General features: G+C 40.8%; 1 protein-coding gene and 1 long non-coding RNA gene across 7 annotated transcripts in view; one reads left to right on the top strand and one right to left on the bottom strand.

Moving 5' to 3' along the window:
* The first annotated feature begins 28,300 nt into the window (after positions 1–28,300).
* PLS3 (plastin 3) lies at positions 28,301–108,445 on the top strand. 6 transcript variants are annotated; one of them, XM_027609098.2, is made up of 19 exons: positions 28,364–28,423; positions 54,243–54,320; positions 69,911–69,994; positions 72,203–72,283; positions 82,855–83,018; positions 88,898–89,027; positions 89,539–89,671; positions 91,808–91,889; positions 93,002–93,167; positions 95,477–95,619; positions 97,872–97,898; positions 98,173–98,268; positions 101,933–102,128; positions 103,313–103,391; positions 104,225–104,339; positions 104,563–104,696; positions 105,039–105,162; positions 105,383–105,507; positions 107,199–108,445. In XM_027609098.2, exons 4-19 carry the CDS (start codon positions 72,211–72,213, stop codon positions 107,329–107,331), a joined length of 1,920 nt encoding a protein of 639 aa, XP_027464899.1. In that variant the 5' UTR covers positions 28,364–28,423; positions 54,243–54,320; positions 69,911–69,994; positions 72,203–72,210; the 3' UTR covers positions 107,332–108,445. The 6 variants fall into 6 exon arrangements, with proteins under 6 accessions (XP_027464895.1, XP_027464901.1, XP_027464898.1 ...); XM_027609097.1 differs by lacking the exon at positions 69,911–69,994 and having other exon boundaries at positions 28,348–28,423; XM_027609094.1 differs by lacking the exons at positions 54,243–54,320; positions 69,911–69,994 and having other exon boundaries at positions 28,301–28,423.
* A 31,186-nt stretch (positions 108,446–139,631) lies between these two features.
* Positions 139,632–144,179, bottom strand: part of LOC118356569 — an 11,462-nt gene continuing 6,914 nt past the window's right edge. The window contains exons 3-4 of the long non-coding RNA XR_004819847.1: positions 141,697–141,803; positions 139,632–139,864 (exon numbers count right to left, since the gene is read on the bottom strand). This is a non-coding gene — a long non-coding RNA (uncharacterized LOC118356569). The remainder of the gene's footprint in view (positions 139,865–141,696; positions 141,804–144,179) is intronic.

Raw genomic sequence — 144,179 nt, 5'->3', positions numbered from 1 at the left:
TTTAAGATTTTATTTATTTATTTGCTAGAGAGAGGGAGAGAGAGAGAGCACTCTCGAGAATGCGCACACAAGCAGGGGAGTGGCATGCAGAGGCAGAGGGAGAAGCAGGGAGCCCAATGCGGGGCTCGATCCCAGGATGCTGGGATCACAACCGGAGCTGAAGGCAGATGTTTAACCAACTGAGCCACCCAGATGCCCCTGATTTTTCTTTAAATAATTACTTAGGAGTTGAATAGGTGTATCATATAGTATGTGTATGTTTAATTTTTTGAAAAGCTGCCAAACTGGTCGCCAAAGTGGTTGTACCATTTTACATTCCCACGAGCAGTATATGAGCATTCCAGTTCTTCCACATTCTTGCCACCATTTGGTATGGTCGGTCATTTTCATTTTATCCCTTTGAATAGATGTATAGTGGTATCTTATTGTGTTTTTAATTTTCATTTCTTTGATTACTAATGAGAAACACCTTTTCATGTGCCCATTTGCCATTCATGTATTTTTGGTGAATTGTCTGTTCAAATTTTGCCCATGTTTAAATTGAGCTGTTTTCTTATTATTCAGTTTTGAGAGTTCTTTACATATTCTGCATGCAAGCCTTTATCGTCTGTAATGCAAACAGTTTCACCCAGTGATTTGTCTTTCTATTCTTTTAACACTGTTAAAACACTTTTTTTGTTTTTATAGATCGTACATTTGGTGTCATGTCTAAGAAATCTTTGCCAAATCCAAGGACACAAAAATTTTCTCCTCTATTTTCTTCTAGGAGTTTTACATACGTGGATTTTCCATTTAGGTCTATGATCCATTTTGAGTTAATTTTCATATATAATAAGAGGTATGGGCCCCCGTTCATATTTTTGCATATGGATATCTAGTTGTTCTGACAGTTTGTGGGAAACACTATCCTTTCTCCACTGAATTGCATTTGATGTATTGTTAAAAATCAGCTGTCCATATATGTGTTTATTTCTGAACTCTCTATTCTGTTCCATTGATCTACATGTTTCTAAAAATAAACCACTGTAAAGATACTAGTACCATATGGTTTTGATTACTATAGATTTATAATGAGTTCTGAAAACAGATATTCTTTTTTTTAAGATTTTATTTTTTTATTTGACAGAGAGAGAGAGAGAGCGAGAGTGCACAAGCAGGCAGAACAGGAGGCAGAGGGAGAGGGAGAAGCAGACTCCCCACTGAGCAGGGAGCCCAATGCGGGACTCGATCCCAGGATCCTGGGATCATGACCCAAACTGAAGGCAGATGCTTAACCGACTGGGCCACCCAGGTGCCCCTAAAAACAGATATTTTTACTCTTCCAACTTTGTAGTTTTTTTCCAGGTTCTTTTAGCTATTCTAGATCTTTTGTATTTCCATATGAATTTGAATACATATGGATCTACATATCAACTTGGAGAAAATGGACAAAATTGAGTCTTCTGATCTGTGAACACCATATATCTCTATTCATAATTTAATCTTTCTCAGTAGTGTTTTATAGTTTTCAGTGGTCTGATCTTGAATGTCTTTTGTTGGATTTACACCTATGTATTTCATGAGGTTTTTTTGATGCTATTGTCAATGGTATTTTATTTAAATACAATTTTCAATTGTTAGTTGCTAGTATCTAGAAAGAATAGTGATGTTTCTATTTTTACCTTGTATCCTGCAACCTTGTTAAACTCACTTATTATATCTAATACATTTTTTGTAGATTCCATAATATCTTATATGCATCATCACATTGAATGTGAATAAAGATAGTCTTACTTCTTTCCTTCCAATCTGAATGCCCTTTATTTCTTGCCTGATTACACTTGCTAGAACATCCAGTACATTGAAGAGAAGTGGAAAGAGCAGGCCTCATCTTGTTCCTGATCTTGAGCAAAGCATTCAGTTTTTTACCATTGAGCATGATGTTATCTGCAGACTTTGTAGATGCCCTTTGTCAAACTGAGAGTTTCTTTTTATTCCTAGTATTCTAGTATTTTATAAGGAATGAACCTCTTTGTTGTTAAGTTGTAACAGTTTCTTTTAATTTCTGGTTATTGGACCCTTATCAGAAATGTGATTTGCAAATATGTCTTCCCATTCTGTGTCTTATCTTTTCAAACTCTTAGTAGTGTCCTTTTTTTTTTTTTTTTGGCTTTTTTTTTTTAAAGATTTTATTTATTTTAGAGAAGAGAGAGCAAGTGCAGGGGAGGGGCAGAGGGAGGGGGGGAAGCAGACTCCCCACTGAGCAGGGAGCCTGACACAGGGCTCAATCTCAGGACCCTAAGATCATGACCTGAGCCCAAACCAAGAGTCGGATGCTTAACCCACTGAGCCACCCAAGTGATAGTGTCCTCGGATGCACAAAAGACTTTAGTTTTGATGAAATCCAATTTATATGCTTTTTCTTTTGTTTCTTGTGCTTTTGGTGTCATATTTCAGAAACCATTGCCAAATCCAAGGTCATGAAAATTTTGCTTATTTGTTTTCTTCTAAAAGTTTTATAGTTTTATTTTTTACATTTAGGTCTTTGATCCAGAATGAGGTAATTTTTAAATATAATGTGAGATAAAGATCCAATTTTATTCTTTTACACGTGAATATCCGGTTGCCCCAACACCATTTGTTCAAGACTCCTCTTTCCCCACTGAGTAGTATTCTTGGCACCTTTGTGGAAAATCAATTGACCATAAATGTGAGGGTTTATTTCTGGGCCCTCTATTCTACTGATTGATCTACACATCCATCCTCATGTCAGCACAACACTCTTTTGATTAATGTAGCTTTGTAGTAAGTTGTAAAATCTGAAGTGTGAGTCTCCAACATTGTTCCTTTTCAAGATTGTTTTGGTTATTTGGGACCCCTTGCAAATCCATATGAATCTGAAGATTGGTTTTTACATTTCTGCAAAAAAAAAAAAAAAGCCATTGAGATTTTGATAGAGATTACATGGAATCTGTAGATCGTTTTGAGGAAAATTGCCATCTTAACAATATTAAGTCTTCTGAACCATGAACATAGGATGTCTTTCATTTATTTAGGGCTTCTTAATTTCTGTCAGAAGTGTTTTGCAGTTTTCTGAGTATAGACCTTACCTCCTTCGTTAAATGTATTCTTAAGAATTTTATCCATGTTGTTGTTTTTGTAAATGGAATTGTTTCTTAATTTCCTTTCTGAATTGTTCATTGTTAGTGTATAGAAATACAATTAATTTTGGCATGCTGATCTCATATCCTGTAAGCTTGCTGAATTCGCTTACTTTTTCTATTTTTTAAATTCAATTAATTAACATATGTATTTCTTTAAATATTTTATTTATTTATTTGAGAGCAAGAGACAGAGATAGCACAAGTGGGGAGGAGAGGGAGAAGCAGGCTGAGTGGGGAGTCTGACATGGGGCTCAATCCCAGGACCCTGAGATCATGACCTGAGCCTAAGGCAGATGCTTATATGACTGAGCCACCCAGGTGCCCCTAACATATAATGTATTGTTTGTTTCAGGGGTACAGGTCAGGGATTCATCAGTCTTATATAATACTCAGTGCTCATTACAACACACACCCTCCCCAATGTCCATCACCCAGTTACCCCAGCCCCCCAGCCCCCTCACCTCCAGCAACCCTCAGTTTGTTTCCTATGATTAAGAGTCTCTTACAGTTTGTCTCCCTCTCTGGTTTCATCTTGTTTCATTTTTTCCTCTCTTCCCCTATGATCCTCTGCCTTATTTCTTAAATTCCACATTATCAGTGAGATCATATGATACATGTCTTTCTCTGATTGACTTATTTCGCTTAGCATAATACCCTCTTGTTCCATCCACGTCGTTGCAAATGGCAAGATTTCATTTTTTGATGGCTGCGTAATACTCCAGTGTGTGTGTGTGTGTGTGTGTGTGTGTGTGTGTGTGTGTGTGTGTGTGTGTGTGTGTGTATCACATCTTCTTTATCCATTCATCTGTTGATGGACATCTAGGCTCTTTCCATAGTTTGGCTATTGTGAACTTTGCTGCTATAAACACTGGGGTGCACGTGCCCCTTTGGATCACTACATTTGTATCTTTGGGGTAAATACCTAGTAGTGCAATTGCTGGGTCATAGGGTAGCTCTATTTTCAACTTTTTGGGGAACCTCCATACTGTTTCCCAGAGTGGCTGTACCAGTTTGCATTCCTACCAACAGCGTAGGAGGGTTCCCCTTTCTCCACATCCTCACCAACATCTGTCATTTCCTGACTTGTTAATTTTAGCCATTCTGACTTGTGTGAGGTGGTATCTCATTGTGGTTTTGATTTGTATTTCCCTGATGCCCAGTGACGTTGAGCACTTTTTCATGTGTCTGTTGGCCATTTGTATGTCTTCTTTGTAGAAATATCTGTTCATGTCTTCTGCCCATTTCTTGATTGGATTGTTCTTTGGGTGTTGAGTGTGATAAGTTCCTTATAGACTTTGGATACTAGCCCTTTATCTGATATGTCATTTGCAAATATCTTCTCCCATTCTGTCAGTTGTCTTTTGGTTTTGTTGACTGTTTCCTTTGCTGTGCAAAAGCTTTTTATCTTGATGAAGTCCCAATAGTTCATTTTTGCCTCTGTTTCCCTTGACTTTGGAGATGTATCTAGCAAGAAGTTGCTGTGGCTGAGATCAAAGAGGTTGCTGCCTGTGTTCTCCTTAAGGATTTTGATGGATTCCTGTCTCATATTTAGGTCTTTCATCCATTGTGAGTCTATTTTTGTGTGTGGTGTAAGGAAATGGTCCTATTCATTCTTCTGCATGTAGCTGTCCAATTTTCCCAGCACCATTCGTTGAAGAGACTGTCTTTTTTCCATTGGACATTCTTTCCTGCTTTGTCGAAGATGAGTTGACCATAGAGTTGAGGGTCCATTTCTGGGCTCTCTGTTCTGTTCCATTGATCTGTGTGCCTGTTTTTGTGCCAGTACCATAGCTGTAATCATTAAGACAGTATGGTACTGGCACAAAAGCAGACACATAGATTTCTGAATTCCCTTATTTAACTTTTTTTTGGTAGATTCTTTAGGATTTCCTACATGTATGGTCATGTAATCTGCAAATACCGATAATGTTATTTCTACCTTTCCAATTTGTCACCCAGTTTTGTCTGACTAGAACTTCTGGTTTGTTAAAATATGTGTTTTTTATCTTTGAAGATGTACACTAAGTTAAACCGAGCTAATGAATTTTGCATGCAAAGCTCTGTCAAGATTTTTTTATTGAAAAGAATATTCTATAATCAGCATATTAATATGTAACGTGTGTGTGTTTAATAGATTTAAAACGTTGATAAGCTGTCTCAGGGTTTCATAAAAAGGTTTTCTTATGACAGAATTAAGCAACTACTGAAAGTCTATAATCTTTCTTACAGTTTTTGTTTGATAATTTGATGTCCCTCCCAAAATTGTTATAAATTTAGAGAAGAGTCTATCTTATTCATATTCATTCAGACAACTTGTCTACTTAGAATCTGTCTTCAGGGATAGCCTGAAGTGCAGGGAACCAATATCTCCTTTATTTTTTTTAAGTAAGCTCTACACCCAATGTGGGGCTTGAACTCAGAACCCCGAGATCAAGAGTCACATGCTCTACCGACTGAGCCAGGGCCAGGTGCCCCCCAATCTCCTTTTGAGATAGGAGCAATTAAGGATTCCTGGAAGCTGACATCAAAGTATTCAACTGTGAAGAAGATGTATTTTTACTTGTAAAACTAATAAGAACTAAACGCAGAATCATCAATTTTTCATACATTTTTTAACTCTCTGATGGATGTGTGAATTGAATGTGCATTGACATGATCAGACACTCTAGAGTTACTATTTGGGGAGGTGAGATTCTTTAGTTAAAGGAAAATCCCATGTTGAGGTCTACATTTTGGCTCACTACATGTTCATTTTGGGTGTTCTCCAAATTCTCACTTAAAATAGTTCAACTTTGGGGCACCTGGCTGGCTCGGTTGGATGAGCATGAGACTCTTGATCTTGGGGTTGTGAGTTTGAACCCCATGTAGGGTGGAGAGATTACTTAAAAATAAAATTAAAAAAAAATTTTTTTAATTAGTTCTACTTTTTTGACTCAGTTCCTAGACTCTCCCCCTCCCCCACCTCAGCCCCTACCTCCGTCTGGCTGAGCCTTCTGACGAAGAACAACAGAAAATTGAGACATTTATAGTTGAGGCACTGCTCTAAATGATGCAACCCAGATCAACAAGTGAAGAGCAACTGGGACAGCACAAAAAGGGGACCCAAAAAAAGAGGCTTTTTTTTTTTTTTTTTTTTGCAGCGGGGTGGAAGGCTTTAAAATAATTCATTTATGAAATGAATGGTCTTCTTCACAGAAGATCTTTCAATTCGTTCAAATCTTGTATGCTGAGGAGACATGCAGGAATAGGGGAAGATGAAAACTGGGGATTAAAAGCAAACCTGGGGGCACCTGGGTGGCTCAGTCAGTTGAGCGTCAGACTCTGTTTCTGCTCAGGTCATGATCTCAGAAACTCGAGATTGAGTCCTGCATCAGGCTGTCCTGCTCAGCAGGGAGTCTGCTTGAAGATTCTCTCCCTCTGCCCCTACCCCCATCTCTTTCTCTCACACACTCTTTCTCTTAAAAAAAAAACCTGCCTCCTAAAATTTAACCAGCCCACTGGAATATTATATAATCAGGCAATACCCCTTAAGGTTAAGGTTGTGAGATATTACACGTATCATACTTATACTAAAAAATTATTTGTTGTTTATCTCAAATTCAAATTCAACTGGGTATCCTGTAGTTTTTGGGGGGTTCGTTTTTGCTAACTCTGGCAACCCTATTAAGGTGCTACTCCATCACATCTGTGGCATTTAAAATTTAGAGTCCGGTTATATAATTGAACATTCTTTAAATAAAGACTTTTTACACAGCTATGTGGAGAAAAAATAACATTTTCTTCCCTTGACTGTAAACAAAACTTGAAATCTAACTGTCCTATTACTTTTCTGAAGGTTAGGATGGTAATAATTTCATCTACAGAACTCAGAGTCTAAGTTCCATGCAGTTGCAATATCAATGTCACAGTAAGTTCTAGGTTTATAAGTTTTCTGGCTACCCGTGGATTCTTGGCCTTCTCAATCAAGGCCTTATATCTATTGATACCAGGCTTTCTGTTTCAGTGAACTTGGGGACAGGGGAAAATTCGAGGACCACTCCTTTGCTATATGTCCTGGCTCAGTGAGCACAATGTGGGCTGTGTGTCGGTTTCATGCTTGCTGAGCAACAGAGAGTTAAAATCATTTTCAATATTGCCACTCAAATTGCTGTTTACCATCTAAAGTACAGGGTACAGAGTGAGGAGAAAGGCCACAAGGGTCATTATGCTTTGGTGGCAAAAGACCTATCATTATTTTCATTCTATTCAATGCCAACAAACCGTTTATTAAAGGACAAAATTGGAAATGCTCCACTTTGCTCTTTTGGAGAACTGTTTTATTTTATTTCCACAACCTGAGGAAAAGAAAGAAGGCTTCACAGATGAAGCACTGCAATTATCAGGGTCTTCTGGTGCCCACAGGCTGCCCTCATCCAATGACACTATGCTCATTGTTGGGACAATTGAATTTCATTTTTTTCCTTACATTGACTTGAAATATTTCAAAAACTTGTTACTGAAGCTCAGCTGGCTTCATGAGACTGAAATATCTGGTCAGTCACTGAGGGCAATGAATCACATGAGGTATTCAGCCTGGAGGAATCCCTGCCTTCTCTGAAGATACATTCTCTTTCATTTGTACCCCGCACACAACGTGCATCCCTTTATGCTGTGTAGCATGGCGGCTTGTGGCTCGCCTTCCTTTCCTGACTCTGAGATCTCAGGCAGGCTTTAATTTAATTAACTTAATTTAACTCATTTCATCCTCCCATCCAGAACTTCACATTAGATATTGTAAGTTCTCGATAAATATTTCTTAAGAGTCTCATGCTCTGCCAACTGAGCTAGCCGGGCAGATTCGATAAATATTTCTTAAATGAATGAACGTGGGAACTGTTTTTATGTTGTACTAACACCAGCACCATCATACCCAGATGTGTGGGGCTTCAAAGGAAAGGAATTTCTTCCCTTTTCACTAACTCAAAATAAGACTTTACAGCTCTATTATTGAGAGCTACTTGGATGCAGAGAGAAAGAGGAGAGAGGTTTCACGAGTTTCCCTGCTGACAAAGTCTGAAAAGTAAGTAGCCCTCAGTACTAGAGTGACTACTTGGTTCCCTGTGGGTCAACAGAGAGGTTCAGCTGAAGTGAGTATTGACCGTAGCATAGTGTATTCTAGAGTCTTAGAACAGGTCTCTTGTCATATGCTCAAAATCAAGTGGTGAAAGCTCTAGCCTGGTTGGGATATCATTCATCATTAGTTGGATTTTCGGTCAGCGTGTTCTTACGTATCTGTAGGAAGACCTGAATGTAGCCAGAAGAGGATGACAAAACCTGAAGGGCTACAATAAGTTACTCTGGAATTGGGGGTAGGAGATTTTCAAAAACCTGAGATACAAAAGCAGGATAGGGCGCCTGGGTGCCTCAGTCAGTTAGGCATCGGCCTTCAGCTCAGGTCATGATCTCAGGTTCCTGGGATCAAGTCCCACATCGGGCCCTCTGCTCAGGGGAGAGTCTGCTTCTCCCTCTGTACTCTCTCTCCCTCTCTCTCTCTCAAATAAATAAATAAAATCTTTTTTAAAAAACCAAAAAAAACAAAAGCAGGATAAATAATGCAAAATAAGCAAGTTTGAGAAGGGGCCACGAAAAAATATGGGAGGCTAGTTGAAAAAGATTCCTCTGAGTAGAAGACCAGGAGAATATACTCAGTATTCAGGAGGCTGAGGACAGAATTTTCCACCTAGAGAGAAGTGGTCCTAGATTCCAGAACAGAAAGAACCTCACTTCCTTAGAAGTCAAGTTGGGAAGGAGGGAGGAAACTTGAAAGAGAAGGAAAAGCTAGATGATGTGAAGAAAGCTGAAGCCAGGAAGGAAGAATTGTGGGCCCCATAGGATGAGGCTTATAGCAAGCAGTTGAGGTACTGTATCAGAAAATCAGATAAGAATTACTGAAATTGAAAAAAACGGTGGTTGAAATTTGATTAACCAACTGAAAAAGGACACTGCCCACTTACCGTGCACCAGTCAATACACCAGGTTCTTTTACTATATCTGATTGGGTCCTCAAATAACTATTCGAGTAGAAAATGTTATCTTTCTTTTCCAGATGTAAAAGATGGTGGCTCATAGACATCCTATTCAAGATCAAACAGTAAGAAACTGACAGGGAATTCCAACTCAGAAAGAATTCGGGTGGTTTCCAACAGACCGAAGCCCACGCTCTTTCCATTAGACTTAATGAATGGAGTTTGCATCAGGCTGGTTCAAATAACTATGTGTATCTCTTTTTAGTGCTATATAGTCTATTTATTACCCTCTGAGATTTAATAACTCTGGAATGTATTAACTTTGCAATAAAGGCAACTGAAATCCTACAGGGAAAGAAGTCAAAAAGGAAATTAGATTGTTCAGAAGCCATACTTCCCACTTCCTGGGGTTGTCACAACAAAAAAAAGTACATACTTCTTGGAATCCTTCCACCTTCCCTCAACCCCCAGAGCATCCAATCCTCTAATTCTACGAACCTCCTACGGGCGTGCCCTCACCTCATACCCTGACATGATCCTGGTTCTAAATGGGGAAGGGGAGTGGTGAAGGAACTTGGTGGCTGTCACATCGCTCAGTAAGACCGAAACCCTTGAAAGAGTCTGACAGCTTTGTTCCTTCCAGTGTGGGTCTGCCAATAGTAGAGTAAAGCATAAAGGGATGAATGTTGTGTGCGGGGTACAAATGAAAGAGAATGCATCTTCAGAGAAGGCAGGGATTCCTCCAGGCTGAATACCTCATGTGATTCGTTTCCCTCAGTGACTGACCAAATATTTCAGTCTCACAAAGCCAGCTGAACTTCAGTTGATGTCCTGCCCTCTCCTTTCCCTCACCAACCTCCCCCCCCCCTTCAAGTCCTTCCAGGGACAGGATTTCTTGACCCTGAACTGAACACTTGTCAACAGTGAGTCTCTGGGACCTGGTGCCACATCATCTGGATGCTGACCACCACCAGCACTTCCTCTGATTCTATCATTAACAATAAAACCTATGCATTTTGCAAAACACTGTTAAATTCATATTTCCCCTGGTCTTTACCATCTTGTATACTTGGGTACAAGTACTTCTTATCCTCATTTTATTTTTTTTAAACTCACCTTTTTTTAAAAAAAAAAGATTTTATTTATTTATTTGAGACAGAGAGAGAACACAAGTGGGGAGGAGGATCAGGGGCAGAGGGAGAAGCAGACGCCCCGCGGAGCAGGGAGCCCGATCCCAGGACCCTGGCATCATGACCTGAGCCGAAGGCAGACGCTTAATTGACTGAGCCACCCAGGCGCCCGTTATCCTCGTTTTAAAGTTAAGAAGGCTGAAGAGTTGTGACTGGCCTGAGGACACAGGATATTAAGTGATTTTTCTGATGAACAGACCCGTGCTCTTTCACCTATGCCCTGTTGATTCTGACTGTCCCTTCTGCCTTTTGGCTCATCTACTGGTTTGAGATCTATCTCTGAACTTATGGTCTCACATGCTTGCATTTTGTTCTTCGCCTCCACGGATCCACTTCTTACACTAATGTTCCTTCCTAGCCCAGAGATTCTCAAACTTTAGAGTACACAAGAATCACCTGGGATGCTTGCTAAAATGTGGTTTCTGAGACCTCAGACCCTGATGAGGCTGATTTATTATGTTTGGAGGGAGGACACAGGAATCTCCATTTTGAAAAGGAATTGAAGTGATTATGATGTAAGGAGTCCAAAGATCCCCCTTTGAGAAATGTGGTTGTAAGTATTCTGAAATAAGATAATCCTCAAAGTGAAAATTGCTGGGGGATTCTTCAGTTTGAGTGTTGTGTTGCCTTGAGTTACAGAGCCCTTATACACAATGTGAAGTGAATAACATGGAACATTCAATCAACACAGTTGTTCACTGCAATAAAATGTCAACATTTCACGTCCTTTTTTTTGTTCAGAAGACTTCTTAAGAATCACTCTCTTCACACACGGTTCTGTTGCAAAGGAATTATAGCTGCTCCTACTTTTGTAACTAACACTTCCAAGTCTGTGTATAAAATATTTAAAAAGAACAAAGAGCAGCCATAGCTGTAGAGCAGATCCAGTGCCTTCAAAACTATAAATCTGACCAAAACATCTACTGAATAAGAATGGAATTTTTAAGCATATAAGCAATGAAAGAAACCACAAATGGAAAAATCAATAGAGTTGGACTACACAAAAATGGAAAAAACCGAAGCTCAAAAGCCATTACTAAATAAGAAAACCTAAAAGACCAGCCACAGGCTAGGAAAAATATTTGCAACAGACACTAAAAAGGGATGATAGTTTTGAAATATTAAAAAGCTCACAAAAATCAAAATGGAAAATGGCTAAAGAACAGGAACAGAGATAAATGCACATGACACAAGTTCAAGAACCTAGTGAATATATTTTTTTAAAATATTCAATACTTTTAAATACCGGTGATAGGGACGCCTGGCTGGCTCAGTCGGTCAAGATCATGTGCCCCTCAATCTCGGGGTCATGAGTTCAAGCCCCACGCTGGGTGTACAGCATACTTACAATAAAATGAAATAAAAAAATAAAATAAAATACCAGCAATATATACCATTCCCACTGAGCCAGCCAGGTGCCCCTCATAAGTATTTTTTGTAAAAAAAAAAAAAAAAATCACACACTTAGACCAAGTAAGTTCCTTTATAGGATCCTAGTCTAATGAAACAATCAGAAATTCAGACAAAGATTAAGTACAGAATTATTTTTAAGATGGAAAAATTGGAATCAAGCTGCATGTCCAACAACAAAAGGATGTTCTTTTTTAATAAACAATGCATGGTATAGTCATGTGACAAAATGTTATCTAGCAATTTAAAATGTTTTCAAATACCTAATGGTACTTGAAAATGTTTCAGATGTAAGGACACTTTTGAAAACCCAAGATGTAGCACTTTATATATAATAGAATCCCAATAAAAATATGTTATACACACATAAGAATGCTGTAAGTAAATACATCAAAATTCTAACAGCTGTTATCTCTAGGTGTTGAGATTTTTATTCTCTCTCAGTACTTTTCTGTACTATCAATTCTCTACAATGACCATATGTTATGATTACAATCAGAAACTGCAACAAATGGATTTCAAAAGTCCTTCTGAAAGCATAACATAAAGAAGGAAAAGTTGTCAACTTAATTAATTTATAGTTTGCAAGTGACAGAGAACACTCACCACTTGTTTCTGTAGCAGGCACTGGAATCCACTTACGGAATGCCAGTGACCTTATATTCTCAAGACAACTGCTTATCTGTCTCCCTCACTGAAAGAAGGGGATATGGAGTAAAGACAACAGTCTCTGGGAACAGATGTCCGAAGGGAGAGAAGACAAGTATCAGGATAAAGGAAAAGGAAAATTTTACTGACAGTCCTTAGTCTCACTACAATCTCATTTAGGACTCTGAGATTAAAACCGTTTCTCCTTGTACAATCTGATACATCAATGGATCAACATAACACCATTAATATTTATGAGGGTTATTTTTTTTAAAAGAAAAGGCTTTCCTTCAAGAATTAAAAATTGTAATCATAAGGGAAATGTCTTACTTCTTTCTTGATGACACATGCCAGGATACTTGACCACCCAATCAAAGACAGGCCTTGCATGAGACAATACTAAGGAATCTTGGGCATCCATATTAATTTTGTATTGGTCACTGGTCAACTTTGAATCAGTCAGCATGACAGACTGCTAAAACAGATAATTCTAGTATACTACTTGCTAACTGAATACCAGCCTAGAACACAAATTTCTTCATGTGGCAATCAGCATGGAAAATGATCCCTTGTTGGTTGCTGGGCAAACAAAAACGAAGTGGGGGTCACATTAGGTAAACCAAGATTTTTCTCCTAGCTCCATGGGAGGTCATGACTCAAGCATTCCCAAACTCTGAGCAGGCAAATTAGACTTGATGAGGTTAATTCTCTAAATTTAAAAGGGCAAGTTCAAAACCGAGAGATTTCACAGGTTGATGCACTATCTCTAACTTACCACACCTCTGCCCAGGGCTAGACATGCCAACTAACACACTGGATGGTCACCCTATACAATGTAATTTGAAAGGTATTTTAAGAATTATGCCTCCAAATCTCCCCCTCCTCCCAAACAGGCTGTCGTGAAGCCAGATATACCATCACCTGCTAGGGCATTTACATTATAGCTGCACTGAGGCACTGATTGGGAGGGAGAGCAAGGAGTCAGCTACTGAAACAGTAGCAGAGATGAGTTTACCTAATTCAAATCTATCCTTTGGCACTTAGCAAAAGAATGCAGAAACTGAGAACAAACATGGAAAGACAGATATTTTAAGGATCCTGTAAGTGGGAGGGGGAGAGTTACTCAAATAAATAATAGGTGGGGGGGCACCTGGGTGGCTCAATCATTAAGCGTCTGCCTTTGGCTCAGGTCATGATCCCAGGGTCCTGGGATTGAGCCCCGCATCCCCCGCATCGGGCTCCCTGCTCATCGGGGAGCCTGCTTCTCCCCCCCCTCTCCCTCTGTTGCTGCCGCTGCTTGTGCTCTCTCTCGCTCTCTGTCAAATAAATAAATAAAATCTTTAAAAAAAAAGAATAGGAGGAAGAGCTGTAAAGACAGATTTTGCCTACATTAATTCAACAGACATTTATTGAGCCAGGCACTGTGTCAGTGCTGTAAATACAAGGCAAGAGGCCTTCCCTTAGATTTCGTGGTCTAGTGGGGAAAATATGTGAATTAAAAAGCATAGTCAAGGGGCGCCTGGGTGGCTCAGTCGTTGAGCGTCTGCCTTTGGCTCGGGTTGTGATCCCAGGGTCCTGGGATCGAGCCCTGCGTCAGGCTCCCTGCTCCGCTGGAAGCCTGCTTCTCCCTCTCCCACTCCCCCTGCTTGTGTTCCCTCTCTCACTGTGTCTCTCTCTGCCAAATAAATAAATAAATAAAATCTTTAAAAAAAAAAAGTATAGTCAAGGGACACCTGGCTGACTCAGTCGGTAGAGCATGTGACTCTTGATCTTGGGGTCATGAGTTCAAGCCCCACGTTGGGTGTAGAGATTACTTTAAAAAAAAAAGGTATAGTCAAATCCTACATTCTAGAAAAGCTCTGGCAGACAACTCAGTCTCTTCATCTTTCAACAAACATTTAGTCGCTCTATCATGTACCTGGAACTCTGTTAGAAAATAGAGACACAAAGCCCAATGAGGTAAAATCGGGGCCCTAAAGGAACTTCGTATACCTAGTTGGGGAAATTGACAAATTACCAATGGCAACACAGTGCTCTGAGAGGTAGGTGTAAGATGCTATGGAAATGCGGAGATGGAACCATTTGGTCTGCCTAGAAGGGCTGGAGAAATCATCTCCAAAGAAATGACATTTGATGTGGGACGTGAAGAATGGTTAGGGATTTGCTAGTTTACAAAGGAACATGACAGCAGAACTCACAGGGGACAGAGGGGAAATGAGAAGAGGTACTATCTACTGACACTACTGTATATGTTATATTAGATGCTTCGTTCAACAGGAATTATTTGAGCACACGCTATATACCGAGCACTGTGCTGAAGTACGAATTCTCTGAATTTTCATAAGAGGATACAAAGGCATATGGAGACTAAGTGATTTTTTCAAAGCCACACAGATAGTAAGAGGCAGATTCAAACCGAGTTCTGACTCTCTCCTAAACACATGTGTTTTCCATTCCACTCCCCCAAACTGGATTGTATAGGTATACAGGCATATTTGGGAAATGATAAAATTTCTGGTTTGGCTAGAATAGAAGGGAATGTGGGGAGGGGGTGAAAGGGGCAGCAGAAAATTTGTGGACTGTTTCACTAATTTGCATGTTAAGGTTTACATATCGGATCATTTGCATTTGATTTTAGGAGAAGGAGAAATCATTCCTTTTTTATGCCTTTCCAAGACGGTCCTGGAACAGGTACAATGATAACTTTTTAAAGTTTTTAGAAACTTATGACCCCGCAATGTTGAGAGGGAAGAAAATCCAAGAAGGAATTACAACTGATTCTCAGTGCAGCCATTTTTTACTTGCAATTACTTTAAAATATCATGAATATTTATTGCTCAGCTTTCCAGACAATATGCCAGAACCCAAGCCAATGATAAGAGAACAGCAATCTGAAGCAAATATGGAGAAAAGTACCAAATAAAAATGGCAACCCTGACATTGCATCATCCCTGTATTGTGTTTACATATCCCAAAAAACATTGCCAAGATCTGCATATACCTTGAAAACTCATTTCTCACAAAATTACATCTCATTAAACGATCTAAAGATAGGTTAAGTAGTACTACAAAATAAAAGAAAATGTTCGGCAACAAAGATTGAGTTGCTGATAATACACTATATGTTAATTAACTGATTTTAAATAATTTTTTTTTTTAAAAAGATTGAGTTGCTGAGTGGTGCAAACCTGTAGCCTTCAGGGCAATAATTGAAATGACCGATCTTAGGGATCACAGAAAAGAATTGTACCCAGCCCTGAGGCTTAAGATGTTGGCTTTACCTTTGTAGACATTAGATGTTTAAGCATACATTTCACTTCTGTGGAGCACCAAAGCATTATAATTAATTTAAGGGCTTTTAATTGGAAAAACCAAAAACAGAGAAATTAGCTCCGAGCACTGCACTTTCATTTTAGATAAATTGGGGGGAAAAAAACCTACTAATGGTTATGTATTTCTTGAATTTATATATTTCATGCTTTCACACACATCATACACATTGTTATAAATTATGCACCAATTTCCTTTTTAGAAACTGAATTTGTATTTCTAATTATTTATAAAATGCTCAGAGACATTTGGGAAAAATGATACTACTACTGATAAGCACTCAATTAGCCCGATTTTCTGACCTGCACTTTGGAGGCTGAGCTGTTCCATCCTTCAGAGAATTTTCTTTTCTCCACAGACACACAAAAAAACTGGGTTGATATAAATATTAATGGCAGTATTGATTCATTTTTTAAAAATTTATATTTGGTTCAAAATGGAAAATAAAGCATAGGAAAGACCTTAATGTTCTGAGTTATTTCTGGTAAAAAGAATGATGTATATTACTATTTTAAATATCCCAAGACAAATTTTAAAGAAGAAAGCAGCCCGAACAAGCGGTTCTAGTCTTGCACATCCATTCTGTGCATCTGGGGAGCTCCAACACATAATCATATGTTGCTGGCAGGTCGGAAAGGCTGGTATTCATATTTGGGTTGAAAGGAAGTACTTCCAATTTTTTTTGCAATCTGTTACCTATACCTCTCTCCTTGGGGTATTCTGCTCTGCTAAAGTTGCACCTTCCAATGATCCGGAATGATGATGTCCTTTTAATGAGCAGTACCTGCTTCAATCAAGGTAAAAAAGAAACTGGGAAGAATGAAGCTGGACTCTTGTTCTCAGATTTGATGAAGACAGGGCTTCGTTGTCCTTTTACAGAAGAGAAAGAATTTTGTATAGTCAGCAATAAGTTAGGGAAGAGAAGAGAATTAAGGAAGCAAATTAGGTGAAGTCTTTCCATTGTGTGGCCGAAGGACCTGACACGTGACCACTTTGCAGACACCGACTTGCTCCTAATGATGTAGGTAATTCCCTCCAGCTTCCCAAGGAATAATCCCAGTCCTTCCATGCCTCTTAAAATCAGGGAAATTAACTGGAAGACTCAAATCGCAGCCCAAATTACCTCGCCACTGAGTTACTATTCAGGTTGCCTTTCCCTTATCTGGCCTTCTTGTCAAACCCTCAGCTCAGATTAGGCCCTTCCTTCAAGCTGGAATTTTGCATTTCTCTTGGTTGACAGAGTTCCTGGTCTTGGTCAGTCCTGGCCCTAGTTTTGCTCTGTAAGGGGCAAGGCTCTGGAGATGCACTTATACCCCACCGGCTACTTGACTTTGGCCCGTACTCTCTCGTTGTCTTCCCTGGTCCAGGAACCCCACAGCGGGAAGGGACTCCACACTGCTCCATGGCACAAGTTATGGCAATGCCGAGCACATCTGCAAATCCACACTTAAAAGTTAAATTACATAGAAAGAAAATTATAATCCACAAAATGCCACCCTAGCTCTTCCGTCCGGATTGCTGACATGCCATCCAGACTCAGGAAGACCCGGAATCACCGGGGCCATGGGAGCCACGGCCACGGCCCCATGGGCAAGCACCGGAAGCACCCAGGAGGCCAGGGCCATGCTAGCGGCACGCATCACCGCAGGATCAGCTTCTACAAGTATCACCCAGGCTACTCTGGAAGAGTTGGTCTGAGGCATCACGACCACGTAAAGAGGAACCAGAACTTCGGCCCAACTGTCAACCTGGATAAACTGTGGACCTTGGTCGGTGAGCAGACACGAGGAAATGCTACCAGAAACAAGACTGGGGCAGCTCCTATCACTGATGTGGTGCGATCGGGCTACTACAAAGTTTGGGGGAAGGGCAAGCTCCCCAAACAGCCTGTAATCATGAAGGCCAAATTCTTCAGTAGATGCGCTGAGAAGATTTAAGGCGGTGGGGGGGGGGGGGGGGGGGCGGGGAGGGCTGTGTCCTGGTAGCTTAAAGCCAAGCGGAGGGAGGTTCATTAAATGCTAACAAGTGCTTTGCTCTTCTAAAAAAGATGCTACCCTAAAGTAACTTTTTTTTAAAGATTTTATTTATTTATTTGACAGAGAGAGACAGTGAGAGAGGGAACACAAGCAGGGTAGTGGGAGAGGGAGAAGCAGGCTTCCCGCCGAGCAGGGAGCCCAATGAGGGGCTCGATCCCAGAACCCCGGGATCATGACCTGAGCTGAAGGCAGACCCTTAACAACTGAGCCACCCAGGTGCCCCTACCCTAAAGTAACCTTATAAAAGGACTTTGAAAGAACCAAAAGATTAGGGCAAGTCATTTTGTTCCTGTGGACCTCAGTTTTACTAATCTGTAAAGTGAGGGAGATGGTCTATAATGTTCCTTCTAATACAAAAATTCTATGATATAGGGGCACCTGGGTGGCTCATTCGGTTAAGCGTCTCACCTCGGCTCAGGTCATGATCCCAGGGTCCTGGGATTGAGCCCCACATCGGGCTCCCTGCTCAGCAGGGGGCCTGCTTCTCCCTCTGCCTGCCACTCCCCCTGCTTGTGTTCTCTCTCTCACTGTCAAATAAATAAATAAAATCTTTTTTTAAAATTCAATCATTAATTATCAAATTATCTTACTATTTAAATTTGATACTTCAAGAGGCCCTATGTTAAATAAAATTAAAATGTTGGCTATATGCTATGGGTGGGTGTTTTTTAAGGATTTATTTATTTATTTTAGAGGGAAAGAGATTGCGAGAAGGGAGGGGCAGAGGGAGAGAGAAACCCAAGTAGACCCCTCGCTGAGCATGGAGCCAGACACGGGGCTCGGTCTCAAGATCCTGAGATCACAACCTGAGCCAAAACCAAGAGTCGGGTGCTTAACCGGCCCTGCCACCCAGGCGCCCCTATGTTATGGGTGTTTTTATCAACTTATTTTAGAATATATTTCAGCTGCTAAAAACTACCCCCCACCCCATAAACACAATGATTTATGTAACCTGTAATTCAGAGTTCATCAGGTAAGACAACTTGGGCTGTTAATAGTATATTTGGGGGAAAATTTGAGAAGTTATGCCTCTGTCTATATCCCGCCTAGCGGATAAACTGAAAATCTACTGTTTTGTATTTGTAACAAACAAGTGGTTTGGTAAACTTTTCACTAAAATTATCCTATATTTTAAAACCCTGTAGAATATAGACTCGAAATAAAACACCCTTTGCTTCCAGTCTTCATAATACTAAAACATCTTTATTATTAATCCTAGACATCACCTACAAATATTACAAAAGAGGAAGATAGAATGATATTCTTCCTGCTGCCATTGGCATACTTTGCTATTACATGGATCCACTGACTTACTCTTCAAACTTGACAGTGCCATTTGGTGGAAAGAAGACACCATGTATAGAATTATGAAAATAAATGCATGCTATTATATACACCTAATATTAGATTAAGCATTACTGTAATAAACATGCCTGCTTACCCTAAGGGCTAACCACTTTTCCATGGCAGTGAGGAGAAGTGAAATAATCAGCAGTGTTCCTATGTTTTATTTCTTGGGATAAAGTAGTGAACATTGCCTGTAAGACCCTATGGTTCTGATCACAGGCTGCAGAGATAGAATACTCTCCTCCCCACTCCCACACCCCACCCCGCGCCTGCATTACAAGCCAAATGACCTTACGTAAAAGTTTACTTATTCTGTAAGCCTTAGCTTTCTCATCTGAAAATGGGGATAATGACATGTCCATTCATGGAATAGTTATTAGCATTAAATGATGCAATATACATCAAGTTCCTAGTACAAGTCCCGCCACATTGAAGAGCTCAATAAGGGATCATTGTAGATGTTGTCATTTTTTTCCCCCTCGGTGAAATTTTGTCATTGCGATTATATTCAAATTTGAAAGTTGAGAGTAGAATATAACCATTTGTTTATTGCTTGGTATTAAAGATTGTGAAGACCTAAGATTGTAACAAGGGAAGGGTGTTAATTTCTATCTTAATCTAGTTTCATATCCCCAGTTGTGAACCAACTCTTTTTTTTTTTTTAAGACTTTATTTATTTATTTATTTGAGAGAGAGAGGGAGAGAGTGAGTGGGAGGAGCAGATGGAGAGGAACAAGCAGACTCCACGCTAAGCGCAGAGCCCGACATGGGGCTCAATCCCACGACCCTGAGATCACAATCTGAGCAGAAATCAAGGGTCCGACACTCAACCAACTAGGCCACCCAGGTGCCCCATGAACTAACTCTTACTTAAATATCCCTTTAAGAACACAAATACATCCAGATGCCAAATCCATATTGGAGCAAACACAGGAACCTAGACAGGGGTCCATCAGCAAACTACAACAGCCAACCCAATCTACTGCTGCTTGTTCTCGTAAATAAAGTTTTACTGGCACACCACCATGCCCATTTGTTTATTTAATGTCTGTGGCTCCTTTTGTACTACAACAGCAGAGTCGAGTAGGAACTATATGCTAAAAATATTTACTATCTGACCCTTTATAGATAATGAATGTTTGCTGACGCCTGAGCTAGAATATTCCTTGTCTGATCTCATTTCACACAATGTCCTTTCCAGAAGACTCCCAAATATTTCAAACTTTTTTAAAAGCTTAGTTAAGTTCAGTTAGTTATAGGCCTACTCCATTCCATCCACTAAATCAGATGTATCTTCCTATAATGTTGCCCAGTTTGTGAACAAGAATACTTCTCTCAATGGACAGCTTGACATTCCGTTTACACCCTTGTCTGGGTGACCCTACGGCATTGATAAACAGTGAAAGCATTCTTGGTTCTGAATTATCAGAGATGTTTGTTGATTCAAAATGAAACTTCTGTGATACTTTCTAAGGAACCTCTTGGTTATTTAGACCAGATTTCCTAACTGCAATTTGTTATAAAAACCTTGGCACAATTTAAATCTTTAAACCAATACAGTCACATAATTAAACTTTTCCAAAAGTATCAAAAAGAAATACAGCACCTTTTGCTATCTGGGTTCTGACTCTGGCTTATTTGATTTGTTTAAAATGTTTTTGCAACATTGAAATCTCTTTTGTGGTATATCAAAGCACTTTGTCCTTCTTTCAATGACAGTGGCAAACAAGGGCTCACACTTGACCAGGAGGTAGAATCCTTTATATTCCAAAAGCCTTTTGATTTTGGACTGTAGTTTGTCTCTTGCAATACAGATCCTTATAATAAGTGTTTTCTGCCCTGACACGTCATATCCTCGTTAGTATGGTTTTCCTGTGTTTAAGCAGCCTAATTGTGTCAATCTCTCTCTCTCTCTTTTTTTTTTTTTTTTTTAAAGATTTTACTTATTTGACAGAGAGAGACACAGCGAGAGAGGGAACACAAGCAGGGGGAGTGGGAGAGGGAGAAGCAGGCTTCCCGCTGAGCAGGGAGCCCGATGCCGCGGCTTGATCCCAGGACCCTGGGATCATGGCCTGAGCCGAATGCAGATGCTTAACGACTGAGCCACCCAGGCGCCCCAACAATCTCTTTTTTAATACCAGCTTTATTGAGATATAATTACAGTACCATTCAATTCACCTGCTTAAATAGTACAGATCAATGGTTTTTAGTGTATTTAGAGTTGTACAACCATTATTGCAATCTATTTTAGAACATTTTCATGAACCCAAGAAGGAACCCCGTTAGCAGTAACTCCCCATTTTCCTCCATGGATGTCTCTATGGATGTTCCCTTCTTGTACATTTCGTATAAATGGAATCACATGAATATGTGGTCTTTTATAACTGGATTCTTTCACTTAGCGTGTTCTCAAAGTTCATCCATCTTGCAACACTGTCCATCTCTTTTCAAAGTCACATTTTGCATATTTAGGAGACACAGACTCAAATATTTATAGCATTTTAAAATCTGATTATATTTTCTCTCTCTCTCACACACACACACACACACAGCCACACACACATACACACTCACTCACACACAGAGACAGACACTCCTAAATTCACCAAAATCTAGCCTAACATTTGAGAATCAAACAACCAAACATAATAGGCTAGACATTATTTATCTGCTTCTCCCTCTGACCCTCCCCCCCATGCTCTCTCTCTCTCATTCTCTTCTCTCAAATAAATAAATAAATAAATAATCTTTATTCTGAAAGTTCTCTAGTATATCTGTAACAGACACTTCTCATAGGAAACCATCAGTATTTGAAATTACATTCTGATGCAGGTTTAGTTTGAATGTTTCATCCAAAAGAATGCTCTTCCAACCGAGACACACAAAATAGTGAAGTCAAGATATGTATATGAACTAGTGCACCCACCTACCTTGCCCTGTAATTTACAGGCATGTTCATTTTCCCTCCAACACCAAAATGTGACATGTGCTAGTTATGTAAACTTCACAGGAGGGCCTAACATGGTGATATCTACAACTGTCCAAACTGCCAGCAAGACCTTCTGTAATGTGCAATTTTAATCATTGTAAAACAAGATTCAGAAGTCTGTTCTGTCTCTAAAAGAAGTATAACAAATATTTTATCTTTGAAGTGGATTAAATAGATGAGATGTCAAGCCACCTTCCCCCCCCCCCCCGCCCCCCACGTTATCACTGGACCTTTATAATAGGCAAATTCAAAGCTTTTGTTTTGCAGATGGGGAAGTGGAAGCCGGTAAAGGAAGCCCAATCCCAGAAACTCACCCAAAGCTGTCCTTTTGCTTTCCTCCTAGAAATGGAATGCCTTTCATTTCCACTTAGCCTTATCCAGTCTTATGCATCTTTTAAAGCCTAACTCAAGTCCCATTGCACAAAAGATGCCTTTCTGACTGCTTCAGCCTAATCATTCCCATTTTTTCCAGAATTCCTACAGCGTCCCTTATATATTCTTTTCTTAATTATGTTATGTTAATCACCACACATTACATCATTAGTTTTTGATGTAGTGTTCCATGATTCATTATTTGCGTATAACACCCAGGGCTCCACGCAGTACGTGCCCTCCTTAATACCCATCACCAGGCTAACCCATCCCCCCACCCCCCTCCCCTCTAGAACCCTCAGTTTTTCAGAGTCCATAGTCTCTCATGGTTCATCTCCCTCTCCAATTCCCCCCCTTCATTCTTCCCCTCCTATCTTTTTTTTTTAACATATAATGTATTATTTGTTTCAGAGGTACAGATCTGTGATTCAACAGTCTTACACAATTCACAGTGCTCACCATAGCACATACTCTTCCCAATGTCTATCACCCAGCCGCCCCATCCCTCCCAACACCCAAAGAACAAATGATCCAGTCAAGAAATGGGCAGAGGACATGAACAGATATTTTTCCAAAGAAGACATCCAAATGGTCAACAGACACATGAAAAAGTGCTCAGCATCGCTCGGCATCAGGGAAATATAAATCAAAACCTCAATGAGATACCACCTCACACCAGTCAGAATGGCTAAAATTAACAAGTCAGGAAACGACAGATGTTGGCGGGGATGCGGAGAAAGGGGAACCCTCCTACACTGTTGGTGGGAATGCAAGCTGGTGCAGCCACTCTGGAAAACAGTATGGAGGTTCCTCAAAGAGTTGAAAATAGAGCTCCCTTATATATTCTATCCTTGAATTGTTGTCCCAGTATTTCATCTACATTGGTTTTGCTATTGAATTATTTGACTATTAATTCCATGTGTGTTGAGACCATACTTTTTCTATGTTGCTTATAATCTTTAATTCACTTTTTAAAGATGTACTTATTTGAGGGGAGAGAGGCAGAGGGAAAGAGAAACTTAAGCAGACTCCACACTGAGCGCGGAGCCCAATGTGGCAGGCTGGAGATCCCACGACCCTGAGATCACGACCTGAGCCAAAATCAAGTGTCATAGGATGCTTAACTGACTGCGCCACCCTGGCGCCCCATAATATTTAATTCAATGCCAAGAACATAATAGGCACTTAAAAGAGTATTGTCCATTAATGATATATTTGACAGGAAACCTGAGGGTAACAGTTTAATTCTGAGCATTTCCAGTGATGGATAGTGACCTTCAAAATTGGATCTACATATTAGAAGGTTAATGTTGATAAAACATATCCTAATCCTAGTAAAGACATTTCATTTGACTTTTTTGGTCTTCTTCTTTTTATTTTTTTTAAAGATTTTATTTATTTATTTGACAGAGAGAGACACAGCGAGAGAGGGAACACAAGCAGGGGGAGTGGGAGAGGGAGAAGCAGGCTTCCCGCTGAGCAGGGAGCCCGATGTGGGGCTCAGCCCCGATCCCAGGACCCTGGGATCATGACCCGAGCCGAAGGCAGACGCTTAACGACTGAGCCACCCAGGCGCCCCTGGTCTTCTTTTTAACAAGTGAAAATGTGAAAACACTCTTGGACAAGCCACAATAATTTCTTTATGAAAATGTGCTTATAAGATAATTGGCAGGTTTTAACAGACATTCAGATTGATAGATTGATAGGAACTGCTGAGACTTGAGAAATATGTGAAAATGCCTATCCAAGGAATTAACATTCATGTGTTATACATGCATACATTTTGAGTTGGGAACATGAAAACCACCTTCACTTAGTAAACAATGGAAATAACTTGCAATTATTATATTCTGGGTCAAAAAATTTTAAGAAGTTTCCAGATCTACCAAGATCACCTCCATGTCTAATATTTAAGGATAAGAGAAATCTTTAAAATCACACTTAATTAAAAAAACTGTATGTCACTATTTGCTATGGATATTATCATATAAGCTGTATTTTATTTATTTATTTATTTTTAAAGATTTTATTTATTTATTTGACAGAGAGAGACACAAGCAGGGGGAGTGGGAGAGGGAGAAGCAGGCTTCCTGCGGAGCAGGGAGCCCGATGCGGGGCTCGATCCCAGGACCCTGGGATCATGACCCGAGCCGAAGGCAGACGCTTAACAACTGAGCCACCCAGGCGCCCCTAAGCTGTATTTTTAACCAGATATAACATGTTGAATAAAAAGAGGAATTAAGGATCAATCCAAGAACCTAAAATATCATAACATGGAATAGAATTATCATACTAAAACATAAGATGAAAGCAAAATATATTGGTTCCTGGAAACAAACTGATAAATCAAGAAGCAATTAATTAAAATAGATTGGTACACAATTATACATTTAGACAGTGAGAAAGCAATAATGAATTAGAAGAAATTATTTGTATTGAACTGATCAGGATTCTTGATTTCTTCTATTTAATGGTTGTGTAGCAAAACCACATTTTAATGGACTATAGAAAGGAGGCTTTAAAAAAATGGGTAAAAGGGAAACAGAGAATTTACCCTAAGAAATTGTCAGGAAAAAAACTCAGAATATGTGCACATAATAAGTTGTGAACTGGACTGGGGAGAGCATTGGGCAGAGATATAGAAAGCAGAGCAAGGAAAAGGGGGGTATGCTTGTGGAAAGGAGGAAAGAAAGGTACATTGGACAGAGATAAAACCTAAGGGTGAGACCAGAGCCTCATCCATCAAAAAAATACAGGAAAAATAAATGGTTTTCAAAATTTGGTGATATGGATTTGAAAACTATTTATTACAAAGGCCTATGGGATTGAAAATTGGAGATGGAAGGAAAGGGTGAAAACTTCTAGGTTGTTGATTCACAGGATCTGTGAGAGACCTATACAGAGAGAGACTTTTTGTTTTGTTTTTAGTTTTACAAGAATAGAACCATAAAATAACCATTAGTTCAACAAACATTTACTGAACTGCTACATGCCAGGCTGCTGTGCAAGGTACTCTAGGAGGAATTAGAGCCTCTGCCTGACTATAAGCTGCTAGAAGGGACGCTGGAGATCGTCTGTGCAACGACCAATTTGGGGTTTGTAAACTGTGAATGATCCCGTGTTAGTTAAATCGATGGTGTGCAAGATCGGAAAGAAATGCAGTTTGAATAAAGCTTTGAGTTTGAGGCTCCTTTCTGAGAAAATGTTAATCTTTGAAGAGGCCTTTTAGGTTTGGGGCAACACAAAGGTAGCTTAGTTACATCAAAATGCCTATTTTAATAATATTCATGAAAATACAGTTCTACCGGCTGCGCCTGGGTGGCTCCGTGGGTTCAGCGTCTGCCTTCCGCTCAGGTCATGATCCCAGGGTCCTCAGATCGAGCCCCCCGCCATCAGGCTCCCTGCTCAGTGGGGAGCCTGCTTCTCCTTCTCCCTCTGTCATTCCTCCACTTGTGCTCTCTGGCTATCTCTGTCAAATAAATAAATAAAATCTTCAAAAAAATTTTAAAAAATGCAGTCCGACCTGGATTATACTGTTGAGCTTGTTACATAGGCATCTCAACTAGCATCCAAATAGGTGCTTCCGTGTTTAAGGCATCTTTTTTCTTTTCTTTTATTTTAAGGATTTTATTTATTTATTTATTTGACAAGAGAGTTAGCAAGAGCAGGAACACAAGCAGGGGGAGTGGGAGAGGGAGAAGCAGGTTTCCCGCAGAGCAGGGAGCCCGATGTGGGGCTCGATCCCAGGACCTGGGATCATGACCTGAGCCGAAGGCAGATGCTTAACGACTGAGCCACCCAGGCGCCCCATAAGGCATCTTTTTTTCTGTTGAGGTCATGAGTAGTGCCCCACTTGGGCACCCTGAAGCTTTGAAACTATAGACCACTGCACTTCCATTAAAGTGACGTTTCTCGACAACAAACTCTTGGCAGAATTCTGACATCCGCAGTGTTAGTGGTGAACAAAGACTTTTATTAAAGTTTTGATGGAAGCTTTTCTAATTGAGAAACAAGAAAACAAAAAGAGCATATGCATAGGATTAATATTTTGACTTACTCTGAATTCCAAAACTTCAAAAATAAACTGAAGTAGAAAATTCAGTAATTGAGACAAATATATCCATGCTCGAAAACTTAGCTTGCCGAGTTCCTTCAGGAAATTGCTAAGTCTGTCTTAGTCTAAAAGCAGGTGGAAGCTTTTCTGGGGTGACTTACAGACAAAAGGTAGAAGTACCATATTTAGTGTGTCTAGAAATTCTGTGCAAAGAATTCCAGAAACCATACCAAACCTCGGGACAATTATTGGAAGCCAGAAATCTCATTCTGGCGCCTATTGTAAATGTGTGTGGGGTCAGGCCAACAGCAACGTGTTGAAATAAGGATTTTTGTAGCGACCCCAACCTGAACCGGTATGAAATCTCTCATAACAGAAATGTAATGTTTCTGAAAGCACGATTGCCCTCTCATTTCTTTTTCACCTTCCTGTGCCTTTCATAAGTCCTTCTGGTTGGTTAATCATTAATAAATATTTAACGAGGCTTTTTTCCCAGTGCCAAATCCTTCTCCGCTTATCTAGCTTTTAGGCAGTCTATGTACTCCCCTACGCCTTCCCATTTAAGAAGTCCCGGCACTCACTGCAGGTTAATTTTTCTAAGGAAATTCATAATAGCAGATCAAGTGGGAGATTCCTTACAAGAGCATTCAATTTTTCAGGCCACTCTTAATTTAGCATTTTCCCCAAAATGCATGGAAAATGGGATGTATTTGAACCAAGTTTAAATCTGTAAAAATAAAAAAAATCCAAGTACACATTTTTTGAACCAAATGGTTCCGACTGGAACGGGAAAGGGCTTAGACCTTCTCTTGGACAGCTGTCCCACAAGCCAATCACCTGACCTGACCCTGGAGAATCCCTCAAACTCTGGCCCTCCCAGCTGATTTTGGACCTGGAGTGAGCCAAAGGATTGGAACGCAGATATGGAGGGGAAACCTCCCCGTGTATTCATGCAAGAAGCCAGCTATGACATGGAGGCAATCTCATGGGCAAAGAAGAAGAACAGGGACTCTGGGAAACAGAAAAGGTATTCCCGGAAGCAGGAGCATGTCTCCAAGTTTTCTCTGATGTTAGGAGATTAATGAGAATGGACATCCATTTCCAAACGAGTGGAACGACGTTACTCCCACCATTCCTTCCCACCTCGACCTCTCACCCCCTTTCGCATGGACAACCCTACCTGAACAGGTGATTTTGGTCAACAATTTACTTGGCACGAAACCAAAGACCCGAGAGCCCCGTCGTGCCCATATTCTGCTCCTTAGACCTCGGAAGGGAAAAGGAAAGATTGCTAAGGTGTCACACCTGGGCTGATCCGCGCAGACGAAACCACTAGTAAATGTCCCTTCTTGGGCCGAGATTCTCTTCACCATTCCGGGGAGAACCTGTACCCTCGGACTTAAATAGGGGGAGAACCTGTACCCTCGGACTTAAATAGGGGCTTGGTGACTTGCAAACTCCCATTCCCAACATTCCTATCTTTTCATTTATTCTTTTTTTTCCTTTGCACATGACTCTGAGCCAGGCACCGTGGACTTCTAATCCCTTTTCTTTTTTAGCCAGGGAGAGAGAGGCAGAAGCAGGCGGGAGAGACCGGTCTCCGCTCCCTGCCGCCGAGTTAGAGTCCCCATCCCTCCAGGGTGCCCATCCCCGAGGATTCTGCTCCCGGTTCCCCACCCAGTTGATGTGACAGGCTCGCGGCCCAATCCCCTTCCAGGTTCCCAGGCCGACTGTTAGCACCACCCGAGCCAATGGCGGCGGCCGAGGGGCGGAGGGGGCAGGCGTGAGGGAGGGGGCGCTGGCTTTAGAACCACGGCCGCAAAGATTGCGAGAGGCAGAAGTTGTCGGAGTGCGTCGGTCGGAGGCTGTCGGGCCAGATCCGGGACTCTGCGACTTGATGTAAGGGCTTTGTGGGCACGCTGGGGCACGACGGGAGCGGGTTCCCGGGGCGTGGGCAGGCGTGGGTCCAGCGGAGAGCATCTCCCGCAACCTCAGCTGGGACGTGCCCCGCGCGGGGGGGGGTGGGGACGCGGGGCAGGGAGGGGGCTGCAGAAATTTCGGTCCCGGACCTTGGGCGCCAAAGCAGGTCGTTCGCATCCAGGATGGGTGGGAGTGACAGTGTTCCCCACGACCACCCGCCGCAAACACGTTTTCCGCTCTTAACCACCGGGATGGTGCTTTCTCGCTAGTTGCTCCAAACTTGTTGCTTACCTGGGGCTGCAGTCCTTGACGCCAACCCTTGTCTTTCTCCCCTTCCGTGGCGGCGGCCGCGAAGTGGAAACCGAGCGCCGAACTTCCCTCTGTCGTCCTTCCCCAACTACTGCCACCCCCCGGCCCCCCGCCCCCTCCCGCCCCGGACTCAGGAAATCCCGGAGGCTGCCTCCGGCCCCCGCTTGCCCGCCTCGGGCGCCAGTTCCGGGGCTCTGAGCAGCAGCCTTGGCCCAGGGAAGGAACCGGGCTCCGGGAGCTGCCTGCCTCCCGCTTGCTTCCCTGGCCATTAGCGAGAGTGCCGCGATCGCACCGCGTCTCCCTATGAGTAAGCACTTTTTCCCTTTCAGTAGCTCAACATCGCCGGGCCACTAGGGCAGACCTTTCGGTTCCCCATCTCCCCGGACCCCTCGGTCCGCGCCCTGCTCGGCTCCTCTGGCTCTGCAGCCCCGAGCGCGCGGTCGGGGCAGCGCGGGACCTCTCGGGGCTCCCGGGGGAGGCAGAGCGGCAGGGGCAGTGGGATGGGGGGGTGATCTCCCCTCCCCCCGCCCCCCAGCTGCACTTGCCGCTGTTGACTTTCCTCCGCCCGCAGTATTTAGGCGCTCTAATAAGAGGCCGGGGGACGCTGACCACCCCCGCCCTGGCTTCTTGCCAGTCCCAAAGTTGCCGCCACCGCTGCTACCGCTCGTAGCGCGCTGGCGGCTCCAACGGCCTGGCTCCAGGACAGCAGAGGATCCCAGGCTGGGAGGTGGCGTGGGGTGAATGCTCTCTGACACTTGCGCGACGCGCTGCTTCTTGCTCCTCACCGGATTAGCACTACGGGTGCAGGTTGAGCTTAGAACTGTGTTGGAGAGCCTCGCCATTTAGGATCCGACGGACGGGATGCCGGGGGGTGCCCGACCTGTTACGAGGGAGGGGGTGGGGGGGGAGGAGAGCCTGGCTGGCCGCACAGCAGGTAGAAAACGTGAAGTGAAATGACAAACTCCTGAGAGGGAAGCACTTACGCCACTTGACTGATGTCACACTGTGTTTGGGAGTCTCAACTTGATCCTGGAGATGCGGTTTACAGTGAATTCCAGCGAAGTGGCCGAAGTCCCACACTTGCTGATTGGCATCACGTGCCCCAAGTCTCTGATGCCCCTAGGGTAATGGTCACATGACTTCTTTTGCCTTGAAAACTGGAATGTAATGGCTGGAGCCCATTTTCCAAAAACTACCACGACAAAAAAAAAAAAAGGAGAGGGGGAGTGTGAAACTAGCCTCTACTCCAGGGAATTCTATTTGGATTTGGAGGAGGGGAACAGAAAGGGAATTTGGTGCTCTGATTTTATCCAAAATAAAAACGGGAGCTGTTTTTTTAAAATAAAGACTTGAAATCTCTCTGTGCCGGGACATATATCTCCCCGGTGGCTTTCCTAAATTTAAAAAATATCTTACTAATTATTTTCTAGGAAAATCGTCCTTTAATTCACACGCACTTCATCCCTAGAGGATAGTTTTGAAGCCATATTCCGTAAGATAGTGTTTAAAAAAATTAGGATTTACCCGTATTCCTGGTTCTGGCCTATATTCTAATTGAACTGTTCTCTTTATTAGGCATCTCCTTGAAGGTGGTGGATCATTTCTTGACTAAAATTAACCACCAGTTATTTGTGGGTTGCAATTAATTGGATCAGAAATCAGGCACAAAAACAGTGGATCTTAAATCGGATAAATCGAGCTGGTTGGGTGTTTGCCTATCAGTATCTTGAGGGAATAATGAGAGGCCCCTGAAACAGCTCCCTTCTGTGATGATGACCAATACCTGCCCATGTGGCCCAAGTTAAGATTGCTTTTGGAAAAACGTGGCAGTTCTGATATTCAGATTATATTTTGCAGAGTATAGAAATGGGCAGAGGAGTCTCTGAGGTCAGGAGTTTAAAAGCTTTACTTATTTACAAAAATGGATCCAGTTGATACATATTCAGCCTTGAAACTAGGCCACTGTAAATGAAACGGGGAACATTTAAGAGATGTTGGCTTTGTGTGCATTAGCCAGAAAACCCCTCCGTCTACTGCAGCAACCTTGGAATGACTCGAGCACTCCATTTTTGTGCTGTGCTGGGGTTTCTGAGCCTAAAAACTAGAACTCCTTGAAAGCATATAGTTCTGACCTCCAGGCTAGCCTTGTGGCGCAGATTTGCTCAAAGTGGAATTAAGCTGCACCTGAGTTATTGGAGTTAAAGTACACTGGTAGATAGACCCCCCTAGTGGAAGTGAGGTGACAACAGAATTTTAGATTGAACTCCTAATACATATTTTAACCTCAAAGAGAGAGTACCACGATCCAACGAGATTAAAGTGGTAGGGAGATGAGCTCTTTTTAAAATATTATTAACTCACATCAAAACAGGATCATCACTAGGCTCTCAGTCTATAGAGCATTTCATTGTCTTCAAGTGTCCACTCATTTAAAACCACTGACTGTTACTGACTTAATGGGGGGGCACCTATCATTTCATGAACTCGGGTTTTTAGTAAGATGAGGGGGTTGTGAGTCTAATTCTTAATCTCTGCTGTTAGATCTAGCAATTTATCAACCTCTTTCTTTACCCGAGGTGGGGAGCCAAGCAAATTATGCTCTGCCTTGACTGAGTACAGACACTCAAGCATTCAAGTCCAGGGTCTCCAGTCTGATGCCATCATTTAGAGCCCATTGCTAAAAATGTCTAGGCTTATGGCATTTTGGGTAGAAGGAGTAATTATAACTGGTGAGTAATATTTTGGTTGTGATTATATCTCTTCTACAAATGGTTACATGCACATTAGACTTGACTATTTATACTGGCAGAATGTCAGTATCCAGGGCACTATCAGAAACCAAATGAAATTTTGCTCCTAGGCAAACCACATGACTGTTGCTGAACAGAAAGGGGAGCTTGGCCATGGTGCCTGAGAACTAAAGTGATTCTTTCTGGTGAAACCTACAGGGGGAGAAAAGGAAGAAAGGCCACTTTCCATTATTCCATGTTCTGTTTTAGGCGTCATTTCTACTTGCCTTTCCAAGAAATTTACTGACATGATATTCTTACCACAGATGATAAATTCAGGAATCCGCGATTGCATTTCATGAGCACAATCTAGGCGAAATGTGAACGCTAAATTCTTTTTGCTGTTTAGTACAGATTCCAAAACTAGCTGGTGTAAAATTGAAAATGAGCATCTATCGAAAGACAGCAATGCAGGTATCTGTTTTTAAAATCACTTCATGTTTGCTCATGTGATAATTTTTCTGTTGGTTAAAAGTAATCCAGAGAGGGAAAAATTTGATCTGTGAAACTAATAAAACACAGTTTGAAAGAAAACGGCTAGATCGTGTTTTGAGTCTGGGTAATTATTCTAGAGAGTGATCTACCATATATTTGTTCGTTCAATGTGTTGGGAGGTTTCAGAAGCTTTTTGGATACATTACACGTTGGAAGCTCTTTTTTTAATATTTTATTTATTTATTTGAGAGAGAGAACAAGTGGGTTGGAGGGACAGAGGAGAAGAAGCAGACTCCCTGCTCAGGGAGGCTGATGCAGGGCTCCATCCCAGGATCATGACCTGAGCTGAAGGCAGATGCTTCACTGACTGAGCCACCCAGGCGCCTCCTGGAAGCTCTTTTAGATACCAATGGTCAGGACTAGCTGTTCTTAGTTATGATACAGCTTTGGTTAGTTATGGCTTAGAAATATAAACTGTCTAATCATGAAATGTCATTCTCAGAAGGTCATAATTCTTGGGACCAACCCACTGTAGTTATGACATAGGTGAGGCACTGTCAAGTTCAATATGTTTAATAATATCTAATTTGCCTTAATCTTAGCACTTGAAAGACAAATGTTAGTATAAAATGTTTTAGGGAAGAAAAATCATGCTTTTAAGTGAAAATTGAAATACTGAGGGAAAAATATATTGGACTTACCTTCAAAACAACTAGATTTTAGGGGCGCCTGGGTGGCTCAGTCGTTAAACGTCTGCCTTCGGCTCAGGTCATGATCCCGGGGTCCTGGGATCAAGCCCCGCATCGGGCTCCCTGCTCAGCGGGAAGCCTGCTTCTCCCTCTCCCACTCCCCCTGCTTGTGTTCCCTCTCTCGCTGTGTTTCTCTCTGTCAAATAAATAAAATCTTTAAAAAAAAAAAAAGAACTAGATTTTAGACATGGCTCTGCTACTGACTCATAGTTCGACCTTGAGAAAGTCACTTAAAATTATTATATTGATAACTAACCGAGTACATTATGCATCTTCTCATTTATACAGTTGAGGGCATGGCTCAAGGTTTTTGGTTTGCTGGGATTTTTTTTTTCCCAAATAGTTGTAGCCTGGCTTATTTCAGTTAATATTAGTTGATTTTTCAAATTTTAATGCACCTGTGTAGAACCAAGCTAACTACCCTGTTGGCAAATTGGTAGCTATGCAGGAAGACGTTCACCAGTGGCCTATTCCATATGACTCATGTTAGCTCTTTAAAATATAGAGGTACCGGGCGCCTGGGTGGCTCAGTTGGTTAAGCGACTGCCTTCGGCTCAGGTCATGATCCTGGAGTCCCGGGATCGAGTCCCGCATCGGGCTTCCTGCTCAGCAGGGAGTCTGCTTCTCCCTCTGACCCTCTTTCCCTCTCGTGCTTTCTATCTCTCATTCTCTCTCTCTCTCAAATAAATAAATAAAATCTTTAAAAAATAAAATAAAATAAAATAAAATATAGAGGTACCATTAACATCAATGCTTAGCAAGGATTTTGGTGCATTAAACCTACTGATTTCGTATTACGAGAAAACTTAATTTTTCTTAACGGTCTAGAAGTTTGTTTAAGGGTAAGGAGGTAGTGTCGTTCACTGGAAAAGGCATTGAGCATGGAATCCAAGGGCTTGGAGTCCTCTACAGTTTGGACATCTAGGCCATCGTTGGTAAATCACACAAGTTCTCGGTGTCCATATGTGGATTTTACTTTATTTAGCCATCTGTTTCTAATCTATGTATGTCACAGGCATGCTGAAAGGCTAAGTGAGCTATGGATAAGTGACCCTTGGCTCTTCAGCAGACAGGTGCTATATAAAATCAAAGTACTGTAGTAGTCTATCATAGACACACTACAGCTTGAACAGGAGTTTGCAGAAATGGTAGAATCCTCATCACTTCAGTCTCGCCCGCATTTGTACTTGCCTGCAAATATTCTCCAGCCATCCAGTTTTACAAGCAAAGAAGAAATAATCTAATTCTGGCTGATAACGAGAATAAAAACCTCTAAGTAATGCTTTCTTACAGTGTTTTCCCTCAAATGTTGTGCCAGATAGCCTGTGAAAGCCATTACTGTGATGGGTTTTTTTTTCTTCCCTCCTTCTTAAGTAACTACTGAGCAGTATTTTAGTGTTTGTCGGTAATCTTGCAGAACCCGTTGGCTTATCCTACTTCATTCTTAGTTTTGTGACTGCCCATAATGGGAGGTCTTGTATAAAACTCTCGAAAAAGCAAGTGCTTCTCCTTATAATTGCCCTTTAAAGGAGTGCAGGTTTGGAAAAGCTCCTAATGGAGGAGTTAATCTGTATATTTAACTGGTACGCCCTCATTAACAGAGAAAAGAGGAGAAGTTAATGTAGATCTGCACTTGAGAAGCCTGTTGGATAGCTGGCTTCTGAGGGGTCCTTTTCAACTCCCACCCTTAAAACTGTTAACCTCGGATTAATTTCCAGTGTTTATTGTCATCTTGCCAATTCTATGACAGGTTCGTTAACTCTGTCATTCTTGGAGTTACCATGCATTTTTATCTGGTTGGTTAAAATTATGTCCTTATTCATTTAAATTCCAGCATAGTTAACATACAATGTTATATTAGTTTTGGCTCTACAATATAGTGATTCAGCAGTTCTATACATTGCTCAGTGCTCATCACCATAAATATGCTCTTTTTTTAAAAGATTTTATTTATTTGCCTGAGAGAGAGAGAGAGCGAGAGCCCAAGTGAGGGGGAGGGGCAGAGGGAGAGGGAAAAGCATGCGGGGCTGGATCCCATCATGACCGGAGCCACCCAGGCACCCCCTTCACCTGTTTCCCCCATCCCTCCTCTGGCGACCACCAGTTTGTTGTCCACATTTAAGAAACTTCTCTTTCATTTCTCTTTTTTCTTTGTTCGTTTGTTTTGTTTCTTAAATTCCACACATGAGTGAAATCCTATGGTATTTGATAGTATTTGTTAAAATGTCATTGGTAAAGTGCTAGTACCGAATTAAAATGAAATAAGCAGAAACCTCTGAGGGAAAGGACTCTTGAAATAACCTGGTATCATGTGACTAGTTCTGAAGCGTGGGTTCATTTTGCTCATAGAAGTCAATTTCTTTTATAAAGTCTGATCTCTTCTTTCTGCTATCTTTGGTTTAAAAGATTGACTAGCAAGTTATTTTTTTAATCTTGTAACCCATTTATTGAAAATCTAACTCTGATTCTTTTAAGCTGCTTATAGATACGTAATTTGTATACAATATATATAACGTTTTCCTCTTCAATAAAATTTGTGAGGTCAGTATAATAGCTTTGAATATTATATGTTCTAATTACATAGTGTTGCACTCAGATTGACATTCTGCTATTGACACTGAATAATACACTATCTTTCATAGACTAATGTGATCTGTAAGCTTTTTTTCTGTATTTCTTAACTAGCTTGTGTATTTCTGGTTTGTCATTTCTTATCATTCTTTTTGATATTTGGGGGCTTGTATTTCAGGTCGGGGGAATTACCATTATAGACTGCATAGTGTTTTCTAGAAGTAAACTTGATAGGAAATGCTACAATAGTCAATATGTATGATTTAGTTAATCTACTAGAAAAGTATCTTAAGTAGTGCATTCTTTAAAGTATTTTTAACCACTTTGCTTTGGGTTAAAAAATACAAAGTCATTGTAAACATTTTAGAGGAAAATATAAAGGGATTTTTTTTTAAAAGATTTTATTTATTTGAGAGAGAGAGAGAGAGCATGAGATGGGGGGAGGGTCAGAGGGATAAACAGACAGACTCCCAGCCGCCCGGCAAGGAGCCTGAGCAAGGAGACAATGCGGGACTTCAGGATCATGACCCAAGCAGAAGGCAGCCGCTCAACCAACTGAGCCACCCAGGTGCCCTATAAAGGGATTTATAATGAAGAAAATTAAAATTACTCATAATTGTACCACCTGCTCATATTTTTTTTATCTATTTCCAGTATAGAAAGTTACATATTTTTAAAATTGGAATCATGCTGTATATACAGTTTGTATTCCATTCTTTTCACTTACTACTACATTTTTTCATATAATCAAATATTTTTTTAAAGATTTTATTTATTTGAGAGAGAGAGTACACACAAGCAGGGGGAGGGGCAGAGAGAGAAGGAGAAGCTGACTCCATGCTGAGCTGGGAGTCCAAAGGGAGGCTGGATCCCAGGACCCGGAGATCACAAACTGAGCCGAAGTCAGATGCTTAAAGGACTGAGCCACCCAGGCACCCCTGTAATCAAATATTTTTGAAAATTTTAAAAATACTATGATATTCCATATAATGGGTATTTCATAACTTCTTTCACTAATTCCAGGTTGTTGCAAGTTTATGTTGTTTCCATATCTTATAGATAATGCTTCAGTGAACATCCTTGCAAAAGCCTTTTTTGCAGCTCTGATTATTTCTTTGAGATAAATATTTAGAAGAGAAATTGCAAAGATTTTTGTTTTTAAAGATGAAGTCCTTTGACAATCTTGGAAATTTAAACATGGGCTTAAGCAAAAAAAGGCCTTGTTTTCAAACAGTGGTATTCCAAAAAACAAAAAAAAAGACTTCTTTATATAGTGTATGGTATTTGACTCTAAACTGAAGCTGGTTTAGGTAAAGTGTATGTCTTGGAAATATTTTGGTTTCCTCTGATCTACTTAACAGGTACAAAGCAGGATAAAGGAGAATCATGTGGGGTGTACAATCATAGGAAGTCTATTTTTTAAAACGGAACTGTTAATGGGGGAAGGGAGGCAGGTTTGCTAACTTGCCTTTAGATTTTTGGTTGCTCTCTAAAATGGGGCTGATACCACTTGTTTTCAGTGTTGTCCCTAAAATCAAATGAGAACATTTATAAAGAAGCTAGCAGATAGTAAGTGCTCAATAAATACTCCCCTCTTCTAGGTCAATGAATGTTGCCTTAGATGACCTTGTCAGGTATGTGTATCCATCTGTTCATTTTCCTCTAATTCAAACACTTTTTCCTTAAGTATCACCGTTCAAGATAAATAAGATAGTTTATATTTTCTGCTTTATTTAATGGCACTGTAAAAATAATTGCTTTCCATTGCTTTTTATTGTGGATAGGGACGATTTTAACAATGTTCCAGGTTGAAGAAGATTCTTGACTTAGCTAGGAAACCTGTTGACCAGTTAATTTATCCTTTTGTGAGGATATGCCACCTAATGGCTTAAAGAATTCGCCCTCGAAGGAAAATTGGAAACATTATTCATACATTACAGAAATCATTATAAACCCACTGCTACTAACAAATATAGCTTAGATCAGGGTGAAAGGTAATGATAGGTAATGTTGATCCTTGATTTGGTGGGGGCAGGGGGAAAAAAGCTTCAAAGTCTTCAGTGTTTCTGTAGTAGGAGAAATAGAAATGTGAATGTTAGGATGTTTACCTTTGTAAAAACAGGAGACAAGAGAAAATAAATTAGTGAAAACTTAAAAGTGTTGGGGAAGGCAGAGGGTTATAAATGAAATCAACATCTTTCCAAGACGACATGTAGCCTTTAGAAATGGGTGAATCCAAAACATATTAATCTTAAATTTATGATGCCCCTAGTTTCCTCTAGTGGAGGTTTTCAAAAGCAAAAACCAGGAAATGATGAAGGACACTGACACATTCAACAAATATTTTGAGCAGTTTGTGGGTCTCCAGTTTAAAGCTACAGTTGAAATCATTTTTACAAGTGACTATGAATCATTAAAATGTCATATTTTGTCTTATAATAATTAAAAAAACAAAGATAGCCAAATTATCATTAGTATAGATAACCAAAAAGTAGTATTGATTTGCATGTTTTAAAATGTAAGCCAACCCACACATTCGGTGTCTGATCCTGAATCAAAGCATTCCAACATTTTTTTTTTTTCTGGAAAAAAAAAAGCAAACTAGAATATATTTATAGATGCAAGGCAAAGATGGGAAACTTCCCTAACCAGAGATTTGTGTAAAGAGGAAGGGAAGGATGATATGTCAAGTCAAGAACCTCGAAATATGTAAGAATTACATAAAAGAAGGCCTCTAGGCCATTTATAAATAGATGTGAACTCAGGAAAACTTTCAAATGTGCCCAGAGTTCCCAAGTATATATTGAGATGGTGTAAACTACAGATGAAGTACTAGTTAACCAGGGATAGTAACGTAGGCAATGCCTTAATTACTCTGTGGTATGGTTTCATCATTCAACGAAAAAAAAAATGTATAACAGAGACTGCTAGGTACCATCGCTGTAAAGGTGGGTGAGAGACACCTGCAGTCTAGTAGAAGCAAAAAAAACACAAAATATTGGATTTCATGAAACCTAAAAATATTCTTACATGTAGAAAATGAACTTAAATATGGCCCTTTTTCTCAACATAAGATAATTTCTAAATTTAAGCCTTGTGTGAACAAAGACATTCATTTATAACCCAATATAATCAAATCTAAACTAAGAACAAATCAAATTTAAACATTGTTATTTCTTTGCAATAATTATTGCATCCCAAAAAAGTGCCCACTATGAGTTAATTTTACTTAAATAGAACATTGCCCAGCCTATAAATGAAGGTCAGCAGACAGCAGTGTCTTGGAATAAAATAGCCCTTTGGCAAGAAAATGAGCCACACCCCATTTAGTTTTTACAAAAATAAAATTCTTTCCAGCTTTACTAAATTGTAGATGTTGTGCACAGCGCGGAGTTCTGCAGTCACTGGATCTGCCGCTGTGGAAATAGCCATGTGTGCAGAAGCCCTGGAAAACACTGATAAGCCATGATTCGTACCTGTGGCTCTTGTACTTTCCGTAGCGCGGCATTCTGTTAAGTTTTATCTGACTCGGGGGCAGTAGCAAGTAACTACACCGTAATTTCCTTCCTTGAACTTCTTGATTGTCACAGATGTTAGAATGAGCAGGAAAAGCCAGGATTCCAAATCTCATCATCGTTTCATTTTGGTGGGAGGGCATCAGATGCTCTATGGACTCTGTCTGGAGGTACCACGGAGAGAACTGTGCTTCTAGGGAGAGAGGAAAAGGAACCCCGAGGGGAAGCCCCGCTCTTCTACCTCTTTTCACTGTACCTGAAACAAGGCAGGTCTCCAAATATACATTTAAAAAAGCGAAAACAACGTGGCTATGAGTGGCCTTGGCTGATAAAGATTAAATTATGAAAACCTAACCAGCAAGTTCCTAATTTATGAATCACACCGAATAAGATACATAATGGTGTGAACCCTACAAGAAGGCTAAGCAAATGGTTTCCTTGGTTTTCTTTCTCTTTCAGCTGTTGTAAGTCAATGGTCAGGAGTGAATATCATGTATGGCCCTTGCATTGTGATAACTGCTTAACTTTAGACTCAAGACATACTAGGGACATACTAACATTTTTAATGTTTTGAAGCAGTTTTATGGAGTGCAGTGTTCAGTTTCAGTGGATTTCGGTATATTCAGAGAGATGAACAACCATCACCATGGTCAATTTCAAAACATTTTCATCCCCTCAGAAATTGTTCTTGAGCTGTCACTCTCCCCAGCCTCCCACCTCCCCATTCTTAAGCAACCACTAATCTACTTTCTGTCTCCATCAATTTCCCCATTCTGGACTTCCATATGAATGGAACATATAGCCACGTGGTGTTTTGTGACTGGCTTCTTTCACTTGGCATAGTGTTTTCAAGGTTCATTCACACGTGTACCAAGATTTCATTCCTTTTTACGGTGGCATAATATTCCATTGTATGGATGTACCATGTTTTGTTTGTCCATTTATCTGTTGATAGACATTTGGGTTGTTTCTGCTGTTTGGCTATTAGGAAAAATCGAGAATGCTAATATTAAATGTCTAACCACAGGTCAGCTACTGAGGTAGAGGTGGTACTGACATGATGACTTTTTGATTTATTGCTACTGTTACTGTAAATCTTTGCTTTGATTGACTCTGAGCAATCCTGATTTCTACATCTCAATGTAGCTAATTTTTGGTTTCCTAATGTTTAGTAGTGTATTACCAACTTGTTGCCAAATCCTTTCTCCTTAGTAATATTTTCACTTGAATCATTAAAAGCCTGTAAAAGTTGTATAATCACCTTTTCTAAAACTTACTGTGTAATAGAGCTATACAAAATTTCTTGTTTATACACCTTTATTGAACACCTATTAAGTATTAAGTAGTGCACAGGTAAATGATAAATGCTTTGAAACACAATGGTTTCAGTTGAGCTAGACCATTATTGAGCACATCTAGTATGTTTATTTTTTAATTTGCTTCTCGAATATGAAACAAATTCACAGAACAAAATTGAAAAGCTATAAAGGGACATAAAGAAAAGAAAATGAGCCTCCTGCCCCTGACCCCAGTCCCCCATTTCTCTTTCCAGGAGCTGACCATTAGAACTAGTTTCTTGTTTATCCATCCAGAAATAATATTGAATACATTTAATGCTTGCCATTTTCAGAAGAGCTTGGTGTTTTACATTTAGGAAGTCTGATGTTAAGTTTGAGGGATTCTTTACCTACTGACTTAAAATATGAGAAAAAGAATCCCCTTCAGTTTCAGATCAGAGTTTTTCTTTCAAGCACCCTTGACCACCTCGGATTCACCGGCATCAGGTCAAAATAGCTAATGATACCTAGAACACACCTCTCCCATTATGTTCTGGATTCAATCCACAGAGAAGTTTCTGGATCCAGTCTCCTTAGTCTTTTTTTTTTTTTTTTTTAAGTAGGCTACAGGCCCAGCATGGAGCCCAATGTGGGGCTTGAACTCACGACCCTGAGATCAAGACCTGAGCTGAGATCAAGAGTCGGATACTTAACCATCCAGGCACCCCCCCCACCCCATCTCCTTAGTCTTATGGGCAGTGCATATCTTGCGGGCCCTTACATAAGGATAGGCCTCCCTGAGAGAGGAGGGTTGTAGTTCAGCCAAGAAAAGATATAATTTCCAGGAGAGCCATTTACAACTCCCTGTATAATTACTTAATTCATTTAACAGGGCTTTATTAATTATCAAGTGTGCCAGGCACTGGTATCACCAAGATGAAACAATGGGCCATCGTTTGAAGAGCTCAGAGTCTCATCCAGCCTCTGATTTTTATAGATGAGGTGACAGAGGTCTAGTTGATTTTGACTTGCCCCCCAGCATACCAAGGTAGAGGACAGTGATGGAAGATGGGGTCTCCTGATACCTAATTCATCACTCTTCTCACCATAAAGTTAAACACCACATCCAGAATCCAGCTTTGTTTACTGGGAAAGGCTCTTCCTCTCTGAATTAGCTTATACTAAGTAGCGTCTTCCTTCAGGTGTTAACAAAATGGCAAATGCCAGGTCATTCAAGTTGACATGAACTCTTATGAGACACACTTCACCTATAACTTAAGCAGCTTGGTTTAACTCGGCCAGCTCTTCATAGCTAAAGGAAATTCATTAGCAATGGCTTTACAGTGGTGAATTATTTTTCTAGGTCATATATTCAGTCCAGACTACTCTTAACGCTAACAAAACTGCAGTTCTAATTACTGATATTACAAAGTTTCCTATATTGTGATGTATCCAAAGATTTTGAAAACTCTAGTGTCAGTATATTGGATATACATTCTGGGATTTATCACTCTTGATTTCTTTTAAAGTGGCTCTTGTCACTCTGAGAGAGCCAGTATTTCTTCTTTGTTTGACTCCTCACACACACACAAAATTCCATATCATTCATTTATTCGAATATCTACTGAATGTCTTCTATAGGTCAGGTAGTGTACTAGGCACTGGTGATAATAACTGACTGAAACAAACAAAACTTACCGCCTTATGAGGTTTACATCCTACTAGGGGGAGATAGAAAAAAAACCATGATATAGTGTATTTTTTTTTTAAGATTTTTTAAATTTATTTGAGAGAGACACAGTGAGAGAGGGAACACAAGCAGGGGGAGCGGGAGAGGGAGAAGCAGGCTTCCTGCCAAGCAGGGAGCCCAATGCAGGGCTCGATCCCAGGGCCCTGGGATCATGAGCTGAGTAGAAGGTAGGTGCTTAACAACTGAGCCACCCAGGTGCCCCAATATGAGGGTCTAGTGAGTGGGAAGAGGGGCATTGCTATTTGCAAATCAGGTGGTCACAGAAGGCTTCACTGACAGGAAGATGTTTGGGGCAAGACATGAAGGAGATCAAGGAGTGAGCCATGTGAATACCTGGCCACTTTAGTAAATAATTCCAAGAACAGATACCTAAATTATCAACATTGATGAGTTTTAGCCCTGAAATTCTCCTTTATTTCAGCTTTTTATTTTGGTATGGAACAGGAAAAAAAAAGTATCTTTGACCCAGATCAGATACTGTAATGGAGTCATGAATTGACTGTCTTATGCTAAGGCTATTATGGTAATAGTTATTGTCAGTAATGTTTCAGAAAGATTTGTGGGAATAATGTTGAAATATGGTATTATTGCAAGTAGATGTTCTTCTCTTTTCCTTCTCAATTTAATTATACTATATTCTGTGGTTAAGTGTGAATTAGATTTTTTTTAAATTTTACTTTGCCATAATCGTAGACATGTACTTACAAGAGAGAACACAGAAAGATCCTGTGTACCCTTTACCCAGTTTCCCCCAATGGGAATCTCTTGCAAGACCATAGTGCAGAATCAAAGCCAAGTTCCATCACTGCTAGAATCCCTTTTGTTACCCTTTTATAACAACACATACTTCCTTCCCCCCTGCCCCATCTCTACCCCTGGAAACCATTAATCTGTTCTGCATTTCTATAATTTTGTCATTTCATAAATGTATGAATGAAATCACACGGGCACCTCAGTGGCGCAGTCGGGTTGAGCAACCAGCTTGGTTTTGGCTCAGGTCATGTCTCAGGGTGGTGAGATCAAGCCCCGCATCAGTCTCCGCACTCAGCGCGGAGTCTGCTTAAGGTTCTTTCTCCCTCTCTCTCTGCCCCTCCTGCTTGTGCTCACTCTCACTCTCTCAAGTGAATAAATAAATCTTTTAAAATAAATGAAATCACAGAGTATGTAATTTTGGGAGTTTTTTTTTTCCACTGGGCCTAAGTCTCTGGAGATTCATCCAAGCCATCTGTATCAGCACTTCCTTTTTATTGCTGAGTAGTGTTCCATGGTGCAAATGTACTACAGTTTTGTGAACCACTTACCCACTGAAGAAAATCTGGGCCATTTCCAATTTTGGCTATTACAAATAAAGCTGCTGTAAACATTTATGTACAGGTTTTTGTGTGAATGTAAGTTGTTTTTTCTTTAGGATTCATGCCCAAAAAGTGCAATTTCTGGGTTGTAGGAGAGTTGCATGTTTGGTTTTGTAAGAAACTGCCAAAATGTTTTTCCAAAGTGACTGTGCCATTTAATCTCCCACCAGCAATGTATGAGTGGTGCAGTTTTTCCACATCTTTGCCAGCATTTGGTGTTGTCACTGTTTTTTGTGTTTTTTTAGCCATTCTGATAGGTGTGTAGTGATTTCTCATTATGGTTTCATTTTGCATTTCCCAGTGGTTAACGATGTTGAACATCTTTTTATGTGTTTCTTTCCATCTGTATATCCTCTTTGGTGTAATATCTGTTCATGTCTTTTGCCTGTTTTTCTAATTGGATTTTTTAAATGTTGAGTTGTGAGATGTCCTTTGCCCAATATGTGGTATACAACTATTTTCTCTTAGTCTGTAACTTGGCTTTCCATCCTCTGAACCAAGGTCTTTCACAGAACAAAAGTATTTATTTTGACAAGGCCCAAATTTGTCACTATTTCTTTTTATGGACTGTCTTCTCCATGTCCTAACACTCCTTCACCAAACATGGTTCAGGAAGAGTTTTTCAAATTTCCTTTCTAAAGTTGTATGGGGTTATGTTTCACATTTAAGTCTGTGACCCATTTTGAGTTAATTTCTGTGTAAAGGTGTGAGGTTTAGGTTGAAGTTCTTCTTCTTTTTTTTTAATGGTTCTCCAGTTGCCCAAGCACCACTCCTTCACTGATGTGCTTTTGCACCCTTGTCACAAATCAGTTGAGCATACTCATGTATGTACTCATTTCTGGGTTCTCTGGGCTGTTCCATCATTCTGTGTCTGTTGCCCTGCCAATCCCACCTTGTCTTGGTTGCTGCAGCCACAAGATCAGATTTGACACCAAGCAGAGTGATTCCACCTACTTTATTTTTCAGTATATTTCACCTATGCCAAGACCTATTTGTTTCCACATAAGTTTTTAGAATAAGCTGGTCTGTGACTACGCAAAACTCTGCAGGATGTTGATAGAAAATTGCATTAATGAATTAGAATTTTGAGATTGCACATGTAATGTTAATTAAGTTAAAAATGGTAATTCCAGTAAGGAAGACAATTTAATTCCTTCTGTGGTCTCATGCTAGGTCTTATTTTCTACAGTCGTCCCAGTTTATATGATTTTTATTTTTTATTTATCTTTTTTTAAAGATTTTTTTATTTATTTAAGCAATCTCCACACCCATCGTGGGGCTCGAACTCACGACCCCGAGATCAAGAGCCACACATTCCACCAACTGAGCCAGCCAGGCGCCCCAACTGCTGTGATTTTTAAATCATTGAATGAATATTAATTGGTCATTTCTCTTCAGACATAACTTGGATGCCTTTTTTTGATTGTCAAAATTGGAAACGTTCCTGTTTTTCAAAGGAATGTCACATTCTTGATTTAGATACATAACTTTCAGGTTGTAAGTCATTGACCTATTTTTTAATTTAAAACTTTTCTGAAGGCTTACTTCCAGAATTTTTAAGACCCTACCCTACCCTCCCACCCCTACATTAGACTTTTGTGTGCAAGGTTCCTAAACCTATTGTTCTGCCTTAAGGAAATTATGGTTTACCTCTCCTGTTGTTTTAAACAAATGCATTTCCTCAAATAGCAAAATAGAATATGCCGCTAAAGCATTGGGATTTAGGGTATTGAAGTTTGCGATGTGTTTGTTATTCACGAATAGTAAATCAAAAGTTTTAAATGAAAACTTTTGTGCGTTCTCCTGCTTTGATCTTTGATTCTGCAAAAGAAAGTCTTAAAAATTACAAAAAGAATCTGGTAAACCTCTTAATTTAAATAGGACACTTGGAAACTTAGGTGTAAAAAAAAAAAAAGAAGGGGACTGTTAAATTGATTAGGGTTGAAGAAGAATAGAAGAGAAAATGTCACCTTGTTGCTTTTGGGTGAGGGAAAGTGACTGAGATCGTGCTTTCATTTCTGTCTTGCTTTCTCAAGATAAAGCTTTTCCACCCTTCTTTCTGCTTAAGGATTCAGGGTGGAGACACCAAAAAACCTCTGGCTATCTTTCCCATCCTGCTTTATATTCTAGATCGGCTTTTATTGCTTTAACAAAATATATCACTGGTGGCCTATAACATTGTGTATGTGGTATCAAGTGGTTAGGCTTAGATAGGAATTTGAAAATCACAGTCCAACTGTACTACCTTAAATACAGTTAGCAGAATTAGCTTCTCAATAATGAAAACTTCCCTAAGTTAGAGCCTATGGCTCATTGTTTTAGTGTAATCATTATAGTGAATTTTACCACCACTAATATCAGCCATTGTTTCTCCCCCTCACCTACACCTAACTTTGTTTAGGTAATGGCCACGGCTGCACCATAACCTTCCCTGTAATCGAAAAAAGCATGTAATTTAAGGAAGAATGCAGTGAAATGGTGCCCATCATAAATGGATATTCCAGTTTCTTTTTTCACATAGAGGTTATCTACATTTGTTTGTATTTATTTGGTCTAATGAGAGGCTTAAAAGTGCATTCTTTAAGGCAGTGAATTCTCAGGGGCGCCTGGGTGGCTCAGTCAGTTAAGTGTCCACCTTTGGCTCAGGTCATGATCCCAGGGTCCTGGGATAGAGCCCCACGTCGGGCTCACTGCTCAGCAGGGAGCCTGCTTCCCCCTCTCCCCTGCTCATGTGCTCACTCACTCTCTCTCTCTCTCTCAAATAAATAAAATCTTTAAAAATTTTGCAAAAAAAATAAAGCAATGAATTCTCAGAATCATTAAGCCTATGACAGTCTACCCCATTAAAAGAACACGGCTAGCAGTTTTAGCCAACTTCTGAGGTAACATAGTACCAGGGAAAGGGATAAACTGAGAGACGGAAGAAGTTACCCTGGTGTGGGTGACTTTTTGCTAACAATATGATTTTTAGCAAGTGAAGGCCATACAAGCCATTTGCTTTGTGGCAGAATTATAATGAGACTTTTTAGCTGTACCAGCTAACAGATTGCCAAATAAAATATTGAGCAAGCAGCACTGGTCAGTTATAATTTGGTCTCAAAACCAGAGCCAGCATAGTGTAATGTTTATAGATTCAACTTCATTCTCAAAGAAATAAAATTTGGGCATCTTAGCAAAAATATAATTAATAACATTTATGGGGCATCTCCCACATGTTGGAATAGTAAGGGCAGATAACACTCTATGAGACCACAGTATTTTTGCAGCCAGTCTTAAGGATAACCCTACATTGTATTCAGGATTCTGTGTTGGGCTAAATTTAACAAATGACCATTATGTGTGGAAAATAGCGACCATTGTTGTTGAATTAAACTCTCCCTGGAGATGCAAAAAATCTTTTAATTAAGCTAATAAAAATTAATGGCAACATAACCAAAGAAAGTAATCATAAAAGAATGGATAGAAGCAGAAAACTTTGTGCAATTGTTAAATGATACCTAGTAAAGTAACCTGGTACCTGGGGTAAAGCTGGGGACTGTGTACTTGCCTAAAAAATTCCAAAAGCATACATACACAAAAATTTGGATTTTTAAGCTGGACCTTTAAGCTGGCTGTTCATGGCAAACTCCCAATGAAATGGAATTAATTTGTGTTGTGTTTTGAAAATGTATGTAGGTGCTTGCAAGAATTACATTGAAGGGTTAGATTCACCTAGAGTACTTGGTGGTTCTTGAAGTGAATATTGGCAACCTTAAAGATGTTTTATTAGACAATGAGGCAACAATTTTTCTCTGGGAACATGTCTCCACAGTAATAGCGGAAGTCAGAAAATATTTCACATGCAAATATATCTGAACCCCTTCATGAATGCATTTAACACTTTGAAGTGATGGCAACATCTGGTAACAAGTAGAAACCAGCGTTTTATAAACTACTGCTTCATGTTACCACTTCATCTGAGTTAGTCATTTAAAGGGGTTTTATAGGTCTTCCTAAGAACTGACAAGGCTAATCTTGGACTAGGGCAGGCAGGCAGGAAATGCTAAGGCCGTGCTTCTTTTGAAGGTTTCAGTATTCCTTGTGAGGTTGAAAAGTACTCTTTTAAAGTTTAGAAAACTATCAGCAGTGGTGTCTTGACAGCTAAGTGAGATTTTTCTTTCTTTGTGTGGTAAATTTGAGGGAAAAGTCGATAAAATTCAGAGTTCTTTCTACTTTCCATTCCACTTCTTTCCTCTAAAGGGCCTTTATTTCCTAAGAGCAGAGAACTTTAAGAATCCTTCCCTTCATATTTCATTATGATCCTGGATTCGGTGCCACTGGGAAGATGTTACCTACAGTTTGTTTTGCCAGATTAGCTCTCAGAAATCCTCTTATTTTGTAGAGTCACCCAGTGTGACAAGAGTAGATGCCTTTTATGTGTATATTTGGTTTTGGATTACAAGCGCTAAAAGTTTGTTCTTGGTTATGTAATAAACCACCATAGCAAATGAGTTTAATTCCTTTTTTTTAGATTTAATTTATTTATTTGAGAGAGAGAGAGTGAGAGATAGTGAGAAAGAGAACATGAGCAGGTGGGGAGAGGGAGAAGCAGGCTGCCCCCTGAGCAGGGAGCCAGGTGTGGGGCTTGATCCCAGGACTCCAGGATCATGACCTGAGCCAAAGGCAGATGCTTAACTGACTGAGGCATCCAAGTGCCCCGAATTTAATTCCTTTTGGATGCAATGTCATTGTCATATATTATGTGTGCCAAGCACTGTTCTAGATGCTTGAGATAGATTGGTAAACGAAGCAGACAAATCACTGCCTTCCTAGAGCTTAATAAATATTAAATATTGAAGCAGCAGAGCAATTTTAAATCATTTAATACTCTCAGCGTTTGAAGACTTTCATTGCATGAGTCTCGAGAACTCTTACACATTTTATCTGAAGTTGGAATAGGGGAAAAATTGACAATTTGTTTGGAATCCATGGCAGGAGGCTGGAACCTGATAAGGAAATAACTGATTTTTTGCTTGTCACTTTTATTTTTCACTTATTAATGTTATAATCAGATCCCTTGAGTAACTGAGGAATGTTACTAGTTTAACGTGTGGATTTATTCTTCAGGATGGGCTTTAATTCGTGTGGAGGGAGGGGGTGAAAAGGACACAGGAGCCCTAACGTATGGCATTTATAAACGTTGCCTTCAGTCATTTGAAGGATTCTAGAATACTTAGCATTCTCCACGGAAAATGAACGTATTGCTCAGTTATTTTTGCCCATGTGAGTTGTACAAGAGCTGAGTCAAAGGATATGACATGATGGTTCCTGTCCTGCAGCGAAATAAGATGATGGCTTTGTGGTGGAAACACGATGTGGTCATGCCCATATTCGCTTACATCCCTTGTTCATTTCCTTTTAGAGAGCAACACCAGAGAGGCTCTCTCGTTTCTTCGTGTCTCAGTTTCTGTTTGTATTTTCTTTTCCTGCTGTTTGCCCTTTCTCTTTTCTGAAGATTGGATTGTGATGACTGACAATTCAGTGGGCCCAGTGTGTGCTTTGCAATAGGATAGGTTCCCTCCAAGGACGGCCGCAGCATAATATGTCAGTATAACCATTTTAGGTAATTCATGACATATATGGACACAGATGCTCTGAGTGAGCCCTTTGGGTGTGAAAGGCATGTTTCATAACCCTTATATTTCCTGATGCCATCGAGTACAGTGCCTTTTACAGAGCGGATGCTCATTTGATATTTGTCTCAGTGAATGAAGATAAGCCAGGAATTTTATTTTTGCTTGCCAGTGTACTGAATACTCTCTTCTAAGCACATGGAATTTTGTAAAATGTATTTTCATGGACATTCTCAAACATACAAAGTAAAATAGCATATGCGAATTCTACCCCCAGCTTTAACAATCATCAATATTTGATGTTCTTATTTCATCTTTTCTCTCCCCTTCCTTTTTATTTGTTTGGGATTTACTTTAAAATACCCCATATATTATCCACAGGTACTATTGCATATCTTGTTTTAATTAATTAATTTTGGGATGCCTGGGTGGCTCAGTGGGTTGAGCATCTGCCTTCGGCTCAGGTCATGATCCCAGGGTCCTGGGATCGAGCCCCACATCAGGCTCCTTGCTCAGCGGGGAGCCTGCTTCTCCCTGTGCCTACCCCTCCCCCTACTTGTGCTCTCTCTCTCTCTCTCTCTCTCTCTGACAAATAAAGAAATAAAATCTTTTAAAAAATAAAATGAAAAGTTAATTTTTATGTATTTATTTAAAGATTTGTTTATTTGAGAGAGAATGCACATGCGAGTGGGGGGAGGGGCGGAGGGAGAGGGAGAAGCAGACTCCCTGCTGAGCACGGAGCCATGCAACATGCACCTCCATCCTGAACCATGAGATCACAACCTGAGCCTAAACCAAAAGTCGGAAGCTTAACCGACTGAGCCACCCAGGCACCCCACAGCACACCTAGTTTTTAATATTTTATTTCTTTATTTTTATTTTTTTAAAGTAAGCTCTAGGCCCAATGTGGGACTTGAACTCATGACCTTGAGATCAAGAGTCACATGCTCTACTGACTGAGCCAGGCAGGTGCCCCTAGTTTTTAATATTTTAATATAGTAATACTTTCGGCATTTCACACAGACTTTAACTTTCAAACCCTTTCTTTGCGTTTTAGTTTATGTCAGAGAGACACTTAACTGTTTATCAGAAGATAAATCTGATTTGCCACCCATGAGCTGGGTATTTTGAAACAATTTTGTAACAAATATATTGCCATTCTTAATTTAAAAATTTATTAAAAGTTTCTCAACTACACTATCATGATAAATTCATGTCTTACAGACATGAACCTCATTCTGCAAAATGTGCCTTGGAATGGATAAGCTGTATAATGGTCCCCTCAGAATTGATATCAATGCATTAATTTTCTTTTCATAATTCAGCAGCCACAGAACTCGCATGAAAACCTATCCATGCAATTCTGGTAATTGTAGTCTCAGTTTTGAAATTTCTTGTCAAAACCTACACACCTGGGGCGCCTGGGTGACACAGTCGGTTGAGTATCCAGCTGGTTTCAGCTCAGATCGTGATCTCAGGGTTGTAAGATCAAGCCCCACGTCAGGCTCCACACACAGTGCGAAGTCTTCAGATTCTCTCTCCCTTTCCTTCTGTCCCTCCCGCTCATGCTCTCTCTCTCTCTAAAACAAATAAATAAATCTTTAAAAAGAAATCTACACACATTATGTGTTTTGTCTCTCTAAAATTCGATGACTCCATGAGAAATGTTACTAAATAAAGCACCAGTTCTCTAAAAAAGTGTTGGTCTATGGGCCCCTGGGGATCAAAATTATTTGCATACTGACACTAAGATGTTACTTGCTTTTTCATCTTTGTTGACATTTGCACCGCAGGTGCCAAAGCAATGGTGGTAAAACTACCTGGTGCCTTAGCAAGATGCAAAGTAGCGGCACCGCCCTATATTAGTAGTCACTGTATTCAATCCCATACCCTTAGAGTTAAAGACCTACAACATGGCTTTCATTTATGAATGTCCTTAATGAAGCAGGAAAATTTAATTTTATTAACTCTGAACTCTTGGGCATATATCTTTTAATATTTAAAGCTTTTCTGCTGGATGGACACTGGTTGTCCTGAGGAAAAGTACGTGTGCAGTTGTTTGAGTTGCAAGCTAAATTAGCCGCATCTTTTCAAAATAGAAAACTGTTTTTACTTGAAAGATTGAATGACACACTAACTGATTATTCAGACCTGAGTATTTTGCAGATATCTTATCAAAAATGAACCAAGTGAGGGGCACCTCACGGGCTCAGTCGGGAGAGCATGCGACTCTTGATCTTGGGGTTGTGAGTTCAAACCCACATTGGGTATAGAGATTACTTAAAAACTTGTAAAAATGAACCAAGTGTGCCTGTTACTTCAAGGCAAACAACTGAGAGTATTTGTTGCCAAGGATAAAATTAGAGCTCTCAGGCAAAAATTCAAAATTTTGAAAGCTTGCATCAGCCATCAAGTGTCAATACATAGATTTTTCTGAGATCAGTGGTGTTTTTAATGAAAGTGATTTGTTAGATATTGTAAAATGAAGTGGGACAACATTTGGAAGATCTACATTAGTCAAACAGTATTGTTCCAAATGACCCGTGCGTGATGTTACGAAATCAGGCATGGGTAAAAGGCCCATTTTTTTTTTAAAGATTTTATTTATTTATTTGACAGAGACACAGCAAGAGAGGGAACGCAAGCAGGGGGAGTGGGAGAGGGAGAAGCAGGCTTCCTGCCGAGCAGGGAGCCCGATGTGGGGCTCGATCCCAGGGCCCTAGGATCATGACCTGAGCCAAAGGCAGATGCTTAAGGACTGAGCCACCCAGATGCCCCTAAAAGGCCCATTTAATGTGCAAGGGAGACCAATGGATTTTAATGTAACAGAGTAGGAAAAATTCATCTGTATGGTATCAAATTCCACACTGTAACTAACATTTAAGAAACTACCACTTCTCAAGTTTCAGTGTAGCATTATAAGGAAGAATATCCATAATTATCTGAAAGGGCTCTTAAAATACTTCTTCCAACAATGTATCTGTGCGAGGCCATATTTTCTGAATACACTTGAACCTAAAACAACATTGAGTGCAGAGGCAGGTATGAAAATCCACTTGTCTTTGTATTAAGTTAAATGATAAAGCAGTTTGCAAAAATGTAAACAATACATTTTCCACTCATTTTGGGGGGGGGACTCTAGTGATTTTCATTAAAGATGTTACTTATGTTAACATGTGATGGTTTATTGTTACTTTAAATAAATACCTTGAAATTTTCCTGGCTGTAGTTTCTAATGTGATAAATGCATTGATAGATCTAACCCTCATATCAAAAATCTCTTTGGGGTTCTCAAGTCCCGAGGCCAAAAATTTAGGAATCGTTGAGTTGTTGTTGTTTCTGGTCCTTTCCTTTCTCCTCTCCTGTTTCCTTTTCTTTCCTCTTTCCTTCTTCTTTTTTTTTTTTTGAATGAGACCCTCAGGATAGAAAGGTGTATGGCATCTGAGTTGTTCTTTTGTATGGTTTTACTATCTATGAACATAACACAGATGGCTTTTTTCCCCCAGTGTCATTGAGATGTAATTGACATTAACATTGCATTGCATTAATTTCAGAGTACCACATAATGATTCGATGTATGTATATTTGTGAAATGATCCCCACAAAAAGGCTAGTTAATGTCCAACACCTCGCATAGTTAGTTAGACATAGTTAGATTTTCTTATGATGAGAACTTTTAGAATTTACTCTCTTACCAAACTTCAAATATACATTTCAGTATTGTTAACTGTAGTCACAACAGATGTCTTTTAAATCGGTTCCTTGCCCTGTCTGTAGTTCAGCTGACTATTTTTGGAGGACTCAAATGCTTAAAACTACCTTCTATGTATTTCAACCTTTTGTTTTAGTGCATTAGGACAAAGTATATAATTTAATGTGTAATAATAAGACATACTATTTTAAGATTTTGATTACTTTGTTACACAAATAAAGAGCTAATACATCCTTACTGTTGAGGAGACATCCCTTGGAATACTGAAATAATGAAGATATATTTGTGGCTTATTTCCACCTCAAATATGAAAAGAATGATAACATAAGCCAGACACACTTGATTGTTAAAGCAGACACATCCATGCCACAGGAAGTTCATGTACCTAATAACTGTTCCTAGTATAAATTTCCTAAACTTTCCAATATTGTCCAAAATACAGTAGCAGTTCCCTGCCTGTAATCTCTGTACGATCCCTTTGCTTTGAAGCTTCACTCACTGTGAGTGTTGTTATTTTTTGTTCACCTTATAAGGCATGCAGATGGGTAAAATCGTGTTTCATTAGAGGACAATAGGTCAGTGTTGCTGAGGTGTGTCTAAGCACAGTGTATATGTCACACATGGAAAGAATATACTCGGTACTGGGTGTGGTGGAGAGCGTGACGTTTGAATGAGAGTTACCCTGATACGTCTGTGAAACTCTCAGGCAACTTTGGGTGTGCCTCTTTCCTTCCTTTCCACCCTTAGGGTGTGTGTGTGTGGGTGGGTGGGTGGGTGGGTGTGGGTGTGTGTGTCCGTCCGTCCGTCCACAGGTGCGCATGTGTGAGCTTTTCACTTTATGGATCTAGTTGTACCATCTGAGCGTGCATCATGGTGGATTTGGAATGCGGCGCCAATGTGGTTTTCATTGTGTGGCCTGCTTAGAAAAAACGTGGAACGTCTTCCACAACCCCTGCCGCCATTTTCTGTTCCCACACCAACTTTCACTACCCATAGTAAAAGCAGAGATTCTGTTCCCACACAAGAGTCACACGCAGGCACACGCACCAACACGCCCCCCAACCCCGGCCCTGCACACCCACACATACCTTAGAGGATGAGACACTGAGGTTACAAAATGGGCTGCAGCCTAAAACTGGTTCAACTACTGAGGCGGTAGAACTGTCTTTTCGAAAATGGCCTCGTAGTTCCTCAGGAGAAGATGGGCCTTTTTGAAGGGAGTATCCATCCATCCACCCACCCATCCATCCATCCATCCATCCATCCATCCCGGGAACGTTCACAACCTCACGAGGTTTTGCAGTTTACCTGAATTCTGCGATGTTGCCAATAGACTTTAAAACCAGAGACTGGGTGTTGACGGGATCTCCCTGTGATTACAGACTAGCCTTAGAGTTCACAAAGCTAGAAAGGAGACACATTCCCTCCAGATGGCCAAGGGCAGGTCAAGGGAAGCTGGTCCCAGGTAGCATTATTATTGAAGAGGTCCATAGCCCTTGAGACAGACCCATCTAAGTGGTTGGACGGGACAAGTGTGGCGCAGAGAAGGTAAGGCTGGGAAAACCCACCATTTCGGGTCTAAGGCGGATACTGTCACCTTGCCTGAGGCAATTGTCTGCACCCCCGGTTTTCTGTAAAATGCATGATAATACGCACATGTATGTCCTTCCTGCCGGTTAGCTCCAAGTGTTCGAGACGTACTTACTATGTCCTATGTTCCCTGGCAGGCCGCAGGCCGATAATGCTGTGCTCACTTTTACAAATGGAGAAATCGAGACTCCGGAACGTTGAAGGGGCTTCACGTAGTGAGTCAGCCACGGAGACAGATGGAAAAACACATCCTCTGGCTCCTTCCGCTATATTCCTTCTCTTCCGGATTTGTTGTCTTTTGATATTTCATGCAGTTTTTGTGATTGATGAAATAAAGTGCTTCCATTAAGGAGACAAAACGTAATCCAGGGTCCGCTAATGGCAGTTAGTGATGAGGACAGGAGAACACTCTGCCTCATAACATGGACTACCCTGAACCTTTTTATAAGCAAGTGCAGTCGGAGTTGCCTCCTTATTTTGAGAATTCAATATGTTGTCAGAAAATGCTTTGGTTTGCTTTCGATTATTTATAAAGGGCAGGAGTGGGGCACCTGGGTGGCTCAGGCGGTTCAGCGTCTGCCTTCAGCCCTGGTCATGATCCCAGAGTCCTGGGATCAAGCCCCATGTTGGGCTCCCTGCTCTGCGGGGAACCTGCTTCTCCCTCTGCCTGACGCTCCCCCCTGGCTTGTGCTCTCTCTCTCTCTCAAATAAATAAATAAAATCTTTCAAAAGGGGGGGGGCTGGAGTGTCTCTGATCTCACTGTCCTTCGTATTAGATAGATAGGACTGACAGTATTACGCATGTTATATCCCAGAAGGATCATAATAATGTCTGCCACTTAGCACCTCGATGGAGCCAGACATTCTTTAATCATTATAGTAACCCCGTGAAGTATGTGGAATTAGCTCGATCTATACAGATAGGAACCTAGGGCTCAGAGAAGCTAAAGTAGTGTGCGAGGTCATGCAGAAGTCAAGTCTGGCAGACTCCTAAGACCCTGACGCTTGCGCTGTGCCCCCTTTCCTTTCAAATGATCGACTTGCCCCATGTCAGTATTAGAAATGTTCTCTTGAGCCTGGCACAGCACCCCTATGGATTTTCTCTTCTCTCCCCTAAAAGGCACTCACAGAGAACCATTTGCTTAATTTAGCAATTGACTGACTGGAATTGCTCGATTGGTTTAAAAGCAAATTTCAGTAGGAAGACTACCAATTATCACATACTCAATGCCTACCATGTGCCAGGATATGATCTCAATTTTGAACGCATATTAGATCACTTAAGCATCCCAACAAATGTACAAGATAGTGACTATTACCTGAGGTCGTTACTATTACCCTCCCTAGATGAGGAAATAGAGGCACAGGAGCTTAAGCAACTTCCCCGAGGACTCACACAGCCCTTAACTACTCTGTGGAACTGCCCCTGAATAGAAAATTATTCAGTTCAGCCAAGTATTGGCTTACTTCCTGTGTGCCGTGCCTGTAGAAAATACAGTTCCCACACTCAATAGCTGACCTTTTCAAAAGAAAACAAGACCTAGATCCTTGGCAATAAATGCTACAACACCTAGTGTATGGAGCATAAATGTTGTATGAAGGCATGAATAGGTATAGACTGAAATGAACAATAGAGAACGCAAGTAGTCCGAGACTGTTCATTTGCCTTTCTAAGTAATGTACTTTCCTATGGACAAGTGACTTGGGCACTGGGGAGAAGCTGGTTCCATGTGTTCTAAAATAAGCAGGTTACTTGGCTAATGTTCAAGCTCTAAATAGGTATGTGGGTTGTAGCTATTTGACCTGAACCAACTTTTAAATTCCCTTGTGTTCTTGCAGGATTTCAGCGGAGCTGGAATTTAAAAAAAAAAAAAAAAAAAAAAAAAAAATTTAACTTTTCGCTACATCTCGTAAAGTTAGAATTTATTAATATTTGGCAGAATACCACAAGGCTGTCAGGAAGGGGATTCGTAAGCATTGTATCATTCCTTTGTCAGGGTGTTCTCTTTTTCTAGCAGGAAGTGTTATGACTTGCTCTCCAAAGTTGCAATTGTAAGAAGAATGTTGGGTTTCCAGATTGGCTTTCTGGGCGTGGGAGGTTCCTTCTATTAGTGCTGCGAGAGAGAAAGAAACAGGTTTGCTCTCGTCGCGGAAGGGTAACTATTTTAATACTATTTTGTTAGGCTCTAACTTCTCGATGACTGAATATTTAAGCAGAAATTTATTTGAAAAGCTTGAGATTCTTACTATGTGTTTGGGTAGTTAAGCATTTGGAGATGCATTCTAAACGTTACTTACTCAAGGAGAACCAAAGAAAAGAAAATTTTTGAAGTTTTAGAATCTAAAATTATCTCTTTATATTCTGCCTTTTCATTATTTGGGGAATATTCTAGGGACTTTGTACTTTCTAAAAATTGCTTTTGAAATCTTAATTATATACCTGTGTCTATCACGTTAGAGGCTCAGAGGTTTAAATACAGAAACTATTAGTTTATATCTTGGGGGGGGGGGAGTAGAATTTCAGATGCCTTTGATGCCTTTGATCCGTAAATGGTTTTTCAAAATTGTGTGGAAAAGATGAGGTAGCTGTCATGACAGAATAGGTTATGATTAGACGAGTATTCTGCTCTTATGAAACGACTTATGACAAAGTTGTGTTACTGTTTGTTTATATTTTACAAGATACCTGAAAATCATTGGTGTTGAAATTTTGGTGCTGTTATTGTAACATGGTAGTGATGGTGATTTCTGGTGCCCACAAACCCGTCAGGGATTTCCATCCATTGGTGATCAGAGACGTTTTATTTCTCCTTGTTTGAGCAGAGCTAGATAGCCAACTCTGATGCGTGTAAGCAGTAAGAAGTGTTTTCTCAGTTAACAAGTACTATATTTGAGAACATAGAAGCAGGGTATGTAACATTGCAGGAGGCACTTTTAGTGACTAACAGATAAGCTTTCAGCTTAGCTCAGAGTCTAAGCTAAAATTGTAGCTCTAGTGATTTCTGAGTTGTGCATCCTAATATTTTGTTTTGAATTGAAGCATGTTAACTAGTCTGATCTTGCCTTGTGATGTATGTGTGTGTGTCTAGTACACACAGAGACACATACACACACACACCTGAAGGTTGCCCTTGGCTTCAATGTTAATTTTCATAGGAAAGGACAATGAAATACCCCTCCGATGTGAAGGTTAATTTCTTTAGCAGTAAATGTATTTTTTCTTTTTCTTTTTCTTTTTTAAAGGTTTTATTTATTTATTTGACAGAGAGACAGCGAGAGAGGGAACACAAGCAGGGGGAGTGGGAGAGGGAGAAGCAGGCTTCCCGCCGAGCAGGGAGCCCGATGCGGGGCTCGATCCCAGGACCCCGGGATCATGACCTGAGCCGAAGGCAGATGCTTAACGACTGAGCCACCCAGGCACCCTGCAAATGTATTTTTTCATGAATTATTCGGATATTTGGGGAAAGTGTCAATGTTTACTTCGGAAATACAGACAGGCTTAGACCTTTGTAAAGGAGAGTGTGCTGCTTCAATCCAAGGAGTTAATACAAGCTTGGCTTTTGGTAGGAGAAGGAGAGGTGTCACTTTGTTGTTTTATCTTTGGCTTTGATATAGTATTCATCACAGGGAAAGGGGATTTTAGAATATGATTAGGACATATGTGAAATATCTGTAAAACTCTTGACTGGTAAGAATGTAAAGAATGTCTTCAGTCTGACTAAATTGAATTGAATGTTTCCTTTATTGGAAAAGTTACTAACTTGTTTTTAAATAGCCATTACTTTAAGGTCTTATCTCCTTTTATTTTTTTATTAAGTACAAAAAGAAGAAAGAAACGTTTACTTTAAATGGAAGTATTTGATATTCCTCCAGGAAATGACACATGATTGGGCACCCTTTGGGGTTTAAGTGACTCATAGATATTGGTACTTGAAAAAAAAGATCGATTAGAATCTAGCTTATGCCGGATTCGAGAATAGAATAGAGGTATTTCCAGAAAATGAACTCATTTCTTAAGAGAGCTATGTAGGGCAAAATCATGAGATGTCTGGGTTTGCTTTAAAATAATTCAGGAAAGTGACAGAAAAGGGAGAAGAGATGAAGAAGGCCGAGGGGAAATGCTGATCAATGTAGAGTCTGGGTGGTAGGTTAATGAGCGTTTACTGTACTATTTTCTTTTTTGTGTTTATTGGAAATTTTCATAAAACATTTAAGTATAGCTAAATTTAGTTTGGGGCAATTTACATTTATTTCCAAACGTTACTTTTACCTATAAATTGCAGGTTTGTCAAAGCACGATTTGTGCCTAATGTGTATTATTGGAAAAGTGAAATGTGCTACTTGATTGTCAAAATTGTAACAAGTAAAAACTGTTTCTGGGAGGAAAAAAAAAGCCTTTCTGTTTGACTTTCGACTAAATTCAAAGGACAGGCTGCAAACATCTTGAGTAGTTTTTGTAGTATCTTGAAGCATTAAACAAGAGTAGATAGCTAAAGCATGCTAATAGGCCAATTGCATGTGAAGAATGCAGGAACATTATTTTGTCTTGACTGTTTTGTTCACAGCTTTCTCTAATAGAATATGCATTTTTAAAATCACAGGAGACAACTATTTAGCCTGCCTTGTGTTTAAAGATGTTCACTTTCCCTACTTGCCTCCATCAGAGTTTACTTATTCAACACACATTTGGTAGGTGCTTATTGTGAGCCAAGATACAAAGTCAAATAAGATACCAGCCCTGCTTTCAAGAAGCTCCCAGACTGGTGGAAGAAATAGAGTAGTAGGTGGTCATCCTGCAATGAAAGGGGGCGGAGCTACAGGAATTGGGTAAGGGGAGTTAGTGGTTAGCAACTAGGACGCTGTGGTGCATCTCCTTTAAAATAATGCAAACAAGGGGTGCCTGGGTGGCTCAGTCGGTTGGGCATCTGCCTTCAGCTCAGGTCTTGATCCCGGGGTCCTGGGATCGAGCCCTGCCTCGGGCTCCTTGCTCAGTGGGGAGCCTGCTTCTCCCTCTGTCTCTGCCTTTCCCCCTCCCCCTGCTTGTGCACTCTCTCTCTCTCTCTCTCTCTGTCTCTCTCTCAAAATAAATAAATAAATAGAATCTTTAAAACAATGCAAATGAGAATTTGAGATGGCTTAATTATTTGTAGGTACTAGAGAAGTCAGAAGAGGGCTAACATAGTTTAGTTTAATTAACGCTATGCAGTTGACATGCATGACTTCCCAAGTAACAGCCATCTCTGCTTCCCTGCACTTCTTAATAAAACCTCTATACTTCTCTCTTGCATCTCAAGTGTTGTTGGAGCAGCATACCTGCAGGAGATAACAATCTCTTCGTCACATTAAATAGTAAGCTAATGTTTAAGTCTCCTTAAACATTCAAGGCGACCTCCAGGGCAAAGTTGCTGTTGTAGGTGGGCAGCTACGTGGGGTGGGATAAAGGGTAGAGTTAGCCTTCAGTCACTGATGAGCCTTCCAAAGTTCATTTCTCCATCCATCTGGAGTTTGAAACCTACTTTGTCATGGAAGTAGTAGGTAAGGTTTTTCAGGTCACCTCCCAAATGTCCCTGAAATTATACACTCTGTTTACCTGAAGTAATATACTTTTGTGTTCATGTTATGTTAATCCAAATGAATTATAGAAGCGTAGTTGCTAAATATAGCCAGATTTATGTTCCATCAGCCAGTTGCTTTACTCTCAAGTCCTCAATACCGTATAACCTAACGGCATATACAACTGTGCCTCAGGGGAAAATGCTGTCAGTTTTATTTGGGGTCATCTATCCGTGTCCTCTGCTTAGTTTTACCAGTTTATGGCTGCAGCATCAAGTAGAATTAGCAGAAGATCTAGGCCTGAAAGACAACCTCATGGAACAAAGTATGCTGTGCATGTTGAATATTGCTTTCGTAGAACTTTGCTGTCCACATCGGCTATCAGAAGCAATTTGTAATGATGCTGAACTGCTGGAATAATCGACAGTAACATCCATCACCACTTCTTTCTGCTCAAACCTTTCCTTAACTCTCAGGACTAAGAACCTGTGACGCATGAGGGCATTTAGAGTTCGACTCACTTGTTTGACTTTCAGAGCAACAAATCATTAAATTCAGAAAGATGCACATAACCTCTTAAGCTCTCACAGTTACTCCTGTACCAAGTAGCACATTTCACTTTTCCAATAATACACATTCCATTGAAATTTTTTAAAAGATTTTATTTATTTATTTGAGAGAGAGTGGGAGCGAGCTAGAGAGAGAGAATGAGCAGGGGGAGGGGCAGCAGGAGAGGGAGGAGCAGGCCCCCCACTGAGCAGAGAGCCGGATGCGGGGCTCCATCCCAGGACCCCAAGATCATGACCTGAGCCGAAGGCAGACGCTTAACCGACTGAGCCACCCAGGCTCCCCTCCATTGAAATTTTCTAAAAGGAAACGCACAAAGACTCCAAACCCCTTGACCCTTGAGAAAAGTCAGCTGTTAAGTTTAAGAACTAATCACTAAAAAAAAAAAAAACCAAAAAGAGAAAAAAAGAAGAAACTATGGGTGCCATAGTGATGGCTTACGTATGAAAATAATTCTTAAGTAAATCACATAGATACTTGAGTGTTTGGTTATGTTTATACTAAGTTATTAGCACTGATAACGGTGGGAGTGGTTGTTCACAATACTTAGCATTTAGGAGGCTGAAATGAAGTCATATTTAAATCCCGTGAAGGGACGCCTGGGTGGCTCAGTCGGTTGAGCACCTGCCTTCGGCTCGGGTAGTGATCCCAGGGTCCTGGGATCGAGCCCCGCATCGGGCTCCCTGCTCAGCGGGGAGCCTGCTTCTCCCTCTCCCTCTGCCTGCCTGTCTCCCTACTTGTGATCTCTCTCTCTCAAATAAATAAATAAAATCTTTAAATCCCATCAAGCACAAGCCTGTCAGACCGAGGAAGGAATGGGCCACAGGAGAAGGGAGACATTGGTGTCCTTACTTTTTTAAAAGTGTGGCCTGTCTTATTGTCGGCACCCGTTTAACATGAATGTTCTGAAGAAAGAACTTTGAGAATTCCACGGTACATAGTCTACTGAACCTGTTTCCTGTATTTTGTGTGTTTTCCACAATCCGTTTTAGTGATTTCAGCTCAAGGATTAAGTGAACCCCCTTATCCTTTAAGTAACAAAAGCAAGTTGCTTTTAGGTAGGGGAGTCACTGTCTACGTTTTCTGGTAACTGCATATTTCTCAGGACCATGGTCACATTTGTTAGGAGCCTTTCAAGGATCTTGCGTAGTCTCTAATTGGCATGAGCCTGCTTTCCACAAAGCAGTGTGTAGCCTCCTTGGTTTTGCTTTTACGGTAACAGTAGTTCATTACCTTCACTCACAATCTTTTAATTTGACGTTTGCTGCACAGCCTTGTGTCTTGGGCAAAGTATGTAACGACCCTAGGCTCTTGTTTTTTCCCTACGATGGTTTCAGTAGTCATTGGATATCGGGCATGCTGGGAATTATCACTCAAACCTTCAAAACCTTGCAGTCAGTTGGAATATTTTTTTGAGCCACGCCTCTACCCGGGATCCGACAGCGGATTATTACGGTGGGAGTATAGAAGAGGAAGACGGAGTTTTGACGCTGTTCTTGAGATACAAACAGTCTCAAAATGAGACCAGCAGAGCAAGTAGTTAGACAAGCGTTTGTGTGCTATTAGTCAAAGACGGAATCTCTCTTACTGGGGAAGATTATTCTTGAAGCAAGTTTGAGGAGCTGTGTGGAGGAGGCAGGTGAACTGAATCAGGTAGGACGACGGATGTCCCAGCCAGGCGGTCCTCACATCCTCTAACATAACTAGAGGAGGAAGGCCATAATGAAATTGCCAGTTTTTGTTACAGGATTCTCAAGCCTGTGGGATTTGAAGAGGAAGGGTGGCAGGGGGCGGAGGCCCTGGGGAAACATGCTTTGGGAGAGGGTGAGGCTTCTGCTGAACCTTGAAGGGTGAATAGGGTTTGGAGAGGGGGAGAAGAAAAATTAGGAGGGCATTGTAAGTGTGAGAGGTGGATACAGGGGAGGGAGTCCTTAGTGGGAGGGAGGGAAAGAGGAAGAGGGGCAGGATAAAACAAAAGGTACTGATGTAGGAGTTAACAGGACATGCTCAGGAGAATAATTGTGATCGAAAAGCTAATTGGGAGTGTGGCTGAAATGTAAGACTGGTTAGATCTGTCCAGTAGGACCGCTCTAGAGGGCCTGAGTATCAGGCAGAGATTAGACATGCTGTTTTAGGCATAAGCAATGATAGCTTCCTACAAGGGGACAGACATGGCTGACATGGTTGTGGGCACTAGCCGTGGGCCATTTTTTATTCAGAAGATATGTATTGAAAATGCTTTGTCGGGGCACCTGGGTGGCTCAGTCAGTTAAGAGTCTGACTCTTGATTTCAGTTCAGGTCATGATCTCGGGGTTGGGAGATCAAGCCCCACATCTGGCTCCGCGCTGGGCATGGTAGCCTTTTTGAGATTCTCTCTCCCCCTTTCCCTCTGCCCCTCCCCCCCCTTGCATGCACTCTGTCTCTCTCTCTCTCTAAAAAAGAGAAAGAAAATGCACTGTGTTTGTGCATTATTCTAAGGGCTGTGGTGAATACAGAGATAAGTAAGCTGCATCTCCACTCTAATAAGGTTATAGTCTTATTGGGGAAATAAATTCATTCAATAAGCTGTTGTTCAGGAGGCTACATAGCAAAATGGTTGAGAATACTGACTTTAGTGGCAGGCAGACCTGGGTTTGAGGCCTGGCTCTACCTCTCAAGAGCTGTGTGACTTTGGGAAAGTGACCCAACCTCTCTGAGCTCACTTCCTCATCTGTAAAATGGGCATAACAGTATCACCCGGTTTACAGAGTTTTTTTCTGAGACGTAACGTACATAATGTATATAAAGCATTTCACAGAATGCACCTACATAATAAGTCCTCCGTAAATGTCAGCTGTAATGTAAACTTACAATGGTATGTTATTACATTATCTTAATTATTATCATTACCTACTCTGTAGGCACTGTGATCAGGGCTGGGAATATGAAGATGAATGGGATATGGCCCCTTCCATCCAAGAGCTTTGTTATAAATGCTATCCTTGTGGTGACTGTATTTTCCCACTCAAACACTGGTACGTAGGCTCCAACGGTAGAACGAGATATTTAAAATCAGAGCTGCCTGGGCGCCTGGGTGGCTCAGTTGGTTAAGCGACTGCCTTCGGCTCGGGTCATGACCCCCTGGAGTCCCGGGATCGAGTCCCGCATCGGGCTCCCTGCTCGGCGGGGAGTCTGCTTCTCCCTCTGACCCTCTTCCCTCTCGTGCTCCTATCTCTCATTCTCTCTCTCTCAAATAAACAAATAAAATCTTTAAAAAATAAAATAAAATCAGAGCTGCCTGAAAGAGTCCTACGCTGGTTGTCACAGAAGAAAACACAGCCAGTCCTGGGCAGAGAGGATTGTGATCTCAGGTGGGTTCAATCTGAAGCTTTTGTAGAGCTGGGTTAGGAGATGGGTGGAGAGCATTCCACGGAGAGAGGCACAGAGGAGAAGGAACAGGGGGTAGGAAACGGTGGCCTGCTTGGGAAATGGGATCTTTCTAGAGCATGGGTCGAGGGGGCCATGCACGTGATGGGAAGTGACATCGGAAAGATAGGCAGGTCTCAACACAGAACCACATAGGGCCTTGAATGCCGTGCAAGAGAGGCGGGACTCTGTGTTTTGTAGACTCGATCGTCGGTCTTCTCCCCAGGGAGCTGGCAGTGTGAAGATCACCTTGGAGGGACACAAGACTGGAGATAGACCAACTCAAAGGCTTTTGGACACCTCATGGTCAGACATGAGGTGATCCAGGGGTATGATGGAAGAATCCAGACTGCTTATTTACTTCACCCTCCCTTTGTTTCTCTAGAGACAGAGCAAAGTGGGGAACTGGAAAGGGACACCTGATTTGGCAGGGGAGATAGCTGAAAATGGGAACTAATTCAGTGGGAAGTTAAGTGTAGACACTTAGACTTTCCTGACTGGAATCCTCCTCACTCAGCTTCCTTCTCCCTTGGACCAGAGGGTCAAGTCCAGATTTTGAGTGGAGACCCTCTAAATTTTTTTTTAAGATTGTATTTATTTATTTGAGAGAGAGAGAGCACAAGCAGGGGCAGAGGCAGAGGTAGAAGCAGGCTCCCCGCTGAGCAGGGAGCCCAGTGCGGGGCTCGATCCCAGGATTCTGGGACCATGACCTGAGCCAAAGGCAGACGCTTCACTGACTGAGCCACCCAGGCGCTCCGAGTTTAGCCCTTCTAAAGTGGACTCTGACCTTCGGCTCCCAATCAAGTCTGTCCTAAATCCCAGGCACAGTGCTCCAACCAACTACATTTTCCACCTCCAGAATATAATCTTCTCTTCACATCTCTGTATCTAGAATGCCTTCAGTGATGTCTGTCCGAGGAATTCCTACTTAGGTTCTAGGATAAAGTTCAAAAGTCCTCTTTGGAAAACCTTTCCTGAACCCCACGGCTCTCACTCCAGCACTCAGGAAATAGGACTCTAATAGCATGAGAGCACTAGTATTGTCTTTGTCTTTCTCTCTGTTTCTCCCACTAGACAGTAAGCTCTTGGGACTTTGGGTCCTAATTCCCTACTTGTGCAGCACACGACACAGTGCCTGGTACCCCCTAATAAGCCTTCCATTAAGGCCTGGATATAAATGAATAAGTGAGTAAATAGGGTAGACAGTCAAGTTGAAATCTTGTAGAAAGTCACTTGGAAGTACAGGTGTGGAGCTTGAGTAATCATGGGAAGAGTCGGTGAGCTCGAGCTCGGTGTTGAACACCCATGTGACCTGGAGACTAGTGCTGTTGACTTACCCGACTCGGGAGGAGACAGGGTGGCAGTTTCTGTCAGTACAGGGAAGTATGTGAAGTGTGGGTGTTCCGGAGCAGTGCCTGATTTGGACAAAGGAAGGTGACAAATACACCCCTTCTTGTTGACCACTGTTGAATTATTCACCCTTAGCCGTGGCTGTGGGGTTTTGTTTTGTTTTGTTTTGTTTTCATTTATTGTGAAACAATGTATTCTTCCATGTTTTGTCCACCCTTTGTTGCTCTCTCCTTCATGGCGGCTATGCGAGCTTAAATACGTGTTGCCAAATCTCTGATTTAAGTAACCAGCCTCCCTTTCCCAGTCGTATTTACCTGGCCTGCTAGTGGCTGGGATAAAGCTTCTGGGTGAATATCCCCTGCGTTTCTCCTGTCGTTCCCTTTCAGCTTCCGGAAGAAGAAATACAGAGTTCATAATCAACTCCCGATTATCCACGGATGAGTTTCCCAGCGTGTGTGCCCTGCCTCCCGCCCCACGTGCTGCTGAATGACAGAGATTAGTAAATAGATTATTCAGTTGGCTGCATGCCTCCACTGAATCGCTGTAGGGGCTGAAAACAGGCACCCCTCCTCCCCTCCCATCAAATACCTTTCAGAATTTTTGACTGATAGTTTCAGGTAGTCAGTTGTACGTACACCTTTCTCAGCAAAGATTTGTGTTCAGGGTTTGAGTGTAGTTAAATGAGCCCGCGGAGTGGTTTCATAATTGCCGCATTGTTAATCAAACTCTGTAATTAGGGATGACTTCATTGGCCTAAGATTTCTCTATGGGTGACGCCCTGAATTCAGACCCAGTTGTACACCATATCCTTTTATGAAAAAAACCAACAAACAAGGTTTTGTTTGCTTTTCGTTTTATTCCCTTTTTTTGAAAATCTGTTTTCCTTTGTCTCAGATGTTTAGGGAGAGAGAGGATCTGTGTTGTTTTCTTTTTTTTTTTCCACCACCCCCCCCCCCCCCTGCAGCTTTCCCTTTATAGAGGAGGTAGGCAGAGGAGCTAGGGAGGAAACAGAATTTGGGACAGATCAAAGTGCTTTGCAGATGAGAAAATGCAGAAAAATGCAGAGACCCTGGGAGCTTTTACTTTTGATTAGTATTTCATTTGGCTACATTTAAATGGAAGGAAAAAATATTTGTTTGGTTTTTTTTTAATATCAGCACGCTTCCTCTCTCTCTCTCTCTTTCTTTCTATCTCTCTCTCTCTCCCATGTAAATAAAGTTCACTTTTGTGGGAAGACTTTCTTTTGGCCTGTCAATCACATACTGTGAACTTGAAGTTAAACTTCTGTTCAGCAAGTAAATTTACTTCTTACCTCTTTACCTTTTACTTTTCATCGCTGATGAAAAGAAAATGTGCAGATTGGGGAGAATATGATTATATTGACAAGCTGTTATTGATTTTTAAAAGTGGTCCCGAAATATTTAAAGTAAAATTTGCATTTGTGAGAGTATCTCCTGGCCACTCTTCAAGTTGTAGTTAGAAACTGGCCTTAATGAAGGAGCCAAATTGAGTCATGGGTGAAAAGTGGCTGACAGGTTTTCGTGGGGCCCATCCTTCTTAAATTACTTTGACTAAAGGCTTATAATTTTTATGTACACAGGACATCTTTATACTCTGGAGTCAATAATTATAGGGCAAATGGAAAAACTTTTCATACACCCCATTTAAAAGGTTCTTACTAGAACTTACACCTATTTTTATATAGCCTCTCACAACTACTCAGACATTCATTTATTCCCCCATTTTCTTTTTTTTTTTTTAAAGATTTTATTTATGTATTTGAGAGAGAGAGCATGAACAGGGGTGGGGGGTGGGGGGTGGAGGGCAGAGGGAGAAGGAGATGCAGATGCGGACTCTGACGTGGAGCCTGATGCAGGGCTGGATACCAGGACCCTGAGATCATGACCCGAGCGGAGCCGAAGGCAGACGCCCAAGCAACTGAGCCACCCAGGTGCCCCTCCCCATTTTCTTTCACTGAGGATTTGAAGTTACTGTATAATATTTTATAGTTTACAGCATGCCTTCACATATGCCATCCTTAATCTTCATGAGGACCCTGGGGAAGGAGGTATTATTGTTGCTATTTTCAAATGAGGAGACTGAGAGCCAGATGAAATAAACTTGCTCATGGACACACTGCTAGGAAAGAGCAAAACCGAGACCCTGCTTGATGCTTTCTGAGTCCACATTCAAGTCTTTCCATCTTGCCATTGTAACACCCTACAACCTTGGGTGAGGAACAACTATTGCCCGTGTACAGGGCGATAATGATGTCATATCTTCGGTTTTGCTTCATAAGCTCCAGTCTAGGATGTTTTAGTTGCTTTGAGAGAAGGCCCTAGAGTGCAGTGAATGCCCCATGAAGAGGAATAGAGCGTCTATAATTTTAACTTGTAAGATTTTCATTTTTTTTTTAAAGATTTTATTTATTTGACAGAGAGAGAGACAGAGAGAGCAGGAACACAAGCAGGGGGAGTAGGAGAGGGAGAGGCAGGTTTCCCGCGGAGCAGGGAGCCCGATGCGGGGCTCGATCCCAGGACCCCGGGATCACGACCTGAGCCGAAGGCAGACGCTTAACGACTGAGCCACCCAGGCTCCCCTTTAAAATCTTCATTTTAAAGACCTACAGGCAGTCTTAACTAAATTACTTAAATGTGATGTTTTTTCCCCAAGATAGTACTTAATTGCTTAATTTCCTTAAAGATACCATCAAATACCTACTAGTAGTCTTAAGAAAAAAACCTTTTTTTAATTCATGTGGGAAAAGGCCTGCATTATGTAAGCAACTTTAAAAATTGTGACTTTTGGGGCACCTGAGTGGCTCAGTCAGTTAAGCGTTTCATCTGCCTTCGGCTCAGGTCGTGATCCCAGAGTCCTGGGATCGAGCCCCGCAACGGGCTCCCTGCTCTGTGGGAGGCCTGCTTCTCCCTCTGCCTCTGCCTGTTCCACCGCCGCTCTCCTTGCTTCTGCGTGCTCGCTCGCTCGCTCTCTATCTCTCTGACAAATAAAATCTTTTAAAAAAAAACTGTGACTTTTATCAACTAAGGCATCTATTGTGAGGCTCTTAAATTTGACTTTGTACTTCTTAGATTTAGCTCAGGTGCCTCAGGGGAGCATTTATTTCAAATAATTATAAATAAATGAAATTGAGTTTACTTAAGCAAGAGACTCCTAAATTCAACTTCTGTTATCCTGGACCAATTTGCCTAGAAATGTTGTTTTGGGGATATATGCATATTCCAGTTCTTTTTATTCTTATTTGGATGTGCCTCCTGAAGTCGCCTGTTACAGGTGTTGTTGGGGAGAAAACAATTTTTATTCTGCCCTTCTAGCTTCTTTGGCTGGTCTAATTAAATTGACATAAGACAAATTAACAAGAGAAAAACAACAGTTTAACAACCTGCATACCTCTGTATCCATGGGAGAAGCCCAGGAAAACTGAGTAACTCCCTAAAATGGCTGAAGCCACCACCTTAAATACCACTTTCAGCTAAAGACAAAAGAAGATGCTGGGGGTGGGGAGTCAGTTATGGGAGGTGACCAGGAAAAGCACAGTAAACAACAGTAAGCTTGTTAATGCAGATTTAAGACTGTGCCTTCCTCCATTAATAAGAGTTTCTAGAGATTTAGATATTCTCTTCCTGTTAGAGCAGGGAGACACTCTGACAAATGGAGATTTCCCTTATGAATGTAAATATTTCATACAAAAGGTTAACTTCTCAGTTTTCAGAGCTTCACCAGTGTTTGCTAGTTCTTAAAAATAACCAGCTTAAAATAATCAGTGTGCCAAAGAGGCATATTTTGGGGTGGTATATTTTGCTCCCCTTTAGTGTAAAAGAAGTCACTTTAGGCTTTAAGACAATTAGACAGGGGGGTGCCTGGGTGGCTCAGTCCATTAAGTTAAGCCTCTGCCTTTGGCTCAGTTCATGATCCCAGGGTCCTGGGATCGGAGCGCGCATCAGGCTCCCTGCTCAGCAGGGAGGCCTGCTTCTCCCTCTCCCACTCCCCCTGCTTGTGTTCCCTCTCTCACTGTCTCTCCCTCTGTCAAATAAATAAATAAAATATTTTTTAAGCTTTTTTTTTAAGATTTTATTTATTTGATAGCACAAGCAGGTGGAATGGCAGGCAGAGGGAGAGGGAGAAGCAGGCTCCCCACAGAGCAGGGGGAGTCCAATGTGGGACTCCATCCCAGAACCCTGGGATCATGACCTGAGCTGAAGGCAGTCACTTAACCAACTGAGCCACCCAGGCGCCCCAAATAAAATCTTTAAAAAAGGGGGGATATGGTAGTATGAGAATAAAATCACTTTTTTTTTTTGAACTCATATACTTTAGATCATTACTAATGTACAAACTGCTCAAACTGTAAAGGACCTTTAGAGACAAAGGAGAGGCCACATGTTTTGGATTTTCTGAGATGGTCTCACTTTCAGACTTTGTGTCCCATTGTTCTACATGGTATAGTTCATGGGGATGGTTAATAATTTCGTATTGAAAATATGACTACTGGGGCGCCTGGGTGGCTCAGTCTGTTAAGCAGCTGCCTTCGGCTCAGGTCATGATCCCAGAGTCCTGGGATCGAGCCCCACGTCGGGCTCCCTGCTCAGTGGAGAGCCTGCTTCTCCCTCTCCCTCTGCCTGCCTCTCTGCCTACTTGTGCTCTCTCTCTCTGTCAAATAAATAAATAAAATCTTAAAAAAAAAAAGAAACAGAAAATATGACTACGTATGTATGTAAAGAAAATTGTAGTGAATCCTATATAGTATGTTTGTAAATCAGAAGTGTTAAACATCGTAATAGTAAAATAAAGGATACTTTTTAAAAGTACTGCCACTAGATTACAGTTTAACATATGAAAAGTAGCTTTTTACTCTTTAATTTTGAAAATGCCTACTCCATATCTAACTGAAGATCTTTCTTTACCATATAGAGCCTCAGACTACTCTGAAAGGTGATTTACCCAACTTACCTACTGAGAAGTTTTTCCCTCTTTAGTGATATTTTAACATCATAGGTAAGAAAGGTTTATGAAGAAGCAAGTTCTGTTTTCTGTTTTTTAAAAGTCTTTTGGGGGCTCCTAGATGGCTCAGTCAGTTAAGTGTCTGCCTTCGGCTCAGGTCATGATCTCAGGGTGCTGGGATCGAGCCCCATATTGGGCTCCCTGCTCTGCGGGGAGCCTGCTTCTCCCTCTCCCTCTGCCTCTCCCCCACCAGCTCATGCTCTCTCTCTCTCTAGCTCTCTCTCAAATAAATAAAATCTTTTAAAAAGTAAAATGAAATAAAAAAGATAAAAGTCTGTTTTTGGTGAGCCTGGTTGGCCCTCCAGTGGAGCATGTGACGTGAGTTCGAGCCCCATGTTGGGGGTAGAGATTTACTTAATAAAAAATAAAATGGCTAAAAATAAATAAGTAAATAAAGGTCTTTTTACTTAATTTTTGAAAATACCAGTCATTGGAAATGTATATTGCATTGTGGTGGAAACATGGCTAATGGTATCATATGGTCGATTTAAAATATCCCGGGGATTTCAGAAAGCTGAGTTTGAATTCCAGTTTCATGGTCCCTCTGAACCTAAGTTATAAGAAAAAAGAGGAGAATACTTACCTCCTAAGGCTGTTGTCAGGGTTCATGGAATTAATACAAATACGAATTTATCTAACGTAGCTTGGCACACAGTTGTTGAATGGTTAGTAAAGAACTATTTTATCAAGTGCCTTACTGTGTGCCTGGGACTCTGATAAGTTCCAGAGAGAACAACTATGGCTGTGAAAAAGACAGGTGGGGCCCAGCTCTCTCTTGATGAGTTGGTGACTAGTTTTTTTTAACTATTAACAAAAATATCTAAAAGGGGTAAATACGCAATCACAAAGAGTTTGTGTTTTGTATAGATAGTGAAATTTAACCTATAGAGTACTTTTTTGAAAGAGGAACACATTTAAGGCCGTGAAACTATCCTGTCTGATACTGTAACGGTAGATCCATGTCATCATGTAGTTGTCCAAACCCATAGAATGAACTCTAAGGTAAACCATGGACTTTGGTGAGAATGATGTGTCAGCGTAGATTCCTCGATCATAGCAAAGGAGGATGTTGATAACAGGGTTGGCTGTGCATGTGAGGGCAGGGGGTGTGTGAGGCCGAAATCTCCTTACTTCCTGCTCAGTTTTACTGTGAACCTAAAAGTGTTCTATAAAAGTAAAGTCCTCAAAAAAGATTGAGAAAAAGACAAAGCCAAAAAAAAAAACAGCCACCAAACCCAGAGAACGCATCATCATTTTCATGCCTTTTTGTCCAGAAATTGTTGATAAGTTTGTATTTGGGGATTACCCATTGTGAAACAAACCTCCTTTCTCTATTGCAGGGCTCAGTAAAGTTTTTCTGTAAAGGTCCAGATCATAAATGTTGTAGGCCAAGAGGCAAAATCAAGAATATTGTATTCTTTTTTTTTTTTTAAGATTTTATTTATTATTTGAGAGAGAGAACGCGAGAGAGCACAAGTGGTGGAGAGGAAGAAGCAGGCTCCCCGTTGAGCAGGGAGCCCACGGGGCTCGATCTCAGGACCCCGAGATCATGACCTGAGCCAAAGGCAGACGTTTAACTGACTGAACCGCCCAGGCGCCCCTTCACACTGAATCATTTTTAAGTGACTTAATGGGAAAAAATGGTAACAATGTGAGGTGATGGATGTGCTAACTAACCTTATTGTAGTAAATCATTTCACGATATATTAGTATATCAAATCATGTTATACACCTTAAACTTACACACTAGTATATGTCAATTATATCTCAATAAAGCTGGAAGAAATGGAAGTAGCCAGTAAGATAGAGAGAGAGAGATAGGGCTTAATAGCGCAGTTATATATTCCCTTAATCTTTGGTCACAAAATTTGGACTTTCAGTTTTAACATGAATAACCACAGATTTCTATTATGTATCTCTTTCCTGTCATTGCTAAGTACCTTGGTTCTTTGTTTGTAAGAATTTGTCCTTGAAAGGAGGATCCAGAGCTCTATTTTTATCTGAACAACTTTTGGTAAATAATGACTTCTCATGTGTTTGCTTTCTTTATTATGACTTTAGCTATAAATATGGGAACGTATTGAGATGGTTTTAGCAGTTCGCAGTTCTGTTTAAATTATCTCTAAGATGAGAATTTAACAGGAATACTTATAATCATCACAAAAATCTTTCAGTCTTAAACCTTTTTGGTTTCCTCCTTAGATCTTTAAATGGAGGAGATGGCTACCACTCAGATTTCCAAAGATGAGCTTGATGAACTCAAAGAGGCCTTTGCAAAAGTTGGTAAGTATTTTTTTATAGCTTTAACTATACTAAAGCCATCTTTGGCCCTAATGAAGGTTAATTCTCTAAAAAATTACGTGAATGGTTAATCATGAATCTTAGGGCAAGGTAGTTAAAATCAATGGGATAAAGTTTTAGAAGCTACACTTTAAACTATTATTTCTAATTACATCTGTCTACTATGGTCAAAGGCTTTTAGTCTAGGGTACCAGTCCTTAACGGGGCGAGGGGGCTGCTGTGGCTCCTGAAGATTTTGAACAAATTTTGTGTTGTTATTGTATTGTGTATCATATTTTTCTGAGGAGAGGATTTGGAGCTTTCACCATATTCTCAGAGGGGTGTGTGACCCCTGAAAATGTTAGATGATGATTAGATGATATTTTACCTTTGCCCTATTGGCTTGGCTTTATTGCCTTCACGGATCTTCTGTGCCTTTGGACAATGCAGCCCGTTCTGCCTTCCCACGTTACGTTCTAGTATCAGCATTAGATGGGAAGACATAGCGCGCCATTTGGTTTTTCCTTAAACCTCATTGAACATGTCTTAGAATTTAGCAGCGATGGAAGCAGTGTACAGTATTTACATTCCAAATTTCAGTGCTCGGGTCAAATCAGTAGAAGCTAGTAAGGAAAACAGGGTGAGAACTGATCATTAATGCATGTACTCACATGAGTCAACACAGGCTTAGAGAGGCAAACTACTATTTGGTATCTCCTTGATGAAAAGGTATAAAGTTAGATCATAATTTGTTATTTAAATCGGACTTAACTCTTGGACCTGTGTTGCAAATCTCATTAATGAAAAGTAAGGAAGTGTACATCTCTACTCCCATACATTCACGGCCGGCATTGTCTGTGAAGGCATTTAGTAAGTTACAGCTTGCCTTGGGAAGGATAATGACCCCTGCCCCCAGCCAAAGTGACTGTTCACAATCTCATCAGAATTCCAAGTAGAAAAAAAAAATGAATAGGCCTGAATCTAACACACTTTTCTGTGTGTGTATGAAAAAAAAAATGCAATCTGTTAACTGGCCATAGATACTACCTGCTGTAACAAAGAGTACTACCCAGTCTGATACAAGATTGATTACGAGAAAACAGCACGTGAATTCTTGGCTGCAAGATTTTTTAAATCTCATTACTCTGTAGAAATAGCCTTATCAGAATTGTTTTAGGATTCCATATCCTTTGAACTTTCTTTTTTGTTTCTTATAATCCTCCCTCAGTGTTGGGGACAGTCTAATTTGTTTCTTTATGAATAGAAGTTTGGGTAAGGACCAGGACTTACTATGGCCATTATTGAATCTTACCTCGCTTCCTCAAAAAAAAAAAAAAAAAAAAGGTTATTCTTGAGTATAGGCCTTGTTCTCATGGGAAGCATCTTGGAAATAATTGTGTGCAGTATCTTTTTAAAATGTAAAGGTATTCAAGTATGGTTTACTGGACGGAACTGAAATACTCTTACCCGTCAAAGAGCTTCATTGCTCCTTACAAGCTTTAATGATATGAAGAGGATTCACCACTTGTCTCCATGGAGGAACCAGGGTTAAATTGCACTAAGTGAGGGATCAGTTAGAGCTTGGACTGCAAGAAATGGTCATCGCAGAATTACTCTTATTTTAAATCCTACATCTTGGAGGGGTTAGGGTAGATGAAGAAAGTCCCAAAGGCAGGACATTAGACCGTACATCCTATTGATGTCCCTAACAGGCATATATTCATTCCTAAGATATGGAGGCTCTTATTACTCTACATGCTCCTAAGTAGAAATTCTGGAGTTCCCGATTTCTGCCTGCTCTGCATATCATTCAGTATCTAGCTCAGTGTTGTACGCATGTTAGGTTTGCAATTGATATTTAATTGACTGAATCCCAAGGAATTATATGTAATTTTTTCACGTACTGAGACTTTGTTACCCACTGTAAACTAAAAGAGCCTTTGTTATGAAGATTTTCATCATGGTGGAATTTATTTATTGCTAGAGGTTTTGGCCATTACATTGTAGCACGTAAAATTTATATATATATTTTTTGGCATAATAAAGGCTTGTGTGGAGTCTGTCTTTTAGAAAAGTGTTTAAAGATCCAGCTGAATCTTTTGATTTTTCCTTTAAAATCTTTGTAGTTTGTAGTTATTAGTTACGGAGCCCTCAGGCAACTGTCAAAGGTGTTACGGAAATTTTTTTTTTTCATTCAGGGAAACTCGATTTGAAAAACAAGCTCTAGAACTTACTTTACTGTCAAGGACAATTCTTTCTTATTGGTGGGGGGAGGGTAGGGAGGACCACTTTGTCTCTGTTCAGTTGTGACAAAATATGGAAATCATTATGTGATTTTTCCCATCTATTAACAATAATAGCCTTGATTATCTCTTTAGAAATTCAGCAAAATCATAGTGTGTGAGGAAAATCTCTGTAATTACCACTAACCATAGGTTTTGTCCAATCAATTAATAGTGCTTTGAAATTCTCTTTACTAGCAATAAATCGAGTATTAAGATTTAAAGTTCTCCTTTCACTCACTTTCTGCACCTGCTTAGTGTTAAGCTCCAAGCAGTATATTTTCATTTAATTATTTTAATTTTCTCAACATTTGTTTCCAGTATTTCCCACTAGGATAGCAGAAGCCTTGGCTCTGTTTTTGTGTTTTTTTTTTCCTATTTCATAATGTTTCCGTTTTAATTTAAATGCTGCATAAGTTTTTTCTAAAGAAGAATAAATAAAACTTTCAGAACACTTAGGAAGTAAATATTTTACCAACTAGAAAATGTCTTTTACATTCTGAGAATTTAATCTTGTTATGGAAGCGAGAAATCATTTGGATGATTACTTGTCATAAAGATAAATTCATGTAATGTAAATCTTTTCAGATTGGCTTTAGTCCTGCAAACACTGACATCTGACTTTTTCTCTCCTAAGCAACTGCTACTGAGCTTTAAAAAACACACACACACACACACACACAAATTCAGCACTTTTGAAATAAAAGAATAATGGGGTTTCATAAATGACTAGGAATACTGTGGGTATATTCCTTTATGGCTGCCCCCCAAATGAAGTCAAAAAATTTTAGTTGTGGTGATTTTCTCCTCTCAGGAAGTTGAGTTGTTTCAGATTACTTGATATTCTGTAGTGCATGAAAACCACATCAGGATGATGCCACAAAAGGCACAGTGGTTTAATTTACTTTTTAGTATTCAATAAAACTACACCAGTGCATATTTGTTGAATTACGACTTAAGAAATAAAACCTATAGGCCAGCCAAAAAAATAAACTAACCAGTGCTATTTCACTGAGCCATCTGGTTAATTGTCAGTGGAATATTAGAGACAGAGGTCTTGGGATGGTCTGCAAACCATGTTTTGGTGGTGTGGAAGATTGGAGATCTTCACTGTGGATGGGTGGGCTTCAGAGCAAGAGCGCATGTGTGTGAGGATGTGCTCATGTGAGCATGTGTGGAGGTGCATGTGTATTTTTAAAGTGGGAGAGTGGCAGCAGGTGGAACCTGGTGGCCAAACTTGCTGGAAATTTTGAGTTGGAAAAGGATCGATAGACAACATTTTTGATTGCCTGGCTTCAGCCTTCTCATGTTGCCCAGCCTTCAACCATACTTGACCTCCATCTTTGAGGATCCGCGATTAGGATGAACTCTTAGGGAGCGACCTCACTTCTACCCTGAGCTGGGACTCATTAAACTGCCTCTTCCATTTGCTGGAATGAGCTGCCTCAAAAGGTATAAGCTGTGAAAGGCAAACCTCATGTTTAGTGAAGCATCTGGAGATGTTTAGCATCTGCCTCTAAGGTTTTAGTGCCTAATGAAAGCTTGACTTTACTGCTTAGATCTTAGGATGGAATATAATCTAAATTCTTCGGCACAAGTCTTTTGGCTGAGTCTTCTAAATCAATATTTCGTGTGCTTTCACGGGCATTTGAGATTGTGTATGTGTGCGCGCACACGTGTGTAAATCCATTACTGTTAGTCACGTAGATTCTTTTTGTCAGTTTTTTTTTTAAGTGCGAAAATGTCATGGGATATGTTGGTTAAACTAAATGGAACTTTTAAACCCAGCTTTCCTGAAAGGATGTGCATCTGTACTTGATTGGTTTTCTTCTTTAGGTCCTAATGCGCACTGTCCGTGATGGGTTAGTAAAGAGGTTGCATGTGTGTTACAGATGAGGACTCACATATGCAACCTCTTTATAAAGAGAGACACTGGATTTAGACAGATTCAAGGATGGTTAAAGCCACACACACACACACACACACACACACACACACACACACACACACACACACACACACACACACAACCTGGGTGTCAAAGGAAATCCCAGTCTTTCTTACTGTCAGATTAAAAGACGAAGTAGCACCCCAAAAGATGCATTTGAAGTGATAGATTGTGCCTCATACCACCTGGACATGGGCAGTGTAAAACAGCTAAAATCAAAACCACTTGAATTCTGGCTCAGCTTTCTCCAGACAAGTACTTAAAATAGCTTAAATAACAGGATGCAAGGGGAGGGAAAACATTTCCTTTTAAGGATATGCATTCTTGGTGTGATTCAAACTTCTGCAGGAACACGGCTGTATAATGAGTTTATTTACTTTAAGGTTACTTGGGGGAGGGTGTTGAGAGAGTTAACTGGCATTTAAAATAATACTTGGTACAAAAGCATAATGGGGTTTCTTTTAAGACAGAATGCAGATGTGAACCTACATGTGTCATCAGAGAGACACACACACACACACACAGAGACAGAGCGACAGACAGAGAGAATCTGTTGTTACAAACAGTTGGTTCCTTTCTGATGAATTCAGCAGCCGGTATGAAAGGCCTCTCGGGTGCAGCACTGGGAGCCTGTTAGTGATTTTTTTTTTAAGTGTCATGATTTTTCTTTAAAAAGAAGAACACTTGGTCAATGGACTGAATATTCAGCTGTTTACTTTCTGCAGGAACTTTGTTCAGTGGGGAGATGTGTGGAGTTTCTTTTTTTCCTGCCGTTCGTTAATGTCGACTCTACTGACCATATTTTCTGAACCCCAAAGTTGAGACTTGCTTGCACAGAAGCATTAAGAATGTTCTAGATAATCCAGGCTATATGATAGTATCTACCTTATCAGGCGGTTGAAAATAGGAGTCTTCAAAATGCAGAACCTGTTCGACCCCATGCCAATGTGTAGTTAATGAAGATGTGGCAAATGAGCCAGAAAGGGCTTCCAGAATATTGGCAGCTTTAATGAGAAAATAGAGGGCTGCCATTATGCCAGGACGTTGTGATGTTAGTTTCCAGTCGTTAAAACTATTTTCAATCTAGGTCTGTGTTTTTTGGGTCAGTTTATTATTAAATTTTCATGTTTGTGTCAAAACTCTGAATAGAAAAAGATCAGCGCCAAACCTCATTTTGGGCTTCTGGTTAATAATGTCACCGATAAGATGGAAGCTTTTTAAAATGCCATTGTACTATCTCATTTTCTGGCTTTCCAAAGCACAGCATATTAGATCTTTGATAATTGTGTGTGTGTGTGTGAGTGTGTGTGTGTGTGTGTGTGTGTGTGTGTGTGTGTGTGTGTTGGCGGGGCAGGGGGGGGATTGGAAATAAAATTAGCATAAAACTCTTTAAAAATAATTGCACCCTATTTTGTCTTTCAAGTACTTTTCCAGCTGGGAGATTTTGTAAAATTAATTGCAAGCTGCCTTTTTAGGCTCCCTCTGCCTTTTTATTGAAATTGAAATTGTTGTCTTCAAAAAGATATGATTTAGGAGTTCTAAGAAAGGCTGGCTATAATTTACTAGTACTGACACTAAAATGTCTTTGATTATGGGAGGTAGTACGAGCTCGATCTGCTGATAAAATATGGTAAAATAGCAGAGTAGGTAAAACTTTTAAAATATGTAAAACTAGATGCATATGTTCAATGCTTCTTTTCCCCTCTCGGGAGAGGTATAGGATAGCTAGGTATTCCAAGTGACTCCTATTTTCACAAGGATTTTAAAGCCACAGTTTCAAGTAAAAACCAGAGAGAGTCCCTCCGATTAATTTCTGTATCTTTGGTATCTAGCTCAGTGCCTGCCACAGAGTAGGTACTACGCTTGCTCTGGAGGTTGCCTTCCGCCAAACAAGTGCACGCGGTATTTCTTAATACAGACAAAGCAGGTTTCTACATTTAGAACAGAACAAGCCATCACTGGTTGTCTACTTGGGTACTCCTCGGTGGGTGTGTTCACTTAGAAAACCAAATTATAGATCTGAAGGCCGCCGGGTGGGGACAGGATTAGAACAAAGGGAATGAGATTGAATGTTATTTAAGGGTTATTTCTGTCGTTATGGTTTCCTGGTGAATTGCCATTCGGTCTTTTAGTGCTATTTCTATTTTTTTTTTCCTTATTGTTTGTTTAATTCTGTTTTGAAAATGCTTGTTAGATTAGAGAATTCTTTTCCTGGTTAATACCTGAGAATCAATGGTCCTACAGAAATTGTTTTTTGCCCCATCGCTTGTTATATGCAAGGTACTGGGCCACGTATTGGGGTGGAGATCAAAAGATTCAGAAGAGTTTGTCAAGAGCTTTGCAGCCTAATAAGGAAGATTGCTGTGTACTGACCAAGTCTTCCTCCTCCAACCCCCTTTAAAATGGTCCTGTCAGTTATTAACAGCATCTGTTTATTACCACTCTTACTTCAAAATGGAGTTTCCACATGTGGTTATTTTATGTTAGTTATATTTTAGGATGGGTACTTCCTGGCATCTTTTAATCACATCAGTGAGCTGTCTTCTAATTACTGCCCAGCAGAGGTTATTTCACAGAGGGCTCACGCAAATGCTAATTCTCCCCATTGCCTACACCTCTATTCCACCTAAGGCTAATAAACTGCCAAATGGACTAGACTCTGGGCGCCGTGGTCAGTTTCATGTAGTTTTGAATTCACTGTTCTCCAATATTTATTTTAAAAATCTCTGCCTTCTGCTTCTGTTATATCACCAAGAATACAAAAAGAACAATTAAGCCCCTGTTCTATGCTAGGTCAAAACTGGAGTCAATCACAGATTAAATTATGCTCAGATACATCATTTCAGAAGTCAGGGTAAAGTAGAATACATTTAAACATAGTTTTTAGGGCGCCTGGGTGGCTCAGTTGGTTAAGCAACTGCCTTCAGCTCAGGTCATGATCCTGGAGTCCCAGGATCGAGTCCCACATCGGGCTCCCTGCTCAGCAGGGAGTCTGCTTCTCCCTCTGACCCTCTCCCCTCTCATGCTCTCTCTCTATCTCATTCTCTCTCTCAAATAAATAAATAAAAATCTTTAAAAAAAAATAAACATAGTTTTTAAAGATTTATTTATTAATTTGAGAGAGAGAGCATGAGTGGGAGGGGCAGAGCATGAGTAGGAGGGGCAGGGGGAGAGGGAGAGAATCCTCAAGTAGACTCCATGCTGAGTGTGGAGTCCGACACAGGGCCCGATCCCAGGACCCTGAGATCATGACCTGAGCCAAAATCAGGAGCCAGCAGCTCAACCAACTAAGCCGCCCAGGCACCCCTTAAAAATATTTTTCTATCAGAAATTGCCAAGTGGACAAAGTTTTGACAGTGGCCAGGAATAAGCTATCTTTTCCTAAAAGATCTAAAAATGAAGGGATGTTATATTTAGATAATATGATATAATAGTGATCAGAATGTTATTACTATATATTTGTTTTTAATATTTATTATGATTGTACCTCCAATATTTTTTTAAAAGTGTGTGTGTGTGGTTTGTGAAGCCTTGGCTACTCAAATTTAGAATCAGAGTGTGTTTGAGTCAAAAAGGGAACTTGGAGATCATTTGATCCAAAGGACTTCTTTTACAGATGGGAAAATGAAGACCTAGAGAGGTGACTTATGTAAATCCTATGTCACATTACTCCCACTTGTACCCCTTCAACTAGGCTGTGTATCTTTCACTATGCCACACTTAGACCCTAGTAATGAGCTCTATTTTAACTTTTTTTTTTTTGAGAGAGAGAGAGAGGGAAAGAAAGAGCAAGAATCTTAAGCAGACTCCACGCCCAGCATGAAGTCCAATGTGGGGCTCGATCTCACAACCCTGAGATCATGACCTGAGTTGAAATCAAGAGTCAGTCACTTAACCGACTAAGCCACACAGGCGCCCCCTCTATTTTAACTTTTTAAAATAAAACGGGAGAAACAGATTGGTTTATGCGTGGGAGGAGGTATATTTAAACTCAAGAATTTCATTCATCAAAGTTGCTAAAATCCTGCCACAGTACCATGTGGATCACTTTGTTCTTTTTAGCAATTGCAGATGTTGTTGCTGGATTGATTTCTACATATAAACACTTAACTAGTAAAGTGTTTGATGTATGGCCTTTTATTAATTCAAAGCAAAGAAAGTAAAGATGTGCCCTAGGGAAATTAAGTGCTCTTTGTCGAAGGAAATAGTCGTGATTTTCAGAAGTTTGGAGTAGTTTAAGGATGATGTTTTAGAAGTATAGATACTCTAATCAGTAGATTTAAATGTGCCGATTACATTTAAGAGTATTTGTTTGACTCTAGAAGTATACTTCATTAAAATTAAATATAGAATTTCATCAGCCCTCAAAATATTGGGGAAATGATTTCATATAGGATATTTAATATTTTAATAGTTGACACAAAATGGCTAATATGAATTACACTTAGATCACACTGAGAATAAGATCCATGGGGTGGGCCCCTGGGTGACTCAGTCAGTTAGTCGTCTGCCTTCGGCTCAGGTCATGATCCAGGGTCAGTCTCCCTGCCCAGTGGAGAGCCTGCTTCCTCTCTCCTCCCCACTCTTGCTCTCTCTGTCCTCTGTCTCTCTCGCTCATAAATAAGGGGAATCCTAAAAAAAAAAAAAAAAAAAAAAAAAAATTCGAAGTACTTTCCATGACCTGTAAGAGTATACGGGATCAGCTCCCTGGCCTCATCCCTCATTTTCTCCTTTGTTTACTCTGCTCAAGTCCTACTGGATCTTTGCTGTTCTGAACCCGTACCAGATACTCTTCCATATCACAAACTTTGCATTTGCTCTTTCCTCTACTTGAAATCTCTTCCCCCCAGATATCCACACAGTTTGCTCCCTTACCTCACGTAAGTCTTCATTCAGATATAACCTTGTCAAAGTGGCCATCCTTGACCGCTGACATTTTGAGCTGCGTAATTCTGTATCGCAGGAGGGGGTCGTATGCATTGTAAGGTTTTTGGCAACGCTACGCACTGGATGCCAGGAGCATCCTCACCCCATCCCTCACCCTGGTCCCCAGTCATGCAACCAAAAATGTCTCCTAACATTTCTGAAGGTTCCCTGGGGGGCAAAATAGCCCCCAGTCTGACCCCTTTCCCTGCTTTATTTTTCATCACAGCACTTATGTTATATTTCATTACATTATATTTTATAGTCCTACCTCACCTTATATGTTATTTGCTTAGTAGTTGACATTAGAATGTGAGCTCGTGGAGAATGTGAGCTCGCAGGCAGCGGGACTTCTCTTTTGTTGGTGGCAGCATCCCCCATTTCAAGAACCGTACCCAGTATCGTTTTAAAGTAACGTATCAAATAGATTAATTTCACAATACATTTTCTTGAACAGTGCTGTGGTTATCTTGAGTCATTTCTCTATTGAGATTGTATCCTTTTATTGTAATAATTAAATTTATGTATGAAATTCAGTGGGGACCTAAAGAATAAAAAGCGTTGTTGAACAGTAGGTATTTGAAATTGCTGGTGAAAGTCCAGTTTTCTTTACTTAAAAAAATATGCCCAAGAGATTACAACCCTCAGGACGTTAGCCCTCTTTCCCAGTAAATTAACTTTTGGTCATTGATCACTTCCTCCCCCCCCCCATTTTAAAAGTTTCAGACTAAGCATAATCAGCACTACATCCTCCATTAGAACTGTCCTAGCACAAAAACAAAAAGGTTATTTATAGAGTCATGGTAAACATTTGCATTACTCAGGACTGCATTTATTTTTATGAACTCTATGTTTGTCTTAGATTGATGTTTATTTACATTAGCTCTTGAAAAAAATGGTGCTGAAGATGGTAGCTTAATTTCAGGTGTGCTTAGTAATATAATCAGCATCAATTCATAAAATATTCTACCAGACTAATGGAAGAATGAGGAGCTTAAAACTCCTAAATAGATACAGTAGAAACTGTTTTATACCATGGCGGTGTTTTATTGGTACATAGTCTATTAATTATTTCTTAAAAGTCCTGTCAGCTTCGTGATTGAAAAATAATTTATTAGGCAACTCTACTTTGTTAGTATTAGGGATGCTATATTAAAGTGAAGCTACTTATACACTGTTTTTAAAATACAGGAAACATGATGTAAAACCGTGCTCCTTCAGTTAAAATTTGTGTTTCCCTTTTAAACAACCTTAGATACCAAACACTTAAGAAGAGCAAGCACTGTATTCAGGCAAGCTTAGGAACTGAGTCTCAGATGAAGAAAAATGCTCTTAACATAAGAATACTCTAAGAGGCTAACTTATTTCTCCTAAATTTTTTCCTTTTTTTTTTTTTTTGCCTGCTCTCCCTTTGTGCAAAGATCTCAACAGCAACGGATTCATCTGTGACTATGAACTTCATGAGCTTTTCAAGGAAGCCAATATGCCATTACCAGGGTATAAAGTGAGAGAAATTATTCAAAAACTCATGCTGGATGGTGACAGGAATAAAGATGGGAAGATAAGCTTCGATGAATTTGTTTATGTAAGTATGTGAAAATCCCCCATTAGTAGGAGTCATGACTGTTCCTTTGTCTAGCGGGATCTTATAGTAACAAGTCCTATGAAGTTCCTAAATGTATCATATTAGTAATGTTACAGCTAATGAAATTTCTCTCATCCCACCAAATGTGTTAGTTCTTTTAGCCATTAGAGTATCTTAGCAAAGGAAGTGAGAAAAAGAACACTGACCGAATCAAAGCTAAAACACACTACTCGCTGTGAAAGGCGAACCATTTCCTCTGGGGCTTCACTAAAGGGCATTTTTCAAGGTGCTAAGTGCCATCCTGGAAGTGCTCTTTCCGTCTCCCTTGGTGTCTCCCTTGGGGAATAGGGTGCTCCTAGATGTTAATGCTACACCCTGATTCACAGTCTTGGAAGCTTCCCGAGTTGAACTTTCTGATTAAAAAGATGTTTGCGACTCTCGCCTTAGTAGTATTTAACCGGACGGTTTTCTCTAGGATGATAATTTTGATAATTAAAAGTTAGAAGCATATCTTTTTAGCCCATTGGAGGAGGCATTTAAAATTTTCGTCCTCCTCTCTAGTATCATCAGATACTCCTCAAGGTTCGGGGCTGACTTAATTCTTCTACTTCCAAGCACCTGGTTCCATGCTCAGTGCCTGGAGAGCGTATGTGTGGCACTCCTTACTGAAGCCTGATGCCTTAGCTGCTAGTGAGCAAGGTGGCTGGCGCCATTTTCAGTCCATAGCCATTGACAAAGAGTATTTGAGATATAGCGGCTCCCTCTTCTTCCCTCAAGATCGTATTGGTTTGATCTATTAATTTAAGGCTGAGTTTGGCTAGATCTAATTAGGCATTCCTTTTACTGTGTTGCAAACAGGTAATTAGCTGCCTCGTATTTATCACAAACTTCCCAGCACTCTTACCCTCTTTTTCCATGGTAACTGAGGCTCACTATAGCCAGTGAAATTCTGGTTTGTTCTCTCCCATTAGAATTAACTCTTTTAGAACACTGTTAAGAGCTCCAGAAGCAAATTGACTAAATAATGATGTCTACAGAGCTGAGAGCATTTGGCGGGGCGGGGAGGGCTGGTGTTTTAAAAATGTAGACATGTGTCGTAATTAGAATGGTAGCGTTCTTGCCGGCTTCTTTTGAAATACTGATTTCCTCCCCACTGTTTCTGTCTTCAGTTATTGCCAAAGCCTTTTGTTTTGAATTCTGTGTTCAATAGTAAGTTGCAATTGACTTGCAGTATGAGCGCTCGCATGTCCTCTGATGTAAACGTGCTCCCCTTGGAACTGCATGTTGAATTGTGAATTTAAAGCAGCTTAGAGCAGTAGTTAACTATGATTGGTTATTTTTGAAATAATTTACTGCCCAGAATCTTAATCTACTAGAAAGAACGTACCTAAATCATTAAGATTTGCAGTGTGGCCACTATTATTAAGGAAAAAATTATGAAAGTGTCTTTGAGAAAAATGATCTTAGGGAAAGATGGAATTTTGTAGATCTTGAAATGTTGCAGATTCTTCAGAGCTGTCCGGAGGCTTTTAAGAGAGCAGGTTTGATTACCTTAGTATATTCTTAAAAAGTGAATGATGTGCATACTAATTTTGGCATCACTAGGAATTTTTAAAAAATATTAATGAGGACATTTTAGGTTAAAATGTACATTTTTTTAATTGGAAGGGATTGATATGTTTATACTCTTTTCAGGAATCCAGGCTTTTGTTCTTGATTTGAAAAATGAAAGTATAAAGAAATTTGCAATAGGAAGGATGGTAAAATAACAGCCTGAAGTTTCAGAATGATAGCACCATGACCGCACCGAAAGATGGGTGTCTGGCCAAATGTCTGTCCACTTCCGTCTGCTCTGTCACCGATGAGACAGCTTAAAAATTGTCAAAATATGGGTAGATTTTAATCATCTGTGAAAAAGGAAGCAAGTTATTCCTATCAGGTATTAACATAAGGAAGTAGAAATAAACATGTTCTTGCATCTTGGGTTTTTTTTTTTTAATTTAAATTGCTGCATAAGAGGTGTTAATTGCAAAGCAGCCTACAGACAAAATCAATTTATGTTAATTTTGGAGAAGAGAGAGAGAAAGCGCCTAAATTATATGTAAACCTCAAATGTTAAAGTTAAATTTAATACCCTGATTTTGTTTCTTCTAAGTATCTCAAAACGACATTACTGGATTTTTATACCTACAAGGTAATGGTGGGGTTTTTTTTCCCTGCATCTTTAAAAAAAGACTGGCGTGGCACTTTCTTTCAGCAGAGATGTCTGCATTAAACTCTTTTGTTTTCACAGTGAGAAATTTGCTCTTGCATAATGGCACTCAGTTGTTGACCTGTTTTAGGACTTTTGCTAATAGCACTGATCTCATCAGATTAAATCACTTCATATAAGTAAAGCGCTTAGAACAGTGCCAGGCATATAGCAAATGCTATGTAGATGTTAGCTGTTGGAGGTAGTGATTAAAAAAAAAAAAAAAAAGGTAGTGTTCTTTTCCTATTATTACTAAGCTTGGGCCTACAACAGATTCCAAAAAAAAAAAAAAAATTCAAACGTACTACTTTGGAAGCAAGCCTCAAACCTGGAAGCCAGTCAATATTTTGCAATTCTTTCTGAAATCTTTCCTTCCTCCTAAGTCATTATGCCTCTGGATTGCTTTCGTCTGGCCACTAGTCCTGCACGGAGCTAGAAAAGGTGACGAAACTTTAAAAAGGAATAAGAAACATATATATATATACACATATAGTCCGTAAGATGTATAGAAACGAGCAGTGTCGCCCGGAGTCTGTTCATGCATGACAAAGCCAGTCCTTCCGCCTTGAGGGAAAACAGCACGAAACAATGAGCTCATTAGTATCACAACGGGCAGCTTTGAAAAGATTCATTGAGAAGACTTTAGCACAGTAGTTGGCCTTGTGTTATCTCTGATTTCAGAAAGTCTTGTTAAGCCAAGGGCTTCTACTCAAATAGCTTTATCATCCACTGGAGCAATTTCTTCCCTACCGTAGAAAATAAAATGCAAATTCTCCTGGGGTGAATCCATTGAAGATACACAAATCCTCAATTATCCCTTTAAATTTTTTTTAATTAATCTGAGGAACAGAGGAAAATACCATGAACCTGAAAGTTTGAGCATGGCTGAAAACATTTATTTAAAAATATTTAAAAAACGAAGGTCATATAACCTTTGTAAGGCAATTAAAAATTAGCTGATTTGGTTGCAACTTTGCTTTCGTTCCCAAGCATGAGCTTAATTAAATACAGTGAAGTAAGTAATTGCATTAGGATATTATACAGCATTCTTTTTTATTATTTGTATTATTCCTCTTTTCCATGCTGCATATAAATTTGCATTTATTTTTCAGCTGCGGTTGTGATCATGGAAACCAACCTAATTTCTAGAAGCAAACGATCTTGAGGCAAAAATAGTCCTAATAAAAAAATAAAATAACTTTTCATAGGTCGTTTCCGAAGCAATAACATTTTGGATGCTTTTTTTTTTTTTTGTCCTGCCAGTGATTTATGATATGTCAGTCATGAGGGAAAGCACACATTTCAGATTTTAATTTACTAGACAATGTCTAGCTAAACGAAGGGGAGTTCACAATGAGGTAGAATAGTTAATATTGCGTTTTTACTGAGCAGATATATAGTTCTCAAAGAGGAGTTACGGGGACCAAATGCATCACAGTGAAGACTGCTACATTCGCTGGTCACCCTTTTGTTGCATAATCTTGGCTCAGAAGTTGAGGTTAATTGAATGAAATTAAAGTTGGTCTTAAAAAATCAGTGTACGTAAAAATAATTTCAGCCATTCAGAAATTGCCCAGAGCACATGAGTAGTCAGCTCTACACTATGGATACTTAACAGAGTCCGTATAATGGCCAGAAAGGAGGAAAAATGATTTCAGTATTTAGTTGGTTGTGTGCAATATTTAGAGTAGCCCGTGTGCATGTGTCTATATACATATACAGACATAGACACACACGCACACGTGCACACCCCTTCTAAAATTCTACCTCTGAAATTACAGGTGGAGCAGAAAAATCACAGCTGTGGAAATTGAGTAAGCTTGATTTTGTGGAACTGAACTACTCCGTATTTTCCTAAATAAAATTGGGTCTGTAAGTCCAAGGAAAGTCAGGATTTTGGAAAGGCAAGAGGAGAACTTGACTTTGCAAGAGGACTACCCACAACACCTATAACAACTGTTACACCAGTTACAGAAAGTCTTTCTCTCTGATTTGTATTAATGGATTAGTAGATTAATGACAAAAAAGGTTCCCACCTGGGAAACCTAAATATAAAAAGGCCCTCCCTGCTTTTGGCCTGATGCCACCATCTTGTGCAGGACACAGGGCTTGGTTAGTGGCGCGTGGGGCTGGATTTCAAACTTCTCCTCGGGCCTGTTCTCATAGATAACAACCTGAACTGCTACATATTGTCACCCTGGTCTGTGAACTTCAAACATGGGCTGCACCTCCTGAGGTGTGCGTGTGCGTGTGTACCTATCAGTAATGCCAAAGGCCTTTGACTCCTTTTCTGTTTGTTCAGCAACTCTTCCATTAGAGTCATACATGTCCTTCTGTAAGTCCATTTGTGTGTGGTAAACACCTTTTTTTTTAAAAGATTTTATTTATTTGAGAACACGTGCACGCATGTGGGGTTGAGGGGGGTGCAGAGGGAGAGGGAGAGGGAGAAAGAATCCCAAGCAGACGCCCTGCTGAGCATGGAGCCCTACACAGGGTTCAACCCTGAGATCATGACCTGAACCGAAATCAAGAGTCAGACGCTTAACTGACTGAGCCACCCAGGTGCCCCTTTTAAAGAAATTTTTATGAAGATGCTACATCTTGCTCTCATTTTACTGGAGGTGGCTACTTTAGCCATGTGCACTGGTAGATCAGAAACAAGTTTGGGCTTAGGTGAGTTCCAGTATTTAAAAATATATAGATAGTCCTGGGGCACCTGGGTGGCTCAGTCAGTTGGGCTTCCAACTCTGGATTTCAGCTCAGGTCATGATCTCAGGGTCCTGGGATCCAGCCCCACCTCAGGCTCTGTGTTCAGCGGGGAGTCTACTTGAGGATTCTCTCTCCCTCTCCTTCTACCCCTCTCCCCGCCCCCCCCAACTTGGGTGCTCTCTCTAAAATAAATAAATAAATCTTTAAAAAATAGAGAGAGTCCTTTAGAATGTCCATTCAGTCAGGCAGTTGGGTAGGGTATGAAATTTGCTTTGTTACCACCTGCTCTTGTACAATTAGCATGTACAGGTTCATTTTGTTAGCCATGTTCTTCATTGTGACGAGAAGCTGGATTTCATAAACACTCAAGACAGTCACTGAAAAGCCTTTTTTGGTTTATTCTCCAGAGTTGTCTTTTTGCTGCCAACTTAACCCATTTTTTCACCTTAATATTCTGTAAATTTTGATTGAACAAACTCTTAACTATTGTACCCCCAAAAAAGGTTTTTTTGTTGAGTCATAAATTTTCATCTTTCTCTGCGCTAAGAACTGTAGTTAAAGAAGGGGGATCCTTCAGCCTTTTCTCTCCAGGGAACAAAGCCTTACTTGTTGGTAGAAAATTAGCAGATTTACCTGTGCCTTTGAACCACACTAGTTTTCGGCTTAAAGAGGATTCAATGCATGTGGCACTTAACGTTTTTGACAAGTGTGTGCAATTGACTATCTGGCTTCATTTTCATTGTAGTATTTGCTTAGCATCTTAAAAACTCAAGCCCAGTTTTCCATCTACTTTAAGACTCACCACCCATGTGGGAAAATGTAGGTGAGCAGAGTCTTAAAGAAGATAGAAGGGCTTTATTTAAAACGTTGCGCCTGATTTAAAACGAATGGTGAATTAACAACGTATTTTCATTTGTAGATTTTCCAAGAGGTAAAAAGCAGTGACATTGCCAAAACCTTCCGCAAAGCAATCAACAGGAAAGAAGGGATTTGTGCTCTGGGAGGCACTTCCGAGCTGTCCAGTGAAGGAACGCAGCATTCTTACTCAGGTAATAGTACGAGTTTCACATGTGGTAGGTTAACGCAGTGACCTAATTAGGGTGCCTGCTATGATGTTAAGAAGGGGCACTAGAAAAACATTGGTTCCTAATAGAGAATACAGCAGAAGCCCATTGTGGCGCGTATTTAGACCTGGGACTAATACTTGCCATAACGGCATTGTAAGTATTTATTGTATCGCTTTGTTAGCTTGCAGGACATATTATACAATATGAGCAATGATAGGCTTTATTATAGTAGAACTCTACAGGAATGTAAGTAATAATTTTTAAAGAATTTGGTAACTAACTTCTCTAAGGATCAGTTAACCCTGCTCTCTATTTTTTTGTTGTTAATTTTGTACTTCGTAATAGCCATGTTGTATTCAAGTATCTGAGTTTCCAAAGTGGAGAACCCCATGTTTGTGACACATTAACTTTCAGCACTACTGTACAAATTATTTTAGGCTTTAGAGTCAACCTAGAGCGTGAACTAATTTCTTGTTATTCAACATGACTATAGAGGAAGAAAAATACGCTTTTGTTAACTGGATAAACAAAGCTTTGGAAAATGATCCTGACTGCAGACATGTTATACCCATGAACCCAAATACCGACGACCTGTTCAAAGCTGTTGGTGATGGAATTGTGCTTTGGTAAGATGTTGGTTGATTTTGTGTCCCGATTTCCGAAACAGCCTTCCACATAACTGATATATTGGTTTCTGGGTGCTCGACAGCTTCAGCTCGGGAAACAGTTAGAATTGAAAGTCGTCTGGGTGTGTCCAAGAAAGTACCACCAAGATACAAATCTAAAACTCACTCATTTAGACTGGGGACTGCTTTATAAGGAAGCTATCAGCTTCCAGTTTTTCTCATCACTTGAGCAAGCAGGACATGACAACTTTGTTGGACTTAAGTATGTCAGTGTCTACTTATTTTTAAAGTACCATAGCTTCAAAATACAAAGAGAACCTCCTCTTCAGTTCTCACTCTCCAATTACTTATTTCTGAAAAATGTGTTTGTCCCTGCTGCTGCGCCAGAGCCAACAGTATCTTGGCAGAAAGGTTGTAAGATGATCAACACGTTGTCCGTTGACGGGCTAAGAGCATGCTCCACAGTCTGCCTGGGTTTGTCTTCAGCCTCTGCCACTGAGGAGCTGTGTAAGACCAACCCAACTGCAGTCAGGATATTCAAACCCCTTTGCATTTCACCTGCATCTACTATGATCCCCGTTAAAAAGCGTAAGATAGCCCGTTTTGTTCATGTATAGGCACTAAAGAAATAATTCCCCCATGTGTTTTAATACAGAGAGATAATCACATGATGCTATTGATTTGATAATCAAATCTGACACAGGGGCGCCTGGGTGGCTTAGTCGGTTGAGCATCTGCCTTCAACCCAGGTCATGATCCCGGGGTCCTGGGATCGAGTCCCATGTCGCATCAGGCTCCCTGCTTAGTGGGAAGTCTGCTTCTCCCTCTCCCTCTGCCCCTCCCCCTGTTTGCGCTCTCTCTCTCTCAAATAAATAAAATGTTAAAAAATAAATCTGGGCGCGCCTGGGTGGCTCGGTCGTTAAGGGTCTGCCTTCCGCTCAGGTCATGATCCTGGGGTCCTGGGATCGAGCCCCGCATCGGGCTCCCTGCTCGGCGGGAAGCCTGCTTCTCCCTCTCCCACTCCTCCTGCTTGTGTTCCCTCTCTCGCTGTGTCTCTCTCTGTCAAATAAATAAATAAAATCTTTAAATAAATAAATCTGGCATGGAAAGAAGCATGGTTTTCCCTGTGCAGAATCACATATTTTGGGGCAGTATTATAAACACCTAAAATGTTAGCATCTAAGTCCAAATTTTACGAAATGAGATTTGTCCAAAGAAATCAGATTCTAGTCTAATTAGTAGAACCTTTCTGTCACCACTGGATTAGCAGCACCAAATATCATGCCTGCTCATCATTTAGGCTCTCAACAAATACGGTGACTGAAAGAATCTCGTGCTCAACAAATTTACCTCCTGTGAATAAATGGTCATTCTTATTTGTGAATTTTACAGTCAAGAGACACAATTTCCGTGTCGGATTTTATCTGTTTTTAAAATGTATTCAGTGGGTGCCTGGGTGGCTCAGATGGTTAAGTGTCTGCCTTCGGCTCAGGTCATGATCCCAGGGTCCTGGGATCGAGTCCCGCATCGGGCTCCCTGCTCCTTGGGAGCCTGCTTCTCCCTCTGCCTCTCTCTCTTTCATGAATAAATAAATAAAATCTTTTAAAAAAATAAAAATAAAATGTATTCTCTAAGGTTTTTTCAATATCCAAGTTATTCATTCTTATAAAATGATGGGAATATACAAAGAAATTAAAATGAGAAAGTATGCCCCAATCCCCAACTCAGAAATACCTACCTACTGTAAACATTTTGGTCTTTTTTTTCCATGTGCATAGTTTTTTTGTTATCAACATGATAAAAGTCATATATTGCACTGATTTTTTTCGGATTACATGAGAGACATGTCATGTGCCTTAAAACATTTGTGAATATTTACAGGCTCTTTAAAAATAAACCAATTCCGGGCGCCTGGGTGGCTCAGTCGGTTGAGCGACTGCCTTCGGCTCAGGTCATGATCCTGGAGTCCTGGGATCGAGTCCCGCGTCAGGCTCCCTGCTCGGCGGGGAGTCTGCTTCTCCCTCTGACCCCCTTCCCTCTCGTGCTCTCTATCTCTCATTCTCTCTCTCTCAAATAAATAAATAAAATCTTAAAAACAAAAAAGTAAACCAATTCCTTGCTTAATTTATGTTTCAGTAAAATGATCAACCTTTCAGTTCCTGATACAATTGATGAAAGAGCAATCAACAAGAAGAAACTGACACCCTTCATCATTCAGGTACGCATTGATCTCCCTGCCCTCTTCTGGGAAACTGCCTTGTGAGGGTCTATTCTGTAGACCATCAGTTCTGCCCTTCGTATCTTCCCATTTAGTTCCTATAATAACTCTTGAGTTTAGGACTATTATCCAAATTTGAAAGGAGAGCTGGGACTCAGAAAGGCTCCGGAGCTTGCCCAGGGTTAACACTGGAACTGAAATTCAAATCCAGGTCTAACTCCAAAGCCCTGTGTTCTCCTCATTACACACTGTGTTCAAGCATGCAGAAATAAGCAAAAATATTTAAGCTTTTAATTAATTAGCATGCTTAAGCAATGGAGCATTTTTCTTTTCCATCAAGTGAGTATTATACTCTGAGATAGCAAAATTCCCTCGGGCAAGAGCACCTCTTGGGATGTGGAGAATTCAACTTCTAGAACTTTTTCAGGTGCATGGAATAGACCTCTCATTTAGGCATTTTTAGAAATACAACGACTCAGGCGCCTGAGTGGCTCAGTCGGTTAAGCGTCTGCCTTCAGCTCAGGTCATGATCCCGGGGTCCTGGGATCGAGTCCCACATCAGGCTCCCTGCTCAGTGGGGAGTCTGCTTCTTCCTTTCCCTCTGCTGGTCTCTCTCTCTCTGTCAAATAAATAAATAATCTCTAAAAAAAATAGAAATACAATGACTCTTGGGGCACCCAGCTGGCTCGGTTGGTAGAAGGTGCAACTCTTGATCTCGGGGTTATAAATTTGAGTCCCACGTCGGGTGTAGAGATTGCTTAAAAATAAAATCTTTAAGAAGAAAAAAAGAAATACGACCCTTAACCCGCATGGATATCCTGACTCTAGTCACTCAGCCTTTTCCTTTTGTGACAACGTCTGTGTACTTCAAAAGAGACCAAATAAAAATACCAAGTTAACTTCCCACGGAATTCTGGAAAAGACAGTAACAATAATAAGGCTGAGATTTGTTTAACACCAAAGTCTGGAGTTTGTTGCCTGGAATTTGTTTTCTGTGGATCATATGTGACTGAAATTAATTTCCTCGTTGAGCATGATTTTCAGTAAAGGGAGTAGACTCCCTAAAAACTGGAAAGGTCAAGAAGCAAATGTGTACATTGGCTGTCTTGCAGGAAAACTTAAACTTGGCACTGAACTCTGCTTCCGCCATTGGGTGTCACGTTGTGAACATCGGTGCAGAGGATTTGCGGGCTGGGAAACCGCATCTGGTTCTGGGACTGCTTTGGCAGATCATTAAGATTGGTTTGTTCGCCGACATTGAATTAAGCAGGAATGAAGGTAATGGAACACAGTCATTATTTTGAAAGCTGTTTATTGGGTATTTTTTCCTGGTCACACAGACTGTCGTGCTTTCACTTAATTGTGGTGATTAGATGATAACTAGAATTAACAGAAGGTAATGCTATAGTGTTGTTCTGGAAAGCAGTCTAATTACAACTTTTCTTCTTTAGTAGTAATTCACATTTGCCTGGTGCTTTAGAATTCATTTTATAATAAAGACACAAAAGCGCAGAGTTTAAGGAACATTCCCAAGGTCCCCAGGCTGGGTATCTTTTCTTTTCTGATCTGCCTGCACAACTGCCGCCCCATCTTCACCCCCAGACTGAGACCTCTTCAAACTAGTCTACCCCACCCTTGATGGTCACGTATTTCCTGAACTTTTTACAGCATGGGGTTTCACATCACACCATGGATTTGTAGGATGTATAAGCACGCACAATATAATTGTCATGTGTCCTGGGCAATACTACATGATCCTCTTCCTGCAAAGCTTAAAACATTAAACACCACTCCAGATAATCTTATTTTATTCCAGAAATCGCTCTCTCAACCCTAGTTACTTCTGGGGAATATGTATTTGGGGTTCTCAGTCTTTTCAAGGCCCCAGAATGTCTGTTGACGGTCTTATTTTGCACATCGATCCATGAAAGACTTTTTTGCACTTTTGAGACTGTTACACTTGCTCTTTCAATCCACTCAGAGGCACCTATATTTGAACAAAGACAATTACTCTCTTTGCTGGCCTTCTGCACAGTGGTGTTTGTCTTGTTAAAGAAGTTGAAGTCCGTTCAGAAAGGCAAAGGGAACAGCAAAATAAAATCACATTGGCTTACATAGTAAATCAAATGACTTTTCTTTGACAAGGTCTCAGGTGCATAGATAGATATCAGGCTGTTTAGTCCTCCCTAGCCTTTGACGCGGTGGAGATGGGCAGCCAAAGGAGGGTCTTGGACAAGTGACCTGCTGCTCCTGCCCTGGCTTAAATCCCTCAGCGTCAGAATGATGTGGCGTGAAGCAGAGTCTGTGAAAGATGAAATTTGCCTGATAAAGGTATTACTTAGACCTCTTCAGAAATCAGGCAGTTTCATGGGGCGCCTGGGTGACTCAGTCGGTTAAGCGTCTGCCTTTGGCTCAGGTCATGATCTCGGGGTCCTGGGATCGAGCCCCACATCGGGCTCCCTGCTCAGCGGGGAGTCTGCTTCTCCCTCCCCCTCTATCTCTGTGCTCTCTCGCTCACTCTCTCTCTCTCTCAAATAAATAAAATCTTTAAACAAAAAGAAATCAGGCAGTTTCAGTCTTCTTGTTCAAGCTAAACCTCCTTTTATTTCATGGGAGGTAATTTTTGCATTAGGACTACACAACTTACTCCTAAAACAATGCCAAAATTTAGACTGTTCTCTATGCAGACACCCTCTGCTTCTACCTACTCCCTATAGGGAATATTTACCAGAAACCCTTGGCTTCTTCTATACATTCAATTCAACAACAGAAAATAACAGCAGCTTTTACATGTTAGGTGCTGTAGAAAACGTAAAGTTAAATTATATCCCTTTAAAATTAGATTTAACCCGGGGCACCTGGCCGACTCAGTTGGTGGAATGTGCAACACTTGATCTCAGGGTTGTGAGTTTGAACCCCACGTTGGGTGCAGAGATTACTTTAAAAAATAAAAATATTTTTAAAAACAGATTTAACCCTTTGAGAGTCAAATAATTACACTTAAATATAAATACCATAGTGTTTTGGGGTGCCTGGGTGGCTCAGTCTGTTGAGTGTCCAACTCTTGATTTTGGCTTAGGTTCATGATCTCAGGGTTGTGGGATTGAGCCCCGAGGCGAGCTTTGTGGAGAGTCTGCGCCTCCCTCCCTCTCTGCTCCCCCCCCACCGCGCTCACAGTCTCTCAAATAAATAAAATCTTTAAAAAAAAAAAAAAAGGACAATTTAGGTAAACATATGACATAACAAAATGTTTTAAAAGCTGTACCTTATTGCCATTTGGAGCATGAAGACTAATAAAATAAATGATGTATTTGCTATATATTCTCATAACAGTGTCTATCTGGATCATCATATAATTGTCTACTAATATATTATCTTTTATTAGACTATCAGTACCTAAAAATGAGGAACTAGGTCAGACCAGTCATTGCACCTCTGTTACCTAACACAGTGTCCAAAGACCGAATGAACTTGTAATGACCAAAAATCAAAAAATAATAATAAATAAATAAATAATGAACTTGTAATGACCATTGTCATATAATATATTGGTTGTGGGGTGGTGGTTGTTTTTTTTTCCCTTATAGCCTTGGCCGCCTTACTTCGAGATGGTGAGACTTTGGAGGAGCTTATGAAATTGTCTCCAGAAGAGCTTCTGCTCAGATGGGCAAACTTTCACTTGGAAAACTCGGGCTGGCAAAAAATCAACAACTTTAGTGCTGACATCAAGGTAACTGCAAAGAACCATCACGCCTTTGGAGGATATGATGTCTTGGGGGACTTCCTCCCAGTTAGAGGGAAAAATCCTGCCAGGATATCGCCAGGCCTTGTTGGCCCTTGGCCCCGATGGTAGATTTTGGGAGAGCTGAAACCTAGTGAAGAGTACTAGCACCGAGTTTAACTTTCCTTCTGTGGGAAAGGGTCAAAGTATTATATAGTCCCGAGGCTTTATTCTGCCGCCTGTTGAACATGGAGTATCAGAGGGTGGGCCATGACCATTCTCTTCCTAACTGCCTTTCCCAGACCTCAGGGTACCTGTTAATAAATCCTGGAAGAGAGAGAAAGGGCCCCAGAATTCTCCTTCCCCTTTCTTATTTGGCTTCTTTCTATCATGTGCTCCCACCTGTAGACATTGAGTTTATGAGGGTAGTGATGAACTCTTACATATGGCTGTGTCTCGTACCTCAGCCCCTGCCCTAGGGCCCTCCGACCAAAGCCCGCCTCCAACCACAAGACCCGCCACATAAAAGACCTACAAATATTTCTTGTGTTACATTTTGGCGTTTGCTGCTCAAAGGCAGTAAGGAAAAAACTAGAAGAGGAAGGAGACATTGGTAGCTTCCCAGAGAGAGAGGGCCAAAATCACCACAGCAAAAAAATTCTCATTCATTGACTCGACTCTCTCCCAAATCCAAGTGTTTGGGACACAGGGAACACATTCAAGGATCTTCACCAGATGTCACTGACCCACAGGGCTATGAAAACGATAGGCTGTGATCCTATCAATGTGCTCAGCGGGGAGAGGAAGTCGTGCGATATTTGCATTACTGATTTCACCAGGGAAAATTAAGGATAGCTTCCAAATTATAAGACCAGCAGGCCTCCCACCCCTTCTTTTAACTTACACAAGATGTTTGGCCAGGTGTATTTTTGCTTTATGCACGAGATGTGTTCCTGAAAACCACTCTTAAATGGATTTTCTGTTCTGGGACCTCTTTGAAATGTACAAGAGGAAATAGTGCTTAAAAATGGAGCCTGCCTTGAATCTTTTCAAAAAGCAAATGATTGTTCAGTAATGTGAAAAAAGGCTTCCAATTTATCCGTACTTCAAGTGTAATTTTCACCTGTAAAGCCCTTTCCAGGGTCGAAAGACACTGCTGGGTCTGCTCTTTTCCCATTCTTCTCAAGGGCATAGGATTCGATTATGAGCTGTTCATGCACCATTAGGAAGAAATTGTAAGCAAAAGCGCTTTCACGACAGTAATGCCCTCTTACAGGGAGGCAAATCCTGCGCCTGCTAATGGTGGGATCTGGGTTTGCAGTTCATGAATGGCTCTGAAGTAGATTTCACTCCCCTGATTTTCCCCACTGTTAGAATCATTTCTGGCATTCTGTATCCAACTCGCTTAGGTGGCTCATTTAAGATGCAGCTCCCAGAGATTTGTATTTGGTAGGTCTGGCGTTGGACCCAGTTAATCTGTATCTTGAATGGCTTCCCCCAGGGGGTTAAGATGCACATAATCTACAGAGTTTACTAGGAGAAACGTTCCTTTATAAGCCTGTCTGGACTGTCAAGGCTCAGCAATAGAAAGAAACTGATCACCGCTGGGAAGGTCATCTTCCAATAGAGCAAGATTAAGGAGTCTTGACTCCAGGTTCAGTCCCCTAAAGGCAGAAGTTTACTTGACATGTGTGTTGAAGACGGTCATTAAGGGTTTGCCCTGGTACAGTGGTTCTCAATTTGTATTTTGTGGAGGGTCCACACAGCCTGATTTCACCTAGCCTACCCCCATATGAGCAGCGCCACTTTTTGTTACTGGGATTCCAAGTAAAACCATTCAAACAATGAATGAGTTCAGGAGCTTAAAACAAAAAGAAAATCTTCAGGGAGCGCCTGGGTGGTTCAGTCAGTGAAGCGTCCGATTCTTGATCTCAGCTCAGGTCTTGATCTCAGGGTCATGAGTTCAAGCCCTGCGTTGGGCTCCATGCTGGGTGTGGAGCCTACTTAAAAAAATATCTTATTTGGTTAACTATATTCAGGTCATACAGGGTTAAACATTATTTCACCAACTCAAGAGTCACTCATTTAAAAAATGTTATTTAAATTTACAATTAAATACATCTTTAACATAGCTAATCTCTTCTCCATAGGTTATGGTATATATTGTGTTTTGTAATGATGTAACCTGTCTATTTTCTCTTTCCCTATGCTTCCTGGATTTCTGCTCCTACTTTCTTTTCTTGCTCGTTTTATCTACCAAGCTTATTGACTTCAGTAATTCAGTGAAGGTACAGAACTAGTTAATGTGTTTACTAGCATTATTGTATTGGTAATGTTAATCAGTTGTAAAGTCATGATAAAATCCAGTTATCCATATTCGAGGCAGACATTAGGCCAGATAGATGGACTTTTCTGGGGGAAAGATCTGTTAGATTAGAAGACAGAGATTTGTGCCATATATTCTCACAAAATCCAATGCAAATATCCTTCCAAACATGGGACAATGGGATCCATTCATTCTTTGTAGATGTGATCTCACTGAGATTTTCAATTCATTTGTAGGATTCCAAAGCCTATTTCCATCTTCTCAATCAAATTGCACCAAAAGGACAGAAGGAAGGTGAACCACGGATAGATATTAACATGTCAGGTTTCAATGTAAGTATAGGTGTTCATTTGAATTCTACAGTCTTACAAAATGATTGTCAATTTCTTCTAAATAATAAGAATTTTTATAATTGCTTGTAATGGTGTTAAAAATTTTTTGAGCATTATTTTATAATTTATTGCTGTGGGTATAATTCAAAGGCAGAAAGAGTAGCTTTGGTGGAGTTTGATAGTTTATTAATGGGATCCATAATGATGGTGCTATTGGTTTATATTGATTGCATAAAATATTCAAAGCAAGGGTGGGGAAATAAGTGCTAGAAACTAACCTTTTCCAAGTGTTTGGATTATAATCACAGTGAGAGATGTAATGACAAGCTATTCATATACGCATCTGTAATATTCCTGTGTTGAGAGTAACATGAATATGTTTACAAACTGCGGATCCCTGAAATCCAGCTTGGGGACTCACTTGTGGACCATATTCCCTGGTTACATCACTCAGTTGTTCAGTGACCTTCCCCAAATTGGATCTCACTTTGCTCATCCATAAAGGAAGAAGTTGGGCTAGACGATTTCGTCTCAAGTTTCTAGGATCCCCTGGTGCGTTCTTTGTACCCATCAGATGTAGAATGACTTGTACTAATTTAGAGAATCCGTATTTCTAGCCTACTAGGCGGTAGGATCGAGTAGATAATACGGGCTAAACCACTTACCCTGCCCTTATCAGAACTGAATTTGTAACTGACTTGTGCGTTTATATTGCTGTCTGTATGTTGGACGTGAGACTCTGGTTCAGATGACTTGGTATGGATAAGGAGCTGTGCTGTGCGCTGGGGAGCTGTCTGGGCAGGCTCGCCCGGTGACTGTATGCATGCGTAAATGGCGCCAGTACACTAACTGATTCTGATTTCCAGACAGTTCTCCATTCAGTCTTCCCTGGTTGATCGTCAAACACTCCTCTGTCTCTTCCCTCCCCAGAATCCTTCAAGGATTCCCCATTGACTCTAGACTTTAGTCTGACGTGTTCTGCTTAGCATTTAAGGCCCTCCACAGTCTTGCTCCAGGTCGGCTAGCGAGTACTCTTTCCCATTAGTCTCTACCCGCACCCCCTCACCCCTGCCCCCAGTACTCATTTTACCTCTGAGCCTTTGCTCACACTTTTCCCTTGTTGGTCAGTGTCCTTCTTCATCTTTTTCAGCCTTATTACCTTCTTTAGGGCCTAATTGACTGATGATTGGGTTTTTTTTATATCCATTATCACATCAGGTTTTCTCATGACCCTTTGTAATGCCTTCCAGCCCCCATCCCAGGCAACCACTCATTTGCTTTCTTTCACTTTATATTAGTTTGAATTTTCATGAGTTTTATATAATGGGCCCCTACAGTATGTATCCCCCCCTTTTTTTTTTTTTTTTGGTCTAGCTTCTTTCACTCAGCATAGTATTTTGAGATTCATTCATGTTGTCACATGTATCATAAATGCATTCCTTGTTTATTCCTGAATTATATGCTGGTGAATGGAGATACCACAAATTTGTTTACACATGCACTTGCTGATGAGCATTTGGATTGTTTCCAGTTTGGGGCTATTACAAATATAGCTGCTATTGAGCATTCATATAGAACTCTTTGTATAAAGATATGCATTCATTTCTCTTTGGTAAATACCTAGGAATGAAATGGCTGAGTAATTGGGTATGTCTATGTTTGACTTTTTTAGGAAGCGGCCAATTCGTTTTCCAAACTGGTTGTACCATTTTACATTGCTACCGGCAGTTCATCCACACCCTCACTGACACTTTAGTGTGGTTAGTCCTTTTAACTTGAATCATTCTAACCGGTGCCGAATGATCTGTCATTGTGGTTTTAATTTGTATTTCCCTAATGACATATGATGTTGAACATTTTTAATGTGGTTATTTGCCATCTATGTATTGTCATGTTCAAACATTTTGCCCATTTTTAATTGCATTGTTTGTTTTCTTATTAGCAAGTTTTGAGTGTTTTTATGTATTTTGGAGATAAGTCCTTGATTGGATATGTGATTTGCAAATATTTTCTCTCAATGTTTTTCAAAGAACAGACGTTCGTAATTTTGGCAAAGTCAGATTTAGTCATTTTTTCTTTTATGGATCATGCTTTTGATGTTGTATCTAAGAAATTTTAGCCTAACACAAGGTCACAAATATTTCTTCCTATGTGTTCTCCTAGAGGTTTTATAGTTTGAGGTTTTACATTTAGAAATATAATATGTTTGGGGTTAACTTTGAATATGGTGGGAAGTGGGGCTGGAGTTATTTTTGCATATATGTTTTTTTATTTGATTATTTTTTATTTCACTATTGTCTATTTGACTATTAAAATTTTTTTTTTGTTTCTGTCTACTCTAAAGCTTCCTCCTATTCCAATGTTATCAATGCTTCATTAGGAATGCCAAGATGATCAATAAAGGATCTTAAAATAATTTGGTAAATAGCATACAGCAAACAACATTAAAGTAATAACTGACAGGTTACAAGAAAAAAAATAGGCTCCATGAGAGGAACTCACTATGTTCAGAGAGAACCCTGAAGAAAGGTTGAATCCCACTCAATTGCCCATCTGCTGGTGGTTACTGATTGTTTTGCAGAAGGTAACAAACTAAATACACATTGTTCTAGAGTCCTGTATAATCAAGGCACCTCACTGGAGGTTAAAAAAACTAAGGATAGCATCACCCATTGAAGACAAAGTTAAGACTATCAAATTACACATTCTGGGCAGCTTTAGAAAAGTAACATTCCTCAGGTTTCATTTCTCTTAATCTCTTCTTTTCCCACCAGATTGTAAAACCCTTTCTCCCATGACACTTCCACAGAAGTGTTCACGTTTGCCCTGGGGCAAAACTGTAGTGTGTCCATGTAGGAAGTGCCCAGAGTACCACTCTGTTCCTTTTCAAGTGTAGGTCACTAGAAACAGAAGATCCAAAAGCACCCGTTCCTCCCGCGGCTCCAGGTTTTTCACTTGTAGCCTTGGGATGTGGGAATAGTGAGTGCCTGAGAAACTGTATTTTTGACATCAGGCTGAAATGATTGGATAACTTAAATTCTTCACCAAACCCTGTGTTAATCCAGAGTTGGGCATTCATCTTGGGGGCGGGGGGGCGGGTAACAAGTTAGGAGTCATGGGAATAAGTTGGAAGTAAGTATTCTTTACAGAAATGAGCAACTCTGCTTCTTCCTGGGTGGAAAAGTTAAGTCAAATAAACCGTAACAACAGAAAAAAATCCTTGCAGAGGAAAACTACAATTTGAAATACGCAATTTAAACCTGAAATTAAATTATTGGAAACTGCTATTCTTGATGATTATTTTTTAAATATTTTCTCATGATTTCTCTATCTTTTTCAGTCTTATGCCTTCCTTAGGGCCCACTTGAAAAATCTCAACAGTTTTAGCTTTTTTCTGGAGTTTTCGCAGGGGAGATGTAATCCCATTTGAAGTAAATGTACTGTCCTCAAATAAATGATCTGGTGCCACCTAGCGTGCTTTTTAGGTACTGCATGCAAATACGGCCAACTTTTTCTGCTGTTGTATTCAAAACAATTTTATAATAAGTACCATATGTTGGCTAAGAGAAAGTAGAATTGTATATCCAGCCTATCATTGTAGGGGAACATGTCTGTATTTTTAGTATAGCCTCTTAAAAGATGCCTTCTTATTTTACTTCAACAGGAAACAGATGATTTGAAGAGAGCTGAGAGTATGCTTCAACAAGCAGACAAGTTGGGTTGCAGACAGTTTGTCACCCCTGCTGATGTCGTCAGTGGAAACCCCAAACTGAACTTAGCCTTTGTGGCTAACCTGTTTAATAAATACCCGGCACTAACCAAGCCCGAGAACCAGGATATTGACTGGACTCTGTTGGAAGGTAATTGAAGTTTTCTCACATTCTAATGTGCGAGACCACAGACCAGAAATACACAGGCCATGATGATTCCAGGATCTTGGCTTAATAAGTTTCCTTCTCCACTTTCCCTTAGCAAATCTCTGCTGGAAGTAGACCCGAGGGCTGAGTAAAAAGTGGCAGCTGATAGAAAAGGGTGATACTGGGAAACTTGTAGTCAAGGATCACCTAGCTTAAGGCCACTTAGTAAACCATTGTTTTATTTTAATATTTTAGAAATAGATCATCTTTTAAACCCCTCACCAGAAAAAGGTATATATGCATTAAATTTGACCTATCAGTTTACAGTATTATTTCATTCTTCCACAGTCAGACTAACCAGACAGCACTAGCCCCAGTTCCTTTTCTACTCAAAAAATCATAATAGGGGGCGCCTGGCCGGCTCAGTCAGTAGAGCGTGCGACTCTTGATCTGAGGGTCATGAGTTAGAGCCCCATGCTGGGTGTGGCGATTACTTAAAAATAAAATCTTTAAAATGATAATAATAACGAAAATGACAATTACTTAAGTTTGGGGAAGGCAGAGTTTACCTTTTCCAGATTATATATGCATGAAGTATAAGATTCAAATATGAACAAATGTAATAGTCATTCCTTGACCATCCACTGGCAGGACTATAAAATCTTTACATTTTATGCTTTTCAAGTTTCACAGAACTTGTTGCTGTGATATAGGCATGTGAAAGGAGTGCTCGTGTGTAGCTTAGAATTTACAAATGTGTAGAGGGAAGGTGTAAATTCATGAGTATAGAGGGTTCATATGACCACCCCCCAAATTTTTTTGATTTCCCCCCCCAATTTTTTTAACGTAAAACTGATCACATCAGTTACTTTTGAGGTATGGGGACTTGGGGAGATATTGGGGAAGCCTTAGAAGGGGGTGGAGATTATAAAAAATTCATAAACCTCTAAATTGTTTGACTGATTATAAAGTTGTATTCTTCAATTGTAAAATAAATTCAACAATTTTTTTTAAAGAAGGCTGTACCTAGAGGGAATGTATTTAGAGAGAATGTCTGGAGATTCATATTGGAGAAAACCTCTAGGTTTGTACAGAGGAAATGAAATAATCCTAACTATGAATTGATATGATATGCACATATACAAGGTGTTTAATTAATATATACATTTTGTGAATATTCTTATTAGGAGAAACTCGTGAAGAAAGAACCTTCCGTAACTGGATGAATTCTCTTGGTGTTAATCCCCATGTAAACCATCTCTATGCGTAAGCCTTTGTACTGTTATTATCTGTTGGGAACATCATGAATGGATGCCACAGAAAGAATTACAGCTCTAAACATTTTCTAGATGTTCGTTTACACTGGCTACTTAGATCAGAAGATGTTGAATGGTGACATCCATTATCATTTTCCGAATACACAGAAGCCCAGATTCTTTCTTTACATGGTCATTAAGTGAAAGAGTGTATGAATGTCTTTCTAACACCCTATGGAATAGCCTTTATATTTTGAAACAGAGACCAGGGAATGCCTTAAGTACACCATCCATGATGTCTTGAGGCCTTTGTACTCACTGTTCTCTCAGCCTGGAATTTTCTTTTCTGGCTCAAATGCCTTATTCTCTTACTATATTCAAGCTACTGATTCAGGCCCTGACCACCACCTAACACTCCGTAACCCTCACCCTGGTTCTTTTCATCTTCAGAGCAGTTATCTACACCCCAAAATCAAATTATCTATTGATCCATATACTTGTTTATTCTCTCTCTCTCTCTCTCTCTCTCTCTCTCTCTCTCTCTCTCTCTCTCTCCCCCCCCCTCTCCCCCCCCCCCCCCGAGTCTAGTGTAAGGCCAGGGATTTTCATTCTATGTGCCCAGCTTCTAGAATAGTACCTTGCAAACCAGAAGCTCGCGATAAGTATTTTAAGTGAACGGGATGGTGTTAGCTCTATTTTTTAGGACAGATTGATAGAAAATATGAGCCTTGGGTATTATCTGTGGTTTTATATGTTTTAGTTGCCAGTGTACTGTTATTGTTTTTAAGGAAACAAAGGCCCAGCTGTCTAAAAACACTGATTAAATTATTTTTAAATCTTTAGTGACCTGCAGGATGCCCTGGTAATCTTACAGTTGTATGAACGAATTAAAGTTCCTGTTGACTGGAGTAAGGTTAATAAACCTCCATACCCGAAACTTGGAGCCAACATGAAAAAGGTAGGTCATTAGGTTGCTGTATACATTTCTTACAGGCTATTTTTATTCTCAGTTTGTTTCTTTTGTTTGGAAAACTCTTGCATCTGAGCTTCTTGAGAACAGGAACCGTGTCTTAACTTATTTTGTTGTGCTAAGTGCCCAGCATCGTGCATGCATACTCACATGTGTATCCAGATAAAGCAGATGAAAAATCCTCAACCATTTGCTTTTTGTGGGTTTACAGCTAGAAAACTGCAACTATGCTGTTGAACTGGGGAAGCATCCTGCCAAATTCTCCCTGGTTGGTATCGGAGGGCAAGACCTGAACGATGGAAACCAGACTCTGACTTTAGCTTTAGTCTGGCAGCTGATGAGAAGGTATGGTACCCAGTTTTCGCTCTTAAGCTCCACTGTCCTAGCGGTCTGTGATCCAGCCCTTGTTATTTTCAGGTAGACGTGTCAATGACTACGCCCTGGAAACTTTTGTATTTAGATTCTAAAGTGAGCTTAGGTAATGAATAGATGCAAAAATTCTGAACAGCCCATGTATCCTTTTGAAAAAGACCTCTTAACTAGAATGCTGACACGCATCCATTATAACCGAGTACCAGCCAAAACAGCTTCTTTTAGGTCATTGCCACTGTCAGACTAGTACAAAAGGTGCATTTTTTTTTTTCTCATGAAGTAGATTGGGACCTTTTCTTCCACTTCTCCTTCTAGATATACCCTCAATGTTCTGGAAGACCTCGGAGACGGGCAGAAAGCTAATGATGACATCATTGTCAGCTGGGTGAACAGAACATTGAGTGAAGCTGGAAAATCAACTTCCATTCAGAGTTTTAAGGTAAGATTTGCGCACATTTGATGATTAAACATGATGTGTGCCAGAAAGGATCAATAATTTAGAAGGCCAGCCTTCGGTTGGTTTGTCAGTGATTTAATGTTGTGCTGCTGGCAAGATTCTCTTCAGCCGCTGGGCCTGGTGTGTGGTGACTTGAGAGAAGTAATCACATGTTAATTTGTACAAACCTGAAACTCTTGGATTTATTGTCCTTTGACACTAGGACAAGACGATCAGCTCCAGTTTGGCAGTTGTGGACTTAATTGACGCCATCCAGCCGGGCTGCATAAACTATGACCTTGTTAAGAGTGGCAATCTGACAGAAGACGATAAGCACAATAATGCCAAGTAAGAGACACTGACCATAATGATGATTAATACCCACTCTACATTCTCGCTCAGGTTTGGCCACTTTACGGATGGTGTCACCTGAGAGGCGCCTAGGGGGCTCAGTCGGTTAAGCATCTGCCTTTGGCTCACATCACAATCCCAGGAGATCCCAGAGTCCTGGGATCGAGCCCCGTGTCGGGCTCCCTGCTCAGCGGGGAGTCTGCTTCTCCCTCTGGCTCGTGCTCTCTCTCATTCACTCTCCCTCTCAAACAAATAAAATTTAAAAATCTTAAAAAAAAAAAAAAAAAAAAAAAAAGACTGGTGTCACCGGAGGGAAACCACTTGGAGCCTCAGATTCCTCATTAGTACATATGGGAGCAATAATACTTACCTTAGAGATTTTGAAATGAATACAAGATATAAGATCCTAGCACTGTGCCTGACATCATAGACGCTCAGTCAGTGGTTGCTCCAGGGAATTACCAAAATGATAGAGTTGATGTTCATCTTACAACAAGGAGAAAATGGGCTAAGAATATTCGTGCCATAGATAAGAATATTCTTCTGTCTCACTCTTTTTTGAAACGTGTTATTTACGGATGTCTTTTTTCACTATGCACAGATTGCCTTTACTACATATGTTGAGTTAATTATCTTGGTCCCTAAATGAGCAGGATGCTTAGGCCTCCACTGAAACTGTGCCTTGAAAGTTTTGTGGGTTGGCGGGTGGCTCAGTCGGTGAAGTGTCTGCCTTTGGCTGAGGTCATGGTCTTGAGATTGAGCCCCAAATTGGGCTTCCTGCTCAGTGGGGAGTCTGCTTCTCCCTCTGCTCCTCCCCCTGCTTGTGCTCTCTCTCTCAAATAAATAAAATCTTTTTTAAAAAAGAAAGTAAGTTTTTTGCATTTCAGCAATATTGTGAAGGGCTTTTCCACCTGTCACTTCCCTTCTTCCCCAAAGACCTAGACTGTGACCTGGTTTTGCAGGCAGCCCATGAAAGCTTGACTAGCATACACTGGAAATCAGCCCACTGAAAACCTTCCTTTTTCAGAAACGATCATCTTTAAAGATTTGTGTTACAAAACCCCTAGAAACGTCTCCTGTATTAAGTGAAGGGCGCTCCTGCAGATTTCCCTAGCTGGACACATCCGTTCTTTCTTCCCTTACTTTGTGTACCCTTTCCATTCCTTGCTCTGACCACTCTGTCCCCACACCTTGTAGACTCTACCCACCCCACCCCACCCCACCCCCACCTTGACTGTATGGAAGAATTCACTGCATCTCCCAGAGCAGCTTGGATTTGAATAGATGACATAGTCTTCCGTCCCCTATCTCTAGGATCACACGAGAGCATCTGTTATCCCGTCAACATGCTCAATGAAAATATCAACATCGATCGTACAGCCGATCTGGATAATTATATATATTTTTTTCTCATCTTCAGTATCACGTCGGTGCTCCAAAATTAATTCTCATTGCAGAAAAGGGGTGGATAAAATCAGTCCCAAGCTGTAGGGCTGAAAAATCAGATGTCACTTAAGACTGACCTCAAAAACAAAACAGAAAACAAAAAGTAAAATCGTGCCGCTCTGAAGTTTCAATATGAATGTTTCACATCCCAGCCAAATGACTTTACAAGAGGAAAAGATGTCTCCTATCATGTCCTTGACTAACAAGAGGTTCATCTTGATTTTTGTTTCCTCCACCAATAGGTACGCCGTGTCAATGGCTAGAAGAATCGGAGCCAGGGTGTATGCTCTCCCCGAAGACCTTGTGGAAGTAAAGCCCAAGATGGTCATGACCGTGTTTGCGTGCTTGATGGGCAGGGGGATGAAGAGGGTGTAAAATAACCAATTCGAATAAAAACAACCTTGCTCCCAGGTGCATGATTAGCAGGTCAACTCTTTCCAGGGGAAGTGCTCATGGCTTAAGGAACTGATGGTCATTGAAAGGACTCAGAGTTTTGATGAACAAGACTCCTCATCATGAGAGCTCACAGGGGAAAGAGTTTTAATGGCAACAACTCCTCTTTCCCGTAGTCAAAGTTGGATTTGTCAGGCACCCCTGAAATGCGCTCATGGCCAAATCATTTACTCTCTCTCCTCCTAGATCGCTGCCCCTGACATTTCCCATTGCTGTATGTCGTTTCTGTGTATCTTTGCCCCCCCTTAGAATGTTCACCTCTTGGGACTTGCTTAGATGATTGGATATGAATATTGTTAGACCATAATTTTGCGTTTCCATCCAGGATGCTAGTTCTTATTCGAGAACTGGGCTCAGAGGGTATCTGGATATGAGTATCCTTTGCTTATCTTTGTAGTACTGAACATTGGCAGAAGTAACTGGCTGTGCAGAATGTAATAGAAGCTTTTCGTATTCTTTTATTCTTAAAATCAGTATCTTTTTACAGTATTCTTTCTACGTGATCTTTTTTGTACATTTAAGAATATTTTGATTACATTAAATGAGACTGCTGATTTTGCTACTTTTTTTAAGGGGTCTTCAAGTAAGTAAAAACCATACATTGTAGGTAGAGGAAAAGTGTCCCTTGATTTTGCATCGACCCTCTCACACCCAAGTTGTAAACAGCTGACATACTTTGTCTTCAAACACTTGGTTCCATATATGCTTATTTGTTTTAAAAGCCTATATCATCAAACTCTCTCTTTAGATTTAAAATGCTGTTGAATATGACACTTTTGAGGAGAGAGTGTGCTCAGAATGTAGACAGGAGACGGTAGGCCAAGCATGCTAAGCGTACCATAAATTTTCTAATTTACCACCTAAAACAAGGAGACGTGGTCACTAAAAAATAAAAATATATATGTAGGACGTAATGTACTCTTGCTTTGTCAAGCTGTTTGCTATAGTTTCCAAGATCATAATGTTACTCTAACTCTGAAAAGTGATGTAATCTGGTAGCAATGTATTAGTTCAAATAAAGGCATTTACATAATAATCAGTCTACTCATGTTTCCACCCCTTCGTGGTTTGCCAGTCGTGTTTGCCAGATTTTTCCCCCCAATATTCTCCTTTTCTGGTGTACTGTACAAAATGACGTTTGTTCAATTTAAGCTCGTGGAGCTGAATTACAGGGTCTGAATGAAGGAGCGTCCTAGCGGGGTCAGAGGGTTTTCTCCAACTTACCATAATGGGGGATCCGTATAACCAGTGAGGGGAGATGGTTTCTGGCAGGCTTTCTTATCCTTCTCGCCCTCAACATTTTGGGGGTCGGCTAACTCTTGCTGGAGGGGGGAGGGGCTGTCCTGTGCATTGCAGAAGGTTTCGCTGGCCTCCCTGGCCTCTACCCCCGAGATGTCAGTAGCGCAGCCCTGGTGCGTAGAACAAATACGTCTCCAGACAACATGGCCTGAGGTCCCGTGCGGGGCAAAATTATCCCCAGTTGACCACCAGTGGTTCATGGTACCATTTTAAGGCTTTGTGTGAGTGAGTAATAAGTAATCCGGTCCTTTGACAAACTGCATGGTTATGGTGTAAATAACTGTGTATTTATAGCTTGAGTAAGAAAGATTTTTCTGAGTATGATACAAACCCCGAAGACCTAAGATAGAAGAATAAGAAATTTGACAGTTCTGCTTTGGCAAAAAAAAAAACAAACCCACAACTATATAAATCAATACAATAAGCAAAGTCGAAATATAGATGGGCGGTGGGGGGGGCGGAGTTTAGTCCCATTGCCTTAGTCCATTTGGGCCGCTATAACAAAATACAGACTAGGTAGCCTATAAACAACACATTTTTTTTTTCACAGTTGTGCAATCTGGGAAGTCCAAGATCAAGGTGCCAGCAGATTGGCAGAGTGGTGAGGGCCCTCTTCCTGGTCCATAGAAGGCCATCTTGTAGCTATAACCTCACATGGAGGTAGGAGCAAGAGAGCTCTCTGGGGTCTCAGATGAGGGCACGAATCCCATTCACAAGGGCTCCAGTCTCATGACTTAAGGCCCCACCTCCTAATACCATCACATGAGAGATTAGACTGGGGGGAGACACAAACATTTGGTCTGTAGTACCCATATGATAGGTTAATTTTCTTAATATAAAAACAGCTTTAATGAATAAATAAAAGGCAAGTCTTCTGCAAACATATACCAGAGTAACCGGTAAGGACAAACCTGTCTTCTGCTAAAGAAAAAATTCCGTTAGGGAAAGGGGCAGGGGGCCCTGGCTGGCTCAGTTGGTAGAGCCTGCGACTCTTGATCTCGTGGGTTGTGAGTTCGAGCCGCACTTTGGGTGTCAAGATTACTGAAAAATAAAATCTTAGAAAGAAAGAAAGAAAAACGGGCAAAGGAGTTGATTACCCAATTCAAAAAATTATATAATTGGCCAATGAACATAAAAAGGGAATGCTGATTCTCAAAAGTAAGGAGGGTTATGCCATTGAAACCAAGAACTGTTTTTTTTTTTTTTTTAGTAGACTTTATTTTTAGAGCAGCTTTAGGTTCGAAGCAAAATTAAGTGAAAGGTACAGCGAGTTCGCAGGTACCACCTGCTGCCGACACACATGCATAGCCTCTCTGATCATCAACGCTTCCCCTGGAGCAGTGCATTTGTTAAAATTGATGAGCCTACAGACGCCTGGGTGGCTCCGTTGGTTAAGCTGCCTTCAGCTCAGGTCGTGATCCCCAGGTCCTGGGACCGAGTCCTACATCGGGCTTCCTGCTCCACGGGGAGTCTGCTTCTCCCTCCACCTCTGCCCCTTCCTCCTGCTCATGCTCTCTCTCTGGCTCTTAAATAAATAAATAATTTTTTAAAAATTGACGAACCTACAATGACACATCATAGTCATCCAAAGTTCATAGTTGGCATTAGGGTTCCCTCTTGGTGTTGTACATTCTGTGGGTTTGACAAATGTATAATGACCTGTCCACCATTACAGTATCCTAGAGAATAGTTTCACTGCCCTAAAAATCCTCTGTGCTCTGCCTTTTCAGTTCTCCCCATCCACTAACCCCTGAGAACCACTGATCTTTTCCGTCTCCTTCGTTTTGCCTTTTGCAGATATCCTATTTTTAGAATCATACAGTATGTAGCCTTTTCAGATTGGTTCTTTCACTTCATAATACACATTTAAGAGAACTGCCTTCTTTATGAACTGCCTTAAATTGATTTAAAAAAAAAAGTGATTAAAATGATTGATAAATTTTCTGTTGAAGGGTATGTGAATACGGGCATTCTCTAACACCCAGATGGAAGAATGATCAGTTTACAGTTTGTTGAAGGCAATGTGGTAATTACAGTCAAACTGAAAACTGTCCTATCTTTTCACCATCAGTTTGTTCTCTATAGTTAAGAGTCTGTTTCTTGTTTTGTCTCTTTTTCTTTGTTGGTTTGTTTTGTTTCTTAAATTCCACACAGGAGTGGAATTGTATGGTATATTACATATATAATGTCAGGAGAGTTAAAATTTGAAATATACTATTACCATAATTAGGCAAATAACAGATAACACTTTTTAACCTCCAGAGAAGTTAAGAGTACTACAGTGAACACCTATATATTCTTCACCTACACTCACCAATTGTTAACATTTTGACAGATTTGTTTTCTTTGTGTGTCTGTGTGTGTGTGTGTTTTTCCTTTGTGAGTGTCTTGCTGAACCATTTGAAAGTAAGTTGCAGACCTCGTGATGTTTTACTCCTAAATACTTAAGCATAAATCTTATGAGAACAAGGACATTCTCCCACATAATTACAATAACATTGTCATATCTCCAAAATGTAACATAGAGGGGCGCCTGGGTGGCTCAGTCAGTTAAGCATCTGCTTTCAGCTCAGGTCATGATCCACAGGTCCTGGGATCGAGCCCCACATCGGGCTCCCTGCTCAGTGGGGAGACTGCTTCTCCCTCTCCTGCTCCCCCTGCTTGTGCTCTCTCTCTGTCAAATAAATAAATAAAATCTTAAAACAACAACAACAACAAAATGTAACATAGATATCACACCTAATACAGTCTACATTCAAATTTTCCAAATTATACCAAAAATATGTTTAAGGATGTTCTTAATAAAAATGCACACATTGTATTTGATTGTCAAGTCTCTGTTCTGCAAGATTTAAGATACTGGAACAATCTTGCATTTTCTTGTCTTTTATGCCTTTGATATTTGTTAACAGTTCAGACCCATTTTGTTGCAGAATGCCCCATAATCTGGATTTGTCTGATAGTAAAAAGAAAGGAAAGGGCGCCTGGGTGGCTCAGTTGGTTGAGCGACTGCCTTCGGCTCAGGTCATGTTCCTGGAGTCTCAGGATCGAGTCCCGCATCGGGCTCCCTGCTCAGCAGGGAGTCTGCTTCTCCCTCTGACCTTCCTCTCTCTCATGCTCTCTACCATTCTCTCTCTCTCTCTCTCTATCAATAAATAAATAAAAATCTTTAAAAAAAAGAAAAAATATTCTTGACAATTAATAAGGCAAAATAATATTTCGAAACCTGGTATAATTGAGCACCTGGTATGAGTTTGTGGAGTTTGATAAATGGGTACAGTTGAAAAGATAACATGGCTTTCTTCAGGGCTGAATTGTTTTACATTTTTATTTTGAAATGATTATAGGTTAATAGGAAGTATTAAAAAAATGAACAAAAGGTCTCATAGACCCTTTATCAAGTTTCACCCAATAATAATATATGGCTTTAGTACAAATATCAAGAACCAGGTGGGCAAAATGGGTGAAGGGGGTCAAGAAGTACAAACTTCCAGTTTTAAAATAAGTCATGGGGATGTAACATACAGCATGTTGACAATAGTTAAAAATAGTGTATAGCATATTTGAAAGTTGCTCAAACAGTAAATCTTCAAAGTTCTCATCACGAGAAAAATTTTGTAATTGTATGTGGTGATGGTTTTAACTAGACATTGTGGGATCATTTCACAATACATGCAAATATTACATCATGACATTGTGCACCTGAAAATAATATAATGTTGTCAATTATATCTCAAAAAAACAAAACAAAAAACCTCAGGAGCTAGAAAGGAGTAAACAGTGAAAACTGGGGAGGGGGGAGACAAGAAAACATAAGAAATTGACATTGGTGTAATCCAGAGCTTATTCATATTCCACCAGTTTTACATGCATTCATTTGTGTGCGTGTGTGTGTCCTGTGCAATTGTATCATGTGTAGATTCATGGAACAATCAGCACAGTCAATGTTCCCTAGTGCTACCCCTTTCAAGCCACAACTACTACCCTTCATCCTTAGCCCCTGGGTCTATTTGTAAGTTCTGTATTATGTTTTATCAATCCATGTGTCTAACCCTCTGCCAATACCACACTGTCTTTATTAATGTAGCTACATAATAAGCCTTAACATCAGGTCAAGTGATTCTTCCCAATTTATTTTCCTTTTTCAAAATTGTTTTAGCTATCCTAGATCCTTTGCTCTTCCATATACATTTTAGAATAAGCTTTTGTATGTCTACAAAGAATTTTTTGCTGGAATTTTGATAGGAATTGTGTGAGATCCATAGATCAATTTAGGGAGAAATTTGACATCCTCACTAGGTTAACTCTTCCAATCCATGAGAGCATGGTATATCTCTCCATTTTTTTAGGTCTTTGATTTCTTTAATCAGCATTTTAAAAAGTTTAAGTATACAAAGTCCATACATTTTTTTTTAAGTTTATACCTAAGTATTTCCTTTTATTTGGAGTGGGGTTTTGTGTAAATTTTTGGGGGAGTTTCTACAATCATGTATGTAATCTGCAAATAAGAAATGTTTCCTTCCAATCTGAAAATTTATTAAGAGGGTAGATCTCATGTTAAATGTTCTTACCACAGTAAAGTCAATTTTAAAAAAAGACAAAAACAATCATTGCTTATTTAATGGGAAGTGGTCATCTGTCCTTTATAAACCTGTATATACCTTCCTAGGAACACTACATGGGAAGGTATATTTAAAGGACCAACAAGATGGAGACCACAACCACTTACCAGAAAACATAGTATTTGTGAAAGATTTTTTGTATAAAACCATTCAACACCAGGTGGAGGAACTGCAACGACTCAGGAAGAATTTTTCAGATTTTTTTTAAGATTTATTTATTTTGAGAGAGAGAGAGCCTGCCGGCGGCCTGCACACAAGAGCGGGGGGGGGGGGGGGGGGGGGGGGGCGGGGGGGAGCAGAGGGCAAAGGGAGAGAGAGAACCTCAAGCAGACTCCCTGCTGAACGCAGAGTCTGATGCAGGCCTCGATCTCAGGACCCTGAGTGAAACCAAGAGCTGGATACTTAACCAACTGAGCCACCCAGGAGCCCCAAATTTTTCAGATTTTGTTCACTTTATGAAATGTCCCTCAGTGAAGAACTTAGAACTTTAGTCTTCCTCTTTCACCACTTTTTATTCAACACACTTCCCGAGGATGGAGAAGTTTTCAAAGTTGTATTTTTCTGTTGAGTCTACTGTTAAACTATTTTTCCTTAGTAATTAATCAATTCAACAACAAAGAGACCTGCTCTAAGGCCTGAATAAGGTGAATGAAACACATTCTTTTTCTTGAGCACTACAGTTGTGTATATGGGACACAAACACTTACCATAAAGTAAAATGTAGCGATGGAAGTTTGTATCAGGTAGGGGCACAAAGTCAGAAAGCATACATTTTGACAGTGGTAGACAGAATGTGTAGGGGTTAGGGGTGGTGGTCAGTAAAATCCCCAATAGCTGGTGGTTAGTTTCTGACAAGTTGGACTGGAGATAAAAAGGGCCAGGTAGGTTTTTGTGTTTTTTTTTTTTAATCCTGCATGTTCCTTTTTGAGGTCCCGATTTGACCCATACTTGTTTCCTGGTTTCAAAATCCTACTTCAAAACTGTGCTGCGTTCGTTAGATTTCACGGAAGGGCCTCCTCGACAGGCTTGGCGGCTTAGACTTAAAATATGTGTAAGATAGGGGCACCTGGGTGGCTCAGTCGGTTAAGCGGCTGCCTTCGGCCCGGGTCATGATCCCAGAGTCCTGGGATCGAGTCCCACATCGGGCTCCCTGCTCCGCGGGAAGCCTGCTACTCCCTCTCCCGCTCCCCCTGCTTGTGACCCCTCTCTCGCTGTGTCTCTCTTGTCAAATAAATAAATCGAATCTTTAAAAAAATTAAAAAATAAATAAAATCTTAAAAAAATATATGTGTAAGACAGTCTTCTCATAGTCTCATCACCGATGAAAAATGGAAATTGCCCCTCACCTGACACTCACAGCTAAGCCTTGTTCCCTGTGAGCATAAACAAATTCGGAGACGGCCACATCCTGTGAGCTAGTGATGAGGGCGGACGGCACCCGAACGTGCTCCAAATCCCAGAAATGAACAAACGTCGCCCCTCCTGGCGAGTATGAGACACTGCCGCTGCTTTTTCTTGACTCCACAGCTTGCTTGCTTTTCTTTTTTTAAGATTTTATTTATTTGACAGACAGAGACACAGCGAGAGAGGGAACACGAACACAAGCAGGGGGAGCAGGAGAGGGAGAAGCAGACTTCCCGCCGAGCAGGGAGCCCGATGCGGGGCTCGATCCCAGGATCCCGGGATCATGACTCCACAGCTTTCAACTCGCTATAATCTAGTATAAAGGTTTTGCAACGTCGATTGTAAATACTTCTTGTCTTTAGATACTTAAGACTTAAACCTTGACTCTAACAGCGATTCTTGATTTCGCCTTTCCCAAACCCAGGCTCCAAATTCAGAACAAGTAATAACATTATTAAGGTGTCTTTTGTGCTTAAACTATCTTTGAGTTTCCTGAAATGGCCATTAGAGAATACAAAGTTTGCTCCTCAATCTTATACAAGAAAGGACAATGAGAATACATTTTTCTAACTTTTAATGAAGTCAAAACTGCTCTAAGAGCTTTTGTCTGTCTGTCAAATGTCCTAATGATGATGATAAACTTGACAGAAGAGTTTAACTTCCTATGTTAGCTATGCATAAATAGAACATGGTAGTTCTTTTTTTTTAAAGATTTTATTTAGTGGCGGGCTCCCTGCCCATTGGGGAGTCTGCCTCTCCTCCCTCTCCCTCTCCCCTCCACTTGTTCTCCCTCTCAAGTAAATAAATAAAATCTTTTTTTTAAAAAAAGAGGATATTTTACACCTATAGTAAATATGATTTCAGGTTAGTATATGATGTCAACATGGCTTAGAAACAAAGAGATTTCCTGACCTCTCCAGGAACCCCTATAAAAGAAATAAATGGTGAATGAAAAGACCTTGAGATGCTTTGCCATTGTCTGAGAAGATAACCGTGATAAAAACGGATTTTAGCAAAAATGCTTCATGATACCACTCCCAATAGCAGAGATGATTTGGCCACAACACTCTGGTGACAGGGACACACATTTTGCTGGTATTGCCATTTCAAAACCCTTCAAAGTAGCACATTTTACTCAGAAATTCCTCTGTGCTTATCCTATTCTAATTCAGAAAAAATAAAGAAAATTGATAGAGTTCTAAACTTATAATTAGCAAAGCTCTCTAAACCCTCGAACTTCCCTGACCCAGAGTACTGCATTAGGCCTTGACAGCAATAAGATCAAACCTCTCAAGGATCCAAGTTATCTCCTTATACGTTAATAAAAGTCTACCTCATGCATTTGGGAATTTTACTTCCAATCCCAGATTCTCTATTACAGGCAAATGTGACTGAATATTCCTAGAGACTCACAAAATATCTCCAGCTTTATGATCGTCGGATACAAGGTACAATTTCAAAATACACACCTAGATAGTCTCTGCATGATCTGCCACCTGGAGATTTGGTCTTCCGAAACAGGCAACAGAAATAAAACTTTCCTTGAGCCTCGATTAAAAAATATCTTGTTACTTGGTATTGTGAGCAACTGGCATATCAGTAGAACTCCAAGATATTGATACTTGCGTTTTTGTAAGTATATAAAACTTTTAACTTAACGGATATACATCACTTCCTCCCACATCACTGGAATCCATTCCAACAGAAGACCTTAAACTGAAGGTCCTTAGGAATTCTCCAGAAGCTGCTGACAGCAGAAGTGGACAACTTATGCCCAAGACAACAAAACCAGCTGCTGACTTCGGAAGTGGAGAGGTTCCACCCAAGATGACAAAATGGGATTAATTTTCTGATTTTTTCAACACTCTTTTTCTGTCCTTTTCCCCTTCTACTAATATTATTATACTTTTATATCCTCTAGAACACTAATGTGCTCTCCCTTAGCTTCATCTTACTATTTTTAAACCCTATGGTCTTTTTTTTTTTAAGATTTTATTCATTTATTTTAGAGAGACAGCGCATGAGCAGGGGAGGGGCAGAGGGAGAAGGAGACCATCTCCAGCAGAGTCCGAGCTGAGCACAGAGGCCAGGACCCCGAGACCATGACATGAGCCGAAACCAAGAGTTGGTCACTTAACTGACTGAGCCACCCAGGCGCCCCCCCTCTATGGTCTTCTTCTGGAACTTGAGGGAAAACAAAATTCTATACCTTTTCTTCCCAAGCCATAGCAACTGCTCTGATTTTAACTAATGGCTGGATCTAACATCCTCCACCAGGCCCTGCTGAGAGTAATTTAATATCAATCCCTTTAAACACCTCAGAAGGCATGGACGCCTGGGTGGCTCAGTTGGTTAAGCGACTGCCTTCGGCTCAGGTCATGATCCTGGAGTCCCGGGATCGAGTCCCACAGCGGGCTCCCTGCTCAGCGGGGAGTCTGCTTCTCCCTCTGACCCTCCCCCCTCTCATGTGCTGTCTCTCTCTCATTCTCTCTCTCTCTCTCAAATAAATAAAATCTTTAAAAAATAAAAAAAAAAAATAAACACCTCAGAAGGCAGATTCCTTTTTATAGGCTCCTTCTGGTACTAATAAACTTCCCTCATATCATTAATCCTGACCTTCAGCCTTATAAAAATAGACCTTGCCTTCACATTATCAGAATGCTTCTGCTAAGGCTATTGTAATACCACCAGCAAAACCAAGCCAATCAGTAGTAGACAATATTACTGAGGCTCTCCTGACCACGAGAGTCAGCTTATTATCTTCAGAAAACACATCATTCCCTGCTTTGCTGAATTTTGAGCTTCACTGGAGAAATTTACCATTAGGGACACCAAACTGGCTTACTCCTACTGTGATAAATGATACTCATATTCCCAATTCAGTTTTTTTAATTTAATTTAATTTAATTACATTATGTTAGTCACCATACATCATTAGTTTTTGATGTAGTGTTCCATGATTCTAACCCAATGCAGTTTTACCCCCAACTAGGGTACTACATTTTATATGGAGAGGCTTACACTGGTCTGCCATACACTAATTTATCCTATGTATTCAGGATAATTGTGATATTAGATACTTTGTGTACTTTCAGATCATTGTGTACGCTTTTTTTTTAAGATTTTATGTATTTTTTTTGTCAGAGAGAGAGAGCACAAGCAGGGGGCGCGGCAGCAGACTCCCCACTGAGCTGGGAGCCCGACGTGGGGCTCGATCTCAGGACCCTGGGATCATGACCTGAGCGGAAGGCAGACACTTAACTGAGTGAGCCACCCAGGCGCCCCTCGCATCACAAATGTAAACGTAAGTCAGCCTGCACTTATGAGAAACACCTGTCAAGGAAACCGAATGTACTCCTGCCCCAATTCTCCAACTCAGCTTTAGCTACTTTACCTTGCCCCAGAAAACAGGACCCTCTAGCCTTTTCAAGGAAACCCCCCTCCTCCTTCCCCATCATGCCCTGTGTCCGAGCTGCCTCTTCTATAGAAAGCTCCATGTAAGATTTACTCTTGCCCAGGAAGAATGTTCCACCGCTTGTGAGGGGCTGGCCGCCCCCAAACCGTGCCTCGTTTCCCCTTGAACAAAGGACAACAGACTGGTTGCTCAATTGTTTTAGTTTTGTTGTCCGACGGTTTTGGCAACGAGGTGGAACCCGAGGCTGGCGCCTGAGGATTCCGGGGATGGCCCCCAGATGCCGGTGGAGGTGCTGACTCTTCAGCTCTTCTCTGGGATCTCCGGTAAGCTTCTCTCGGATCAGGCTCTGCTTATTCTGCACTCTGAGCTCCTGGAGTTTGTCCTAATCCTTCTGGGTGGAAGATTGGGGTGTGAGAAAGTCCAGATTTTTCATGGGGTATGAAAAATTGGTGTAGGAGAGACTCCAGATTTTTTCCAGGTGGGACTTAGTGGGCCCCAACATTTGGGTATGTGGCTGAGCTCATTTACAAAGGAGCCTTGGAAGGTCCTTACAAGTCTCAGGAATTGTGCACAAGCGGCCAGAAACATAAATCTGATTGAATTAGACTTATTTCAACAAGGGAAAATAATGGGTATCCCTCAATCTCAGAGCCAGATGGCAACCGTTCCGGGATTCACAAAGCCTTGAGGTAAGTCCACAGAGTAAACCGCTGGGGAACTTAGGGAAATAAATTAAGACAAGAAATTCAGACTGTTTTGGGGAGCTTGGGTGGCTCAGTTGGTGAAGCGTCTGCCTTCGGCTCAGGTCGGGATCCCAGGGTCCTGGGGTCGAGGCCTGTGTCAGGCTCCCTGCTCATCAAGGAGACTGCTTCTTTCACTGCCTCTGCCCCTACCCCCTCTCATGCTCTCTCTCACTCTCTCTCTCAAAATAAATAAAATCTTCTTTTAAAAAAAGAAATCCAGACTGTTTTGACCAAAGGCACATCAAAATCTAAGTGGGGCGCCTGGGTGGCTCAGTTGGTTGGGCGACTGCCTTCGGCTCAGGTTATGATCCTGGAGTCCCTGGATCGAGTCCCGTGTCGGGCTCCCTGCTCGGCGGGGAGTCTGCTTCTCCCTCTGATTCTCCCCCCTCTCATGTGCTCTCTCTCTCTCTCTCTCATTCTCTCTGTCTCAAATAAATAAATAAAATCTTTTAAAAAAAAATCTAAGTAGGCACAAGTTGGACTAGTAACAGTCATAGGACATCTGCCACTGTAAAGAAATCTTTCCAGGAAAGGAATACTAGATCTTAAGAATCTCAGAAGCCAAAGCCTTACAATTGATGAGCACTGGTTGAGCACTTAAAAGCTGTTAGAGTGCTTGCCACCTAACTTCTGACTCCCAGGCTAGGATAAATTGGTCATGGAATGAGTTAGATTGATACTAGTTCAAGAAAATTTCCATCCAGGGACACCTGGGTGGCTAGTCGGTGAAACGTCTGCCTTTGGCTCAGGTCATGATCCCAGGATCCTGGGATCGAGTCCCGCATCGTACTCCTTGCTCAGTGGGGAGCCTACTTCTCCCTCTGTCTGCCGCTCCTTCTGCTTGTGCTCTCTCTCTGACAAATAAATAAAATCTTAAACAAACCCATGCAACCAGGTATACAACACAAAACACCGCAAAATTCCCAACCCAGTGGCACATCCTTCTAAGATACTAATTTGGCTCTGAGAGACCCAAGGCTTAGCTAAAGAAATGGGATCCTGAAATTTCAAGGAATCAAGTGCTTCACCTTCTGACACACCTGCTTATTTTATATTTAAGAACAGTGCCTGGAGGCCAGGGATATTTACAAAAATGGCAAAAATCCCACTAACACAACCAAGAATTAATCATGGGGGAACATTCCAATTAAACAAGATTCTTCATTTAAGAAGGGCACTTGAAAGTAAGGTTCCTAGGGGCACCTGGGTGGCTCAGCTGGTTACGCTTCTGCCTTCGACTCAGGTCATGATCCAGTGGGGAGCTTGGTTCTCCCTCTCCCTCTGCAGCTTCCCCTGCTTGTGCTCTCATGTGTGCGTGTGCACACACACACGCACACACACTCTCTCTCTGTCAAATAAATCTTAAAAAAAAAAAAGGTTCCCAAATCAAACAAGCAGAATGGGATACCTATTTTGATTGGTATGCAAAAGCCTCTAGAAGACCTCAAAATTCCGAAATAGCTTCTTTGGATGATTTGTTGCAAGAGGCTAATGAAAAATGAAAGATAAAAAAAAAGGAACGATACAAGAGGTACCTGAAACAAACACATCAGCTAAGGCTGATGTGACTCTTCTCCATTCTGTCCTCCCTTACCTGAGTACTGATCCTCTGAATTACCTTTCCACTCCGAGGAGACTACAGTATCTTAAACTCTTAGAGTTGGAAGGCCCACGAACCAAAAGCTCTGATATCTGAGGGCAGGATTAGATGGACGTCCCGACCTCAAGAAGAGAGAGAATTCGCATTCCTCTGCCTTATTTTTCTATCCAGACCCTCAACAGATGGGAGGCCAGCTCACACTCCTGAGTGGGACCGAATGCACTTTTCAGTCCCTTTCCCCTCCTTGGAGGTCAGTTTCAACCCTCTAATCATGGTCTTTCTGGGCCCAGCCCTGAAGTTAACTAGAGGCCCCCAGACTGGAGTCATCTCATTAGCATATAAAAGACGTTCGTCACCCGGAAGATTCCAAGGGTTATAGGAACAGTGTGCCAGCAACCCAAGACAAAGACCAAGTATTTACTTCTTTATTATATCACAGCATCCAATCAAGAGCAAAGCACTAATCCTTTAAATTCTCTAGAAAACCGTTTCATACAAATTCAAATCCTAAATTAAGTCCTTTCTAACACCCTTTGATGGAGGCAGTTCATGCTTCCTTCAATAAGCCAGAAGATCCCATCTGTCTCGATACAGGGCTAGGTGGTCCTGGTGTTCTCAGGCACTGGAAACCACAGCCTCCATCTCCATGTGGTTTGTAAGGAAAGCAATGAGAAAATGCACTCAAGATCTAACTGTGGGGCCCCTGGCAGGCTCAGTCCGAAGAGCATGTGACTCCTGATCTTGGGGTTGTGAGTTCGAGCCCCACGTTGGGTGGAGAGATTACTTAAATAAATAAATGTACAAATGAATGAATGAGAATAGGTTCTCCGTTAACAAAACAAAAACAACTTTCGTGGATAATTGCTTTGAATAAAATTTGGATCAGTTCTTCATGTTTGAAATCACATGAGCTTAGGAAATTTGCTTGAGGATTCCTGGAGACTTCCTTTGAAAGACATTTTTCCACAAAAGTGGAGCTTCTGTCTTTGCCCTATGTTTCCATAAAAAAATCTCCGATTTCCTTTGCTGATTAAAGTGGTTTTCCTTAGAGGGGTTCTTAAATGTGGAGACAGGATGTAAAGAGGATAGACTTATCAGTGTGGAAACCATCTAGATCAGAATTACACTTGCTAACGTAATTATCAAGATAAGGATAGACTTGGAAAGACCCATACATGAAGAATTCCTTTCACCAAAACTTGGTAAATTCCTCTTGCTTTGCCTGCAGCTCGCCAGAGTGACCACTTGGGGGTGCTCTGGGCGAGTTTCTTGTTACGCTAGCCTTGAACACTCCTGCCATCTAGTGGCCAAATTGCATGGTGCTACTTGCTTGTCTGAAATTGAACCGAAGGCTTACAGGACCCGCCAAGTTCACCACGCTCCTGGTGCTTGGATGAAATAATAACGAAGCCTCCTCTATGTCAAGATGCAAGGAACACTTTAAACTTTTGGAAATAGTCTGCCTTTGGTGGGAAAACAAAAGTCTTCATCTGGGAAAAATTTTGATTTGCCCTTGAAGCTGAGCTTCCTTTGACCACAACCACGTATGATTCTATGTGTGAGTATTTGTCCTGAAATCACAATGGGATACATTCAGGCAGGAGCATTCCAAAAGCACGGCAGGTGGGCATGCAGATTTCAGGCACAGTCGGCCAGACTAGCCTCTCCAACCCCCCACAAGGGGGCAGCAGCCAAGTCGGAGGGGGCCAGGATTTGTGTCCCAGAAGGCCAGACAGAACTGTGGAATTAAAGGGGATGCAGGGGCCAGAGAAGTGAGCTTGATGCACTGAGTATTGAATTTGAAAACCAAAACCTGTCCACGGGATGCAGGGTCACCAAGTGCAATGGTCAAGAAAAATTGTTGAGACGTTTTATGGTACAAAAAGATACTTTTATTATGGCAGGGGGACAGAAACCATGGGCAGAAAGAGCTGCACTGTGATTGTGAGGAGTAACTGATTATATACTTTTAAGTGTGTGGAGGGAGGGGGGACAGATATAATGTCAATTTCTAAGGAATTTCTCTATGCTGAAATTGAGATTTACAGGACTTTGGAGGTCTGGCTATTGTCAAGACTACTGTTTTTAGTCTCTAATAAAACATCAACCTGGGGTGCCTGCGTGGCTCAATTGGTTAATCCTCCTACTCTTGATTTCTGCTCGGGTCATGATCTCAGGGTTGTGGGATCCAGCCCTGCATCGAGATCTGTGCTCAGCGTAGAGTCTGCTAGTCCCTCCTCCCTCTGCTCCTCCCCTACTTGTGCTCACGCTCTCTCCCTCTCTAAAATAAATAAAATCTTTTTAAAATAACTTTTTAAAAATCAACATTAAGGCAGCCATGAGTTCCTTAAAGAATGTCACTCTCTGCATGTCTCAGGTATTTATCAGTGGGCTGCAGTTGTAAGATTCAATTTAAGCTACATTTCTCTTGCTTTTGTTCTCATCATTTCCCGCCTTGAACAATTTCGACCCTTAAATCTTTAAGGTTGCTGAGGGTGGAAGGTCTTATCTTCTGTAACTTCTTCCTGCCGAATAGGGGTTTAGAGATGTCCCTACCTGGGGGTCAACATTGATCAGTTGTCGTTGACATCAGTTGTGGGGGTTATGAAAGGCACACACAGCCAAATCCAAGACAAACATCGCCTATGAAGGTAGACATCTCCTTGAGAGAAATTGTCAGCTGTTGGCTTGAGGTTATGGCACAGAAGGAGTCTCGGCAGCAGGCGGAGAGAGTCGGGGACAACAAAATAAGCTTAATATTATTAGAAAAAGAAGCCCAATAAAAAGATCCTTGACAGTTGACCAAACTCCTCTTCTAGTCCAGGAGTTTAACCAATCATTAAAAGAGAGGGAGGGATGGTTTAAAGCACCAATTTGAGCATTCATATCTTTTAGCAATCCTGTTACATTTTTATCACAATCTGGAATGTAGACGCAAGATTCTGGGGTATCGCTTTTTTTTTTAGAAAAAAAGATTTTATTTATTTGAGAGAGAGCAAGCATGAGTGCGGGGCAGAGGGAGAGAGAGAAGCAGGCTCCCCGCGGAGCAGGGAGCCCAATGCAGGACTCGATCCCAGGACCCTGAGATCGTGACCTGAGCCAAAGGCAGATGCTTAACTGGCTGAGCCACCCAGGCGCCCCTATACATGAGTTTTGTGACAATGTCTCTGAAGGTGACCTCAAGCTGTCTGGCATCAGTTTTCAGGGCTTTAGGAAAAAGGGCAGTTTTAGTTTGTAATGACTTTAAGTCAAGACAATAGAAGACTGGAAACCTGAGTTTGGAGAGCCATAGCCAGATATTTGAGGAAACCAGAAGAATTCAGGATCTAGTCTAGTTTATAATAAATAGTATTAAAATCTAATATCTACAAAGATGTGTTATCGAAACACATTTTTCTCTCTATAACCACCCTCATTTTTATCAAAGACAGCCAAATCACGACTCATTTGTGTGTAAAAACAAGTCCAGCTTTAACACACTTGGCCTAATTATTTACAGAAACTCAGCAAGAATAGTGATTGGCCAGATAGGTCTTTTAAAATCTGCTTTGCTGGAACTTTTTATAAGGAATCTCTAGATTGACCTTTTAAAAGCTGGAACTTTTTATAAGGAATCTCTAGATTGACCTTTTAAAAGCCTCTCGAGGCCAGAAGCCAAGCCAAATATTTGTTATCAGACATGCCTGCAACACCTGTAGATTTGGGCAAATTCCATATCCTGAGGTGCCTGCACCTGCTGGGAAGTGACATTCTTTGCTCAGCCAGTGAGGCTATTGGGAACCCTGTAAGCAAGGTATCAGGCCAGCAGTTCCAAGGAGCTTTACTGGCTCCATAAACTCAACCCTAATTCCTTAAAGCTGTCTGGTCATCTCTGAGTCCAGGCATGTCTCTCAAATGTGACATCCCAGGCAAAGCCTTGGTAAATATAAGCAAACTTTCCAGTGGTGTCCTGTTACAAGGAGAACAGTTTCTCATTGCACTTATGCAGATATAATTGCCATGGAAGGAAGAATCCTCACTGAGAGTTTCTGAATTTCAGAGGGTTCAGAGGGTTCAGGTAGGGAGAAAAGTTAAATGCTTCAATTTGTCCACAAAGGAATATTTTATCATATTTCTGCATATCATGGATATCTTAGGAGAAAGTTTCCTTAATCCGGTAGAGCAAACATTAGAAAACCAACAAGGTTTCAAGTAAGAGTCATAAAAACTCATCTTCCTCAACTCATTCAGTCCCATGTTATTAATTCTTATTCAGTGTGAATGCAGCTTTTCCATTACTTCTGGAAATTCTTACCCAGTTTAGTTTTATGATCTTAAAGAACATAAACTTGTCTTTGTCAAAAGTCCTTTTCATGACTCTCCTTGAGGGCAAAACACATTTTGCAAGAGCATCAGAACAATAACTATAAAGGACAAAAGATTTTTTTTTAAGATTTTATTTATTTATTTGACAGAGAGAGAATGAGAGAGAGAGAGAGCACGAGAGGGAAGAGGGTCAGAGGGAGAAGCAGACTCCCCGCTGAGCAGGGAGCCCGATGTGGGGCTCAATCCCAGGACTCCAGGATCATGACCTGAGCTGAAGGCAGTTGCTTAACCAACTGAGCCACCCAGGCGCCCCAAGGACAAAAGATTTTAAAAAAATGGTCACAGTTGGGGCACCTGGGTGGCTCAGTCAGTTAAGCGTCTGCCTTTGGCTCAAGTCATAATCTTGGGGTCCTTGGATCGAGCCCCGCATATGATCTCTGTCTCTGAAATAAATAAAATATTTGTTTTAAATGGTCACAGTTTAAAATCTGATATGAGAGTTCATTATAATGTAGCTGACAAGGAAATCCAGTTATTTCTGTGACAAATAACACTTCGGTAATTAGAACATCACGTAATGACCTTATATCAGAACATATAGAAAACTTTAGGAATTTCGGGGTGCCTGGCTGGCTCAGTGGGTGGAGCATGTGACTCTGGATCTCAGGGTTGTGAGTTTGAGCCCCACATTGGAGGTAGAGGTTACTTAAAAATAAAATCTTAAAAAAGAAAAAGAACTTTAGGAATTTCACATCATTTCTAGAACAGTTATGGCACTTACCCAAAAAATACAACCACGGCTTATCATTATTTGTTTGACAGTCCTTCCAGAGTAACTTAACATACCAAATAAACAAACCTAATGAGTCAAGAAGATGTCAGTTACAATTCATATCTCAGAGAAGTCTGTTGAAACCCTCAGAAAGTTGTAAAGCACATGCCTAAATAGGATTACAGATTATTATAAATTTAATATATACATTTAACCAAGGTGGCAATAAGGGATTCTACAGGAAGCTAAATAGTTGTTAGCAAAACGTAGCTCCTTTAACCCTGAGAAGTTTTAACTTTCTCAAGTAATGAAAGACCTGATAAAGACAAAACACAGACGCTTTGGTTTTCTGGACGGATAAAAAAAAAAAGAAAAAAAAACCTTTATTTACATTTTCTTATAGAGAGCAGACCAACAATCCAAGACAACTTTGTCTTTTTAACGAGAAATGCAGAATTTGAATTTTATACCAGTGTACTTTAAAAAATCCATTCATCTCAACTGTTTTATGTATTCAATCTACTTGTTTTTTTTTTCAACAAGTAGCCATGAAAACTTTGAGACAGACAAAATTAACCATCATTTTATTTTTTTAAAAGAACTTATTTATTTGAGAGAGAGTGAGCGCACAAGGGAGAGGGAGAAGCAGACTCCCGGCTGAGCAGGGAGCCCGATGTGGCGCTCCATCCCAGGACCCTGGGATCATGACCTGAGCCAAAGGCAGACGCTGAATGACTGAGCCACCCAGGCATCCTTTTGCTGACAAATTTTAACAGAGATAACATGAGTTTATTTGGCCATCAGTAAACCTTGGTAGAATAAAAGTTTTCTGTTTCATGCTGATAACTCTAAAGACATGTTTACCTTAATTAAACTAACAAACTTAAATTGGCTTAAATACTGAATATGTTGCACCTGGGGCCACTGAAAGTCCATTTGTTCCCCACTGTCAACTTTTACCTGGGGCACCTGTGGGGAAATCTGAAGTGGACGGTTTAAGTCCAGGGAGGGGTACTCTCCAGTATTTGTTAGCAGGGATAGGAGGAGCAAGAAACAATGGTGGCAGAGGTATCAAGGACAGTATAGGAGCTGGTTTTGCAAGCGGTACCGACTGTGGTGCAGAAAATGGGGGGGGGGGGGGGCGCTGCAGAATAGCTGAGGTGCCTCCAGCCAAAACCCCAGACAGAAGAAAGAGGACTCCCAGTCCTAAAGCTGGTCAGCTCGGACAGATGAGCAGATATGTTTTATTTCCACCAACAGAAAGGGAGAATAGGCAGTCCATGTGGGCCTGGAGAAGACAGAGACCCTCCCCAAGACAAAAGGAGTCTCAGCAGCTGCTTGGGAATATTTTGAAAAGTCCCTGTCCTGAGCTGGACTAGCCAGACAACTGGCTCCAATTATCATAGCCATCAACCCAGGAAATGAATGAGGGAGAAAAACCTCCCCCGCTCAACAACAGTCAGACCTCATTCATTCAGTCCTTTCAAGATATATTCCAGGGGCGCCTGGGTGGCTCAGATGGTTGAGCGTCTGCCTTCAGCTCAGGTCATGATCCCAGGTCCTGGGATCGAGTCCCACATGGGGCTCCCTGCTCAGTGGGAGCCTGCTTCTCCCTCTGCCTCTCTCTCTCTCTCTGTCTCTCATGAATAAATAAATAAAATCTTTAAAAAAAAAAGATATATTCCAGATCTGACACACAAAAGAAGCAAACAAAGAGCAGGTGAGGAACTCAGGAGAAAGAGGGAGGCTTGTACAGGATCTGAAGTCTACGGACCCATTAATGGACCATTTTTCCTCGTCTCCTACGGAGTACTGAGGCCATGCGTTATTGCAGAAGAAGATGTCACTTCTTCTTTAAATCTTGCAATCCAAATTGGCTCCACTGGGTTAAAAGTGACCCCAAGGGGGAATTCCTGGAGACTGAAGAAGAAAAGTCCATTGCCATAATCCCACCCCCCCCACCCCCCACTCCTGCATGGTGTCCTGCTCAGGATAATGTCAAGGGTTCCTAGTGTTCAAAGCCACCAGAAGTGTCCCTCAAAAAGTAGTTATGATCACCGATCTGTCCTACTGAAGGGATGTGGATGTCCCTTCACTTCCCTATTGTTTTTCCCAGGACATAATAGGTGCCAATAGATGGACCAAGAGAGCCTGCTGTTTTAACTCATGGAGATGCTAAGAATTTGCAGGGCGAAATACCTCTTTCTTCTGTCTGGGTTTTATGTAGTCAGTAGGGGACATTGACCAAAAATAGTAAAGATGGAGGGGTGCCTGGATGGCTCAGTCAGTAGAGCATGTGACTCTTGATCCCAGGGTCAAGAGTTTGAGCCCCACATTGGGTGTAGAGCCTACTTAAAATAAAAATTAAAAAAATATTGGGATGCCTGGGTGGCTCAGTTGGTTAAGCGTCTGCCTTCAGCTCAGGTCATGATCCCAGGGTCCTGGGATTGAGTGCCACATGAGGCTCCCTGCTGAGCAGGGTGTCTGCTTCTCCCTCTTCCTCTGCCCCTCCCCCCAGCTTGTTCTCCCTCCCTCCCTCCCTCTCTCTCTCTCTCTCTCTCTCTCTCTCAAATCAATAAAAATCTCTTAAAAGATTTTTAAATATTAAAAAGAATAGTAAAGATGGAAATCCACCATGGTCTAAGCCACATTCCAACACATGTAGTCTTTATCGCCAACTTCCCAGGAAACATCCCCAGTTGGGATTTAAATCAAGCAGGTACTGGTTTCAGGCAGCTCTGAACCGAGGTCTCACAGCTGGAAGTGGCTAGACCAGAGATGTGGAGGGGATCGCATTAGACCAATGAGAAAGAGACCTTACACAGGAGTCTTATTATTGGCAACCATCCTAGTAACTGAAGTGGCTGTCCCATGCCCAGGAAAGGCAGCTTTGTGTGAGAATAGGAATAAAGAGAGGGCATCAAGTTTCTGGGTCTTATTACCATTTCCAGCCAAAGTACTGGCTTCCAGGCAAAAGGTAGGCTTTTGTTGCTCCCTGAAGAGCGGCCCTGGGGGCCAGAGGATTGCAGCCTGAGCAGCAGACTTGCAAGTGTTGCAATAAGACCTTGCTCCTGGAATAGCCTATGAAATGAGAGTATAAAGGAGAAGAGGGAGTAACTCACCGTGTTTGCACCAAGGCTTAAGGTCCAGAAGGAAGACACAGATTCTGCACATGGATGGGCCACCAAAAATGATGCAGGTTCACTGAGCACAACAGTCAAGAAAAAATTCGAGGGACATTGTGTGATGCAAAAAAAGTGCACAGGGACAGGACACGTGGGTAGAAAGAGCTGCACCGTGATGGGGGGAAGTGACTGAGTTTATACTTTTAAGTGTGTGCAGGGGAGGGGGATAGAGGTAACGGCAGTCTCTAAGGGACTTCTCAATGCGGAAAGTGGGGTTCATGGGACCGCGGAGGTCTGGCTGTTGTCAGGATACGGTTGCTTTTAAGCTCTAATGAAACTTCAACAGTAAGGCATGCAGGGTGACCCGACTGGGTGGAGGCCCGAGGCACGGGCGGGGAAAGAATTCATCCAAGGCAGAAAAAGGAGCTAGAAGTTTATAGAACACACTACAAGGGAGGAGAAGGCAGGACAGCAGAGGACAGACTGTCTGCCAGGTCGCAGTGGTGCGCGGAAGGTGAGGAGGTATGGGGTCGTGTGGAATTTTCCTTCTTTGGGATCTGTGTCCAGGTGGAAGTAGCCCATTGGTCAGCTGGGGCTTCTGGGTATTTGGAGGTGGGTCCCCTTCATGGACCTGTTTGTATTCAGCCTGGCGGCCACTGAGACCCCTTTTAGATCACTCAGGTGTCCAGTGCCCAAGTGGGTTGCCGCAAAACGGCCTCTACAAGGCAGCGGTGAGTTCCCTCAGGGATCAAGTCCTGTGAGTCTCAGGTATTTGTCAGTGGGCTGCACGTCGTAAGGGGGTTTAGATTCAGCTCCCTTTCTCTTGTTGTTCTTCTCATCACACAGGCCAGGAGCTACGGTGCTGAAGTGAACTAATCCTTAAGGACCCAAGCAGAGGCAAAACAGGAGCAAATCAGCCCCAGCTCCGGATGGTCCTGACCTGGGGCTGAGAAAGGAGCTGGAGTATACGGACCTTCCCTTTCTTAGTATCAAAACACGACACTGGAGGTTTGCATGTCAAGCTGGTCTCCACCCTAAGGTGACGTCAAATGTCCACCTAGAGCAAGGAGAGAGCAAAGGCTTTTGCAGTATGAGAGCCCTGTGTGTGTGAATGCGTCCTGTGCAGTCCTGGTTCACGAGGGCAAAGCCATTTAGACCTCGGTCTCCTGGTACAATGGGTGGTCAGTAGTAACCGAATCTGCGTCTGTCCAGGGAAGGGGGACAGAAGAAAAGGCTTTGGCTTGGATCTCTGCGTGAGGAAATGGCCCCTACTCCCTAAAGGGAAGGACAGGAAACACAGGGAGGAATCCAGAGGGGCAGCTGAGATCCAGAGGCCAGGTTTGGGTCAGGTAATTCACTTTCCACTCTGCCTGGTGGGGAAGGTGAGGCAGAGCATTCACCCCTCCCTCCACCTCCTGGGAGTGGAAGGCAGCAGGGTTTTGTGAGATTTCCTGTGTTGACCTGAAATGCAGAAAGGCAGCTGCCTGACCAGGACAAAGCCCCTCAGGGTCCTCATTGTCTTCGTTCCTTCCCGCCCTAGAAATCCCCACCCACTTCTGTCCAAACAACTAGGGAATGGGTGAGAAAAGGGGTCTGGGAGTCAGAGCCTGAGCCAGGCTGGGAGTAGCCTGGACTGGATGGTCTTGAGGGGCCTATGCAAGCGTGGGCAAAGGTGACTTCAGTTCTCCCTTGAAATGCATCTGTATTCATGAAAATGTTTTCTTTTAAAAAGTAATGGAGCAAGGATTGCATTTGTCAATGAAGAGAAAAAGAGTCAATGAAGATATTTTCGCAGTCCATTGTTTACTAACCAAATAGCTGAGGTTATCCATGGGCCCAGAGAGCTCCTTAGACTATTGTTTTAAAAGATTTTTATATGTATCTCTCTCACTCTCTCTCTCTCTCTCATCCTGGCCTCCCTCTCCGTTCTTAGAGAATAGCCTGCTGGGAGGATCCACGCACCAAATTAACACCCCTCATCTCTGAGTGGCCACATCACCTGTTAGGTCTTTTCTCTTCTCCAAATCTACACATGTCTCCATTATAGGAACATTCTTTTTCAGGAGTGTGATAAAAAGACAAGAAATAAATCTAAGCAATAACATCTAAGGCTGCACATTATGGAAGAAATAGACTTTGCAGAAATAGTACAGCCAGGTCTTTCAACAAACAAACAATGGCCACACAGACAATATCAAAAACACCAAAGGAAGGAAAGGAGAGGGGGTCTTGTATCAAAGGTGGTTACAATATATTATCTTAAATGTTTGCTTTTCAAAAGCAATTTACAAAAACCAAAATAGGTGCAAAGGAAGGGTAGTGTAACCCACACACAGGAATAAGAACAGGCGATCAAAACTACCTCTGAAGACCAAATGGTAGATTTAGAAGACAGACTGCAAATCAGCTCTCGTATATACAATTTAAAAATTAATGGAAACCAAGCTGAAAGAAGGAAAGGAATGCATTCTAATAGCAAGTCATAAAATACAGGATATTAATAAAGAGACACTATAGAAAGAAGAAGCAAATGGATATTCTTGAGTTAAGACTTACATTAACCAAATGAAAAAATTCACTCAAGAAGAGCTCAGCAGTGGATTTAAACAAGCGGAAGAGTTAGTGAACTGGAAGACTTCTTGTAAGATTGTATAATCTGAACAACAGAAAAAATAAAATCAGAATGAATCACATGGGTCCAAAATCTTTGGGATATAGCAAAAGCTGTTCTATGAGGGAAGATTATAGCAATACAGGCCTACCTCAAGGAGGAAGAAGAAGAATCTCAACTAAACAACCTAACCTTACACCTAAAGGAGCTAGAAGAAGAAGAACAAACAAAACCCAAAACCAGTAGAAGGAAGGAAATAATAAAGATGAGAGCAGAAATAAATGAAAGAGAAATTGAAAAAAGCAATAGAATGGGTAGATGAAACCAGGAGCTGGTTCTTTGAAAAGATCAAGAAAATTGATAATCCTTGAGCCAGATGAGAGAGAGAGAGAGAGAGAGAGAGAGAGACCCCCAAACAAAATCAGAAAGAGGAGAAATAACAACACCACAGAAATACAAAGGATTATAGGAGAATATTATGAAAAATTGTATGCCAACAAACTGGACAATCTTGAAAAAATTGATAAATTTCTAGAGACATACAACCTCCAAAACTGAGTCAGGAAGAAATAGAAAATGCGAACAGACCCATTATCTGCAAGGAAATTGAATAGTAATCAAAACATTCCCAACAAACAAAAGCCCAGGACCAGAAGGCATCACAGGTGAATTCTGATGTGGGAAACAAAGGCAGAAGGAAATAGAAATAAAATTAAATGTCCCTATAACCTGCAGCCCATTGACAAATACTTGAGGCAGGCAGAGTATAGTGTTCCTCCAGGAAGCTCCAAACTGTATTAATATTAATGCCTTGCTAGAGGGAAAAACAACCTTAGTTTGACAATAACAAGGCCTTCAGTATCCTGTGAGTCTCTTTTAGCATATGAAAATCCTTTTGAAACTTCCCTTATCTCTGCTTCCCCCAACCCCAAAGCATATAATCAGTTGCTCCTCACAATCCCAGGGCAGCAGATTCCTGCCCACAGATCCTGGTCCCCCTGCTTTCAGTTAAAACCACCGTTTTGCCCTGAAGACATCTCAAGAATTCTTTCTTGGCCTTCGGCTTCAGACCTCACCAACATTCCAAAACTACATCACCACCAAACACTTAAAAAAGAGTTAATACCTATTCTTCTCAAACTATTCCAAAAATGGAAGAGGAATGAAAGTTTACAAATTCATTCTATGAGGCCAGCATGACCCGGATACCAAAACCAGATAAAGACAGTATAAAAAAAGAAAATTACAGGCCAGTATCCCTGGTGAACATAGATGCATAAATCCTCAACAAAATATTAAACCGAATCCAAAAATACATTAAAAGAATCATTCTCCAAAATCAAGTGGGATTTATTCCTGGGATGCAAATGTGGTTCAATATTCACAAATCAATCAATGTGATACATGACATTAAAAAGAGAAATTATGGAGCACCTGGATGGCTCAGTTAGTTAAGAATCCAACTCTTCATTTCGGCTCAGGTCATGATTGCAGGGTCCTAAGATCCAGCCCTGCATTGGGCTCTGCACTGGGCATGGAACCTGCTTAAGATTCTTTCTCTCCCTCTGCCCCTCCCCACTTGCACTCTTTCTCTCATAAATAAATAGAAAGGATAAAACCCATATTATTTCAATTGATGCAGAACAAGCATTTGACAAAGTACAACATCCATTTATGATAAAAATCTTCAACAAAGTAGGTTTAGACCGAACATACCTCAACATAATAAAGGCCATATATGAAAAACCCACAGCTAATATCATATTCAATGGTGAAAAAGTGAGAGCTTTTCCCCTAAGTTCAGGAACACGGCAGGGATGTCCACTCTCACCATTTTTATTCAACATAGTACTGGAAATCCCAACCACAGCAATCAGACACACACACACACACACACACACACACACACACACACACACACATCCAAATCAATAAGGAAGAAGTAAAACTTCCACTATTTGCAGACACTAGATACAGAGAACACTAAAGACCATCAAAAAACTACTAGAACTGATAAATCAGTAAGGTCTCAGGATACAAAATCAATATACAGAAATCCGTTGCATTTCTTTACACTAATGATGAGGTAGCAAAAGAAAAATTAAGAAAACAATGCCATTTACAATTGCACCAAAAAGAATAAAATACCTAGGAATAAACTTGACAAAGGAGGTAAAAGACCTGTACTCTTGAAAACTACAAAACACTGATGAGGGAAATGGAAGATGACACAAACACATAATAAGGAAAATGACGCAAAATGGAAAGATATTCCATGCTCATAAGTTAGAAGAACAAATATTGTTAGACTGTCCACACTACTTGAAGCAATCTACATATTTAAAGCAATCCCCAACAAAAAACCAATAGCACTTTTCATAGAACTAGAACAAATAATCCTAAAATTTCTGTGGGACCACAAGAAACCCCAAATACCCAAAGCAGTCTTGAAAAAAAGGAATGAAGCTGGAGGCATCACAATACCAGATTTCAAAATATACTCCAAAGCTGAAGTAATCGAAACAGTATGGTACTGGCACAAAAATAGACACATAGATCAATGGAACAGAATAGAGAACCCAGAAATAAACCCATGATTATATGATCAATTAATCTACGACAAAGGAGGCAAGAATATGCTATGGGAAAAAGACTGCATCTTCAACAAACAGTATTAGGAAAACTGGACAGCTACAGGCAAAAGAATTAAACTGAACAACTTTTTTACACCACACACAAAAGTAAACTCAAAGACATAAGTGTGAGACCTGAAACCATAAAAATCCTAGAAGAGAGCACAGGCGGTAATGTACTTGACAACAGCTATAGCAACATTTTTCTAGCTATGTCTCCTGGGGCAGGGGAAACAAAAGCAAAAATAAGCTATTGGGACTACATCAAAATAAAAAGCTTCTGCACAGTGAAGGAAACAATCAACAAAACTAAAAAGCAACCTACAGAATGGGAGAAGGTATTTGCAAATGTCATATCCAATAAAGGGTAAGTATCCAAAATATATAAAGAACTAATACAACTCAACACCCCCCCCCAAATTATTCCATTAAAAATGAACAGAAGACATGAACAGACATTTCTCCAAAGAAGACATCCAGATGGCCAATAAAAACATGAAAAGGTGCTCAACATCACTTATCATCAGGGAAATGCAAATCAAAACTACAATGAGATGTTACCTCACACCTGTCAGAATGGCTTTATAAAGTCAAAAACACAAGAAACAACAAGTATTGAAGGATGGAATGTTCTGAATATATCTGGTAAATCCATCTGGTTCAGTGTGTCATTCAAAGCCATTGTTTCCTTGATTTTTTGTTTGGATGATCTGTCCATTGATATAGGTGGGGTGCTAAAGTCCTCTATTATTATTGTATTATTACTGATGAGTTCCTTTATGTTTGTTATTGACTGTTTTATGTATTTGGCTGTGCCCCTGTTGGGTGCATAAATATTTACAATTGTTATATCTTCTTATTGGATTGTTCCCTTTAATATTATATTGCATCCTTGTTTGTCTCTTGTAATGGTCTTTGTTTTAAAGTCTAGTGTTTCCAATATAAGCATTTCTACTCAGGCTTTCTTTTGACATTCATTTGCATGATAGATGGTTCTCCATCCCCTCACTTTCAATCTGAAGATGTCTTTAGGCCTAAAATGAGTCTCCTGTAGGCAACATATAGATAGGTCTTGTTTTTTTTAACCATTCTGTCACCCTATATCTTTTTTACTTTTTAAGATTTTATTTATTTATTTGACAGAGAGAGACACAGCGAGAGAGGGAACACAAGCAGGGGAAGTGGGAGAGGGAGAAGCAGGCTTCCCACTGAGCGGGGAGCCCGATGCGGGGCTCGATCCCAGGATCCTGGGATCATGACCTGAGCCGAAGGCAGACGCTTAACTGACTGAGTCACCCAGGCACCCCACCCTATGTCTTTTGATTGGGGCATTTAGTCCACTTACATTCAAAGTAATTATTGATAGATATGTATTTATTATCATTTATTATTTGTTTTGTGGTTGTTTCTGAAGATTTTCTCTGATCCTTTCTGGTTTTCTCTCTTTCATGGTTTGCTTGTCGTCTTTACTGATATATCTGGATTTCTTTCTCCTTATTCTTTGCATGTTTATTACAGGTTTTTGATATATGGTTACCTTTAGGTGTGTATATAACCTTTTCTGCCTACAGCAGTCTATGTTAAGTTGATCGTGATTTAAGTTTGAACCCATTCTTTACTCATCTCCTCCCTACATTTTAGGTATATATTGTCATATTTTACATCCTTTTTTTGTGAGTTCTTTGATTTTTTACAGAAATATTCATTTTTACTGCTTTTGTGTTTCCTCCCTGCATCTCTTCCCTCCTTTCCACTCAAAGAGTCCCCTCTAATATTTCCTGCAGGGCTGGGTTAGTGGTCATGAACTCCTTTAATTTTTGGTTGTCCGGGAAACTTTATTTCTCCAATTCTGAGTGATAGCCTTGCTGGATAGAGGATTCTTGGCTGCAAATTTTTCCCATTCAGCACTTTGAATATTTATAATGCCACTCTCTTCCTGTTTGGGAAGTTTATGCTAAAAAAAAAAAATCCCCTGCTAGCCTTATGGGTTTTCCATTATAAGTTACTGTCTTCTTTTGTCTTGTGCTTTCAAATCTTTTTTCTTTATCACTGTATTTTGCCAATTTAATTATAATATATCTTGGTTTAACCAAGATATATTATAATTAAACCTCCAGATCCAGGAGGTTCTCTGCACCTCCTGGATCTGGGTGTCTATTTCCTTCTACAGATTTGGGAAGTTTTCTGCTCTTATTTCTTCAAATTTTTTGCCCCCTTTTCTCTCTTCTTCTTCTGGAACTCCTATAATATGAATATTATAACATTCGATGGAGTCAATGAGTTCCCTAAGTCTATTCTCTTGTATAATTCTTTTTTCTTTTTCCTTTTTTTTTTTAAGATTTTATTTATTTATTTGAGAAAGAGAGTGAGATTGAACACAAGCCAGGAGAAAGGCAGAGGGAGAGGGAGAAGCTGACTCCCCGCTGAGCAGGGAGCCCAAGATGGACCTCGATCCCAGGACCCTGGGATCATGACCTGAGCCAAAGTCAGACACTTAACCATCTGAGCCACCCAGGTGTCCCTTTTTTCTCTCTTTTGTTCAGGTTGATGACTTTCCATTATTCTGTCTTCTAGGTCATTAATTCATTCCTCCGCTTCTTCTAGCCTGGTGTTCATTCCATTAAGTGTGTTTCTCAGGGTGCCTGGGTGGCTCAGTTGGTTAAGTGACTGCCTTCAGCTCAGGTCATGATCCCACAGCCCTGGGATCAAGCCCCATGTCGGGCTCCTTGCTCAACGGGGAGCCTGCTTCTCCCTCTCCTTCTACCTGCTACTCCTCCTGCTTGTGCTCACTCCCTCTCTCAAATAAATTTTTAAAAAGTGTGTTTCTCATTTCATTTATTGAGCCCATTATCTTTCCTATGTTATTCCTTATCTCTGTGTTAAGAGTCTCACTCATGTCTTCTAGTCTTTTCTCAAGTCCAGTGAGTATACTTATGATCATTGCTTTAAATATTCCATCAGGCATGTTACTTCTATCTCTTTCACTTACATCTCTGGTTGTGGCCTTGTCCTGCTCTTTTGTTTGGGATGAATTTCTGTCTTCTAATTTTGTCTAAGTCTCTGAACCTGTTTCTCTGTGTTAGGAAATTTAGCTACACCTCCTAGAGTTAATGCTCTTATGAAGAAATCCTATAGTGCCCTGCCATGTAGTGTCCACCATTCCCCAGGGCCTGGTGCTTCTGGGATTGTCTCCAGCATGTGCTGCATGTGCTCTCCTCTTTTGTCCTGGCTCTCCTCTTGTCTGCAGAGGCTCTCTTTGCCTGTTGTGGGCAGTGTTTGGTCCCTGGCCTGAATGTGGTGCATTTTGATTAGGTATGCTCTAGTCTGCTTGTGAAATAAGACCGGTCACCACTGCCAGTAGAACCGAGGCTTTGCAAAACTCCCGGGTTGGGAGATGTGCTGGGAGATGTGTTGTGAGCAGGAGTCTGGTCTGGTCTTCTGGGTGAGGGGCACACAGCACTGGGACTATGACAAGAGAGACTGGGAAGGGCAGTTCCACCAGAGTGCGGGGGCGGGGGGACTTGGTGTCAGCAATTTAGGTAGTGAGTGTGGATGCTCTGCTGGTTCCCACAAGTGACCCTGTGCTTATGCTGAGGAGTTGGGGAGGGAAATGGTGCTGGTCAGTTCCTTTGTTCCCAGAGGGTCTCTCCATGAATGCTGCCTCTCTGGGACATGCTACAAAATGAGCAAATAACCTCTCCAGTGGGTGCCCTAGGCACTCTTAACATCCCTGTTTCCATGCTGTATGTCCACATGTTGTTTGCCTGCCTTCTCTCTAAGAGTAGTGCAGTACCCTCTGGGCTCTATCCCAGCCAAGCTTGCTGACCCTTAAAACCAGTCATGGGGCACCTGGGTGGCTCAGTCAGTTAAGCATCTGCCTTCAGCTCAGGTCATGATCCCAGGGTCCTGGGATTAAGCCCCATGTCAGGCTCCCTGCTCAGCAAGGAATCTGCTTCTCCCTCTCCCTCTGCCCCTCCCCCCACTTGGTCTTCCTCTAGCTTGCTCTCTCTCAAATAAATAAAATCCTAAAAAAAAAAAAAAAAACCCAGGCTTTAAGCCCCACTGGTTGCTAGAAGTCATAAAATTTGGCCCCACTTGCTTTCCAAGCCAATTGCTATGGCGATTCATTTTCCCCATGCTCCCCTGTATGTTAGTCTATCTTTCATCCTTCTCTGTGAGCATGGCTCTCTCCCCACCACAGCGGCCATGATCCATTTCTCTCCCAAACTGTGTCTCCACACTTCCTACCTTCTTCCATTTGACCTCTTATCTACCTTTAGCTGTAGAGTTTGTTCTCAGTCTTCAGGTCAGTTTTTTGTAAATGGCAAATTTCATACAGTGCTGGAGAGATTGTATATTGTGACCAAATATTTAAAGTACATTTTGGCAAACACATGTTTTTTGTTTATTTCTTTGTTTTTATTATGTTCAATTAGCCAACATATAGTACATCATTAGTTTTTGATGTAGTGTTCAACGATTCATTAGTTGCATATAACACCCAGTGCTCATCACATCACATGCCCTCCTTAAAACCCATCACCCAGTTACCCCATCCCCCACTCCCCTCCCTTCTGTAACTCTCAGTTTGTTTCCCAGAGTCTCTCATGATTTTTCTCCCTCTCTGATTTCTTCCCATTCAGGGGAGGTGGGTGGGGTGGTGGGTGAAATATGTGACAAGGATCAAGAGTACACTCATCTTGTAATATACAGAATTGGTGAATCACTATACTGTGCATCTGAAACTAATATAACACTGTATGTTAACTATACTGGAATTAAAATTAAAATTAAAAAGCATAGTGTCTTGGGGCACCTGGGTGGTTCAGTCATTAAGTGTCTGCCTTCGGCTCAGGTCATGATTCCAGGGTCCTGGGATCAAGCCCCACATCTGGCTCCCAGCTAGTGGGGAGCCTGCTTCTCCCTCTCCCACTCCCCCTGCTTGTGTTCTCTTTCTCACTATGTCTCTCTCTGTCAAATAAATAAAATCTTAAAAAAAGAAGAAAAAAAAAGCATAGTGTCTTATCCTGGATTATCTGAATGGGCTCTAAATTCAATTACATGTATCTTCATAAGAGAGGGAGGAGTTTACAGATAGACACAGAGGGGATGGCCATGTGAACATGAAGCAGAGAGAGATGCAGCCACAAGCCAAGGAATGCTAACAGCCCCAAGAAACTGGAAGAGGCAAGGGAGAGATTGTCTCCCAGAGCCTCCAGAGGGAGTGTGGTCCTGCCGACACCTCGATTTTGAACTTTTGGCCTTTAGAATTGACAGAAAAGATTTTGTTTTTAGAAGCCATCCAGTTAGTAGGCATTTATTAGGGCAACCTTAGGAAATGAATACGTTTATCCTTATACCATTTTATTGATTCTCCTTTCCTTGCTATATGAATTTTATATCTCTATGGAGTTAACTCTATGGAGTTTCCAATTGAGATACTGTCTGATAGAGAAACATAAGACAATGAGCTCACAAGGGAAATCAAGAGTCAGCAGTCTTATTCTCTAACATTATATAATATCCACAGGTATGCAGTTTTCATACATTAATGACCACTGAGGGCCAGAAGATGCTCAAGAACATTCTGTAGTCAAAGTTTTCCCTTTGAGTTCATTCTTACAAAGGAGAATCAAGTCATGCACTTCAAGAATAAATACATGGAATTCAGACTAATACATTTATCTCTGCTTTATTCCATAAGACACAGCAAGTGGTGATTTTGGAGGAGGAGGTCCTCCAACAAAGGTGATAGTGGTGATGATAGTTTACCACTTATTCTAGGTTAAGAAGTTGGAGAAGGAGGAACAACTCCTTGGGGTAGAGATGGCACGGGTAGAGGTGGTGGTGGGCGTGGCCCTCCATCTGCCTGTGAATGTGGTGGAAGAGATCCTGAAATTTAAGGGCAACCTGAGGGCCCATGCTCCTGTAACATAAAGAATCCAATGTTTAAATTCTGCCAATAAAATATGTAGCAGATAACTCATAACAGTAGATGTTTGCGTTTTCTTATACATTCAAGGTGCTAAAAGAATTTTATCATGCTTTTCATTATTTATCACCATTCGAGGACTTAGCAGTATAGGCAAAAGACTTCTACAGATATTTGACGAACCCAAATGATGCAAAATTAGATTTCATGGTGAGAAAATACAAAGAAGAATTAATCTCCACAGCTTGGGCCTGTTAGACTAGTTGGTTCAAATATAGGTAATTAATATAAGGTCTCAAAATAGGGATGATTCCTATAAAGTCATGGTTTATTCCCCTTGGGAGCCAATTAGCTCTCAACAGAGTCTCTCTCACAGTGCCAATGACCTAGCTGTCGTCTAATAATGTAAGCGATAGCCATTTGCACAGTAATATGCTTATCAGAGTTTTTACATTTCTTATCCCTTTTGATCCTCATTATAACTTTGTAACATAGGTAGGGTAAGTTTCATCTCACTTCTTGTGGATGCAGAAACTGAGACTCCCAAGATTTAAGGGACTGAACAAAGTTCATGCAGTTAGTACGAAACATGATTAGGACTTGAATGCCGTTCTACACCCACCTAATTCAGCTCCCTTTCTCTTTTTTTTTTTTTTAAGATTTATATATTTGAGGGGACAGCAGAGGGAGAGAATCTCAAGCAGACTCCCCACTGAGCATGGAGCCCCATGTGGGACTTGATCTCACAAGCCATGAGATCACGACCTGAGCCGAAACCAAGAGCTGTATGTGTAACCGACTGAGCCCCCCAGGTGCCCCTCAGCTCCCTTTCGACTACAGCAGGCTACCTCCTCATGAATGCATGTCATCCGTCACGAGCTGAGGACAAAACCTCGGGGGTGAAAAAAGAGTAACTGACTTCTCAGAGATGTGAAAAGGGAAGGATAGGAAAAATAAATGTAGTGGAAAATTATAAAATATTATAGTGAAACAGAACGAACTTGGGAAAAGGCCACTAGATTGGGTTGTTTGGAGTTCGACATAAGCTTTTAGTAGAATGGTAAAAAGAGACAAATTTAAAAAACAAACACCTAGTGAGCATTTCCTCTGTTAAGATGCAGTCTTCACTTTCTGCATATTCCCTCCAAACATAAGCTGTCTTGAGGACCATTCTCAGCCAGCTGAGGAGTTTAGACATTCTTATGAAGACGTTAAGTATACACGGATGTTTTTGTCAAAGTGGATAGATCATGTTCATAGGTTATTAAATGATGGCCGAGAGGTCTACAAAGGACTTTGGGTAATCATGAAATTGAGGATTTTCTTTTTGAAAGGAATTATTGTGGACCCAGTTATTCACATCCTCATGACAATTTCCTCACGAAAACAGTTTTGCTTGCATAATATATTCTGTCACAAAACGTTCAGTGTGGCTTAACAAACTGATGCCTGAGTCTCTTCCACATATGAACACGGTTTACGGTCTTAGAAAATCAAACCTGGGGCACCTGGGTGGCTCAGCCGTTAAGCATCTGCCTTCGGCTCAGGTCATGATCCCAGGGTCCTGGGATCAAGTCCCATGTTGGGCTCCCTGCTCCGCAGGGAGCCTGCTTCTCCTTCTGCCTCTGCCTCTCTCTCTGTCTGTTTCTCATGAATAAATAAAATCTTAAAAAATAAATAAATAAAATCAAACTGGTAGAGTTACATAAACAAAAATGTTAATTTTGCCAGAAAGTCTACTGGTCACACATTCTTTCCATCTACCAAAATAATTTCCTGCCATAGAACCCACCGTGACATGACACAATATGATCTAGTTTTATTACCTGGGTTCACTGTTGCCAGGATTCTGTCCCAGGCTCTTTGATCCTTTTTTTTTCTTTTTTTGCATCTTGGCTTAAACTTCAGTTCGGGCTCCGAATTCTTCATTTACCTGCAATGATCACCAGCATAAATGTACACTTAATCATATAGTTTTAAACAATATTATGTATGAAATACAGCATTACATTTCAGATCCTCAGTCACAATTATTTTCACGACAATTAAGGACCCATGTGGGGGTACGGCTAGTGCTGCTGATGATAGGGGGTGTAGTGGGCGGAATGAAGAAATAGGTCTCCGACCAAAGACAGCCAAACTCATTTTCATTTCCGGAAAAGGAGTTTTGCATGGTTTATCATGGACATCTTTACTATTTTAATTGTTATAGCCATCCCTACTTGAGTCCTGGAAAATGTCCCACCGTGGCTGGGACTTTTCTAGTCTATTTAAATTTCAACACCCCCCCCCCCCAAGAGCCTTCATGGACAGTAAATGAACTTCCCAGAAGACGGAGGACCTCCAGTGTGAGATAGTTCAACTTGACTATTATTCATGTTAAGATTTCTCTGAATCCACACTCTCATCTCCAACCCCCCGCAAAGTTATCTTCTCCACGTCGTTGGTTTTTTTCCCCCCAAGCTTGGTGCCTATACAAGTGCACTGTCCACAATTTCCTTTTTTATGTAAATAGTTCATTTGTACATTTTCAGAAAAGCACTGAATCTTTCTGCTTGTAATTTAAATTGGCTAAACATTCTGTAACCACACATAAAATCAGAATTACAGGGATGCCTGGGTGGCTCAGTGGGTTGGGCGTCTGCCTCTGGCTCAGGTTATGATCTCAGGGTCCTGGGATCGAGCCCCACATCAGGCTCCTTGCTCAGCGGGGAGCCTGCTTCTCCCTCTGCCTCCTGCCCCCCTTCTTGTGCTCTCTCTCTCAGACAAATAAATAAAATCTTTAAAAAAAATCGGAATCACACAAATCTGAAATACGTGAATGGAAGGGGTCTTATTAGAGTTCATTAATCTTACCCTCTCCTGTTAATGATGAAGAAATGAAAATCTGAGGAGTGTAAGTGACTTACTTGAAGCCACAGTCAATTAATAACAAAGCTGAGACTCCTTCTTGTAATTATTTTATCTTGCCACTTTAAATGACTCAGAACGAGAGAAGCCAGACAAGCAGCTGGAAGAACATATATACTTTCGTTTTAATTTTAAATGTTGGTGATGAGAATAAATCATCAAACACTGAAATTTCTTTCTTTTTTTTTAAAGATTTTATTTATTTATTAGACAGATAGAGACACAGCGAGAGAGGGAACACAAGCAGGAGGAGTGGGAGGGGGAGAAGCAGGCCTCCTGCTGAGCAGGGAGCCCAACATGGGGCTCCATCCCAGGACCCTGAGATCATGACCTGAGCTGAAGGCAGACGCTTAACGACTGAGCCACCCAGGCGCCCCTGAAATTTCTTTTTCTAAAAATTATTTTTCAGTGCTGTTTTTCTTAAAAATATGTGTTTTTAAAAGCTGTGACCGGGGCATCTCGCTGGCTTAGTTGGTGGAGCATGCGACTCTTAGTCTCAGGGTTCTGAGTTTGAGTGCCACTTTGAGTATAGAGATTACTTAAAAAATAAAATCTTACAGAAAAGCTGTGACAGATAATCATCATTTGCTTATTGCTGACAATGCCAGCCCCAAATTAAGTTGACTCTAAGATTCTCAAAGGGAATTTTGAATGTGTTCCTTGAAACAATAACATTTGATGCATCAAGTTCTAATAAAAAGATCCAACTTCTTTCACCAATAAAACTGACAATTTCATACAAACGTTTTATACTCAAGCTCTTAAATTTATTCTACCAGCAGAAAAGCAAAGAAATCCTGAAGTAACTTCAGTGATACTCTAATTCCTGTTGACAGAAAACTGATTACTCCAAGATAAGCCAAACTCTCAAAAGAGAGACCACATAAGCCCTTTATGTTGCTATCAGAGGCTGAAAACTAGAGACCTTTTACACTTGTGCTCCTTTCTTACACCAACAAGAGAGAAATACTATACTGAAGTTTCATAGGATTTAAGAGAAAAAGAAATGAAACTTTTGATAGAACCTAATGGTAGTTATGCTTTCAGGAGAGAAGCAAATCTAGATTTAAATCACATTAGCATAGTAATCATTCTGGCATTTGTTCTACCTACCACATTTATATAAGTCATTCACATGCAAAGAAAAGGCAAACTCAAATTCTAGCAAGTCTACATGAAGTAGCACTATCATTTAAAATTTTTTAAAGATTTCATTCATTCATTCATTCATTCATTTACAGTGCGAGCATGGGGAGGGGAAGAGGGAGAGAGAATCTCAAGCATGGAGTCAGACTCAGGGTTCTGTCTCAGGACCCCAAGATCATGACCTGAGCCAAAATCAAGAGTCAGTTGCTTAACCGACTGAGCCACCCAGGCGCCCTAAAATTTTTTAATTAAA

This window comes from Zalophus californianus, chromosome X (assembly GCF_009762305.2).
Source record: "Zalophus californianus isolate mZalCal1 chromosome X, mZalCal1.pri.v2, whole genome shotgun sequence".
In the NCBI taxonomy this organism is placed as follows: Eukaryota; Metazoa; Chordata; class Mammalia; order Carnivora; family Otariidae; genus Zalophus; species Zalophus californianus.
The sequence above is the reverse complement of the archived record's forward strand: the minus strand, read 5'-3'. Positions and strand labels throughout refer to the sequence as shown.

Bases quoted from the DNA above. Each gene is read 5' to 3' on its own strand.
- PLS3 (XM_027609094.1), top strand. From the start codon at position 72,211: ATGGAGGAGATGGCTACCACTCAGATTTCCAAAGATGAGCTTGATGAA. The intron at 97,899-98,172 runs GTACAGAACTAG...ATTCATTTGTAG, and splicing joins ACTTCAGTAATTCAGTGAAG to GATTCCAAAGCCTATTTCCA. The intron at 103,392-104,224 runs GTAAGCCTTTGT...TTAAATCTTTAG, and splicing joins CATGTAAACCATCTCTATGC to TGACCTGCAGGATGCCCTGG.